Genomic DNA, 144,179 nt, shown 5'->3' with positions numbered 1-144,179 from the left:
TTCCATGGCCTCGCCAAACTCCTCCCATACCCGAGTTTTTGCCTCGGCGACAGCCGCAGCCGCAGCCCGCTTGGCCAGCCGATACCTGTCAGCTGCCTCCGGAGTCCCACAGGCCAAAAAGGCCCGGTAGGACTCCTTCTTCAGCTTGACGGCATCCCTTACCGCCGGTGTCCACCAACGGGTTCGGGGATTGCCGCCGCGACAGGCAGCGACCACCTTACGGCCACAGCAACGATCGGCCGCCTCAGCAATGGAGGCACGGAACATGGTCCACTCGGACTCAATGTCCCCCACCTCCCTCGGGACATGGTTGAAGCTTGACCGGAGGTGGGAGTTGAAACTCCTTCTGACAGGGGACTCCGCCAGACGTTCCCAGCACACCCTCACGATCCGTTTGGGTCTGCCAGGTCTGACTGGCATCCTCCCCCACCATCGGAGACAACTCACCACCAGGTGGTGATCGGTTGACAGCTCCGCCCCTCTCTTCACCCGAGTGTCCAGGACATGTGGCCGCAAGTCCGACGATACAACAACAAAGTCGATCATCGAACTGCGGCCTAGGGTGTCCTGGTGCCAAGTGCACATATGGACACCCTTATGCCTGAACATGGTGTTCGTTATGGACAATCTGTGACGAGCACAGAAGTCCAATAACAAAACACCGCTCGAGTTCAGGTCAGGGGTCCGTTCCTCCCAATCACGCCTCTCCAGGTCTCACTGTCATTGCCAACGTGAGCGTTGAAGTCCCCCAGCAGAACTATGGAATCCCCAGAAGGGGCGCTCTCCAGCACCCCCTCCAAGGGTTCCAGAAAGGGCGGATACTCCGAACTGCTGTTCGGCCCGTAGGCGCAAACAACAGTAAGGTACCGTCCCCCCACCCGAAGGCGAAGGGAGGCCACCCTCTCGTCCACCGGGGTAAACCCCAACACACAGTCACCGAGCCGAGGCGCAATGAGTATTGACACCCCTGCTCGGCGCCTCTCACCATTGGCAACTCCAGAGTGGAAGAGAGTCCAACCCCTCTCGAGAGGGCTGGTTCCAGAGCCCCTGCTGTATGTCGAGGTGAGGCCGAATATATCAAGTCGGAACTTCTCAACCTCGCACACCAGCTCAGGCTCCTTCCCCACCAGAGAGGTGACGTTCCACGTCCCTAGAGCCAGCTTGTGTAGCCGGGGGTCGGTACGCCAGGCTCCCCGCCCGTGGCCGCCGCCCAACACACATAGCACCGGACCCCTATGGCCCCTCCTGCGGGTGGTGAGCCTGCTGGAGGGGGGTCCCACGTCTCTTTTTCGGGCTGTGCTCGGCCGGGCCCCATGGGAAAAAGCCTGGCCACCAGACGCTCGCCTTCGAGCCCCACCCCCGGGCCTGGCTCCAGGGGGGGACCCCGGTGACCCGCGTCCGGGCAAGGGACTCGTGGTTCCAAAGTTGTTGCTCATCATTGGGGTCTTCTGGGCTGTTGTTTGTCTGGTCCCTCACCCAGGACCTGTTTGTCTTGGGAGACCCTACCAGGGGCATAAAGCCCCCAACAACATAGCTCCTGGGATCATTGGGGCACGCAAACCCCTCCACCACGATAAGGTCGCAGCCCAGGGAGGGCTGTGTTGTTAGTTATACAAGTTTATTTTTATGTATCCTGAAATTCCACAATTTGTATGCGTGTTTACACTTTTTATTTATTATCTGTATGAGGTAAACATGTTTCATGTAATTTTAATTTCATGTTCAGTGGGATTTTAGATATGTAATCATAGTAGATATTTAACAATTGGATTTATTTATATATTAAAAAAAATTAACTCTAAGTTATGAAGTTAGTTGGTCCCTTGGAAGGGACGCATCCATGAATGGAGTTTTTCTGTAGAAGACAAAGTCACTGGAATGCAACTGCTACTTTTTCTTTGTTTTACATGATTTGGGGTTCTTTGTACTATTTTCTTGGACTCTTTGTTCTTTCATGATGGTTTTTTTTTTCAAATTCTTTTGTCTTTACTTTGATAGGGTTTTGTGTTGAGTATTGCCTTCAAAAGTTAACTTTTACAGTGCAACAGTACAAATGTATTCTTTGTAGCCATGAGCTTTGACTCTTAGTATTTTTACTTCTCTACACTTTTTCAACAAAACTATGAAAAGGTACTGTCCTGTCTCTGCGTTCCTGAGCCACTTCATATAGCACATCCTGCTGCAGCGTTAGTGTGTAAGTTTTACTTTTTTTCTGCTAAATGCGTGAATTTGGAAATCACAACTGGCTTCCAGGTTCAAAGTAATCCCAAACTGATCACTGCTCTACCAACTGCTTCCAGTGACAGTCACAATTAATTACTTAGTTTACCTGCATGCGGTCATTCACTGTTTGTTACGTAATTGTTGTTTTATTGTTTGTCTGTAGCAGCAGTTAATAAATGCCTAATGTGTATAATTGTCATTACCGTGTATTTCTTTATTTGGGAACTTGGGGTCAATGACCTCTGATTATAAGACTGATCAATACAAGTAGATCTGATAATTTATCAATATTCAATCGATTATATCCAGCGTAGCCCTGATAAACAAGTTTAATTTTAATCATATAATGTAGTTCATCTCATACAAGTGCTACATAAGTGTAGTTATGCTACACCCAAATAAAGCACACCATCTTTACTATATCTACACATGATTAGAGACTTCTTTTTACTTACTTAGAAATAGACTGTCCATGTGTTGTCCAATTTTTTAAAAAATTAGTTTGTGTGTTATCTATTTGCATGTGTTTTCTTCCGTTGCAGTGTGCTGGTATATCGATGCCACTGCAGTACCTTCCCATAACAAGAACTCATAGAGTGCAACACTCTGCCAAGGCTGCTCAGTTGTTATATGATTTCCAAAGGATAAGTCCCAATAAATCCACAGCGGTGGATTTGTAGTGGTATTGCAATCATGTGATTGTCGGCAGAAACCTGATGTAGTGTTCACTAGTTGTCATAGTTACAATGAAGCCGTGCCACTCTCTCGCAATGATACTGAAATCTTTAACAAATCCGTGGATCCAGACTATAAGCTGCATCACTGCCAAAATCTAATCATGTGATCCTTGTGTCATTTCTGGCCTTGCCTGAAAATTTCTTCCAAATCCATTAGTCCATTTTTGAGTAATGTTGCGCAAAGAAGGGCAAACATACGCTGATCATCACATCACTCAGCCATATTTCTTGGGAGTGTAATTGAAAAAAATGCCTTTCGAGAACTGTCAAAAGGATATGTTACCTACAGTATCATTGTGTAGTAGTATCATTGTGAAAATATAATGCATATATGGGTTGTGTAGGGGACACAGCTTGATCTTCTTTGGAATGCCAAGCAAGAGGTCAAACCAGGTAACAAACCCTTTTTGTTTAGGTTCTGGACATAAACTCAGCACAAAACTGCCATCTTGTACATTGCACAGAACAGGGAAACCTGTGAATTACAGCAGGAGACCTGTTGTAATCAACATCACCATTGGCAGCCTCTGGAGCAAATGGCGCTACATTCATTTCCTTACAGCAGTGGTTCTCTCTCTCTCTCTATATATATATATATATATATATATATATATATATATATATATATATATATATATATATATATATATTAGTGGTGGGATGCGCTTAAAAAATTAATCTAATTAATTATAGGCTTTGTAATTAATCGCAGTTAATTGCAGTTTTGTCAAAAAGCAATATTTCACACAAGTGAAGTTTTTCAATTAAAATAAAATTGTGGTTGACAGTTGAATCAATGAATAGACATATACGTGTTTATAATTTAAAATTTATTTTAAAAGAAGAAAAAGGGACATATAGAAAAAAGTGATACTTAAAGCCTGATTTTAGTTGGTTTTTTTCCACTGTATGGCACATAAGTAGCACACACAAAGTTATTAAAAGAGATATTAATGCTTAATTGTGGGTGAGCAGTCTGCAAGAGAGAGCCGGGTCGAGCCACAGGCGCGACCCGGGCCTGGCCTGGGGTGAGTGGGAGGAGAGAAGGTGCACGGGCACTGTGAGCCTCGTCCCAAAGAAGCTGCACACAAGGCTCAGTGCTCATGCTGCACCTCCTCATGCGCCACCCAGCAGGCCTGGCCTGGCCGAGGATGATTATGTTTAGCCAGCTTTAGAATGCAGCCTTTAGAATGTTGAGCGGGTTCCGTCCCATTGCTGAAATAAAAACACCTGCCTAAAGACAGTGGCTGCTTCATACAGGTGCACTTTTCCCGTGCAAAAGCTGCGCTGTTGTATGAATACATAAATAAATAAACCAATAAAGAAATCAATAAATTAATAAATTACTGACATGAAAACTATTTCTAACTATTTGTTAGAAATAGTATATATTTGTGACCATAGGGACATGTTCAATCAAGGTGCATCCTCTAATTAGCATCACAGGTGTCTACAAACTTATAATCAGTCAGTCAGCCTGTTTATAGGGTTACAAGTAGTCGCTGTGCTGTTTGGTGACATGGTGTGTACCACACTAAACATGGACCAGAGGAAGCCAAGGAGAGAGTTGTCTCAGGAGATTTGAAAGAAAATTATAGACAAGCATGTTAAAGGTAAAGACAATAAGACCATCTCCAAGCAGCTTGATGTTCCTGTGACTACAGTTGCACATATTATTCAGAAATTTAAGATCCATGGGACTGTAGCCAACCTCCCTGGACGTGGCCGCAGGAGGAAAATTGATGACAAATGGAAGAGATGGATAATACAAACGGGAACAAAAGAGCCCAGAACAACCTCTAAAGACATTAAAGGTGAACTCCAAGGTCAAGGTACATCAGTGTCAGATCGCACCATCCGTAGTTGTTTGATCCAAAGTGGACTTCATGGGAGATGACCAAGGAGGACAGCATTGTTGAAAACAAATCATAAAAAAGCCTGACTGGAATTTGCAAAAATGCATGTTGACAAGTCACAAAGCTTCTGGGAGAATGTCCTATGGACAGACGAGACAAAACTGGAACTTTTTGGCAAGACACATCAGCTGTATGTTCACAGACGCAAAAATGAAGCATATCAAGAAAGAACACTGTCCCTACATGGAGGAGGCTCTGTTATGTTCTGGGGCTGCTTTGCTGCATCTGGCACAGGGTGTCTTGAATCTGTGCAGGGTACAATGAAATCTCATGACTATCAAGGTATTGTAGAGAGAAATGTGCTGCCCAGTGCCAGAAAGCTTGGTCTCAGTTGCAGTTCATGGGTCTTGCAACAGGATAATGAGCCAAAACACAGCTAAAAATAGCCAAGAATGGCTAAGAGGAAAACATTGGACTATTCTGAAGTGGCCTTCTATGAGCCCTGATCTAAATCCTATTGAACATCTGTGGAAGGAGCTGAAACATGCTGTCTGGAGAAGGCACCCTTCAAACCTGAGACCACTGGAGCAGTCTGCTCATGAGGAGTGGACCAAAATACCTGCTGAGAGGTGCAGAAGTCTCACTGACAGTTACAGAAATCGTTTGATTGCAGTGATTGCCTCAAAACGTTGTGCAACAAAATATTAAGTTAAGGGTACCATCATTTTTGTCCAGGCCTGTTTCATGAGTTTGTTTTTTAAAAATAATTCTGTTAAACCACGGTTGAAAAGCAATGTCTGATTTACGTTGGTTCATTTTCATAGAATTTTTATTTATTAATACTTTTGTCAGATTCAAATTATTTCTGTGACCATTGTGGGTTTTTCTTTCATTAACCGAGGGGTACCAACTATTTTGTGCACGTGTGTGTGTATATATATATATATGTATATATATATATATATATATATATATATATATATATATATATATATATATATATATATATATATATACACTATATTGCCAAAAGTATTCGCTCACCCATCCAAATAATCAGAATCAGGTGTTCCAATCACTTCCATGGCCACAGGTGTATAAAATCAAGCACCTAGGCATGCAGACTGCTTTTACAAACATTTGTGAAAGAATGGGTCGCTCTCAGGAGCTCAGTGAATTCCAGTGTGGAACTGTGATAGGATGCCACCTGTGCAACAAATCCAGTTGTGACATTTCCTTGCTCATAAATATTCCACAGTCAACTGTCAGCTGTATTATAAGAAAGTGAAAGTGTGTGGGAATGACAGCAACTCAGCCACCAAGTGATAGGCCACATAAACTGACGGAGTGGGGTCAGCGGATGCTGAGGTACATAGTGCAGAGAGGTCGCCGACTTTCTGCAGAGTCAATCGCTACAGACCTGCAAACTTCATGTGGCCTTCAGATTAACTAAAGAACAGTGTGCAGAGAGCTTCATGGAATGGGTTTCCATGGCCGAGCAGCTGCATCCAAGCCATACATCACCAAGTGCAATGCAAAGCGTTGGATGCTGTGGTGTAAAGCACACCACCACTGGACTCTAGAGCAGTGGAGACACGTTCTCTGAAGTGACGAATCGTGCTTCTCCATCTGGCAATCTGATGGATGAGTCTGGGTTTGGCGGTTGCCGGGAGAACGATACTTGTTGGACTGCATTGTGCCAAGTGTAAAGTTTGGTGGAGGGGGGATTATGGTGTGAGGTTGTTTTTCGGGAGCTGGACTTGGCCCCTTAGTTCCAGTGAAAGGAACTCTGAAGGCTTCAGCATACCAAGACATTTTGGACAATTCCATGCTCCCAACTTTGTGGGAACAGTTTGGAGTTGGCCCCTTCCTCTTCCAGCATGACTGTGCACCAGTGCACAAAGCAAGGTCCATAAAGACATGGATGACAGAGTCTGGTGTGGATGAACTTGACTGGCCTACACAGAGTCCTGACCTCAACCCAATAGAACACCTTTGGGATGAATTAAAGCGGAGACTGAGAGCCAGGTCTTCTCGTCCAACATCAGTGTGTGACCTCACAAATGCGCTTCTGGAAAAATGGTCAAAAATTCCCATAAACACACTCCTAAACCTTGTGGACAGCCTTCCCAGAAGAGTTGAAGCTGTTATAGCTGCAAAGAGTGGACCAATGTCATATTGAACCCAATGGATTAGGAATGGGATGTCACTTAGGTTCATATGCAAGTCAAGGCAGGTGAGCAAATATTTTTGGCAATATAGTGTATGAATCAATTTCAATGTTAGCTTGTATTTTGTACGTATCATCTATCTTATCATACATGTATCCAACTGTGTTATATGTTCCTTGTTCCCCACCCCCCTCTTCTCCCATCCCTCCCCCTCTCCACCTCTCTACCTCTACCCTTCTACCTCTCTACCCCTCTACCTCTACTTCTCCCCCTCTTCTGTTCCTCTCAACCTGCTGGTCAGCAGGCAGATGGGTACCCCCACATGAAGAGCCGCATTCTGCTCAAAGTTTTTTCCCCTGTTAAAAGCATATTTTTCTTGCCACTGTCGCCTCAGGGCTTGCTCTGGGGCTTCAGGCATATGGGTTCTCTAAAGCGTCTTGAGACAATTTGACCTGTAATTGATGCTACATAAATAAAATTGAATTGAAAATTGAATTGAATAGTAAGGGCGATGCAGAGTACACTGATAGAAATGGGCAGCTGGAAGCAGTGGGCTGGAGGAAGGTCAGCAGCAACATCCCACAGTGGACATGATGGAGACTAGGCCAGTTGGTGGGACAGCAACCACAGATCTGAAGCATCCAGCTCTGGGACCAGGGACACTCAGAGATAGGACACAGGGAGAAACTGAGTGAGTGTAATGCAATCACGGTATATATAGTAAATACAAAGGTAATGAGAGAAGGGCTCAGTGCATCAAGAGAGGTCCCCCAGCAGGCTAGGCCTATAGCAGCATAACTAGGGACAGAACTAAGGGACGTCCAAGAGGAAGTCAGTTGTGCAAATGACAACTCCATCCGACCCCCTCAGGATCCCCCAGTCTGCCCTAACTATAAGATTTGTCAAAAAGGAAGGTTTTAAACCTGGTCTTAAACATAGAGAGGGTGTCCACCTCCCAAACCCAAACTGGGAGCTGGTTCCACAAGAGAGGCACCTGATAACTGAAGGCTCTGCCTCCCATTCTACTTTTAGAAATTCTAGGAACAACAAGTAATGCTGCAATTTGACAGCGAAGAGTTCTGCTAGGATAATATGGTACTATCAGGTCTTTAAGTTATGATGGATATCGGTTGTTAAGAGCTTTATATGTCAGAAAAAGGATTTTGAATTCTATTCTAGATTTTACAGGAAGCCAATGAAGAGAAACCTCTATAGGAGAAATATGATCTCTCTTGCTAACTCCTGTCAGTACTCTGGCTGCAGCATTTTGGATCAGCTGTAGATGTTTGAGAGAGCTATTGGAACATCCTGATAATAAGAAATTGCAATAGTCAAGCCTAGAAGTAACAAATGCATGGACTAGTTTTTCTGCATCACTCTGAGACAGGATGTTCCTGATTTTTACAATATTTCTCAGGTGAAAAAAGGAAGTCCTACAGATTTGTTTTATGTGTGAGTTAAAGGAAATGTCCTGGTCAAAGCTAACTCCGAGATTCCTCACAGTAGTACTGGAGGCCAATGTAATGCCGACCAGAGTAACTATATGCTTTGAAAGCGAGTTTCTAAGATGTTTGGTCTATGGTGCCTCTGAAGAAGGTGGTCAGGATGGGAGGGGATAGCTGTGCTGATGGAAGTGCAGATGTTGCTGAGCCCATTTGACCAGTGATGATATGTGCAATGACCAGTCCAGACTGTTCGCAATGTGCACCCACAGAAATTTGGTGCTGCTGACCACCTCCACAGCTTTATTGTCAATGATGAGAGGTGAATGACTGGGCTGTGTCCTCCTGAAGGTGATTATCAACTCCTTGGTCTTCTTGACATTCAGGATCAGATTGTTCACACTGCACCAGTCCACTAGCCGCTTCACCTCCTCTCTGTAGGACAGATCGTTGTTGTCCCGAATTTGACCCGCTACTGTTGTGTCATCCGCATACTTAATGATGTGGTTTGAGGTGGATGCAGAGCAGCAGTCATGCATCAGCAGCGTGAACAGTAGTGGTCTCAGAACACATCCCTGTGGGGATCCGATGGAGATGGAAATGGAGCTGGAGATGGTGTTTCTCACTCTCACTGACTGTGGTCTGTTGGTCAGGCAGTCCAGCAGCCAGTTGCATATGAGGGTGCTGATACTGTATGGAATCAGTTTGCTTCCCAGCTGCTGGGGATGATTGTATTAAATGCTGAACTGAAGTCAGCCAGCAGCGTTCGCACATAAGTGTTTTTGTCCTCCAGATGTGCCAGGCCCAGATGGAGAGCAGAGGAGATGGCATCCTCTGTGGAACGGTTCAGTCGGTAAGCAAACTGATGTGGGTCAAGTCCAGGGGGCAATGTGGAGATGACGTGGTCCTTTACCAGCCTGTCAAAGCACTTCATCATTATGGGTGTAAGTGCCACAGGGCGGTAGTCATTGAGGCAGGTGATGTTGGATTTTTTTGGCACTGGTGTAATGGTGGCAGATTTAAAACATGATGGAACAACAGCCTGCTCCAGCAAAGTGTTAAAGATGTCCATAAGCACCTGTTGCCAGCAGGTCAGTACACTCCCTACCCTGGAATGTTGTCAGGGCCTTGCTGCATTGCGCACATTCACTTTTCCCGGGGTCTTACGGACTGCACCCATGCTGAGGTTCAGTGTTGTGTCATCAGGGAGGGGGCTGGATTTTGTTGCAGGGTTGTTGGTGTTATTTCCAAAACGAGAGAAGAAATTATTTAGTTCATTGAGGAGGTGCGGATTTTCGTGACACAGTGGAGGAGCAGCTTTGTAATCTGTTATCGCCTGGATCCCTTGCCACATGCTCCTGGTGTTGCTGGGATCATGGAAGAAGCTCTGGAGCTTTGCTGTTCTGATAGCCCGGTTGAGGTTGGCTCTGGCTGGTCTGAGTGCAACCTCATCACCAGACTTGAAAGCAGCCTTCTGTGCTTTCAGCTTCTCCCGTACCTCCCACGTCATCCATGGCTTCTCATTGGGCCTGATGGGTTGTGTTTCATGACGCAGAAGTCCTCTGTGCACTTTTGGATGTAGGCAGACACAGAGGCAGCATACTCCTCCACATTGGTGTGTTCATTGTCCATTGCAGCAGCTTTGAACATGTCCTAGTCTGTGCACTCAAAACAGTCCTGTAGGGCTTCCGTTGCTCCTTCAGGCCCAGACCCTCACCTGCCTCACAGTGGGTTTTCCTCTGATCAGCAGGGGCCTAGAGTAAAGGGTTAGGGTTTGCAGTCTTCTTCAGGACATCATCCAACTTGTGATCCAATCTGACAGTCCTATCAGAAATCTGTCAGATCAGCCATGGTCCGTTCGTAGTAGTGTACTGACTACTGAAAGTTTGTGTGCAGTGGGATGTTCTGTTGTCCAGAAGAGGTACTGGTCCATGTGTACAAGTTTCCTGTTATTTTAATGCTGCCATCTTCTCTGTGACGTATGTTCATGTCCAGGAATGAAATGGTCCAGTTTATTTCTTCTTCGTGTGTGAATTGTATGTTTCCCGTGTCGTCCATGTTGTTCAGATGATCAGAGAGTTCTTGTGTTTGTCCAGATTTTATTATTTCGAGAATGTCGTCGACGTATTGTTTCGAAAGTGTGGGTCTGTCAATCTGACAGATTTTGACAGATCTGTCAGATTGGCCACATGATAAAAAGGACACGTCATCACACGTCGGATGATGCTCTGAAGAAGATTGCAGATGCAGTCGAAACATGTCAGCAAGGTAAAACCATACTTTCCTTATTGAGTTGTCGGTTTAAAAGTAACGCCATTTTATAGTAAGAAATGACAAAATGAACATAATCCAACTAGAATCTGGAGTAAGACTCATGTTTTTACATTGAAACATACATGGACTCAATAACTGTTTTTCTGATCTCTGTTTTGTGTATTTGTACATACCAAAGTCGCAATAAGGAATTCCTTATGAGGTTATCACCTATGCAAAAATCACATCCGTCGGTGATATAGGGACAAAGTTAAGGTTTTACCAAAATATTCACATTTCTTTCTTGGATACACAGTGCCATCTAGCGACATTGGATGGCCCGGCGATGTTAGGACGGAATTAATATTAACAACTGTATCACCACTGATTAAAAGTGTAAAATGTGAAGTTGTAATATTTACAATTGTACACTTCCTTAAAGGTGTCATATAGTCCCACAATAACATATCTTCTTAATATCTAAGAATATTTTATATCTAGTTTCTATTTCTGTTTTTTTGTAGCCTACATTATCTATTAGATCATGTATATCGTTTTTTCATTCCATGCTGATGGGTCATGGTGAGAGATGGATTGACCATGTTTGCACATACAATATAATATGTTTAAATTCAATTTAAGAAATGCAGTTTTCCCTCCTTCCAATAACAAAGGGAGAAGAGTTAGATTACACCAAAATTTGCGGCAAGCTTCTCTCCATGCCTTAGCACAACCCCAAACCAACTTTGGGGATAAAAAACAAAACACTGCTCTTGTCTCTTCTTTTTTCCCCCATTTCTTCGTTTTGATATTATCGCTCTTTTGCTTTTCGTCTCACTTTTTGTCTCTCTTTTAGGACTTTCGCGACATCTTTAGATATTGCTCACTTTCATTGTAAGTCTAAGCTTAAACACTTAATCCTTTAAAGACAAGCCAATAAAAAACAATAGAAATCAATTTTTCTTTTTTTAAACTAAATCCTACTCAGCTCTCAGCTTTCAGAACTCTTGGTATTATGTGGCTAACAGCAACTGAAAACACAAGAGCCACCGTCATACCAGTTATTTTTCCATCAACCCCGAGGACCACGCACACTGTGCACTGAACATCGGCTGTGCACCGATACCCATCACCTGCATGCCAACATTGGAAGTCTGCTGGCAGACCTCCAACACGGTACTGTGAGAGCTCCAACTGCAGAACTCATTGCCTAACAACCACACGATGCTTCAGGACAGACAGCCTGGATCCGTTGTGAGGAAGTTTCGGCCAATGCAGCAGTGTTGCCAACTTGGCAACTTTCACATTAAATCTGGTGACTTTCCAAATCCTCCTGGTGACTTTTTTTTTGTCAAAAGCGACTAGCAACAAATCTAGCGACATTTTCTGGTGTTTTATAGACTCTGACATGACATTGTATCGTCCTGCAGGTACTGTCCTCAATGAGCAGCAGGTGCTGATGTGAGCTCCTTCCCGTCCCAAAGTACTCACAGGCAGTCAGTCTAGTAACCCCACAGCAGTCCCACTGTCTGATTAGAGGAGACCCACATCGCTTCGCATTCGGACGGCAGATGAATCGCGCATGCGCAAAGTCGCTGCAGATCTCGTCCTGGCTTACAGAGTGGGATATAAATGAAAATGTTTCTTTGCTGTCATACTAAAAAACATCACTGCATTTGACTCACACAGCCTCTACTTCAAAAGCATATTTTGGGTGTTTTATACTAACTCTGTCTCTCCCACAATGTTATTCCTCTCTCCTACAATGGTGATTACAATCCATGCAAACAGAAAATTATGCAAATTAGACGATGACATCATTTAGCAACTTCTAGCAACTTTTAGGACAGCCAATAGTGACTTTTCTTACTGAGGAGTTGGCAACACTGCTAACCAGTGTGTTCCAGCCAAAAGAGGCTCTGATTCAATCAGCGCTGCACAAAGTAGGAAAAGCCAACCTCTTCTATCTGTTCCTGATTGGGTTGATGTTTTAATAACTTAACAATAGTCAAATTTATTCACTCATAAGCATATCGATCACAACTCAAATCATAGATTCATTGTCTTTGATCGTTCGCTAACTATCATCCTTTCACCATAGTCCTCTTCATTTAGTCGTTTAATCTGATTCCACACATTCACCGCACACACTATATTTTTTCGCTGTCTATAGCTCAGCTGTATTGGCTTAGTAGAGTCAACATATAAATTTAGTTCATTTAGACCAATTCATTGTCTTGTGTTTTTCTTTGTGTGGGAACTGAGGTCAATTTAATCAGAACTTTCGACTTTCAGATATCAGACTGATCAACTTCATTTTAATCAAAGTCCCTTTGAGACTTAGTTTAAATTGATACTTTCCTCAGGTAAGCTGAGGATGGTGCCCTTAAATTAACTAGTGCAACTTAACTACATTAGTAGTTAGGCTACAGTTGGCCTGACCCTCTCATTCTCCTACATGAGAGGATTTTCTCTGGCTCTCTCACCTTGTCCACATCAGAATTTCAAAACACCAAAGGTGCCTAGGACAAGTTTCACACAATTAGTTAACTTGAACAGGGCAGAAAGCACACATCAGCCCTCTATGGTCCCTTCCCCAGCTACAGAAAGATCTTTTGTCTGAGCTTGCCTCATAGAAATCCTCAAAGGAGCACGTAAGCACACAAAGACTGGACTCTCTGAGACTGTCAAGCATGAAACTGGATATTATCATTTTCACACTATGTGTACACACTAGCTTTTTGGCCATATTGGCACTGGAGCAGAGAGGTTGACAATTCAGCTAGGGAAAACTGAGAGTCAACGACACATCCATACGATTCCCATTCATTGAGTTTCTACATACCCTACCATCTGCCAATGCATTACTCCACATCACTGCTTCACCTGCTCCATCTGTTCGTATCCATCTATTCTTTCACGAGGCTAGGTATTTTTCAGACCAAAGCTTCTAGCGTTTTATTTCCAGTTCATTTGTTAATATTGTGCTTGGACTGGAGAATGAATAGAACAACACAATTTCAGTTGTCCAAACATGTCATTTCTTGCATTTTACTAGATGTGAAGTATATACACATCACTGACAGAATTTACATTTTGTACATTTGTGCATATACAAACTTTCCCTCAATCTGGTGTTGTGAGTACAAATCCTCATTTACATTTTTGTAGATTTTAGTTTGTGCATTTCTCTCATCATGTAAATACTAACTTATGAGTGCAGTGTTATTTTTGGTGGGCATTCAGATGCAATTGTAACATTTAAAACAAAATTGTACAAGACCATATTTACATTAATTAATTTTAGTTATATGTCATATCCCCTTTTGTCACATCCAGGTTTTTGTCTGCCTCTTAAAGGCAAGGTAGTTGAATAACATATTTCTTTTTTATTTTTTTATTTATTTTTTTTTACGAATAGACGAATGCCTAACCCTAACCCTAAAAAAAAAAAAAAAAAAAAAACATATTTCATACTCATAGTTTATTCACAGTGCTTCACAAAGTGCCTTGAAATGTTTTAAAAGAAAGAAAACCCTGTCTACTACAACTGGATTGGTGGTTGGGTCCTGAAAAAATTGAGATTTAATATATCTTGGTTCTACAACAGTCAAGATGAGCCTTATCATGATCCTACCATGGTGTCACAGTCAAAGCCACTTCTGCTGTCAAAGCAAAAAAGGAAAACGACAAAAAGTCTAACTTGTTTGAAGAATATAAGAAAACAATCCTAAGTTTTAGCTGGTATAAATAGTGTTCTCAAAAATAAATGTGCAGGAGAAATAAACTGTAGTGGTACAAATGATAATGATCATCTGTAGTACATTAAATATTACATTTAATGGAAAAACATCCAAACTCCAGGAAAGTCAGTGTGGTGGATCAATGTGTTGTGCAAGTGCATGTATTTAGCATGACTATGTTTAAAACCAGTGAATCTGTTCTGCAGTCATCTCATTTAATTACATTGTGTTTCATAATTTTGCCTTGTAAAAGCATATTGAAGCCAACAGAACATTCAGCCCCATACACATGGAATACCATGTATTTTTCTTTAATATCCCCTCTAACATCCCTTATCTGTTTTTGACTTACCTGAAACAGTTGCTTCTCATGTTGCAATTCAGTTTCCTCACTTGGGCTTACCATTCATTACCACTAACCATGTTGCCTTTTGGTGCACTGGTGAGTGCTGTCACCTCATAGCTGGATTGCAATCTTGTCCTTGGGTCTCTCTGTGCCTGCGTGGGTTTGTACCCATGAAAATCAGGTGCACCAGCTTCCTCCCGCAGTCCAAAGATATGCTGATGTTAATGTGTTGTGTGTAGGTTATGTGTCTCTCTGTGTGGTCCTGTGATGGACTGGTGACCTGTCCAGGGTGAAGTCAGCTGGAATAGACTCCAGCCCCCTGACCCTACAGAGGATAAAGCAGTGTATAGATAATGGATGGATGTTACCCTGTTCCATAGAGCTCGACTGCCCCCTGCAGGCAAATCAGACTGCATTGTAGTGTTGTGAAACTGGGTACAAAATCCACAACTTCCCTAGCATCCTACTGTGATCATTATTTATTTCCATCACTGTTTATCTAACTACCTCTGGGTTTAAACCATGTATAATCAAAAATTTTAATCCAAAATGCTTCACTACCATGTCTGGAAAGAGATGTGTTTTAACAAAAACAAGGTGGACATAATATTTAATGTATCACTCATTCTGGAGTGTTGGGACAAAACAGGTTTGAAACATCATTTTTTAAAAATCCACACTATATTATTTAGAGTTATTTATTTCTCTAAATAAAAGTCTTAGCTATTAAACCATGTAAAGGAACATGTTCTAAATAAAAACAATGTTTTGAAAAATAAACATGTTTCCCTTTCGAACTTGATTTGTGTCAAATCCGTCAGACACACTAAGAAGTATACAATTTTAATTCTTCCAGTCCAACAAGAATCTAAAATTCTGAATTATGTTGTAATAGGGTTTAGTTACCCTTATATGTAATTTAAAAAATCATGAAAACTTAAGTTGTGATTTCACACTATTCTGAAAAGTCACATTTCTAAATATCTTAATTTTCAAACTCAATTTTTAATTTCAATAAGATAAAAAAAACAATTCCTTAAATAATTAAGACATAAGAGGATGTAGATCAGATGGTTATTACATGAACAACATAAACTGAAGAAAGAATGAACATTTTCTTTCAAAAATTAACAAAACCTACATCTGACGGTGTTGATAAAGAACTGACGGTGTTGACAGAAATTGGATATAGACTGATATTTATGAACAAGTTCCAATATAATTCCATGAAAATAAGAAATGTTGCATTTTCCTGAAATTAGAATTTGCGTTTTATATATACATAGAAGTGAGTCCATCTCCAGAGGCTGTCATCCAATGTAATATTCAGTTTCCCAATCAGATGCTGTGAAAATCTACACAATAGCTTCTGTTTTTAAAATTAAATATATAAATGCTGGGAAAGTGACACAATAATAAGCAGACCAAAGCCTGAACATGCTGTACAAGTTAGAAGTGTAGGTTATACATTATGGTTAAATAATGTAATTCATGCTATATACAATTATGGAAAAAATATTAGACCACTTGTTTTCTTCAATTTCTTGTTCATTTTAATGCCTGGTACAACTAAAAGTACATTTTTTTGGACAAATATAATGATAACAATAAAAATAGCTCATAAGAGTTTAATTTCAGAGCTGATATCCAGACATTTTCCATGTTTTTTTAGATAATAACCAAAATCACTTCAGTTCTTCCATCAGTAGCTATGGCATTGTACTGCCAAAAACAGCTTTTAGGATTCCATGTTTTCTTTTCTGTCTGTTTTAGTCACATGATACACACAGGAGTTAGTATTTGATTGCATAACCATTGTTTCTGATGACTGCAGCCATGTGTCTTGGCATGCTCTCCAACAGTTTAAACAGTCTGGCACAGAGAAATACAGCTGGGTATGATCTTTATGGTTGCATGGATTGTATGAGTTTGAGTTGTGATGTCAAAAGATAGTAAAAAAGGATTGTACAGCTTGTTAAAAAGACTAAAGATGTTGAGTATACAAGGGTTTACACGTTAAAGTTTTTCTGATGAGCTACCTCGTTATTCTTCAAACTATTTGTCTTTAACCCTTATGCAACCATAAGGACATGTTTGTCCTATTTGTCCTGTGCTATTCCATATTTCATAAACTTTGGTGTATTTTGGTAGGACATTTTGAAAATGGAATCTAAGCCTTTAACCTTTAAGGACATAAATGTCCCCACTGACACCCATTAAAACTGTTATTTTTGATCCTCCTGCCAATGCAGCATAACATCATGCATTTTATGGTATCGGTATGTCATTCTGGAGTCTTGGCTCCAAACTAAAATTTTTACTCTTTTCCAGCAGATTTTGTTTTCACTCCAAGATGGCACTGCTCTGCTGGCGACATGGAGGAGGGTTTCTGTTGCACAGTGTGTGTTTTGTGTGTCTCTTAGTGACATTTGTGTTTTTCTTCCTGTCTACCACTTGTCAACGGTGGACTAAACGTGCAATGCATCAACTCGTGCTTTGAACTGTGTGGGGGGTCTGAATGGGAGTCGAGCAAGGCTGCTAGCATTGACATGGCTAGTGCTATAAAGCTGGACAGCCCACTGCTTCACCAATGGGGCTACTAGCTCCAGGGGGCTAGCCAGTGGTGTAGTCTACGTGATACAGAGGTATACATTGTATACCCACCAGAAAAGGTCTAGAATTTCTGTATAACCACTTAAGAATGTGCAAAGATACATATCAGTATGTTTTTTGACATAACGTTCACTTTCCTGGTCATAAATTCGCCTTGTCTGTGTTACAAAGTAGGCTCTTTTGTTGACCATAGGGGCTTCTGTCAGGTGTGACGTGAATCCGATGTAAACTACTAAGGAAGCAGTGAAATTGTATGGCGGGAAAAAAGGTGTATGGCTTAGGGACTCTACACACTGTGCAATTTTAACAATCTTATAAGTTCACAGCTTGCTACGCCGTATGACATGAATCTAATAATCTTTGGGCACGACGTGAAGTTTGCTCTGTGCAGATTGCATGATGGAAACGCAAGCTGAATCGCAGCATACAACGTACATGAGTTGAATTGAATGCATAAGAATAAGAAGTCATAAGCATGAGCCATCCATCCATGAAAAATAAACAACTGAAGCATAAACGGAGCACCTACAATCACAGGCAAACTGGCAAGACATAAACAGAGACCTCCCCCTTGTGACATTTATGTGTTTGGAGAGCAATACCCAAAAAGAGGAGGCTTCTTTTGCCACAACTCTACTAGGCTGTCTTCTTTGTTTAAATCCAACATGCTTGTTTTGATGCGTTTTACCATTGTCGCCACAAATCATTTATTTGGGCTTAGCGCCAGTGTCGCATTGCTCACTACGTTATTTCATACTGCAATTCTATTGGTTAGTTAGTTGACATAGGTCGCAGCAGCAGTCACACTGTGAGATGATCACCCCAAATTTCTGACAGTCAGAATTTTAGCGCAGCTTGTCTTTGGTCACAAGACCATGACAACGGCCATCCTTGAACCTGTCTCACAGTGCGACGTAGGACCACCGATTTAGAGCCAAAACCAAAGTAATCTCCACGATTCTCTTACGATTGTTACCTTTCGTCTGGGATGGCCAAAAATCGCACAGTGTGTAGTGGCCTTTAGAAGGAGAAGAGCACGAGTCAACAACCTCAAATGGTTCAACGCTAGTCAGTGGAGAAAAAACAATGAAAAGAAAGCAAAACCAAATGACACTATTTCAGAAGCCTGCTGCTTGTCCTGTGAATACTGCCGCCTCAGGGGACATTACACCTGGAGCTAACGTTAACGCTTCAGAAAGGGAGCCTAATGAAGAGGCCACATCAGCTCTACCTGATGGCAGGGAAGAGGAACCTACTGACGCTATCGCCATACCTGGTAGGTGGAACTCATGTATGTTATAATAAAAGTAACCGCTATTGTAACAGCAGGTGATTGGCACATTGAATTATATCTAAAACGAGCTAACTGCTGGTTTGGTTGAAATTAAGAAGCTGCTGCTGCTGCTGCTGCTGCTGCTGCTCCTACTGTATGTACTGTGCAGTGTGTCTGTGTGTGTCAGTGTGTATGAGCATTTGCCATTGCATAATCAGCTGAACAAGGATGCCTGCCACAGGGAGTAGCTTACTGCAATTTCTGCTTGCCATAAAAGAAGGGCTTGGTTTATCTCTCAATGCCAGACCTTTGTACTATCAACATTTAGTCTACCCAGGTCAGCTTCAGTTTCTGCTCTGTTGCTCTGCTCTTACTAATTTGTTGTTTTTTACCTCCATGCCACTCCCCATTTCAAATCCTGCCTCGTGCTCACAGCATTCCTCACCCACTTTGGATCCTGATTCATTGTCACTCTCTCTCCGTCCACACGGCAACCTGAAGACACAGTACTCATTCACCTCCAGTGCCCGGATTCCCCTTATCACTCTCTCATGCCTTACTGTCAGCTAAGTAGTTAGTATTTTAGATAACATGCCTTACATCACTGTTGTTTATAGCTGCACACGTGGACAAAATTGTTGGTACCCCTTGGTTAATGAAAGAAAAACCCACAATGGTCACAGAAATAATTTGAATCTGACAAAAGTAATAATAAATAAAAATTCTAGGAAAATTAACCAAATGAAAATCAGACATTGCTTTTGAACCGTGGTTTAACAGAATTATTTTAAAAAACAAACTCATGAAACAGGCCTGAACAAAAATGATGGTACCCTTAACAATATTTTGTTGCACAACCTTTTGAGGCAATCACTGCAATCAAATGATTTCTGTAACTGTCAATGAGACTTCTGCACCTCTCAGCAGGTATTTTGGCCTACTCCTCATGAGCAGACTGCTCCAGTGGTCTCAGGTTTGAAGGGTGCCTTCTCCAGATGGCATGTTTGAGCTCCTTCCACAGATGTTTGATAGGACTTAGATCAGGGCTCATAGAAGGCCACTTTAGAATAGTCCAATGTTTTCCTCTTAGCCATTCTTGGGTGTTTTTACCTGTGTGTTTTGGGTCATTATCCTATTGCAAGACCCATGACCTGCGACTGAGACCAAGCTTTCTGGCACTGGGCAGCACATTTCTCGCTAGAATACCTTGATAGTCATGAGATTTCTGTCACAGGCTGGCCTCAGCCCCGCCCCTCTTTCAGTCACCATTCCCCTGCCAGTGTGTTGCCGGTCTGTGGGGCTCTATGCAGCTGCTGATCAGTGGATTGGTCGCAGCTGTGGGAGCCCCACACCTGTAGCGCATTTCCATTGGCTGCTATAAAGACCAGCTTCACACAGCAGGGGACGGTGGATTGTACTGCTCAGTGCGTGGACAAGGTTCGAGACCCTCAGCCCCGAGAAGCCCAACAGCCCCCGGAGCAACCTGCACCTTTCCCCTGTCGTCCTTTGTGTAGGACTGGACCCCTGCCGCCCTAGCTGAAGTCCCTCCTGCCAGGACTGCACCAACCGGCAGACGTGGGTCTTACGGACTGCCACTCTCCGGAGCCTGACCTTGTCCCCCTCTATCTCGCGAGTGAGTGTTTGGCGATTGCAAATAAGATTATTCTGTAATAAATTGAGTTAAATCTGCTTCCCTCTGCTCTGCATGGTCTCTCTGGGGTTCTCAAAAATTACTTACTACTTGACAGAACGATCCACCCACATGAACCCCAAGACCACCCAGAGAGGGGCAGAACCTGTGCCAGCCCCCCCACAACTCCACCACGCTGTAGCCAGCCAGGGGGTGCTTCTTGGTCACCATGAAAATTTGCTGAAACAGCTAAATGAAGCGAACCACGACCTGCTGGTACACATGGGCAGATTTTCTGACAGAGTGGCAGAGCTGTTGGCGTTGTTTACCTGACAGTCTCCGCAGCCGGGTATGAGTAACACCTCTCTGGTAGATTGTGATTTTGGTTCCGCGGGGGCTGGCCAGGGCCCCCCAGTTCGTACCCGTTCCTGAACGTTATGCTGGTGACATGGGGGCCTGTAACGCATTCCTGATGCAGGTCTCGCTAGTATTTGAATTACAGCCCCTCACTTACCAATCAGACTGCTCCAGAATCGCCTACCTCCTCAGCCTGTTGACAGGGTCGGCCTGCGATTGGGGGGCGGCAGTCTGGGAGTCCCAGTCGACGGCGTGTTTCTCCTTTGCCATCTTTGTCCAGGAGATGCGCAAGGTCTTTGACCATCCCGTCCGAGGCAGTGATGCAAGTCGCCGTCTCCTATCGCTTCGCCAGGGTTCCCGGAGCTTGGCGGAGTTCACCGTGGAGTTTCGTACGCTGGCGGAAGAGAGCGGCTGGGATGAGGAAGCCCTACAGGGAGTTTTCCTGAGAGGACTAATTGAGACTGTAAAGGACGAGTTGGTTTCCTGGGAGGAGGCCCCCACCCTCGACCAGCTCATCGCACTAGCCTCCAAGTGGACAACTGCCTCCGGGAACGCCGCCGGGAGAGAGGAGGTTGACTCCCATAATTCCCTGCACGCCCCGATCAGAACCACCCGATGTCCTGCCCGTTACCCACGCCCCAGCCGGCTGCAGCCCCTACAGAGAAGGAGCCGATTCAGCTTGGAGGATTTGGGCTGTCAGCGGGGGAGAGGAGCCGGCGGTTCCATGCCCATGCATGCCTCCGATGTGGAGTAGGGGGCCACTATGTGGCCACCTGCCCAGTCGGGACGGGAGAAGGACAGGCTCACCAGTAACCCGGAATGCGCTGGCTAGCTGGATCTCCGCCCCGTTCATGTACAGACAATTGGACCTGCCGAGTCCTCGCTGGTTCAGGAGCGGACCGGTCTTTTCTGCCAGTCTCGGGAATTTTTTTTTTTTTTGGGGGGGGGGGGGGGGGGGGGGGACTAGTGAGCCTGGCCTGCCTGTCGGCCAGGGAGACTGAGTTTTGTGATCTTTGTTGGACTAGTGAGGGTGCGTGAAGTCACCTTTAATGTCTTTAGAGGTTGTTTTGGGCTCTTTTGTTACCATTCGTATTATCCGTCTCTTCCATTTGTCATCAATTTTCCTCCTGTAGCCACGTCCAGGGAGGAAGTTCCCAGTCACCCATCTCTTCCAGCACTTTGTGCTCCTTTTTGTTTGAGAGAGTCCTTGGCTTAGACAGTGACCTCAATCGTCGGCCCCAGTCTTCCGTTTCCCTACAAGACCCTGTTCAGGTCAGGGAGCATAATGATTTGTTAAATTCCCTTGCCCACTTTTATGAGTTGTGAAAGGGGGCGACGGACCTTCCTCAAAAAAAGCTGTATTCATCACTGGCACAAAGTGAAGTTACCCAAAAGCACTGGCTCATTCACTCTCTGCCTGACTTTGTTTTTGAGTTTGTAGACCCCCCTCTGACACGTCTGACACCTCCCCAGTCTTTAACGCATCCAGTTAGCCATCCTCCTGCTAGTCCGTCAGTAAGCCACCCTCCTGCTAGTCCGTCAGTAAGCCACCCTCCTGCTAGTCCACCAGTTGGTTCCTCGCTTGCTCCAACCCTAGTTAGCTTACCACTTGTTAGCGCTTCTCCCTCACTACCCAGCAACCTCCCAGAATCTGCCCCACAGCCGTCAATTGAGCCACCTGAGAGGAAGCCTCGCCACACGAGGCGTGGCTCTAGAGGACGCCAGACCTTGCCGCTCCCCGGCGCCCCGACCTTGCCGCTCCCCGGCGCCCAAACCTCGCCACTCCCCAGCGTCGCTGAGGACCCACCACCGGGCGTCGCTGAGGTCCCACCACTGAGCTTCCTCCTGGCCTGTTCCGAGGGGCTCGACAACGCTGCCTCACCCGTCTCTGAGGGGCTCAATGATGCCACCTCATCCGTCCTGGAGGGGCTCCATGCCTCCGCCTCAGTTTCCAAGCGGGTCGACGCTGTCGATGCCGCCTCCGCCTCAGTTCCCGAGCGGGACAACGCTGTCGACTCTGTCGACGCTGTCAACGCTGCCTCCGTCTCAGTTCCGTTGGAACCAACCAGGATCTGCTGATGATCCTCCCAGTAGAGGAATTAAACTGGGATCAGCTGACCAATCCCCTGGCCTAGAGACTGTTGAGCCTGTGTCAGGTGACCAATCCCCTGGCCTTGAGACTGTTGAGCTTGTGTCAGCTGACCAATCCCCTGACCTTGAGACTGTTCTGCCTGGGTCAGCTGACCAATTCCCCGGCCAAGAGACTGTCCAGCTGGAGTCTAAGAGCAAATCCCCCAGCAGGGCCGTGCAGAGACCTTTCAAGGGGCAGGTGCTCAAAGTTAAAAGGGGGCACATGGAGCATGAATTTGAAACACCATACAGAAACATACCTTACAATGTAACTGGCTGAATTATAGCAGCCCATATTCATGAAGAATGTAACATGGAATCATGACATACCATATCATTGTTCACACCTCATATCTTTGTTAGGGGGCAGTCTATGTTTGACTGATGGGGTACCCTACAGTTTCTGTTCAGGGGGTTGGTGAGCAGGCTGCAGCTGATATCACTGGAGGTGGGCTGTATTGATCTGAGTATAAACAGTCAGTGCTGCAACAGTTCAGCCTCAGTATTACTGATCAAAAGGTCAGTGGTTCAAACCCCAATGTGGTCATAAGTGCTGTAATGTATTTGTGACAAATTATTATGTTGAATTTAGATCACCATTAGACACTGGACTGTTTAACTGTGGCTACTCTTCCTGGAGTCCTTGTTTTTAAATTTCATACCCTTTCAAGACATATACTGTATAGCCACGGATTTGCTCCATGGCACTGATTCATAATCTGCCCTTTATTATTCGTAGTGCTAATAATAAAGTAAAAAAAATAATTAAATAATATAGAAATCATGGATTTAAATGTATTTGTGCTTTTATTAAGTTTGACTATCCACTTTGCACAAGACAACAAAGTTATAAAAGTTATATATTTTTTAAATTTTATTATTTTTGCATATTATATTTAATTTGTTTTTACAAATGTTACAAACAAGTACTAATATATTTAAATGAGAAGTTGAGAAAATCACAATTCAAATTCTTCTAATTATTACTGTTATTGTATTTATACTGCAATATTCCAAAATTATGCGAAAATGCATGTACATAGTTTTAGTGCAATAACAACCTATGGCTCATTGCCTCTAGAAACAGGAAACACACTGCAACTCACTGACAGTAAAATAATACATCTCTCTGATACAATTTGCCCATGACAAAAGAAACATACAGAAACAGAAAGAAGGCTGACATTTTATCCTCTCAGCATGCTGTGTGGTTAATCAGCAGCTATAACTGATGAGAGGTGTGTGCAGAGTCAGACACAAATACAAGATGCTCACTTCACTTCGTCAGTCATCTAGAATCAACCGTGCACAAACGAATACCACTGCAGAACCTCCTCACCATCAGGACCATCAGTTGTTGAAGTCCTCCCTTGGGTCTCTGGTTTCTAGACCAGCGGCGCTAGCACTGAGCTACAGGGCATGTCTGGGCACGTCAGGGCAGTGAGGAACATCTACGTGGATCATGTGACCGACAGAGGGTAGATCTTAATTATTATTTTTATTTTGGTTTTATTTATTATTTTGGGCCTCAAAGACATGTAGATACACACACACACACACACTTACAAATAAAAAAAAAAAACAAATAAATTTTAAAAAACTACTTTGACAAAAGGGGCTGCACAGTGGTGTAGTGGTTAGCACTTTCGCCTTGCAGTGAGAAGATCTCTGGTTCGCGTCCCGGCTTTCCCGGGATCTTTCTGCATGGAGTTTGCATGTTCTCCCTGTGCATGCGTGGGTTTTCTCCGGGTACTCCGGCTAGGTGTGAATGTGAGAGTGATTGTTTGTCTCTGTATGTAGCCCTGCGACAGACTGGCGACCTGTCTAGGGTGTCCCCTGCCTTCACCCGAGTCAGCTGGGATAGACTCCAGCCCCCCCCGCGACCCTAGTGAGGATTAAGCGGTGTATAGATAATGGATGGATGGATGGAACTTTGACAAAAGGGCACTTTGGGCATCAAGGGGCAAAGGGGCAGGTGCTTCAGCCCCCCCCCCCCCCATGTGCCTGTCCCCCAGCATAAAAACTTTCCTGCCTTACCCAGCTGATGTGCCTCCGTCCGCAGTGGCCACCCCTGCGCCAGAGCCTCCGTCCGCAGTGGCCACCCCTGCTCCAGAGCCTCCATCCGCAGAGGCCACCCCTGCTCCAGAGCCCCGTCCGCAGTGGCCACCCCTGCTCCAGAGGGGTCCCGCCTTCGTCGGTCCCCAGCCCGGCTTCCAGAGGGGTCCAGCCTTCACCTGATATGGTTCCCAGGCCGGCCTCCAGCCCGGCTGCCCGAGTGTCCTGTGGGATTTCTATGATATTTCTAAATGGAGTTCTTATACTCTTTTTATATCAACTGCTTGTTTTTGTAGAATCATATGTTTTTATATTAACTCCTTGCTTTTATAGAATCATATTCCCAATGTTTTGCACTGTTTATGACGATATTTTACACTGTCTATGAAGATGGAAAAATACTGAATGACGGAGGTATGCAAGAGTGGAAAAGAACTAGGTGAAAAGTTATGATGGAGATTCTGTTTCAAGGTTGTACTGGAGACTCTGTTTCACAGATAAGAACAACTGCTGAGGTTTCATCCTCCCCCACAAAGAGAGGGGAACCATCTTCATGGTTGTGAGGTTCGGAGCATTCAGATCGGGACAACAAGATGGCTGCTCATACGCAAAGGAGGGGGTCAGATGCACAAAAGACAAGCAACCAGAAGAAAGACACACCCTGAATGCTTATGCACCTGTGAAACTAGATATAAGGCTGGATCAGGGGAAGAATAGTGTGTCAGACTTCGTGAACTCACAATAACTCTGTTGTTATCAGGGATAGAAGTTTGGACCCAGAGTTCTGTACTATATTCAATCTGCTGTTAAATAAACATGTTTAGTGAGACCTAAATACCTTCTCTTATTGCTTCATTCAACGAATGCGCAGGAGCTATCTCACACAGTCTGTTTTCCTGGTAGAATGAGATTTTGCTCCAATAATTTGGTGACCCTGACGTGATGAAGACGGAGAAGTGAAGGTCCAAGAACAAAGAAAGAAAAACAACAGACGCCCATGACTGATTGACACCCAAGCGACCGCACATAAAAGGTAAGCAGACGCCTGTTTAAACAAAGTTCTGATATTGAAACTAGTGTTTCCTAATATACAGATTGAATATAGTGGTTAGGGACTTTGAAAGACCTTGGGGGAAGGGCCCCAGGCCCGGGTGGTTAGAGTCCGCCGGCCTGACTAGGGATCCCTCATAGGACTAGGAGCCTGCGGGGTAAGGCTTGTGTTGGGTTAAAAATGCCTGGAGGTTTAGGATCCCTCCTAAAAAGGGAATGAAACACAAGTGCTGGGTTGGAGCCCCTCAACTTCGATGGGGGTTGTAAATTCTGGGTTTGAGGCCCTGGGGAGTAGCGTCCCCAAAATTTTTGCAGGAGGTTGGTGAAAGCCCTTGACAAAGACGTTTGTCAAAAAGAACTGGGTTAGAGGCCCTGGGGAGTAGTGCACCCCTAAATTTAGATCAGGTAGGAGTCCCTCTACACGTTAGAGTGTAGTAAAGACCCGGGGTTAGAGTCCCTGAGTCTGATCAACTCAAAAGACCATGAATAATAAAGACAAAAAAACTGAAATAATAAAAGACAAAAAACAATATAAAAAACGTGAATGTTTTGCATGTTTGTATTTTCTGTGCTTTGTGTGGAAGGTAGTTATTGGTAGTGTCTCAGGTCAGAAAGAAGGAAATTAGAGCTATACCGTGGATCTCTACGGAAACCTAGCAGTGAGTACGTAAGCAGAGTGAAACAGAGCGGCTCGTGGTGTTTACACCGATTTCTGGACACTGACCTTGACTGGACCAGTGGCTCGGGTGAACTCCATACACACTGGTTGGCTACCAAGCGGGTAGGAGGTAAGTATGGAGGGAGAATTTGATAGGGAGTGTCAGGAGAAGGGAGGATGCCCAGATAAACTATCAAAGAGCAATGGGAGAAGGCACTAGGCCAGCTGCTTAGTGGGATTGAATCAAAAACTCAAAAAGAACAGAGAAAAACATATGAAACCCAGTACCAAGCTCTGAAAGATGAGGGAATTATAAAAGAGGATGAGAAAAAAAGCCTCACCAAAATATTGAGTGACCTGGAACATAAACTAATTAAAGAACTGCTAGACCTGAAAGAAAACTCCCCCAAAGGCCTGATAATGATCAGAACACACAAAAACAGGTAGGAGAGCTGGAAGATAAAAGGAGAGGAATACACAACATGGCAGTTTCATGTAGCGCAATATTGGGAATTAAGTGGCTGAACTCACAGAATCCAAAAACAGCAGTCCCAGTTACAACTAACACTCAGGCCTCAGAAATAGAAAAACCACTACGGCCCACAGCACCATATACCCATCCTTAAAAGACGTTAAACCTCTGCCATACTACCAGATGCCTCTATACCAGGTAGCGGGGGGATTAGTAGACATAAAAGAGGTAGGAGAAGACCAGGCAGAACAGTAAAAATCAGATCTCAAAGAACAAGCGGCAGAAGAACAACGTAGGGAGGACAACTATAGGAAAGAGATGGAGGAAAGCATTCGGGCCCTCCACAAGAAAACAGCTGAGCTAGAGCTAATGACTCACCTCGTAGAACAAGAGAGAGAAGAGAGAGAGAGAGAGAGAGACATGGAGGATGCATTAAGAGAAGCCAGTAAGATATATGACAGGGCGCAGAAGGAGAGAAGTGAGTGCTCTGATGCACAGTGTAGCACAGGAACCACAGGAAGTAGAGGCAGGAAGCAGCCGCGGGACACACACACACACACAACATACGCATATACATACAAACACAACACACACCTCATACACAATCTTGTCACATTTAGCTTACATTTATGAGTACTGTGATTTATGAATTTTTACTAGATGTGTTGCTGTATACTGATCATTGCATCATTGTGCTCATTTGAGTTGCACTGATCTGAGAGATAGGAGGGTCTCAAACATTGTTCCCACTATGTGAATGGAACGAATAAATGATGAATTAGACCAGATCAATTAGAGGAATGCATCTGCTTACACACACACACACACACACACACCCACACCCACACACGCACGCACGCACGCAAGCACGCACGCACATTCATCACTTCTTCGCAGAGTAATAGATGAATTTCAGGTGAGAAAGGAGAGGGAGATTAAAAGATGGGGTGAAAACCCTTAATCTTAATTTACCTCATCTGTGGAAGGGAGGCAGAGCAACATACCAACCGTTTTCTTTCACAGACATGAGCAGTATTGTGGAGAAAATGCCTCCTCCATGTGAGGGAGGAGGAAGCTGGATGGGTGAATTTTAGAGGCTCACTCAGGGCCACACATTGACTCTTGGAGATTCTCTCTCCGTGGTAGGTTAGTGGAGCCATCTGACTGCTGAGCCGAAAGATGTTGACGAGGACGCTTTCGTTGTGGACCCTGGCGATGATGACCCGCGGCCACTCGTTAGCGTGCGGTTTGGGTTTCAGGCTGCGGTGGGCTCGATCGATCTTGACGGGCTTAGAGAAGTTGTCTTGGCCAAGCAGCTCAGGAATCAAACATGAAACAAACTCGCTGGGGCAGACACCCTCTACCCCCTCTTTAACACCCACGATGCAAATGTTGAGCCTGCAGGAGCTACCCTCCAGTTCATTCACCTTAGCTCTGAGTAGACTGTTAGCATCCCGCAGAACCTTGCACGTAGCTTCCAAAGTGGTAATGCGGGTGTCGACGGAGGAAAGGGCCCCATCCACATCATTCAGACATTGCTCGGCCTCACAGTGTCCCTTTTGAAGAGCAGAGAGACACGACTCAATGGAGTCAAGGCGTCCCTCCATTGACTTCTTTAAGTCCTCCACGAGTGAAGTAACTTTAGCCACCTCAGTGCCCTGCTCTGCAATGGCAGCAAGTATAACATCGTTGTTAGCGGCTTCCGTGTTTGCTGGAGAAGGCGCCTTAGAACCCTTGTCTTTCCGTGGCATAGTGTAAAACTATAACCGACGACTCACTGAGTCACTTACACGTCAAAGAAACAAAGAAACATGAACCAGTGCAGTAGGTAAACGGCAAAATGGAGCTAACAGGACGGAGCTCCGGCAAGACACGTCTACTCCATTACTGCGCACAAGCGCCCCCTCCCCCCCCGGCGAAATGATGTTTGCCACCAGTTTTGTACAGCGGAATGACTTTGGATAGTTTCATTTTATTTGAAAATGAACCAATTTGAAATGATAAATTACATGTGTATGCTAATAGTTTTGAAATTCCTTCAATGACCTCTTTTGCCATTGTCATATCAGTGTCATTATAATCAGTTGACTTTATTTTGACATTTTTTAATAATGTTCAGAATTTCTTTCTCTTCCACCATTTGGAGAAACATTGAGTTGGGATTTCGTTCTATCAGTATATCCATACTTTTTCCAATTGATTCCCGTGACCTCATTCTCCTAGTCTCTTTTTGATTGTCTGTCTTTTTGTTTTGTAATTGTAATCATAGATAATAAAAACTGTAGATGATCACTGATGTCATTAATTAGAATACCACTTACTGTTTTATCTTCGATCTCGTTAGTGTATAGATTGTCGATCAAAGTGGCACAACTGAGTGTAACTCTGGCCGGTCTGGTGATTTTCGGAAGTAAACTCGAACTGTACATGGTATTTATAAATTCAACTGTTGCTTTATACTTCTGTGGATTTAATATGTCAATGTTGAAATTCCCACATATGAAAACTGTGGAGGACTAAAAGTGCCAAAATTAAATAAATAAATACATCATTAAATAATTAATATGTCATTAATTAATTAAAATTGGAATATGTCATTAATTAATTAAAATTGGGATTAAATACATAAATGTGTTATTAAATATGTAATTAATTAATTAAAATACCATTTAAGTAAAAAACATACATTATTATTTCACTAATTAATTAATTATTTCATGGTCCTTGTGTTGCAGTGGATCATGAATTTATTTTATCTGTCAGCCTCGCCAGTCAAAGTCGGTGGGCGGATCCTAACACCTGATTGGTTACCCTGCACATCAAGTCAAGGCAAATCGATTCCAGGTAATGGATTGATGCAGAGCTTGTGAACACATTCTGATACACTGGGTGGCGCTATTCATCTCTACGTTGGTCTGGATACTCTATTAAACAAAACTTTATTGGCAACCGCCAATTGGACTTGGTCCTCTACCCCAAATGTTGATACAACGCGGTGCAAGACAAAATTTCCTTTAGCACCTACTCGGCACGGTACGGCTCGCCACTACTGTACTGGACTCCGCTTGTCTCTGTTTAGTTGTTTTTCCATTACATTGAGTACCACCTCATTGTGGGTGGAGTCATCATAGCACGGCAGCCCGAAAGTCCCTTACTGTCATTTCTGTGCGACACAAATGCAACACAACAATGGACATGGAGGCGATCGTATACCTGCTGCTTGGTCTCTGGCTTTCTGTCAGATTCAAAGTAATAGAAGAGTCGGAGAAAGCTGAGAGCGGTGAGTCGAAACACTCAGGAGACACACAGGAGAGTTTGGGAGGCGATACAGCAGTATCAAGCCAAAGACAAGAGGATGCAAACTAGACGACATATGAGGGTAAGCAAATGCTAGTTCGCTAGCTATCGTGTATCAGTCCTGTGAACGACCCTGTAATGGCTGCAGTTTATCGCTATTAGGTATTAAAATATGTATGCTGTGTATGTGTTTCAGATGGCTCTTATGAGACTTCATGGGATTTACCTGAAGCAGCAGCACAATGAGCCTGCAGTGGCACAAAGTGTAGAGGAGGAGGGCAGAGATGTACAGGATGCACTGATGCAGTACGTGCCATGCAAAAGTTAAAAGTTATTCTTCTTGTTATACTTCTGTTTTTCGGTCCCCGGACCACTATTTTTTTGACGGGTGAGGTTGACAGTTAAAATAAATTCATGATCCACTGCAACAAAAGGACAATGAAATAATTAATTAGTGAAATAATAATATATGTTTTTTACCTAAAATGAATTGGTATTTTAATGAATTAATAACATATTTAATAACACATTTATGTATTTAATTCCAATTTTGATTATTTAATTACATTTAATTAATTATTTAATGATGTATTTATTTAATAACACATTTATGTATTTACTTCCAGTTTTAATTAATTAATGACATATTTGATTCCAATTTTAATTAATTAATGACATATTTAATAAATTATTTAATGATGTATATATTTATTTAATTTTGGCACTTTTAGTCCTCCATAGTAAACTTTGTTGCTTATTTTTGAAAACATACTCTCCATCCATTCACTGAAATTGTCAATATTCGTGGCTGGTGTCCTATATAGGCAGCTAATTATAATGTTATTTTCTTTACATATTTCAGTGGTTAGACATTCTAGTAAGTTATCAGCCGCAACTGACATTCTTTCAAGTATTCTGTGTTCCAGATTTTTATTCACATATATGGCAATTCCTCCCCTACTTTTGTTTTTCCGATTTAAGTTCCTTAATTCATAACTCTCCAGCTCAAAGTCTATTCCTTTTGCAGTATTGTTGTAGGTTTCTGTTATTGCAATTATATTAAAGTGCTGTGAAAATGTCTGTAAATATTCCTACAAGTTATTGAAGCTGGAGTAGAGGCTGCTGCTATTAAAATGGCTAATTGATAGTTTGTCCTTTGCTTTAATGTTCAGGTGGTATTGTTCTTCACTGTAGTAAACGCAGTTGTTGTTAATGCTATAGAAAAAATTATCATCTGGGTCTACAATCTGTTCCAAATCCTTTGTATTATATTCCGTGAATTCAAAAGTTCTCAGTTCCTGATGATTGTGCTCATTTATGCTCTCCGTTAAGTGCTTTATATCGCTTACAGACGTTGAATGAGTTTTATTGGTGTGTGTCATGGTCGTATGTATGGTTATCACATAATTGTCCAGTTCATAGTGTTCACTGATATGACTCTAGCTTTTCCATCTTCTTAATCTTAATCTAAAGCCACGCAAGATTTAATAGTCGTGGTTCCTTAAAATACAGCTAATAACGAAACTGCATGCTCTTACTTTGAAATGCGTTCTGAAAATAGAAGTGACAAACGATTTTCATTTGGACGGGTGGAAAGTTTGTCCCAGAACCCTGCACAAATCAAATGAATGTATTCATAGTTTTTTGGGGGGAATTTGTTTGTGTATTTGCAGGTCCATTTTATATTTTCAAATTCATTTTTGAGAGTTGACTTCTTTTTCATCTTTGCTATCTATAAAGGCATTGGATACAATTTGTTCTAAAAGAAACTGCACAGAAAAACTTTTTTTCTTTTACGTACATATATTTGCAGCTAATGATATGTTAAATATTAGGAATTATGACATGATTGTTGACTGGTGGTCTGGGACGCTATAAGGAGGTTTGAGCGGCTCAGCTTTATTTTGAACGTTGGGACCGGAGGTTTGTGCAGTTGGAGAGGAATCCTTCCAGGAACTTGACGTAGTGTCGCTCTTGTCATTTGTACTCTCGGGACGGTGGCTGTTAGCTAGCGGTTTAAACAAGCCCACATCGAGGATATCAAACGTTTGTGTGCAGTCTGAGGTAGTATAACGTTGCTCTTTCTGTGTGTGTGTCTGCCTCCCACTCCCCGTCTGTCTATCTGTCTCTGCATCGTCTGAAACTCTCTGTAATGAACGCACATAGCTACGTTAGCTAACTTAACGCTAGCATTAAGATGAACTTCAAACAGCAGTCAGACAACTGCTGTTCAGGCTATCTCAGAGCTGGTGGGTGCTGTACTGTCATTGGATTTCATACTCGTACATTGAAACAGTTACACAGTATAACGTTAGTTGCCGGCAGAAAGGTTACTTTAGTCACTGGTCTTCCTAACATTCTTACCAGCTCTGCGATGAATATAAGCTGTCAAAATGCCATTCGTCCATACCTAACTTTATCCCCCTTTCCCGCATTATACATAATTATGTTTTCTTTGCATTTCTATTACGGCACAAACTGAAGCCCCATTCGGACTGAGTATATGGCCAAAACATCAGAGTCATTCAGCCTGCCGTTTCGACAGGGATGTCCGCCAATAATTAGCCAGCGGCCGTTTACATTCTGTCCCTTCTCTGCTCGTGTCATTTTGGTGTGTGCAAGCATGGATGAAGGCTGGCATTCAGGTAAAACCAGGCTCACAAGTCACGTGCTTTAAATAATATATTTGATATAAATGTTTCATAGCGGATGCTTTGTTGCCAAAGAATGCTTAATATGTAAAATATGTTTAGGAGTGCTGTAAGTTGCACTGGGTCCAAAATTAAATAGTCCTTCACTATGCACATTCAAAAGTGAAGTCGTTCCACTGTACAAACATTACAGTCATGTCAGTAGATTAACTGTGTTCATCTAAATGTGAGCTTATTAGAGGTACCGTATTTTAGTAATCCTGTGCATATGTGTAACTTGGTGTGTACTTGTTGGTAAGACTACTGCCACAGTAGCTAAATTACATTATGGTTATTCCGTCTCAAAAGATCAGGTGCTTTCTGCTTGATTGTCTCTGATTTGCTTGAATTTTTAAAAAAAAAATCATTAAGTATGGACATTTAAATTGGTTTCTGTGAAATTTTAGATTGAAGTATCAGGTACTTTCCAAGACATCTTTTAAAAAATAAATTGCCTCTTGACTCACTTTCAGCATGCTGATTTGCACATTGAAATTTGAGGGTACGTTTTAAAGGCAACATGCCAGGAATTACTTAAAGAATATAATTTCTCAACATGCCATTGATTCAGAATTTGAAATATTGAACAAGTGCTTTTCTTTTTGCAGCTGTCAAGAAAAGTCCTACCCCAGCAAACATTACCAATAAAATAATGTTGCAAAAGTCAACTAGTAATATTTCTGAACCATGTGTAGTTGCACATCACACTAATATGAAGAAAAACATATAGATATTAATCTTAATACAAAATACTTGATCAGAAAAATGAAAAAGTTATTTTCATTGAACTTTTATAACTGATTGAGCAGGTGTGACAGGGTTACACTTTGAATACAGACATATAATGTAGTATTTAGTCACTTCAGACATTCAGCTTAGCACATTGACCTACGTATTGGAAGGGATGCTTTAAGGTAAATTCTTCAGGAATTCATGACATTGGTCTTGAAGGCCAAGGTTATTACTAATGGAACACAAATCAAGAGAATCCATTTGAATCCTATGAAACAGTTTCCACAATTATCATGAGATTGAATTTACCACTTCAGTCTTGCTCACATAAGCAGATCAGATGATGATTAAATATGTCAAGGCATGTAAATTCTCTACTCGAAAAAAATTCACTATTTAAATAGATCCATGTATGTAATTGTGTTTGTATTATGCTGATGTTCTCCAAACTGGTCAACCTGTTGTTGTGCAACAGGTTGAGCGGATGACCCATAAACAGGGGCTCTAGTCCCCTATGCAGTGGTCATGGTTCGAGTTCGACCCATGGCCATTTACTGCATGTCTTTCCCCCACTCTTCTCCACACGTTTTCTGTCTCTTGCTCCACTGTGCACTGTAATAAAAAAGGCCAAAAGAATTTTTTTTTTCATAGTTGTACTTGGGGAAACCTTTAAAAATTCCAGAACTCTGTTCTCCTTGGATTAGGCCAAGTGGCAATATTTTTGTTTTTGTTGTACAACTTGTCATACTTGCTCAATCACTTATTAAAAAATTATTTTTTTTTTTCATTTTTGTGACCAAGCACTTTATATTAAAAGTGCGCGTGTGCGTGCATGTGTCTGTCTGCGTGTGTGGGTGGGGGTAGGGGGGATCGTGACATCCAAGTACACGATTCAGAAAAATGCACTCACTGACTTCTGAATCCTCAACTTTTCAATATCTATTATTTATGTGCCCAAAGATGGGACATGACGGCTTCAATTTTTTTCACAGTTGAACTTAACTCACCCATCTTCAGAGACTATTTGATGGACTTGTCCAATATTCCGGAAATCAATGACACGATGAGAAATAACAGTGAAACCTTTAGGCTTTTGGGTTACTCTGTGTCCACTCAGTGAAGGTGGTTGCTTGACCACCTCGGAATCTGTTGAAACTTTGGAGGAATGGTCTTTGGCATCTGAAACTGACATCTGCCATTTTTAAAGCTGAAATTACAGCATTTCCATAATTCTTCACCCAATAAAAATTTTCAATAAATCATTTGCTTGTTGGAAATTGAACAAGCTGCCACTTTCAGATGCCCCTTCCATATTTTTTTTAAGTGTTTTCCCTAGAGTTTAATTTAGTATCTGATTTGTAATGACACTCTAGCCCTTGCTGTCAGACGTGTCACAGTGCCACCAAGCCTATCGCATTGCTTTTCTGTGGCTCGTTGCAAAGGCATTTCACCTTGTTTTCAACTTGAAATCGGTCTCATGGTGAAGGAGGTTGCAGGATTTTTTGTAATTGTTGGATTGGGCAGTGCACCATTGCTGAAGTAATGCAGCATATTACCCCACTGCAACTATTCAATTGATGTCAAAAATCATCAAGACCATCACAATCTTCTCTGTTTCCAAGGAAGATGTAGCAAAGAATACAGAAATGTTTAAAGTGCTATCCAAGCATGCACAGACGATCCTAGGCCCAAGAGACAACCACTGTTTCATCCGAGATGGATGATGGCCGAAGATCAGCAGTGTCTGGGCAAACTGAAGTATTGTTGTCCTCAAGCGCAGTGGAAGCCTCAGCTCCAAAGGTCCATCCATGTAGCCTGCATTTACGATGGAAAGTGGTGGCTAGGGTTGACATCTGAAACTGATCAGGAACATGAAGACATACAAATGGAGTTCATGCATCCCATATCCATCATTCAAGTGGCATGATTCTCATCAGGACATTTGCTGGGTTCCAGTTATTATTGTCCTGTGCTGCCATCCAGAACAACTCCCACAAGTTGGCAGTACACACTGGATCCTGCAACGACTCAAGCCTTTTATGAGTCATGAAAAATTCCTGTGTAGCAACAAATGAACTGGCCTCTTTTTTAAAAAAAATCTCTTCTGGCCTTACTGCGTACATGAGTTAATAAGTACCTTGGTGTGATTTTCAAATCTTTCTCAATGAAGGCCTGAAGTTGCTTTGTTAGTCAATCAGTGAGTTGAATTCCTTGCTTAAATTTATAATAAAAAAAAAAAATTAGCACAAAGGCATTATGGAAGGGCATTGAAACTTGACACACAAGTAAATGATATTTTGATCTCTTACTATTCTAAATTTCATCAACCTACCCATGATTCAAATGTCCATCTGGCCGTTGGGAATTACTTTTTTACCTGTGTCAACTTTGATTGGTCATAACTCTGAGTTTTACTGGCATGTGAAAGCTTTCTAAGCATTGGTAATGTCATTCAGACAGTATTCTCCCAATAACATTGATCAAATAGATTGTATGTATTCCAGATATATTTAAAAAAAATTGAAAATCCATCCAATTATTTGACATTTTTGAACAAATCCTGAATTTGAGAGGTCTTAAGCAAAACAGTGAGTCTTGATTGCCAGAATTTGCACACTCTAAGACATATACTTCAAGAGGTATGGATATCTGAAAGTTGCATCTCGTTCAATTTCCGACTCGCAAGTGATTTATTGAACATTTCCACTGGCTGAAAAATTATGATAATGTTGGAATTTCAGCTATAAAATTGGCAGATGTCAGTTTTAGATGCCAAAGATCATTCCTACAAAATTTCAACAGATTCTGAGATGCCCCCCCTAATCTTGCTGAGTTGACATGTAATGGCACTTTTATCTTTAATAGTTTCTGACATATTGTAGTTCCAACATAACCTTACATTTAATGCACAAAAAACACGCTGAAGTTACATAGATTAAATTACTAGAAAAAAATTAAAAACACTTTATCTCAGAAAGTGATAAATCAGACATAGCTGAGGAGAGATTCTTTGAAAATATGATGATTTGAGATGGAATGACTCATCAGTCCTCATCTTGCCAACTAAACATGTTGCTCTCTGTGCCACAATGTTATAATATTGATGTGCACATTTATAGCGAGAGTGCGGCGAATGCTTTGGACCTTTTCAGTATGAAATTGTCACATACTGTGTTTTCTTAACTCCTCTCAGCAAGAAAAGGATATGTAATTGGTCGTATTTCAAATCCTTGCTTAATTTTATTATGGTCTCTAAATGATAAAAATAAGGCAAATACAATGAAAGAAGGAAAGTGGTTGTCCTAGTAAATGTGCTGAATTGTGAAAGTCCTGGCAGCTCAAGACAGAGCGTTAGTAAGCTGTAGATTTCACTTTTGTACACAAGAGTTTGCTGTACTTTGCAGGGTGGGGGGATGGGGGATAGGGGAAAGGAGGACGATGGAAAGTGAGCGAAATTATTCAGAAAGTAAATCTGGCTAACGCTAATGTACTTAATTTGAAAAAGGAAAGATGGACTCGAATTATACAGGAGGAGAATATAATATGGTTATATATAAGAAAACGGTTTTGATAAAGCAAGGGTTGTGCAATGCGGAATCTGTTTTGCCAACCTACAGTGGACAGTTGTGGCTTAGGTAGTAGGTGGGTTGTCCACTGATAGCAAAATGTTTCACAAATTTTGCAAAACTTAGAATTTTCAATGTGATAGATTGCTACTTGGAGGTTGTTATTGTTTCACATCACAAAGAAAACAGTAATGCGTAGATCGAGACAGGGAAGGAAAAAGAAACCAGATATTAGCGGCCAATGAGAGGCCTATACCTAAATCCCAGTGGACTGAACTCTGGAAGTTGACAGGCCTGAAGATGGAATGGGACATTATTCTGTTTCTGCTTGACAGGTGGGTAAATATTAGTTTTGCTATAGTTCACCAAACCAAGATATGCTTTTTTGTGAAGCTAGCTGTAGTAATGTGAGAACTGTCCGGAGCTGATGTGCTTGCTGTAATCACATGCATCTAAAAAGGCATCTGTTGTGACTCAACATTTTATTTGGTTGCACTGGTATGCCTGACATTTAGGAGGTGTGTGTGTGTGTGTGTGTGTGTGTGTGTGTGTGTGTGTGTGTGTGTGTGTGTGTGTGTGTGTGTGTGTGTGTGTGTGTGTGTGTGTGTGTGTGTGTGTGTGTGTGTGTGTGTGTGTGTGTGTGTGTGTGTGTGTGTGTGTGTGTGTGTGTGGTTTTGGTATGCAGGTCAGCGTGTGAGTTGGGCAAAAAGCCATGCTTAACAGATAACATTTTGAGTCAAAATGTGAAAGCAGATGGTTTGACTTGGTTATAAATAATTTGCATTGTGTGCAGTAAGCTGGGCTGTGCTTATGCTAGCCCACCTCTGTCACTCTCTCTCAAACATGAAGAGCCGGAGAGTGCAGGGCCTCTGTTGAATTTCAAGGCTCGTTTCCCCATGTGCATGCTGTGTTACATCACAGATCAGTGATAGTCTCGTGCAGGTTGCTGTGATTTATTGCTCTGCTTCTCTCTGCTGGGCACTGTGAGCTCCTGCTTGCTGCTCCAAAAACCTATGCTAAAATGCTCAGCACTTTGACTCACAGGTGTTTCCGTTGGTTGCTGGCCAATAAGATTGAGTGACTGCTGATTTTAACTTAATGATATGTGTACAGATGAGTACTACATATATTATTAGGGTTGGGTGACATGGCCTAAAAAAAATCTCAGATTTTTTCACAGCGCTGTCATGTGACAATGTTGTGGTCCGCTAGTGACCGCCCGCCGTCCGTGGGATTTTCAGATGCGGTGCGTTGCCGTGCGGGAAAATCGCATCTAGTGGATACGTGCCTTTAGATCTGCACCGCTCACCGCCATGTTGTTTGTGTATAAAACATGGGGGGGTACGCACTCTGAACTACGGGAGCCCAGCAGGCAGGCGTTGGTGGCGGATGTTGATGAGAAAATCGATTTTCATTAAAACAAGTCGACATTAAGTACAAAGTCGAATTAATCGATGAAATCGATTTATCGCCCAGCCCTAGAGGCCAGTAAACAATTCCAGTCGGTGGTTTCAAAACAGCCCTGTGTCTGTCAATACTGCTTGGGGTCCATTGTTTAATGGTCTTAACTATTTTATCTGACGTAGGTAAGCTGGGGCAAACGAAATGCTATTATGGTCTGCAAAGCCGAGGGGAGGGAGGGAAACCGCTCTGTATGCATTGGGAATAGAACCATAGCATTTGTCTGTTTTGCCAAATCGTGTGGTACAGTCAATACACTTTTCAAATCCTTTAAGGGATTTGTCGATTGAACAGTGGTTAAAATCACCCACAAGAAATTTGGGAGCATCTGGAGAAATTGATTCTAACCTTTTCAGACTGTTCTTGACATGTTCAGTGGCAGCAGCAGCAGCTTTTTGCTTTGGGGTGTAAACCAGAATTATGAAAAGTTGTGGAAATTCCTGTGGGAGGTGGAACGGGCGGAGGGAAATGGCCAGCAGTTCAATGTCGGAGTTGCACAACTTTTCCCTGACCACAACAGATGTGCAATAATGTGCGCTGGTAAAGATACAGACCCCCCACCCCCCCTCCATGATGCTTTTTAATGAGTGTAGAATCTCTGTCAAGTCTTAAGGGTGAGCCAAAACCATCTATGTGCAGGGCGTCATTACTGTCGTTTTTATTTAACCATGTCTCGATAAATGCTAGAATTGATGCAGTCCGATATTCATACATGTGATTGACGTTGGCTTACAATTCATCAGTCTTGTTGGGTAGTGAGCGTACGTTGGCTAAAATGACTGAAGGAAGAGTCTGATGTTTCACCTTTCCACGCTTCAGTCTGGCTCTAACTCCTGCCTTTTTCTTCCCCCTCCGTGTTACCTTCTTTTTTTGGTGTGACGTGTCTGAATGTCCAGGTACATGTTTACGCTGTATCACCTCTGATAGCTCCTCAGTGAAGACAACTTGGTCGGACTGCAACAGCACCTGCAGAAGCAAATCTCTGGAATATGTAATCCGCGGTGTGTCCCGAAGGCTATATCCACTTGGTTGGCAGAAAAAATAGTCCATAAAGTGCAGCAGTGGCACTGTGATCCACAGGATCCTAGCGTAATCCATTGTCCAGTGTGGCGAAGCTAGTGCTAACTAGCACTAGCCTCGCTAGCTTCGGCGCTACAGCAAACTCCCACAGCATACAATAGACTCCACACAGTCGTTAACACGGGCACGAGTAATCCAAGGTGTAAGGGCCTGCATGCCACTGGCACTACGCTTAAAAAGTCTTTAAAAACAACAGCAGTGACCTGGAAGATTGGCTTTCTACTGAAACTCCTAGGAGCATTAATTAATTAATTGATTAATTATTCACAACATTTTAAAGTAGGAAATAAAACTATAGATAATATGGAAGAGGTAGTTAATACATTTAATAAATTCTTTATGGATGTTGGACCTAACCTTGCTGCGAAATTTACCAACGTGGAGAACTATAATTGTAATTTAATAGAAATAAATCCTATGACCATGTTTCTTAAGCCTGTTGATGAAAAGGAAATATTAGATATTGTTAAGGAGTGTAAAAATAAAACATCTAAAGACCATGATGACATAGATGTGAAAACCTTAAAAAGTTTAATCGAAGGCATCTCTAAACCTTTAACACATATTTGTAATTTGTCCTTACAAACTGGCCAATTTCCTGATAATATAAAAGTAGCAAAAGTGATTCCTTTGTACAAGGCGGGAGACAAACACCATTTTACTAACTATAGACCTGTCTCACTTTTATCTCATTTTTCGAAAATTTTAGAGAAGGTTTTCAATTCTAGATTAGATAGCTTCATTGAACAAAATAAATTACTCTCTTATAATCAATATAGTTTTAGGAACAACCACTCAACATCACATGCTCTTTTTGATATAATTGAGGAAATAACTAATGCAATACATAACAAGAAACATGCAATAGGATTATATATTGACCTGAGTAAAGCATTCCACACAATAAATCATGACATACTAATTAATAAATTAGAACAGTATGGGATTAGAGGTGTAGTGGGTGAACAGTTATCTAAAAAACAGAAAACAATGTGTGGAAATGGGCAATTATCAGTCCAGATGTTTGGACATTGTGTGTGGTCTTTGTCAAGGTTCTGTGCTAGACCCAAATCTGTTCAATATCTATATTAATGACATTTGTAAAACTTCTCAAATACTCAGATTTATCTTATTTGCAGATGATACAAATATATTTGCATCAGGGGACAATTTAGAGCATTTGTTACAATCTGTCACTTCAGAATTAATGAATATCAACAAGTGGTTCCGGCAAAATAAGTTATCATTAAATCTAAATAAAAGCAAAATTATAATATTTGGTAATTGTGAAGCTAATGTTCAAGAAACTGTCCAGATAGAGGGTGTAGATATAGAGAGGGTTCATGAAATTAAATTCCTTGGAGTCATTATTGATGATAGAATTACTTGGAAACCTCATATTAAATATATCTCTACAAAAATATCTCGAAGCATTTCAGTGATTGCAAAAGCAAAACACATTTTAAATAGCAAAACCTTACATATCTTGTTTTGTTCTCTGATCTTACCTTATTTAAATTATTGCACTATGGTATGGGGCAGTACATACAGAAGCACGTTAAAACCAATATTCATACTCTAAAAAAGAGCTGTCCGATTAATACATAAGGTTAATTTTCTTGAACACACAAATTTATTATATTTAAAATCAAAAATTATGAAATTTTATGACATTGTGGAATTTCAAGCTGCATACTTTTAATTCAGAGCAAGGAAAAAATTGTTACCATGCCAATTACAGAGTAAATTTCAAGAACGTGTTGGTGGTTATAAATTACGAGAAGAATTAAATTTTAGGGTATCAAAACATAGAACAACAATGAAAAGTTTTAGTCCTACAATAAATGGGATACGGCTGTGGAATAAACTTGAGATGGAACTGAAACAATGTTCAAACATCAACCAGTTTAAATATAAATACAAGCAAAAAATTTCTGGAAGGTATAGTGAAGATGAGCATAATGACCACTAGGGGGCACAGTAGTATCAATTTGCAAACGATTAATTGATGTATAGTGTTGAAGTTAACTGTCTTTTGCCTAAGCGATATTATTGGTGGTGAATTTGTTTTTCATTGAATATTTTTCATGGAACTGATTGGAATGAGTGAATGAATTTAGGGGTGGGATTAAATAAGTTTTAACTTCTTCCCACTCCCTTTCGAACATGTTGAAGTTTTGTTTTCCTCTCATTCTCCTTATATGAGAAGCATGATGTACTGTTTTAGTTGTTTTTGTGAATCATTCATTGAATGTTTTTAAATTACATGTTCAAAATAAATAAGTAAATAAAGAATAAATCTAAGCCACACATTCACTTCTTAGAATATACAGTTTAATAACAGTCAGATCTGCTTGTGCCCTAATAATTTCGTAGTGACATCAATCAGCCTGACATTCACACAATATGCAATTTTTTGCAGCTTTCCCTCCCTGCTTTCGGTGCTGCAGCGGTGTTGTTTTTATTTTATATTGTATGTTTAAAATCCTTGTATTTTTCTAGTATTATAATATGCTCATTAGATCTGTTCATATTTGTAATTGGTCACCCATTATCATCGCTGCGTTTTTCATATCATACAATACGATGCCATAAGCCTGTCTTAGTTCCACAGTGGAGAAATTTGTATTGTTACAGCAGCAAAGGGGATCGTGTAAACATCTAAGAAATAGCAGTAGAAAATTAAGATAAACTAAATAGCACTGTTCAGATTGTTTAAATTTCTGGATGTGGAAATAACAATGCTGCACATATTAAAAGCATTGCACAGATTCTTTTATGAGTAGAAATACTAATGGAGAAGTATTAATGTTGCAAAGATTTTGTCTATATTGAACAAATTTGTCCAAAAGTATTCATAAGTGGTATCCGACCAGTCCAGTTTATTGTTTAGGTGATATTCAGGTACTTATTAAGATGTCACTATCTCAATGTCCATTGCCTGGGTGTTCACTGGTGTTGGGTGAATAAGTTTGGCCCTGCGGGAGTCCCCACCAGTTCTTTGATTTGCTGTTTGTTCATAGGAAATCCAAAGGAATGTTTGAATTGTTGGGTTCTCAGTTCAAAATGTGTAATGTCTTCTTCCGACTATGTCAAGTGGCATATAAATAAAATAAAATTGAATTGGTTTCCCCAGGGGGCTGTGCAGTGGCGTGGTGGTTAGCACCTTCGCCTTGCAGCTAGAAGATCCCCGGTTCATGTCCCGGCTTTCCCGGGATCTTTCTGCATGGAGTTGCTTTACTTGTCCTTTGTGTGACCACAGAGGTCACAGCTTCTGACTGTAGAAAGATTCATTCCAACATGTAATGTGAGTTTGCACTTTTAAATATAATTTGCCCAGCTTTCAAAGCTAACGTTGTTAACATTTTATAAATAGACAAAAAAAACTGGCACACTGCCAAACATTTTAGGTGGAACCCATTCCAGGAATGTTGATCCCTCTGTGTCGACATTAATAGATATCTGTCATTGTTTTGATCACGTGGTGTACAGAACAGAAGTAGTCTTATCCTGAGCCCAATCTCATACTGAACTGTTTGTGATGAACTGGATGGAAACCTCATACCTATAAAAAATGTTTTTGATCTCTTTTTAGCTTGTTGTTGTTCTAGCTTGATTTCAGCTATTGCATTGGGAAGGTAATATGCATTGAGCAAGGACATACAAGAGTCTGACTTTTAACTTCTATGTTATGAAAATTATTTTCTTCACTTGAAGCACGTGTCACTTTCTGTAGATGCTGGGGGCTGGTCCATGGCTGTGAGTCGACTGGATGTATTTTACAGAAGACTGCTCCTCACCAAACTCTTCATTGGGGGATGGGGAAAGCCTGAAGACCTCAAGAGGTATGGAAGAAGGAGAGCAGAATGGAATAGAAAACAGCAAAAAATGTCAGGCTTGTCTGTAAAATCAAGATAGAGGATCCCTCAGAGGTCCTTGGGCGTCTGATAGATCCATTACATCTTGGCCTCCCAGGGCCAATATTAATCAGACTTTTATTGGTAAAATTACTTAAAGAATACATGTTTACTTTGCTCCTGCTCAGTAATATAAAAATGAATATATGGACATGAGTACATACTGTCATGTTTTTGATTAACTTTACGCTATACTGTGTCATTGGTGTTAAGGAGTATAATGCAATTCAGAGCAAGGTATCATCCACAGCAGGGTAGTTTTGGCTTACTACTTGCAGGTACTGCTCTCTTACTGTCTTGACATCGCTGCACACACTTTTTGGATTTATGGGCCATACAAACAACAATAGTAATTTTTTTGCTATCGCTTTTCATACATCATGTCTGCAATTTTTGCTGAAGTGCTAAATCTGCTATTTTTAAGGTAAGAAAGAGTAAGGTAAAACTTAATTTATCCTGAAGAAAATTATTTTTCCAGATGTTCTGAGAAAACAAAATGATATGTAAGAAATGCAGTGCTCAATAGAAAAAAATTAAGATATACAGTTGTGCGCATAAGTTTACATGCCCTGGCAGAATTTGTAAAATATGTTCCATTCTTTCATGAAAACATGAATGATCAGCGCAAATACAATTTCGTGATAATAAATAACTTTGTCTGACCACTAACCCTAAATGAAAGAAAAGTTTTCCATGATCAAACATATTTCGTCAAAACAAATATTTCACAAATTTTGTCAGGGTATGTAAACTTACGAGCACAACTGTAAGTACAATACATTACTGACAATACAAAGCAATGCTGGCAATGATTTTGAAAAAATTTTATTACACATGATAATTAAAAACATGTAATCAAAATATTGCAAATGAAAATGGTATGTTCCACACAATAGGACTCTGGATTTCCACGACCAGGATGGGTGGAGTTTACATTTTGCAGTCCTTGTACTCCAGATGTTCTATTTGCAGATTTGTCATGAGGCCTACCTGTGTGTCAGAAGTATGACTAGATTGTGAAGACCTTGTTTGTTCCTGTTTTGGGTCGTTATCTTGCTGAAGGATGAACCCCTGACCAACTAGGCGCATACCAGAGGGTGCTGCATGCAGAATGCTGTGGTCGCCGTTTTGGTTCAGGGTGCCTCTCACTCTGGGCTAGTCAAGTCAAGTCCAGCAAAACAGCCCCAGACCATCACACTTCCTCCTCCATGTTTGACAGTTGATGTCACACACTGAGGAACCATCCTTTCTCCTACTCGACGGCGTACAAAAGTCCTGTGTGATGAAACGAAAATTTCAAATTTTGATTCATCAGTCCATAATGCCTTCTTCCAGTTTTCAGTAGTCCAGTGATGGTGTTTCATGGTCCAGGCAAGCCTCTTTTTCTTATTCTGACATCTTAGCAATGGCTGTCTTGCCTGAAACTTGACCTGTCAAACCTTCAACTTGAAGTCTTCTCTTCACAGTTGAAACTGAGACTTGCTCACTAGCTCATTAATGAGCTGTGCTTGAAGCTGTCACGTGAGCCGCTTATCACGCAAACTGCTGACTCTCAGAAACTTGCCTTCTGATTATGTTGCGGCTTTGGGTCTTCCAAGCCTCTTCCTGTCAGAGTTTCCCCTAGTTTCTGAGTGCCTTTTGATGGTGAAGAAAACTGTACTCAATCACACCTTGACTTTCTTCGCAATTTCTCTGTAGGAAAGACCCACATTTTTAATTGTTATGATGGTTTGTCTCTCTTCTATTGTTAAATTCCTTTTCCTCACCATTTTTGTAGCAACACATTACTTTCTACAGTACAATACTGTTCAAATAATGCTCTCGAAGGTATGGTCCCACAGTGTGTTCCAGCACACCTTACACACAGTGTGTTGTAAGGAAAGAAAAATTGGGGTTTAGTAATAATGATACAGAAAGTTCTAAAACTTTTGACTGGTAGTATGTGTACAGGTATGGCATGGAGGATAATGCATCCACATTTCTGATGTTGCAGTCAAAATTGTTATGGAGAAAAAAGAAAAGTGTTAACATGATGTTTTTACACATGGCAGCTGTAAGAGAACAGTGTTACATTGTGTTGATTGATCTAACCAAACTAACTAAAGAAAGAAGATTAAAAAATTCTGTCAAAGACTATTAGATCCGAATGTAATTGTGTGGACAGAATTGAACCAAACATACTCTATAAGAACTATGATGAACTACAAAGCAACACAGATGCCTATGGTGAGTGCTGACATCTCTCTGGCCGACGAATTGAACAACTTTTTTGCACGCTTCAAGGCTCCCAGTTGAGAGGCGTGCATCGTGCCCGGCAGAGAGGAGGACATGCGCACTGTGATGGAGCATGACGTGAAGCTGATGTTTCAACACATGAATAGTAACAAAGCTGCAGGACCTGACGGTATATCAGGCAGTGTCCTTAAAACCTGTGCCAACCAGCTTTCACCGGTGTTCACGGAAATATTCAACTTCTCGCTCTCCCAGTGCATCATCCCCAGGTGCTTTAAGCAGTCTGTCATCGTTCCTGTCCCCAAGAAAGGCAAGCCCGGCCGTCTGATTGACTACCAGCCCAGTGCCCTTTCCTCTGTGGTGATGAAATGAAACTTCATCACCTCCTCCCTACCTGCCTTCCTGGACCCCCTACAATTTACATACTGACCAAATAGATCTGCAGATGATGCCATCAGTCACCTGTGACATACAGCCCTGGCCCACCTGAACACTAGGAATAGGAATTATGTGTGAATGCTCTTTGCGGACTTCAGTTCACCATTCAACACCATAGTCCCCTCCAGACTGGTCACTAAGCTGGAGAGTCTCACCCCTTCCCTGTGCAGGTGGGTCTGCAGCTTTTTGACCAGCAGACCACAGGTGGTTTGAGTGGGAAAACGCCTGTCCCCTTCAACCATCGTGAACATCGGTGCCCCCCAGGGGTGTGTGCTGAGCCCTCTGCTGTACTCACTGTACACTCATGACTGTTTGTCCACATCAGTCTCTAACACCATCATTAAGTTTGCTGATGACACAGCAGTGGTGGGTCTCATCTCCAACAACAGTGAAGAGGACTATTTGACGGAGATCACCCACCTGGAGGACTGGTGCAGAGACAACAGGCTCCTCCTGAACATCAGCAAGACCAAGGAGCTGATTGTGGATTACAGCAAGAAGCAGCAGAGGACATACCACCCACTGAGGATCAGCGGGACAGAGGTGGAGAGCTTCAAGTACCTGAGTGTTACCATCACGCAGGACCTGATGTGGTCCTGTCACATCAACATCTTGGTGAAGAAAGCTCAACAGCATCTCTACCACCTTTCATGCCTGAGGGACTTTAAGCTCCCTCTCAAGGTGCTCAGGAACTTTTACACTTACACCATTAAGAGTGTGTTGGCTGGGAGTATGACCACCTGGATGGGCAGCAGCACCTAGCAGGACTTCTTGGCCGTGAGGAGGGTGGTCCACTCGGCTGACCACACCATCAGAACCACCCTCCCCAACCTGCAGGACATTTACAACAAATGATGCAGGTTAAAGATAGGGAAGATTGCAAGTGAGCCCACCTGCCCCAGCCCAGTCACAGACTGTTCTCTCTGCTGCTGTCAAGGCGGCATTACCGCTGCCTGAAGGCAAACGCAGAGAGGATGAGGAGGAGCTTCTTCCCATAGGCTGTCCGCCTGCTGAACCTTAAACAACAGGCTAAACAAACAATCAAACCTGCAAATTCTGTTCAATATCCTGTTCACCCTTCGCCTTTTAGATATATATTGTTATATATTTATATATATTGTGCTATTTGACCCCTTTGATTTATTTATTTATTCTTTGGACTTTTTTAGCCTTTATTGTAGACAGGAAATGTGGGGACAAGAGTCAGGGAAGGACATGCAGCAAAGGGCCATGAGCCGGAATCAAGCCATGATTCCTGCGTCGGGGACAATAGCCCCTATTTTATAGCTCAACCAGTTGAGCTATCTGGGCGATTGTCTGTCTGTCTGTCTGTCTGTCTGTCTGTCTGTCTGTGAAATAGTTGGGTCTGTTCTGATATAAAACTGATTCTTCCTTCTTGTGTTTTACAGAATCTTTGAGTTTCGTAAGATCATTGGAGACAGAGAGAAGTGCAAATCTCTGGTACCTATGGACTATCCAGTTTACATAAACAAGGTGCTCCCTCTTCTTTGGTCATTAGTACTGTAGATATTTTTTTAGAATCTAATGTTTCTTTGTTTTGTTTTTTTTTTGCCTTTGTGTCCAGACAGAGGATCTCACTGACTGTAAGGTCCATGATGGGTTCTTTATGTCTCCTCTGGAACACTTAGTTCCTGGAATCCTGCCACCAGAAGCTGTTAAAGCCAGGTAGTTAACATGGTCATATATACTACAACTGTAATGGGAGGATCGTTCTCTTTCTAGTGAAGTACAAGCTTATGAAAATCGCAATTACAAAAACCTGAACAACAAGTTGCAACAATAAATAGAATGCAGTTAACAACAAAGCATTTTAGTCAAATATTAATGCAGTGAGTAGAAACATTGAAAGAGGTGCTGCAAAAATGCTTTGATAAATACAGTGAGCTATTGTAAACAGTTTTTTAAGAAATTACAAGTGTAATTGCTGAAGGCTGTCGGAACTTTCATGTAGTTGCTAGAGATTGTACAGTTCTGCACATGTAAGGGATATTTACAACAAATGATGCAGTTTAAAGGTAGGGAAGATTGCAAGTAAGCCTACCTGCCCCAGCCCAGTCACAGACTGTTCTCTCTGCTGCTGTCAGGGTAGCATTACCGCTGCCTGAAGGCAAATGCAGAGAGGATGAGGAGGAGCTTCTTCCCATAGGCTGTCCGCCTGCTGAACCTTAAACAATAGACTAAACAGTAAATCAATCCTGCAAATTCTGTTCAACATCCTGTTCACTTTTCACCTTTTATATATATATATGTGAGAGAGAGAGAGAGAGAGATCTCTGTCTGTCTGTCTGTCTGTCTGTCTGTCTCTCTCTCTCTCTCTCTCTCTGTCTGTCTGAAATAGTTGGATCAGCTATGGTCACCAGGTTTCAGGTATCGAACTTGAAACCTGGTGACCATAGCTGTGGCCACTCAGACACAAGTCCGTACCATTGCCGTTAGAAAGATAACCAGGGGAGCTGGTTCATGACATCTATCCTGCTGTCATTCCTTATTGAGACACACTGAAGCTGCAATTACAACTGCAGCCATGGAATGACATCGCTGTCACTGTTATTGTGTCTGTAACCATGGCTTCACTTTGCTGTTATGATTCTGGCTGTTGCATATTCATTTTTAATGGATTTAAAACTGAATGTATTTAGTGGTTGTGTGTATTTTGTGCTGTATTGAAGCTGCTGAACTGCTGTGGTGTGTTAAGGCATCTGTCATAGAAGCAGTGCAGGTTCAAATAGTGGTGCAGCTCGACATATCCATAGCAGCATATACTGAACCACTGCAGTCGCTAAAGCAGTAAGAAGTAGCAATTATACCCATCACAGTGAGGCAGAGCAGCTTCAGCTGTGTTCATAGCCAGTTACTACTAGTCACTACTACTATTACTAGATTGTTACTTTTATCTTTAGCTTTCTCACAGAAGCATAATTTACAAGTCGTACCACTCATAATGTGAGTCCTTAAAGTGTGTGTTGTTTCAGGTTCCAGTTTATAGTTCCCAAGAAGTGGCAGAGGAACAGACCAGTATGCATCCACTTAGCTGGGACTGGAGACCATGTAAGTTTCTTGAGCCTTTAGCGTCAACAGTACTTGAATATGAATGGACACCCCATTTAAACCAGATCATGCTGAATGAGATACAGTCATGAGTATTACAGTTGATATTCAGATTTTGATCTTGTTCCTTGTGTTGAAAGTCTTCTCTATCAGTATGTATTTTTATATGAATAATGATGTCAATATAAATACACACATACTATCGTGATTTGGTGGCTCTAGCAGTTGAACCCATGAATGATCACTGTGATGGTGACTTGGTTTTTATGTATTTATGACTTGTGTAGTTTTTCTGGCGTCGCCGGACCCTGATGGCCAGGCCCATGATCAAAGAGGCAGGAATGGCTTCACTGCTTCTGGAGAACCCTTATTATATCCTTCAGTATTCCATTAACATGTGCTTCTATTTTTTATGTTTTTTGTTTGTTTGTTTGTTGTTGTTTTTGTTAATTGACAACTCAACAAATGGAAAGGTGCTTCAGGAAATCATGTTGTCTGGATAGTTCAGGTCAGCACGACCTGAACACACATCACCACAGATCTGCAGGCAGAGAAGGATGGTGTTTTTTTTGTTGTTTTTTTATTTAATTTAACTTGTATACTTATGGCAAAAATAATACATAACACCAAATATATTTTGATGACCCCTTTTAGGTCAGTATGATTACTTGAATCTATTTACATATCTTATTTAAGGACAAACCAGAATCACTTTTTGTGATATGTGTTAGGTACTTTGTACTTCAACACTCAAGGGATGTCATTACAAGTATGTTACATTATAAGAGCTGGAGATTCAGTTCGGCTTTCAGCATCAAATCCACAATGGCTACTGTCAACTGCTGGCAGACGATTTCCTTAAATATGGTGCACCATTAATTGCAACTGAAGAATACTATGCTTGAAGTGCTATCACGTCATGTTATTGTAGTAATTTCTGAAGTGTTAGTGAAGGAGACCTTTCGCCACTGCTAAGTCATGATTAATAGCCATATATTGGCAACTTTACAACAGTTCTTGTGGCTATCTTCTGCTGAACCTTTTAAAGTAGTACAACCTATCCGATCTATTGACCCTTTTCTCTACTTCTTGCTGAAAGGCTTTGATATTAGCTTTTAATTGAAGAAAATCCACACTAGCTGTGGAATATGTAATGGTGGCAGGGATAGTGAACACTACTGCAGAACCAGGTCACTTGCTATTTTATTCTGCCTGTGCATGATGTCTATCTATAGTTTAAATTTAAGAGACAGTTTTGACCAAAATTTCAAACCTGCTACCTGTTTGCACGTCTCCTATCACATGTGAATGATGTGTTCTGGTCACTAAAATACCACACAAGAATGCATAGTATAATTTTAAGGTCACAAAAATGTACCAAACTCTCAGAGCTCTAGTCATTGTGTAAAAATGAAAATAGGACCCTAAATCCTTCATCTCCCAAGATGTTAAATTTCCCTTAACTCTTTCTGCATGGTGAATGCCTGTCTTTCACTATATGTCTAGTTTTAGCACAATTTTCTATAATATATTTGTAGTCTTAATGTTATACACAAAGAAAAATATTTTAAAAAGTCAAACAATATGCCAGCCAATAGTCCTGTTTTTGGATGCACTGTCGGTTTTTTACAGACCTTACAACAGAACTACTGGACAATTTTGTACTGCTAATTTGACAAGCTTATTAGTACACCTTTGAAACTCATGTAAAATCAAAGGGGCACATATTCAATAATTTTTAGGCCAACAACTTGAATATCTAGTTGGCTTACAGGTAAACTCTGCTAATTTGTTGGAAATATGATAATTTGACAGTAAGTGTAGCTTGATAAAATAAGCATGTTGCTTGCAGCAGGCACACACATGGGGCTGCCTACAAGAAATAGAAATCTGTTCTGGCCAATATCTGAATTCCATATTCTGGTCATGTATCTGTGGCTTCTTCTTCTTGTCTTTGTCAGATGCATATTGCCTGTGAATATTTTATTGTTCCTTGACGGATGCTTTACATGGCTATCGTAAGCCCAAAGACCAATTGTAAGTTAACACTTCTGCAAGTGCTAGTGACCTGATTGACTGACTGTTCATTTGAGAATTGATTCAGATAGAAGTAAATAAAAGGGACTTTTCCATTGTAAAACAGAAGCTTTACACACACCATCATGGTAACTCAGCACTGAAAGTGATGGATTTAACTGTTAAAATGAACTAGTTGATGAAAGCACCATGGAGTCTTAGAAACTGTAAATGCCACCTTTTGCTATTTTCAGGACTACATAATATGTTGAGAAAACAGTTTAAAAGACATTTGATCATTGAATTAATCAATAATTACAACCCTTTTTGTGTGGATGCATATAACAAAAGTATACTTTTTTGATAGGTCATGTTTATTGGATACACTAGATTCACAACATTAAAGCCAATTTGATTCAGTTCAGTTTTAATTATGTAGCACCAATTCACATACAACATGTCATCTCGTAACACTTTACATAGTAAGGCTCAGGGAGGGCGGCCATCTGGCTCAACTAGTTGGGGTGAAAATGGGGATGACGGAGGTGGGGTGGAGATGGCAAGAAAGCACATGGAGCGCATAAGAGAACAATGAACATTTTAGAGGTTGGTGAGACCAGCGACTGCAGATCAGAGAGATCCTAACCGTAAGCTTATTCTACAACAGAGAAGTCTGATACCTGAAGGCTCTGCCTCCCATTCTACTTCTGGAAACTATGTTTATGTTAATTTGTTCACCACTGTGACTGTGGACAAAAGCCTGTACTTAGCAGTTTTGGACGTTTTTTTGTGACGGACATGTCAGTGGTTACCAGAAACATTGAAGTTTAACACACTGCCTTTTTAGTGGTTGTAAAAAGTGGAAAAAAATGAGTCCAAGAATGGACAGAATCAAATGCAAAAATAAAGACATAAATGAAACTGTAAAGCTTACACTGCAGTCGCACCTCTAGATTCACAGTAGTTGCAATGGATCCCAATATAAATCTAGAATTAGAGCAAGAAAAAAAAAAAGTCACAATGCCTGCATTACTGACTTTTCCGCTGCTGGTCCACTCAGTGTGTTCTATACTGGAAATAGCTGAAGTGAAATTACTTCCATAGCCCAATGTAACACATTTGCCTCAAGAGGCTTTAAAATACACACAGGATAATACACTATCACTAAAGCCTCAACTGTATATATAAAAAAAAAAAAAAAGGCTCCCTGCTAAAAACGGCAAGTCTTGGATTGGGTGAAAAAAATGTGGTAGAAATCCTTAGGAAGGCTAACAAAAGGAGGGTCCCCTTTCCATTCCAGATATAAAAATGTTGGGCTGCAGAGTACATAAAAATAGCAAAATAACAATTTAGAGATTTAATGAGGTGTTATTTTGAATTTCTTGAACATGCTGAAAATTAGAGCTCAGCAGAGTATTATGCTGCAGGAGTCATCAGAGATTTTTAGTGGACTGTTTCTTCAAAGCTGGGATTAATCCGTTGTGAAATAAACATTGATGTTTCTTGAGTATTGTAGGCGCTCCAGTCTAAAGAATGTTTCAGACCTATTTGTGATGGGAGGGGCTTTGATTCTGGAGTCAACAGTTCTTCTCCGTTGGCTGGAGAGAGACGGATACTGGCCACTTGGAATGACTGGCATCTCCATGGGAGGATATGTGAGTCACCAGAATGGCAAACGTTCTGTCATTTTGTATATTGAAACAGTTTTCACTTAAAATTTATTTTTATCAGATTAATACGGCATAGTCAAACAGTTATGCACTACATGACTAATTGATGTGCTTGCCATCCCAGAGGCACATATTTCCTACCAGCTTGCTTGAAATTTGAAAATGTTTTATAATTTTGCAATCTCTTGTCTGCATTTGTGTCCAGATGGCGTCCCTGGCAGTGACTAACTGGCCAAAGCCCATCCCTTTGATTCCATGTTTGTCCTGGTCAACTGCCTCGAGTGTATTCACCACGGTAACACTGTTCCAGCTGACGTAGGTTTTGGTGTCATGTCCAAACTTTGTTGTAGAGGTATAAATATTTTTCTTCCTTACTAGTTGATGAAAGATGTGACAGTATGTAGTCAAGCTCCAACTTGATGAGATACATTTGTTACGTAGCGGGTCAGAGGCTCAAATGTGAGATGACAAAACACAGCGAACCGATACTTTAAACACAATAAATTATTTACGATAGAATTTTTTACAAAATGTACACAAGAAAATGTCTACAGGTTACAGGGACGTGACATCAGAATCAGAATCAGAATGAGTTTTATTGCCATTGTTCATGAGGTTCACAAACGAGGAATTTGACTCGGTGCAATGCTGCTACATTAAACATTTAACAAATAGTAGAGATAAAAATAAAGATAAAGTAAATACTACAATAAAAGCTAACATTACTATAATAAAAACTAACATCTAAGTACACTGTACAACAAAAAAGTGACTAAGTGAATAAAGTGACCAGTAGCAGCAGGTGGTGGGGGCCACCACGTAGTGCAAATATTGTAGTGCAAAAATAGTGGTAATTGTTGATGAGTCGGTGCTGAGCTGCTGAACATAGGCACATGTGTGTGTGAGGTAGAGTCATCTAGTGTTCATCAGTCTGATGGCAGAGGGGAAGAAGCTGTTCATGTAGCGGGAGGTTCTGGTCCGGATGGACCTTAGTCTCCTGCCTGAGGGGAGGGGGGTGAACAGTCTGTGTCCAGGGTGAGAGGGGTCGGCAATGATCCGACCTGCACGCCTCCGGGTCCTCGAGACGTACAGATCCTTCATAGATGGAAGTCTGCAGCCGATCACCTTCTCAGCAGTGCGCACAATGCGCTGCAGTCTGAATCTGTCCCTGACGGTGGCTCCAGCGTACCACACAGTGATGGAGGAGGTGAGGATGGACTCGATGATGGCCGTGTAGAACTGCACCAACATCTTGGCGGGCAGCTTGAGTTTCCTCAGCTGCCGCAGGAAGAACATCCTCTGCTGGGCCTTCTTGAGGAGGGAACTGATGGTCAGCTCCCACTTGAGGTCCCGGGTGATGGTGGTGCCCAGGAAGCGGAAGGAGTCCACGGTGGAGATGGGAGAGTCGGTGAGGGGTGGTGGTGGGGCTGTGACTTTCCTAAAGTCCACGATCATCTCCACTGTCTTCTGGGCGTTCAGGTCCAGGTTGTTGTGGCTGCACCAGGACACCAGCCAGGCCACCTCCCTCCTGTAGAAGGACTCATCACCGTCTGAGATGAGCCCGATGAGGGTGGTGTCGTCTGCGAACTTCAGCAGCTTCACAGACTGGTGGCTGGAGGTGCAGCAGTTGGTGTACAGGGAGAAGAGCAGGGGGGAAAGTACACAGCCCTGGGGGGAACCGATGCTGATGCTCACAGAGTCCGAGACAGTCTTCCCCAGCCGCACGTGCTGCCTACGGTCCGTCAGGAAGTCGATGATCCACCTGCAGAGGGAGTCGGGCACGTTGAGCTGGGACAGCTTGTCCTGGAGCAGAGCAGGGCGGATGGTGTTGAAAGCAGAGCTGAAGTCCACAAACAGGATCCTGGCATAGGTTCCTGGGGAGTCCAGATGCTGCAGGATGGAGTGGAGGGCCAGGTTGACTGCGTCGTCCACAGACCTGTTGGCTCTGTAGGCGAACTGCAGTGGGTCCAGGAGAGGGGTGGTGATGGTCTTGAGGTGGGACAGGACCAGGCGCTCAAAGGACTTCATGACTACAGAGGTGAGCGCCACAGGTCTGTAGTCGTTGAGTCCTGTGATCCGTGGCTTCTTGGGGACGGGGACAATGGTGGAAGATTTGAAGCAGTCCGGCATGTGGCATGACTCCAGAGAGGTGTTAAAAATGTCCGTGAAAACAGGAGCCAGCTCCTCCGCGCAGTGTCTCAGAGTGGAGGGAGAAACACCATCAGGACCTGGGGCCTTGCGCGGGTTCAATCTGCTGAATTGTCTTTGCACATCCTGCTTACAGAGGGAAAAGGCATGGGGGGATGGGGGGGTCTGCCTTTGATGAAGTGACAGTGGCAGCAGTGGAGGTGCTGGGGGGAGGGGAGGTGCTGGGCACAGCTGACGAGGTGTCAAAGCGGGCGTAGTGCTGGGACAGTCTCTGACAAAGGGCTTTGTCGTCCTGTCCTTTAGGAGCCTGAGGCCGGTAGTTGGTGATCTGCCTCAGTCCTCTCCACACAGAAGCAGAGTCATTAGCAGTGAACTGCTGCTGGAGTCTCTCTGAATACACAGTCTTAGCTCTCCTCAGCTCCCTGCTAAAACGGTATTTAGCCTCCTTGTAGCAGTCTCTGTCTCCGCTCCTGAACGCTGCTTCTTTCTCCTTCCTAATCTGTCTGAGTCTGGGTGTGAACCACGGCTTGTCATTGGCATAACTCACCCTGGTGCGCGTTGGCAGAATGCGCTCCTCACAAAAGTGGATGTACATAACTAGAAGGCAGAAAGGGACAGACAGTACTCAAGAGAGACGACTACTGGTGAGAGGCTAAAAGCAAAACCAAACTTCAGAGTGACTGAGTTTGACTTACTGAGAGTTATTCAATTGTCCGACATCGTGTCTTGGTCTGAGCCAGGCTTTTATGGTGCAAGGGTGAAAGCTCATAGGTAAACCACTCCCCGCTGCAGTTGTGTACACTAGGTAATCAGCCAAACTCAACCTGATTCATTGAATTATCGCATAGTAAGAAACATAAATACAAACAAGATAAGATCGTTTTTTTGAAAAATTAAAAATATACAACACTCAGCCACATTTTAACGGTTCTCCTATTGTGCCCTTTCACCAGATGAATGAAAGTCTCACGTCCCCCACAATGTTTCTTTTTATTTTTCGCCTCAGAACTTCCAATTGAGCTGTTTCAGAGTCTGTAGCTTTTAATACAATTGAGCTGCTGCTATTTAGACCCTCTTCAGGAAGAGAACTCTCTGCATTTATGACTGACAGCAGAAAAGGGACAGAAAACATTTAAATGAGAACAGCCTTATCAACAATTCCTCTATATTAAAATGTGGTATTTGTGAGCACAGAAAGCAGGAGAGAAGATAGGATAGGATAGGATATACTTTATTGTCCCCATAGGGAAATTTGTCTTGGACTTGTGCTGAAGTGCCTTAAAAAAATAATACATATTCCATACATCACATCGAATACAAACACTATCAAACATACAACACCATTGTGATTCTCAGACGTCCCTATTTAAAAGCATTACCGATTTTTGGCAGGGAGGAGTTTTTAAATCTCTTCAAACCCCTATGTACCCTGTATCTCCTCCCAGAGGGTAGCAGATCATATTCTGGATAGAGCACATGTGAGGGGTCAGCCAGTATCTTCCGAGCCTGTCTCAGAACAGATTGCTCATGCAGTGCATTGAGGGGCTGATGATTCTTCACCCCCATGATTTTCATCACACTGTTGATTTGTCTTTGTAATTTTGATTTTGACTGCAAAGTGAGGTTTCCATACCAGGCACTCATGCCATACCTAAGCAGACTCTCAATCACTGCCTGGTAGAACATGAGCAGATGGAAACACCAGCTTAGTTTAGTAACCCACCCAGTCCTTGTTTTTTTTGTTTTAAATTGGTCTTATGGTTTCCACGATCTCTAAATGTTCCTGAGCTATTTTGCAAAATTCATTTTTTCCATTGTTTTTGAGCATGATCATATGTCACCAGTGTGTCTAGAGAGCAACAAAATGTGTGAAAAGACCATCTCCTCATTTCTTTTTTCCATTGATTGGAAAGTGTGTCACTGAACAAGCTCTTTAGAGGCCTGAACTACAGAGCAGTATTTGAAGTTATAAAAGTAACTTCATATTTTACTCTGGGTTTCCAGTACTGTGATGACAGTTCACTTATTACTGGGGTATATCACCATGATAACTTATGCTGAACACCTAACTGGTTCCAAAGCAGGTTATGTTTCAGTTCTACGTGCACTAAAACACGTCAAACTTGAAATATACATTCTTAGGAAATGTGAAAATGACATTCAGTTGATTAAAGGTAGTTTAAAAATACGATCTTTATTGCCATAACTTGACTCATATTGCATATTGTCGTCCACTCAACTATGTGGCTGGCAGTTTGGTCAGTTCTGGTCTTACCTGCTTCTCGTGTCATTAGCTGTACCCTGACCTCAATTTTGGTAGTTCAGTTGATTAATGTACAGCTGCAGCAGCTAAATTAGAGTGCTTTATGAATGAAGAATGAATTGAATCATCATTCAGATATACTCTGGATACTGCAGCTGACTGCACTCAATATCTCTTCCTTAGCCCCCATACCTCTACTTCCCCCATCTGTCTCTTCCACTTGTGTCTGTCCTCCAACCAGCTCATATTGTGTGAGAAAATGCCTTACATAAATGCTATGGATCGTGTGTTTGTGTATGTTTATTTGTAGGGTGTGCTGAGTAAAGCAGTGAACTGGACAGAGCTGGAGAAGCAGTATGCAGTTAATTCAGTGTATGAAGAAGAGATCATTAAGCTGTTGGAGTACTGTGGGGTATGTTGTCCTTTTCCTTCTTTTCTAGATCACTAGCTTATATTCTGACATAGTGGTTGAAAATCTAAGTTAAATATTTCCCTCTGTGCTTGATGTTTTTACACAAGCCAATGTTGTACAGCTATTAATAGTACCAGTTTGATGAGGATATTACAAATGCTAGTGATTTACCATAAATGTGGAAACTATTGGTAGTGACTTAACAAGGTAAATTGTTCATTCAAAAACAAAATTATCAATTTTGGTTTGAATCATTAAGAATTTGATCATTAAGATATTTTTAGATTGTTGTAGTTTTACAAATGTTCATATCAGCTTGGTTTTCTCCGTTTCAGGATGTCTGACAAGACATCCTTTGGGATGTTTTGTTGAATCATCAGATTTCATATTTCTCCTGGCGAATTAGACTCCACACATGGATGAACACACAAGCTTCAATTGTAGTTAACTGATTTAGTATACTGTGTCAATATTTTGGTCTTTGTGTCCGTATCTGTCAGGCTGATTCCTTTAAGATGGTGCCCGGCCTTCTGAAAAATGTGAACTCTTTAGACCATCTGCTAAGCCTGTCTGGAGATCATGAAGTATCAGTTAGTCAATATTCCAAAACACAAATGGAAGCAGAGGTTCGTGGAGGCCTTGAAGGATGCAGGGCTGGAGAGAGAGAACAAGAATCATCATCATTGAACAGCAGTGGAACAAGCTTGGACACTGTAACAAGGTAATAGCAGGGTATTTGTTCTTATATAAAATTAAAAACTAACAACTTTGGTTTACTATGTTAAAACTACAGGCCTCAGAGAAGAAATTCATTGCAACAAAAGTTAGAACTGAGGTCCATGTACACTACTGGTCAAAAAGTTTAGAACACCCCAATTTTTCCAGTTTTTATTGAAATTCAATTAGTTCAAGTCCAATGAATAGCTTGAAATGATACAAAGGTAAGTGGTGAACTACCAGAGCTTTAAAAAAAAAAAAAAAAAAGGTAAGGTTACCCAAAACTAAAAAAATATTGTACATTTCAGAATTATACAAAAAGGCCTTTTTCAAGGAAAAGGAAATGGGTTAACAACTTAAAGCTGTTCTGCAGCAATGGAGGTTGATCAAGCCTTGAAAGTTGGTGCTACCAATTCCTACAGGTGTCCAAACTTTTCTTGATTACTTACAACCCCCACTGTATGCATAAAAATAGTTTTGGAACACACTGTGGTACCATACATTCGAGAGCTTTATTTGAACAGTATTGTACTACAGAAAGTAGTGTGTTGTTATAAAAATGGTGAGGAAAAGGCAATGAACAATAGAAGAGAGGTACACCATCATAACACTTTAAAATGTGGGTCTTTCCTACAGAGAAATTGCGAAGAAAGTCAAAGTGTCAATGAGTACAGTTTTCTTCACCATCAAAATGCACTCAGAAACTGGGAGAAACTCTGACAGGAAGAAGTCTGGAAGACCCAAAGCCACGACAGAATCAAAAGTCAAGTTTCTGACGGTCAACAGCTTGCATTATAGGTGGCTCATGTGACAACAGCGTCAAACACAGCTTGATAGTGGTTATAGTAAGCAAGTCTCAGTTTCAACTGTGAAGAGAAGACTTCAAGTTGTAGGTTTGACAGGTCAAGTTGCAGCAAGAAAGCCATTGCTAAAATGTCAGAAAAAGAAAAAGAGGCTTGCCCGGGCCATGAAATACCGCCAATGGACTACTGAAGAAGATATTATGGATTGATGAATCAAAAATTGAAATCTTTGGTTTGTCACGCAGGATTTTTGTACGCTGTCGAGTAGGCGAAAGGATGGTTCCTCAGTGTGTGACATCAACTGTCAAACATGGAGGAGGAAGTGTGATGGTCTGGGGCTGTTTCGCTGGATCCAGGGTCAGTGACTTGTACAGAGTGAGAGGTAACCTGAACCAAAACGAGTAGCACAGCATTCTGCAGTGCCATGCAGTACCCTCTGGTGTGTGCTTAGTTAGTCAGGGGTTCATCCTACAGCAAGATAATGACCCAAAACATAAGGCCAGAACTACCTTCCAAAAAAATAACTAGATGGTAAGCTCGAAAACATGGAGTGGGCAGCTCAGTCTCCAGACTTAAACCCCGTAGAGCCGATTTGGCATGAACTGGACAGAAGAGTGAAAGCTAAGCAACCTACAAGTGCCACACACTTATGGGAACTTCTGCAACAGAGTTCATTTATTTATTTATTCTATGGTTTCATTTCAGAGTACAATGCAACATTACCATGCATAATTTCCAATAAAACAAAATAATAATTGGGGTGTTCTAAAACTTTTGACTGGGAGTGTATATCACTTTTTCAATACTTTGTGTGTTCACCTTTATTTTTGATGACATACCCAATCCTAGTCAGTATGGTGGACGCCAGTGTTTCACAAATTTCTGAGGATCTTTCAGCTACTTCACAGATACTATTTTTTTCAACTGCTCTTTGCTGGAGGAATTTTGTTGCTCTTCCTCACTCTTTAAACTGCCTTCAAATTCAGAAGACATACTTGGCCAAGTCAGAGCTTTACCTCTGGCTGGATTAGCAAAACAGACAAGCATTTGGTCACCTGAACACACATTCTGTGTGGTCAATTTAGGTGCATTGTGCATTGGGGCTAAAGCTCTAATACTTTAGAGCTGCAGGGATGATCTTAAAATCGGTATATACTCTACAGAGCCTCAATAGGGACCCCTCCTTATTAATCAAGTCAAACCTGCTACACGGTTGCAAAATTTAAAAGGTATAGAACAAGTCATAATAGAACCAGTTACAGCTGCAATGGTTTTCCTCTTAATGTACTACTATTTATACAGTATAATTGTGAAAACAAACCACACTTGGCAATAGAGTAGTCAGAGACAAGTCTGACAAATAAGAAAAACTAGAACAAAAAAGTCATATTTTTAAACCATACAAAATTGGGTTAGCAACCAGACAGGGAATGAATTCAAGCAGAAAAACAGCTCAAATAGAAAAAACAGCAATACTCAAACAGACCACAGCTCAATTCAGCATTTGGAAGTGTATTAACAAAAACAAACCGGCAATCAATGTGAATGTAACAGTCCACCCCAGTTTCATGACAGTTCAGTGCATTCCAGTATACCGTCATTTCCGGACTGTTGAGCGCACCTGAATATAAGCCGCATGCACTAAATTGAAAAAGAAAAAATGTTCTGTACATATATAAGCCGTACCTGACTATAAGCCACAGGTGTCCACGTTGTAACATGAGATATTTATACAGATTTTTTTTTAACTTTTAATTAAATAAATGCTTTTTTTCCGAACAGTGCCTGTAACACGGCTGTAAAACGCATTGAGTCAGTTCTTCACGCTGCCGACTCCGTCTCACCATCGATTCATTGATGCCAAGCTTACATGCAGAAGCTCTATTTCCTTCTTTACCAGGCAGATCGATTGCCTTTAACTTAAAGCTTTATCATATGCATTTCTTTGTGTGTTTTCCATGATGAGGGTGTGTGCATGAAGCGCAAAATGAATGATTTGAAGAATTTAGTGTGAGTACATTTGATTTAATATGAACAGTTTCATTGGTCCACTTTGACCTGTTCAGTAATTTCATTGATGTGACGAGGCTAAATGTATTGACGACATGAAGCTTGCCCGTAAAAATCTATACATTAACCGCATCTTTGTGTAAGCTGTAGGGTTCAGAGCGTGAGAAAAAAGTAGTGGCTTATAGTCAGGAAAGCACGGTATTTCAGCACAACCTAGTGTTGTCTGAACAAAGTCTGTTTCGGGTGCTTAAAGAACAAAACTAAAACAGGAAATCAAATACTGAATCCCTCAAATAGTGTCTGTCAGCACAGTGCAAAAACTTGATACTGTTAGTATTTACAGTAATTACATCAGATACTTATGGTACAATGGACCTGTCAGTCAGTTAATCCGTTTGTACAAGGTCAGGATTGCAGCATCAATCTTAACGCCACTGACGCTGACAACTCCTGGGGAACTCCAAACTCCAAGGATATATTCCATCCTTCTCCACTCCAGCTGCTGACATTGACAGCCAAAGAAGATCATTTTTGAAGATTTTGACTGAGGAACAATTCCATCCACAGAGAGTAGTAATCCACAAAAACTAGTAGGTAGACATTTTGTTGAGAGCTGTTGGGGAATGGACCCTTCAAATCTATCCCAAGCATTTCCCAGGGACATCGTACTACAGTTTGTTTTATTTTTTCCAGCCAATTTTCTGCTGTCAAGTTTACCATTGACAATTCTGAACTTCTTGTCTTACTTCCGAACTCGGCTTCGGCCAATATACTAGATATTGCAGTCTTCTGTAAGTGTTATGCCTCTCAAAATGACCAAAAAGGAGGTCTTGATGGAAATGCTCCAGTAGTTGCACCCTGAAACTGGCATGTATGTAAAGTTGGTAGATGGTTTTGTATGATAGTGTGGCAGCACAGTAGAGGAGATCCTCCATTATGATGAAGAGTTTATGATAACCTTCCAGCTTTCTACCCACTTTTCATATAGGCTCTGATATTCAGTGACTTTCTATCTGCCCTCCACGTGACCTTGATGAAGATGGGAAGCTCTTTTGGTGGTCCTGGGGAGGCAGATAGGAGGATAGCACACACAGGTGAAATGGTCTGACCTTCTGTTGGGGCTCGGGAGAGAGCATTTGGCACTGTGCTGCACTTTCCCTCTCTATATTCCACAGTGAAAGTGAACTCTTGAAGCCGGAGTGCCCACTTGATGAGTCGAGGCTGGATTTGGTGGTTTTCTAGACACACAAAAGAGAGGCATGATCTGTAACCATGGTGAAAAGCCAGCCTTCCAGATATGTTCTCCACCTTCCTACTGCCCACGTCAGAGCTGAACATTCCTACTATGTGGCAGCATAACTCCTTTCAGCTAGGACCTCCTCATTTCCATGGTCTAACTTCTGGACCAGTGCTGCTCCAAAACCCTTCTCACTTGCATCAGTGTACACCACAAAAGATAAATTGAAGTTTGGATGGCTGAGAATACGTGGTTTTAAAGCCGTTTGGCATGCTGGTGACCAGGAAAAACTTGCTGCTTTTTTTCTTCGTGACATAAGTGAATCAGCATTCTGAGAAAAGCTGGAGACAATTCAATAATACCTGCCATGCCCAGAACTTCTGTAAGGCCTACAGTTTGGTGGGTACTGCAAAGTTGTACACAGCTTCCGTCTTGTCTTGATCAACACTCCAGTGGCAGAAACAGCATGACCAAGAGAAGTCCTGAACAACTTGCTATTTTCATGTTGGCAGACAGGCGTGCGGTGGAGTTTGTTGTAGACTGCTTGGACATCATTAGAAATGTTACTCCCATGACGAGGAGAAAATGGCAATGTTGTCTAGGTACATGAAACAGATGACACCTTTCAGTTCCCCAAGTGCCCTCTCCATTAACATTTGGAACATAGCAGGGGCATTCTTTTGTCCAAATAACATGACTTAAAACAGACCCAGAGGGCAGATAAAACTAATTTCTCGCACCTCTGGATCCATTTCCACTTGCCAATACCTGCTATTTAAGTTGTTTGAGGAGAAGACAGCAGCACCTGCAAGATTATCCAGGGTCTCTTGGTGAATGGGTTAGGCATCCGTAACTGTAGAGCTGAAGAGGGTGGTAAGTATATATTTATATATTTGGACACTGAGGTAAGTTTGTGTTCTTTGCCTCCTCTGATTCACACACCGTGTCTCTGAGACTTGTCCTAATATACAGTACCAGTCAAAAGTTTGGACACACTTTCTCATTTAATGGTTTTTTCTTTATTTTCATGAGTATTTACATTGTAGATTCTCAATGAAGGCATCAAAACTATGAATGAACACATATGAAATTATGTAGTAAACGAAAAAGTGTGAAATATGTTAAAACATGTTTTATATTCTTCGCAATAGCCACCTTTTGCTTTGATTGCTGCTTTGCACACTCTTGGAATTCTCCTGATGAGCTTCATGAGGTATTCACCTGAAATGGTTTTCCAACAGTCTTGAAGGAGTTCCCAGAGATGTTGACCCCTTTGACTCTGAGGTCCATCTCATCCCAAATCATCTGGACTGGGTTTAGGTCAAGTGACTGTGGAGGCGAGGTCATCTGATGCAGCACTCCATCTCTCTCCTTCTTGGTCAAATAGGCCTTACATAGCCTGGAGGTATGTTTGAGGTCATTGTCCCATTGAAAAATAAATGATGGTCCAACTAAAAACAAACCGAATGGGATGGCATGCCGCTGCAGGATGCTGTGGTGGCCATGCTGGTTTCAGTTTTGAATAAATCCCCAACAGCGTCACCAGCAAAGCACCCCCACACTATCATACCTCCTCCTCCATGCTTCACGGTGGAAACCATGCACGTAGAGACCATCCATTCACATTTTCCGCGTCGCACAAAGACAGGGCGTGTGCAACCAAAGATCTCAAATTTCTCTGCAACTCGGCAAACCAAAGAACAGATTTCCACTGGTCTAATGGCTAATGTCCTTGCGTTTCTTGGCCCAAACAAATCTCTCCTGCTTGTTGCAGAATCAACTGCAAAGAAACCACTACTTTTCCTAAGTAGTGGTTTCGTAACAGCTATTTTACCACAACGGCCTGATTGGTGCAGTCTCCTCTGAACAGTTGATCTAGAGATGTGTCTGCTACTCAAACGCTTGTGTGGCATTTACCTGGGCTGTAATCTGAGGTGCTGTTAGATGCAGTTTCTGAGGCTGGTAACTCAAATGAACTTATTCTTAGCAGCAGAGGTGACTCTTGGTCTACCTTTCCTGGGGCGGTCCTCATGAGCCAATTTTATTGTAGCGCTTGATGATTTTTGCGACTGCACTTGGAAATACTTGCAGAGTTTTGCAATTTTCCAGACTGTCTGAACTTCATTTTTTAAAATAATGATGGACTGTCGTTTCTCTTTACTCAGCTGATTGGTTCTTGTCATAGTATGGATTCTAATAGTTGTCAAATAGGGCTGTCAGCTGTGTACCAACCTGACTTCTGCACAATACAACTCATGGTCTTAACCCCATTAAGATGCCAAGAAATTCCACAAATTAATCTTGACAAGGCACACTGTAAAGTGAAAACCATTTCAGGTGACTACCTCATGAAGCTCACTGAAAGAAGGCCAAGGGTTTTGCAAAGCTGTCATCAAAGCAAAGGGTGGCTACTTTGAGGAATCTAAATATAAAACACATTTAGAATTATTTCACAATTGTTTGTTTACTACATAATTCCATATATCTTCCTTCATAGTTTTGATATATTCAGTATGTATCTACAATGTAGAAAGTAGTAAAAATAAAGAAAAAAAACATTGAATGAGAAAGTGTGTCCAAACTTTTGACTGGTAATGTATTTTCCTGGAGGTTGGTTTCAAAAGTGCACAGGCTAGTTGGAAAGTTGAAATTGGATTTTTGAGTTATTGTTTGACAGATTAATCTCTCAATAATCTCTTAGAGATTATTATTGTAAGTGGTAACTGAGAAAAAGGTGAATGAATGTGGACAGTGATGTAGTTCTGACAGTGGTGATTCCAACTGTTTCTACTGAATGTAGTTTGCTGATCTTCCTATATCCTATTCCATCTTTCTGAAGTTGCACAATCAAATTTTTCAGTTCCTCTGGCAATTCTGTGGAGCTACAAAGCAGACACAGCCCATCTCCAGAACTTAGAAATTATGCTGTTCACAGCTCATTCTAAAACTATGTTCATGCAGTTAGGCTGATTTGAAATCACGGGGGTTCTCAGTTTAGTTTCAGTGATGACAGGTTTTCTCACTTTTGTGTCGGTGACCACAGTTATATTTACTTTTGTGGCGTTGAGTTTCTACTTTGAGCCTGCATTTTCAATATTATCTTTCTAAAGCTTTAGTTTTTTAAAGTTTGTAAGACAAAATGCTTGTTTGTCAAGCTAGTAATACCACTTGTTGGGCGGTTATGCAATTTGAAATAACTCATTCTTGTTTAAGTGGTTTTGCACAGAGGTGTTTTCACTTCTGTTGTATATGTTTGTTTTAGGGCTGGGCGATAAATCGATTTTATCGATTAATTCGACTTTGTACTTAATGTCGATTTGTTTTAATGAAAATCGATTTTCTCATCAACATCCGCCACCAACGCCTGCCTGTTGGGCTCCCGTAGTTCAGAGTGCGCGCCCCCCTCCCCCCGCGCTTGATACACAAACAATATCGCGGCGAGCGGTGCATATCTAAAGGCGCATGTCCACTAGATGCGATTTTCCCGCACGGTAACGCACCGCATCTGACAATGGCATGGACGGCGGGCGGTCACTAATGGACCACAACATGGTCACATGACAGCGCTGAGCAACAGCGGGCCGCTACTTGGTCATGTGACCGAGCTTTCAGCTGGACAGTCCGGCAGACAAGTCGGATAAACACAGCAGCTCACTTTTATTTCAAAAGACGCGTCAGCGAAAAATGTATTTCTGAAAGCATTTGAGGCGATAAATAATCTGTGCAGCAGCTGAATCTGTCCTCGTTTTAGGTCACCAACGCCTAGTTTAGAAGTTTGAGGAGAGTTTCACGATGCATGGAATCTCCGCACGCCTCACTGAATTTGCATAAAGTAGAAGTCAGTCTACTTTATGTAAATAAGCTGCAGCCCTCTCCAGGTAAACACAGCGGATCGCAGCGGGAAACGCACCGCGACCGGACCAGCAGGCCACATGCGGAGCATTTCCAGCTGCGATCCGGTGTGTTTACCCGGAGAGGGCTGCAGCTCATTTGCATTGAGTAGACTGGACTCCGGGATGCGGAAATTAGGTAGGGGGTTTAAAAAAAAAAAATAAAATCGGATAAATCACGAATCGGGATTTTTTGTGAAAAATCGGAGATGTATTTTTTTAGGCCATATCGCCCAGCCCTAGTTTGTTTATTTAGTTTTTACAGTTATGACAAATTATTGTGTTGCTCAAATGATTGTTGTTTTGCTACATGATAAACCACTGTGTTCCCATAGTTCTTTTTGTTGTTTAACTGCATTGTTTTTTATTTTAAAAATATTTTTTCTCTCTGTGTTTAGAAACTGTGGTGCACATAACTCACACTGGAAAAAGACTGATTCAGCCAAACTTAATCGGCCATCATTACATAAAGAGTCAATAAGCTTCATGAAGGGAGTGATGGATGAATGTACACACATGGCCAACTTCTCGGGTAGGTTTTAATGTGCAGTCGAGCAAGGCAAACTTGCCTACAACTCAAGATTTGTTTCATAACAAAAACAAAAGCGATAAGATAGAAATAGGCAAATACTCAAATTACTGCTACAGGTTACAGCAGAGAGGAAAGAAAACAGACTGCATAGCCTCATTTTTCTACCTGGTGAGTGGAGTAGAGAGGAAGTGAGGTGATAAAGTAGACACACCTATGAGCATAGCTGTGGCTGACAAAGGAAGCATGAAGGAGAACAGAGTGAGGTGTGGGAGTTTAAAAAATGGGAGATCTTTGCAAGACTAATACAGTTTGCGGTTTTTGGCCAATGATGAACTGCTGACTATGAGCTGATCCCAAAGTTAGATCCCATGCTATATAACCTATTATGAAAATAAAATTGACAGCTCCGGTTCTTTTCCATCTTGTGTGGTTTTGTATCGAGGAAGTTGAACTGCCCAGGCTATCCCTCTAATTAGTTGAAATGAAAATATCTTTTAAAGTGAAAGGTGAAAAATATCCTTTATCTTTCTGTCTTGTGCCCAACTCACTTTGATTAATCTGAATATTGGGATACCTCTACACTGCAAGATGCTGGCCCAATAAGCAGACTTTCAAACTGCTCTAAGCAATTTACTTTGACAATGTTTTAATCACACAGCGACAAGACAGTAACACTGTATTGTACTAAATCCATAACTATACTTATTTTGCTGCCATAACAGAACCATCAGGACCATGCTGAACAGTATACTGTGATGACCCTCCCACTCTTTAGTTGGGACTGCCCTTTTTTCTCTCCTCCTCCTTGGGTCCTGGCATCCTCCCTGACAAAACTCCTTTGTTTGCTGCACCCTCCAAAGGCAAATCAGAATCAGAACCCAAATCAGCTTTAATGGCCAAGTACGTACACAACATACAAGGAATTTGGTTTCAGCTGTTGGTGTCACCCTAGGAATATGGAAGAGAATAATAAAAAATAAACTATAGAAAGAGGAACAGGGAGGGAAAAAAATAGTAGTAGTAAAATTAAATAATAAACAAAAACAAACAAATTCCGAGGGAGCGCAGTACCGAGGCTGCCATCTGCTGCGCCATCTTTCTTTTGTCTGAACGTTATGTTCATGTTATGTCTATAACGTCTTTTCTGTCAATGAGAGGAACAAGGTACAACACAAATAGTATGGAATATGGCGCCCTTGTGTGGCCTGACTGAAGACACCTCTATTTGTGCCTTTATGGCAGTTAAGGCACATGATCTGCAATGGCATGTGTGAGGCCCTGCCTGCTCAAACAAGCACCTATTATCACAGTAATCTCTCATTTTCAATAGCCACTCTTCAACAAGCCCAGCTTCTCTGCTAGGCAACCTGGTGTTATACCTTGTTCTTCTCCTTCAGGACACAGTAGTTTTTGACATGATATTTTGGTCCCTTTCCCCGATACAATAAGCTGAGCCTGACCTCTGGCTCAGCAAATCACACGTTTTGAGTGTGGTCAATGTAGGTGCGTAGTGCATGCACAGGACACATGGAATGCAACCTCTTCTGCTCCTCAGATGCAGAGTAGGGGGGCTAAATCTCAAGAGCTCAAATGCCATAGAGCTGTAGGCTGCAGGGATGACCTTTGGTAAATACGCTACATTTGGGCATAGTGTAACCTTGGCTCCATCCAAAGAGAACTAAATACAGGAGGGATGCACAGACAAAGCATGAAGATTGCCTATACGCTTAGCAGAGCATTAAGTGACAAGCAGGGCCATTTTTATATGAACGAAATTTGATATCCACAGACTAAGTAATTTCAAATAGAGGACCACATAGAGCTTCAAGCACCAGTGACAAGTTCCATGAGAGGTTGCTGGATTTAACTGTGGGCCTCAGTCAATATCCAGGTGCCTCTTATTGTCCCACATTTCACAGTTTTTCTGCTGCATAGTGGAACAGAGTGAAGAAAGATGTATTGTCATGGCTGGCTGGCTGGTGCAGCAGCAGCAACATTTTGATCCAATCACAAATCTTTGTGCTCATCCTCTGATAAACTATGCCTGTGTCATACATGCAACCGCGGTGTTTCCCAGCACTTTTTCCAGGAATGTGACCTGTCTGTCCAGGGTTGTACGCCAACACTGGTAACAGAACTTGCACTCGTCGATCTGCATCAGTGCTCTCCTGGCATGAACATTTTCCAGACAGACATGACATGCTTTTTTGTGCTCTTGTCATGCAAAGAGAAGCCGCACCAGAGGACAGGGGCGAACAACACCGTTTTCCTTCATTTTAGGCCATCTTAGGGTGTTATTACTGAGACGTGAACTCACGACTTTATAGGAAAACTCAAAATCAGTAGCCAAACTATGATAATAATGAGGTAGCAGTGGCTAATGTTAACAGACGCAGTAAGGCTAAGTTCAAGCTGATCGTAGCCTTCAGAAAGCAGAGCTAACTGGCAGTAGCTTGGCAGCCCTTCTCAGATGAGAGGACTATTTTACCAATTAATATGGTTATTGTGTCATGGTAACTTTGCGGTCTTTGCTTCTGTTTTAGTGTTTTTGTTAAATGAGAAGTCAGACAAAACACTGTGTCAATTAGGACAACTAGCAATGACCTTCCTGCAGTTTTGTTTTTATGTAAGTTATTTTTCGTGTTTGTTTTCTAGTCTGACTGAAAATAAGTACTAAATTAGTCACCGTCAGTGACTGTTTTGCTCACTGGGTCAGTTTGCCAGCTGACCTAATCACTGGCACATTCCTGTGCACATGCCAGTCTGTTTACATGTGTGCTATGGTGAATAGCCTTCTGTTTTGCATATGTCTATAGTGGAGGGGTAGTGGCACACCAGATATAATGGTTTGTGTCTGCAAGAATTACAAGTATAAAATAATAAGACATGCATAATACACTTTTCATTGACTGCTGCTGTACACTAAAGATTAAGGCATCACAACCTCACTACTGGTGCTCTCGCGGCATGTCTGGAGAGGTGACTGCTGGGATGATTCCATTGCTTCGTCTGATCCAGCACCAGCCGGTGAAAGCCGGAGAAATATTTTCATTTTGATTTTTTTTGTAAGTAGAAATACTACAGGAGAGGAGGTAGGGAGGTTATTAGGTTATTTAAGGGATTCATTTAAATGTCCAGAGTTTGGCTTTAATAATAATGATGTTTCTATTTAATGTCTTGAACTAAAGGTATATTTATTCCAGTCAAAGCCCTTCTGCAGTTATTTACAACCCAGCCATATGTGACTACGGCATTTATGATAATACAGAAAAACTACTAAAAGTCATTTCTCAAACAAGACATAACAGAAGTAATAATTTTTGGTGATTTAATCTTGTTAAAGAAGGAAATTTTCAAACAAAGCAAAAACATTGTGAAGACAGAATATGATTACAGCAGCCAGGAAACACACAATAAAACATACCCTTGCTGTAGTCTGAATCATGTCTTTTGAACCATGAATATTGTGTTATCATAAATAAAAAACAGTAAGAATTTTTTGCTTTAGTAAGACAGAAATCCCATAATGAGCTACACTTAAGCCTATATATAAACCACCTTTGTAAGTCATGTGAAGGAGCTTCAAATATGGCATAGTTATACATGGCATGTGCAGCAGCACAAGGCAGGCAGATCCAGTAGCAGCAAAGCTTTCTGTTACATCAGATCTGATTGTTTCCTATCACTCAGGATGCAGGCAACCCAGTGCCGAGTTGCGCGCAGCAGCGGCTTGACTGCTGTCGCCAGCGGCCTCATGGCCCTTCCTGCCTCACGTGAAGAGGACGTGTCCAGGCTGGTGTGGTGGCTCTTGGTGGGCTGCGCGGGCTGGATTGGATGTCCTGGTGGTGCTGTGGTGTGGGCTGGTGGCATGTGGTGGCTCTGTCCTGGTAGGTTGTCGGGGCACATTGCGGGGTGTGTGGACCTTGGGTGTGCAGTGCTCTCCTGGGGCCTGGTGCGGGGGGTATGCGGGGTGCCTCCCTGTCGGCGTCGCCGGGCCCCACCACACCGTCCATTTTTGCCCTCTGGACTTGCATCAGGGCCCGGCTCCGATTTCCTCTGGCTGGCTCCCGGTGGCGGCCTGCTTAGTGCTGGGCTGGTTGCCATCCCTTCGGTGGGCCGCTCAGCCCCTGTGTCTGGCCTCCTGGCTGCGTGGGGCCATCGGCCCCCTTGGGGGGTGGGGGTGGACGGGCGGGGTGGAGGGGTTCTGGTGGGGGCTGTGGTGGGCGGGGTTGGGGCTTGTGAGGCAGGTGGGTTCTCGTGCTCCGGGCCGCCTGGGTCGGTCTTTGCGCGCTGGGGGTGTCGGTAGCTGCTCCCTCTTGTTCTCCGGGTGGTTCACGGTGGCCCCGGTCACTCTCTGGGGGTGCCACCCTGTGGCTCCTGCGGCCCGAGGGGGAGGGGTGCCCTGTTGGCTTGGCCCTGCTTTGCCGTGATAGCTGTTCTGGGCTTCGGATTCTTTCACACTTGCATGTTTGATCAGGTCTCGCCAGCTCCTGTCGAGTCCCATTGTCAGCGAATGATGGGACCCGCCAGAATGTGCTGAGACTCTCTCCAGAGTCTCTATACTAAACGCATTCTCTTTTCACTAGTATCCTCTTCTGGCCTATTCTATTCTACACTGTCAAGACATCCACAATTATGGTGTTCAGTACCATTTGTTTATTTATTTATTTATTGAATCTCTTTTTTTGTTGTTGTTGTTTTTTCTGTTTTATTGATGGGCAGTTAGTCGGGAATAACACAGCACCTGACACTCTTTAATTGTAATAGCACCGCCTGTTAGTTCCTATCCCTGTTCGTCCTGTTCGTCCTGTTTCGTCCTGTCCAGTCTTTGTTTCCCCTGCACATCACTGAGGTGTAGCACTGCCGTCCCTGGCTCATAATGGGAAATTCTAATAAAGAATGTCTGCTTAGCTTTCAGGGAGGGCTGGGGATGGTCACACACATGCACTAAATATTAAAATATTTGGCTGCGAGACTAAAATATGCATCAATCTCATATAATGTTGACACCCCTTTTGTGGAGTTAAACAATGAGTATAAATGCAGACAAAAAAAGGAGAAAAAGAGGATGTGCGCCAGACTCCCTGCTTTCATTGTGTCCGAATATCTGTTTGAACTTGAAAGTTTTTGCTCTGCTACAACATTGTAAGTCTCTGAGAGAGGGGACTTATCAGGAATTAAAAATTATACATGTTTCGTGATAAACTGCTTATGACTACATTATCTGTGCGCTGTCCTCAACCATATCAAACAACATTCTCACATGACAAGTTCTGCTGTAATGCATCCAGTGCATAACTGGATGACATCCATGTAGACTGATGACAAATGCCTACAGTCAAAAACAAAAGTTCCATACGCTTGTAAAGACCATATGTATCATGGCAGTGTAGAGCTTTCAATGGCTCCTTTAACTCTGGATTTTCTATGATGGAATCATCAAAACCTATGCGTCTTTGTCTCTCTCTTAATCATGCAATTTAGTTATTTTATACATTTATTTTTATTAATTTTAGAAGTGCTAACATTTGATTAAACATCCTTTGACCAGCTGCACAGTGGCGTAGTGGTTAGCACTTTCGCCTTGCAGCAAGAAGGTCCCTGGTTCGCGTCCCGGCTTTCCCGGGATCTTTCTGCATGGAGTTTGCATGTTCTCCCTGTGCATGCGTGGGTTCTCTCCGGGTACTCTGGCTTCCTCCCACAGTCCAAAAATATGCTGAGGTTAATTGATTATTCTAAATTGCCCGTAGGTGTGAATGTGAGAGTGCTTGTTTGTCTTTGTATGTAGCCCTGCGACAGACTGGCGACCTGTCTAGGGTGTCCCCTGCCTTCGCCCGAGTCAGCTGGGATAGGCTCCAGCCCCCCCCGCGACCCTAGTGAGGATTAAGCGGTGTATAGATAATGGATGGATGGATCCTTTGACCATTTTTACCTCAACAAGCCACTATTGATAGCCGTCTACAAGTTTCTAGTGAACTTCTGGTCAGACTTGTTTTGTCTTTACAGTCCAAATGTTCTTGATGTTTAAGTCAGGACTTTAGGGAGACCAGTCTAAACTTGTAATTCTGGGCTAATTTAGCCACTTCTTTGCCACTTTTGATGCGTATTGCCGATCATTGCCTGCATGACCCAACCTACTAACGGATGACTTTACGTTTTCCTAAAGAGTGTGGAAGTATTCCTTCCTTTTCATTCTCCATTTAATTTGTGCAAAGCACCAGTTCCACTGGCAACCAAAACAGCCCAAGGGTATCATTCTTGACGGTAGGTGTTCCTGGGGTTGGGCCTCACCTTCTCTCCTCCAAACATATTTCTGGTCATTGTGTACAAATAGCTAAATTTTTGTTACATCTGACCACAGAGCTTTCCTCCAGAAGATCTTTTCTTTGTCCATGTAATCAGCAGCAAACATCAGTCAAGCTTTAAGGTACCACTTCTGAAGAAAGGGCTTGCATGGCAGTCTCTCAGCTCATGACAATGTTAAAACACATTTAACTATGGACACTGACACTTGTGTTCCAGCAGCTTTGTTGTGGCCAAACAGGGAACCATTACCCACACTAACCACTTCCTCAAACAGATCGGTGGACATTTGATTGAGAGCATGTTTTCCGTCATCTCGCGGCAGCAGACGGCAATGTGTCCTCGCATATTCCACACTGTGTGTTTCTACTCTGCTGCTTCGTGGACTGCATAGCATGTTTGAGGCAGTGTTCCCCTCCCTACTGGTTGGCCTCAGAGTTCTCTCCACTCAGGGTTTTCATGTCCTCAGCTGCCCTGTTCAGGTGGTGTCATTAAATGACATCTACTTGGCTACATCTCTGTCCACTTTCATCATTCCACAGTCGGACCTCAGAGACACAATATTGAGGAGGTGTCTGGTTCAGTGCTCAGGTTGCTGTAAAAGAGATAGAGAAAGGGAAAAAGCCGCATCTTCAACTACTGTGGTAGGCATGCAACCTCAGGACCCAAGTTGCATGGCCTTAGGCCCATGTTTAGTGTTTTTTTCTCTTGCTGGTCACGGTGGGTAAATATTGGGGTCCAGCTGGTGGTACGTTCATCCCTACCAACCTTCACCTTTGGTATAAACCAATGGTGAAGCCCGTTAGAGGTGAATCATGTATGAAATACTAAAAAGTTTTATGAGTATGTGTGTAGCCCTCTAACCTCGGGCCCAATTGGCCCCCGTGTCAGCGTACATTGCTGATTTCCAAAGGGAGACAAGCATATGTGTGGGGACCGCAGTGGGTGGTCGATAGTTCCTGATTGAGCAGTGAGTGCACAAAGATCGGTCTCAAGGTGCCAAGGCCTCAATGGGATTAACTAATTGCGTAGCCTCTTCAAGGGCAACACAATTAGTTAGGGTTTATTTTACTTTTCAGTCATTGCATTGTTCTATATAATAGTTATTTGTTCAAAACAGTGCTCTTGCTGAGTGCTGCTCAAGAACATTAGTTTATATACAGAACGTATGACAAAATAAAGCAACCTTAATTACTGTACCTAATTTAAATAGTTTAAAAAACAATCAAAAAGTACTGGATTAACAAGCAGCATTGGTCCGAGTAGTAGTACCGTACAGGCTTTATAGCTATTTTTGCTCAACCCTTAATAGCCAATAATCCTGAGGTGGATGGACGTAGCAAATAATTTCTGGAAAGTTTGGGCACAATTCTCTCCTCATGCCAAAAATTTGTTACGGGATCTGAGCAGACACAAAAAAGCTACCAAAACCCATGAAAGTAACTTCAGAATTAAACAAAAAGAGAGGCATGAAATGCACAGATGGTGGGAGACACAGATGGTAGAAGATGAGACATGAGGAAAAGGAACCACTTAGAATGACAAGGAAAGAACAAAAGAAAAAACAAAGAAGCACAGTGATGACCATGAAAGTGTGTGTACATTTGTGACAGTCTCAGACAGTTTCATTTAAATTTAACTGGAGAAAGTTGTGGGACAATCAATACGCTTTTTTTGACAGCCAAGACAACTGATGAAAGTTGCCGTTTTGTTTTTAAAGGGTTTTTATATGCAAGTCCTTTGCAAATTAGTGCCCCTGGATATTTTCTATGTCCCGGCAGCAATACGTTTTTGCAAATGAACATATCCTTCTCTCCCTCTGCCCAAGTTCCTGTAGACACTAGTCTCATCATTGTGGTCCAAGCTAAAGAGGATGCCTATATTCCTCGAACAGGCGTCCTCAGTCTGCAAGAGATCTGGCCGGAATGTGAAGTCAGATATCTGAATGGAGGGCACATCAGTGCATACCTGTTTAAACAGAATGTCTTCAGGTAACGCCCATACTGTGCTGAACACACTTTTATACATGATCTCTTTGTCATGCTTCCTATGTTACCATTTTAGAATAATTTGCATATCTGTTTTATTTCCAGACAGGCCATATATGATGCATTTAACAGATTCTGCCTGAAGTATCCCAACCTGCATTAGCCATGGGATGCTGAAGCTCTTTGCTTCCTGTGTGAGCACCAGGACCCAGTGGCTGTACTTAAGAAAAAAGCAATGTCTCGAAGCTTAAGTATATAGTATAGCAGTGTACAGATGTCTTTTTCTGTGAAAAGACACATCTGAGACTTACAGATTGTCCATAATTAGGTGTCAATTGAGCACAATCACTTTGTCATTATTTGTAATTTCTACTGTTTCCTGCTTCTACAAGGGAAGTGTGTGCCCTGGTGCACCAAGAAAAATTTAGGTGACTGAAACTATAGCAGTATCTAAAATGCTGTATCATGTTCCTTGCCGGTCTGTAGGTGTGAAAGGAATACTCAGGACTGATTTCACTTTGATAAACTGGTGGTAACTGACAATATCAGTGTTTTTTTCTCCTCTTTTTATTTGCTCCTCATGACCAGACTTGGCATGTTTCTCGATATTTTGCGACTCTCCCTTACTATGAAAACCTGCATTTATTGTATACACACACACACACACATACACCTGTATTATTCTGAATGATACAGTATATGATGAAAAACGAGTAAAGACAGCCTGCTCTAACCACAGTGGCCCATGGCTCGGGTGGTAGAGCAGATTGCCCACTAATTGCAAGGTTGGCAGTTCAGTCCCCTCCACATGTCAATCAAAGTGTCCTTGGGCAAGACACTCAAACACAAATTGCTCCCAATGGCAAGCAAGCACTTTGCATGGCAGCTTTGTTGGCACTGGTGTGTGAATGTGTTTGTGAATAGGAAACATTGTGAGACCATTTTTCCTAAAAATAACTAGTTTTATTCTTCTGTTTCTTTTCAACATTGAGTCGTGGTCAGTGTTATTTGCCTTTTTTGACAGGAATTTACTGGAAAAGACTTGGTTGTCAAAATGTCAAGTCAGTATTTAGTCGCTGCAGTTATAACCCTTTTCAAGTTCAGCCACAAATTCTCAATTGGATTGACCACTGAACAATTGTTCGGCTACTCCAGAAAAGTCACCTTGTTGTCTTTAAACCATTTCTGTGTAGGTTTGACTGTATGCATCAAGTAATTGTCTGCTAGAAAAGAGATCTTCTCCTAAATCAATCCTAAGTCTTCCAAATCACAGTTGTCTTGCAGACTGCATTCAGGATGTCATTCAGGATTTCTTTATAGTTTGCTGCATTCTTCTCCCCATAGCTTTACCAGCCTACCCAAACCTGCTGCCAAGAAAGATTCCCATATCTTGATGCTTCACAGTTGGGAAGGTGTGTTTGTGATGACGTGCAGTGTTTGTTGTCTGCCAAACATAGTGCCTAGTCTGATGACCAAAAAGCTCAGTTTTGATCTCAGCACACCAAATAATCTTCTTTCAGTTGATGCTTGCCTTCCAGTAAAGATGAATTTGTTTTTAATTAGCTTTTTTCAACAGTGGCTTTCTCTTTGCCCCTCTCCCATAAAGCTTTAACTGAGAAGAACCCAGGCAACAGTTGTTGTATGAACAGTCTCTCTCATCCAAGCCCCAGAATCTTGTTACTCCTCAAGGGGAGAACCGAGAGGTGTCTTGGTGTCCTTCCTCTCTAGCCACTAGGATAGCGTGCTATTGGCTGACTTACGCGTGTGCCATTTTCCTTCCATTTCGTCATGATGGATCCAGCTGTACTCCAAGGGATATTCAGTGAGTTGGACATTTTCTTGTAACGTTACCCTGAAATATGCGTTGAAATACCTCTTACATTGTTGGGAAATTTTTCATGATGCATGCAGGTGAACCCCATTTAATTCATTTTGTGACCTCTGGAACTAATGGGATGCACCTGTGTTAATTCTCCTTTCATTCTGAAATTAAGGAGCCTTGTAAATTCTTGTCAAAAAAGTCTAAACTGACCATGATTCAGTGTTGAAAAGCAATACTAGAAGAAAACTTCCAAAAGGAGTGAATATTTTTTATAGGCATTATAAGTGCCAACTATTTACAAAGTTTGGCAAAATACTTATGGAGAAATATATCAACTTCTTTGAAAAGTATAGTTTAATCACTCTTTCCTGCTGAGTTTGGAAAACTACTCTTGACAGCATGAAATCAGATAGTGGTTGCAAAATGGCTGTGTGGCTGCACTGTAAACAGATACACCAGTTGATCCTATTTTGTATTTCTGGCAAAGTGTTAAACCACTATGGCAGCCAAAGGTATCATCCAGTTAACCAGGGTTGAGTTCTTAAGAGGTACAACTTTGACAGTGTAGGCAATACATAGTTTTTTCTTTGAGACAGCAAAATGACAAGTAATTGTAACATCTGACATATTGTTACCTTCTGAACTTCTTAGAAGATTTAGCTTTCCAGACTTCTCTAGCTGTATGCAAACCTTTTTAATTTTTTTATTTATTATTAATTTGAGCTGGCACAGGCTCCAGCCCTGAAAATTGCTGCCTTCTACTGGAAATGAGCTAGATTGGGGAGTTTAGATTAAAAGAAAGCTAAAGGAGCCTGAATTTTGGTATTTCATTATCATGAATCCATTTTTATGAAACATAGTTCCACTATTAAAAGAAGCATTGATTAGTGTGTGCAGAGGACGACTGATCACAGTACTATTTTGTTAAACTGCATCACGATTCATAAAATCTCTAGCAGATCTTTTAGCCACAGCAGTAAAAAGAACAATGTATGTAATATGTGATGAGATGACCTTCTTTTCCTACTGTCCTCCTTCATCTCAAAAGTTTTGTTTTAAGCTTTAACATTTATTGTGTAAATTTCATGATTTCTCTTATTTTAAAAAAAAAGTCTAACCTACTGAGTGACATGGGAGCTTTGATTGATTGGTTTTAGGATTCACCTTGTCGATTTCACACTGCTTTGACATGTTTCAGATAAAGTGATTTTCAGAATGAAAACTGTGAAACCAGAAACAAAGAAGTTATTAGATTTTTAAAAATAAATTAATATTTATTACATTTTGAGATTTTACTTTATTTTTTAAGAAGAATTTACCATTATGTTTTTAAATTCAAGTTTCATTATTGCTCTTAAGTGTAGCAAGATACAATTTGAACTTCTACAGTATATCATCTCACAATTGCTGTGAAAGTGGCAAAAATTGATGCAGGCTAGATGTGCACATTATGGTTTACACAACTCAATCAAGTATATTTCTAAATAAATGGAAGCCACTGGCAATTAGCTGTGGTGTAATCAAAGTGCAATTGTTTTGTAGAATATTGGATAAAGCACCACACAGCCACTAGTATTAATTATTCTAGCATTTAGTACACTGTTTATCAACAAACACTATTTAATATTTACCCTTTTCGCAGCAGACAGTTTGGCATGTCATAGCAAAACAAACACAATTAGTACTATGCTTAGCTCCAGCAAGTGTATCAGTAATCCATTTGAGTGTGGTTTGCACTTAATGATTCAGAAATTTTCCTTCAGCATATAAGTAATCTGGTGTATCTGTACATCCATAGGCAAACGGCAGAATAATAAGTTCAGCATTGCATTTAATGTTGCCAGTGTCACAAAATATTAATAGACTAAAAATAAGAATAGTAGTATCTACTTCTTTCAAGTGTTTAAAATATGCTTCACTGCTTTCACAATCTGTTATCTATTTGTTAACTGTGCCATGTTGTGCTGTGTTCCATTTCTATATTGTTGCTGACATTTCAGCAAGCAGGTTGATTTATTCATATCTATACATAGGCAGCATTTAAAGGATGTGTCTAGTGACATTTTTTCTGCTCAATAGAAAAATCTGTTCATTGGACTTTAAATGTATGTTTTAATGAGGTACACAGATTTCTGTGATTTTGAGTTGATTTTAAAAGCCAACTACACTAATGAAATGGTGCTACAGATATAATACACACTGCTGTACAAATTGCACATCTGTGTAATGCAGTTTCTTGAGAATTAAAATCAAATTATGGTTGCATTCTATAAAACAAGATTCAGAGCAAGCAACTATACTATGGTGTGTGTGTACAGAGATGCACGGTGCAAGAATGTTTGAGAAAATCATTTTACAATCAGCAGTTGGTATAGGAGGACTGACAGCAACAAATAGCTCCTTCAGTTTTTCAAGGATGTATTTGCCATCTGAATCTCTCTTCTCTGTTGGCCCAAATGACTGTGCATGTGCTGTCTTTGTCAAAGTACTGGCACAGCGATTAAACTGCAGTCTCCTTATTCATCACACTTGTGTCTTTGGACCAGTACTGTGCCTTCAACACCTCAGTAAATTTCTTGTATCAAGTTTTATATGTCCCTGTTGAGCCAAACCTAGGAAAAACTGCCCCCAGTTAAAGTCTCTCTGGTCACTGATTTAACCCTTAAAAACTCTATATCTATCAAATTTAAATTTTTTTTAATTCTCCCTATGAAAATAATCCCTTCCTTACTTAAAATTGCTTAGATGTAACTCTACACCAGTCCAAAATGAATCATACCTAAATAAAGTAATTTGGATTGAGTGATTTTTAATTATTACATTTTTTTTGCATGAATAGGTTTCTTTTGGCTGGAAATTACATAAAAGTGACAACGAATAATAAGACGTGTCAGAGATGTTAATGATGAATATTAACTATTTCAGTGTTGTTTTTTGTTAAATCTTTCTAAAAATGCAATGTCCAAAATTATTCACCACAACTGCAGTGAAATGGTTCTTATGTTTGCTAACAAGCTTTTTGTATGTGGGATTGTGGGGTTTTGGACCAGTCCTCTTTTGCAACAATCTTCAAGTCTTTGAGGTTGGAAGGCTTCCTTGCCTGTTTGTTGTGTTTTTTGTTATTGTTGTTGTTGGTTGTTTAGTTTTTTGGTACCATCATGCAAGCTGTGTCATTACTTTTTTTAAAATCCAAAACAGGGCATCCAAGCAAATGCTTTTAAGACTTTATTGTCTGAGATGCAGCGTTACTTTTTTCAATCCTTTGTCCAATTTGCATCCCTGTGTCAACATCTTTAATAGGTGTTTATCTTTTTATCTTTTCTCTTGTTTTCTCCCTGTGATTAGGACAAATCTAGAGAGAATGGGCTTTCTGGGGAAGGTGACTCCCTTGCAGGCCAACAAAACCCCATTAAAAGACTGACTATTTCAAAAAACAAAAAAAAAAAAAGTATGTACACGTGATTGCAAACTGAAATTGTATTTGTTTTAAACATGCATGTTAATGAATAAACTTTTGCTGAAAATTGTTTTGTTGTGGTCAGCTGCCATGATTGATTTCCTCTCCCTCAAACTGCAAATTTCCTGACTCTGGACACTTGCACCCACTGCTCCAACTTGGTCCTACTCTGTCTTCGTGGATGACGTGTTGGAAGAGAGGCTTCCACCATACTGTCCTCCATCCCTGAGGATACACCAGGACCAAGTTCAGCTGAAAGGAGAAGATGGCCTCAACCTGGTCATCATCAATTCAAAGGCACACTCTATAGAAGCATGCCCTGGAATGATGAATCTTAAGGTGCTGGACCCCTACATTGCACTGGCCTTTTGTAGGGAGTGATGAGGGGTTGTGGGTGTCATGCATAAGGTATGAGGAGAAAAAAGGCAATGGTTACTGAGCTACAGAGACTAGGATGAGTGGAGGTCAGAGTTACATATCTGCTTTAGTGTGGGGACACACTTGTGGGGAGTTAATGAGCGCTTAGTTTTCTTCTAGCAACCCCTTCAATTACTACAAGACTGTGAGAGAATCGGACGATAGTGGAGCAGTAGAGCCAGAGGGCGGCAGTAAAGCGCCTTAATGCCTGGAAAACCTCGAAGAAGACGGATGTGACTTCAGCTCTCGTGTGTGTACAGCAGCTGATCGGAGCTGGATCAGATCAGATCCCATCAGACCGTCGTTTCCGTTTTGGTACCGTGAATGAGCAGAGCGCCGCCACTCACCACTCAGCAGGAACCTGCTGCGCCTGCGTTGGAGAGGCCTTGTGCTTGAGAGACCACCGACGCCTGCGGACAATGCTAAGCTAAACAGTAATCGGGCTTCGTGAATGTGAGCTGTTGGTGAAAGAAGAGAACAGTGAGGAAATATCCTTCCAGCTACGCGCGGCCAAACGATGGAGGTCTGACGGTCATGTAGATAATTGTCTAACGCTGCTGTGAACGTGTACAGAGTCGATGCTGGAATCCTGCGGAGCCTGTCTGCTGTTTACAGAGACATTTTGTTAGCGCTCACGTCCAGCTGGAAGATGTGGTTGAAACTGTTCTTCCTTCTCTTGTATTTCATAGTGTTATTTATGTTAGCGAGGATTTTTGAGGCAGTGGTTTGGTATGAGACTGGTATGTTTGCTACCCAGCTTGTTGATCCAGTGACTCTAAGTTACACGAAGTTGAAGACGATCCTGGAGTGTCGAGGGCTGGGATACTCCGGACTGGCTGAGAAGAAGGACGTCAGAGAGCTAGTAGAGAAATCAGGTAAAAGATCGGACCTGGGGTGTTTGTGGGACAGCCTTAATGATACTGTCACATCATGTGAGTTCAGGCTCTGCTTTTAAATGAGATGATGCATTAAGTGCATAATAACTAAATTATTCGTAGGCTCAGGTGCATCTGCATTCACAAAGAGGCTGCCATCGTTTTGTCTGTATTTAATCATATCCAGGGCGAGACAACAGCAACATTGAACTGTAAGAAATGACACTGTACTACAAGGAGGACCCTTCCATTTCTCATTTCAGCTAAAAAAAAAAACTTACACAAAGGTCCTTAAGGACAGACACTAGTATTGTTTAATTTGCATTTAATAAGTAGTAAGTGGAACATTTCATTTTTTGAATATCATGTTGTGGGATGTCAGTGATTACCAACAACACAAAGATGCATTATTATTTTTTGTGCAGTGTCAGATTCAAAGAAAACTCATGCTTGAGACCGGAAACACAAAAACGTTTTCAGAGAGATATCTGAGTCTTGCTCATTGTCAGTGGGCTGCATGATTAGCTGCAGTGCTTTCATCTTCCCAGTAGGCTATGAAATGACCAGCCTCCCCAAACTACACATGTTCATAGTTATGTCTGTGACACCACCTGTGGAAAGTCACTGACTGTCTGAAACCAAATACACACTGACTACTTTTGGTTTTCACAGTAGTGGCATCTTTAAGGTGCTGCAAGATGCCCCAATGGTTTTATTATTTGAAGGATTTCATGTGTGGGTGTGTATAAAACTCTGTACAGGTGTGTGTGCGTATTGTAAGAAGAAATTGTTGAGGGCCTTTTCAAATGCTCTATCAAAGTCAAGCTTACATTTCATCTCTACATAGCATATCAAATAAAAAAACAACTGCGACAAACTCTCAGTTCATATAGACATAGTCATGAAAAAAAGGTTTCCATACACTTGTGAAGACCATGTGTCGTGACAGTCTTAGGTTTTCAGTGGCTCCTAGAACTTTTCAATTTATTTACTCCGCCAAGGAGGTGGAGTTATGTGACGATCGGCATTGGTCTGTCTGTTTGCAACATTACTCGAAAACAGAATAACAGATTTGAACGAAATTTTCAGGGAAGGTCAGAAATGACGCAAGGACCAAGTGATTAGATTTTGGCAGTGCTGTGGCTTATTGTCTGTATCCACGAATTGGTTAAAGAGTTCTGTACCATTGCGAGATAGCGGCACGGTGTCACTGTAACCATGACTACAAGTGAACACTACGTCAGCTGCCTGCTGAGGATCACATGATTGCGATCCTACTAAAAATCGACAGTTACGGACTTGTCGGGACTTATCTGTCCAAAATGATACAAGTAACAATTGATTGTGGGGGTATTTCCGAGTCCCATCAATTCCCACCACCTGCTACATATTTAGGTCACACGATTCAGTAATTTATACATAACATACACATGCATAGCACATGTCTGTGCTCAGCACAAGGTCATTTTGTCTGTGGGTACATCTATATTACATGGCCACCCACATTCTATAGTGCCATGATTTCTGCCACGACTGTCGGAAATGATACAAAGACTGAGCAGTCTTGGCAGAGTACTGCGCTCTCTGAGTGCTTTTCTTGAATTTTACAAACAATAGTTTGCACAGTTGATTTTGGGATCTTTAAAATGGCATTCCTGATTTGTTCAATGATTTTCCTCTTCAGATCTGTGCTTATCTCATTAGACTTTTCCAATGAAGTGTTTGTGGGAGTGTCTAATGAGTTTATCAAATGGATTTAAATTGGCTCATCAGTCACCAACTGTAGTCAATTGACTTAATCACAAGAATGAAGGGGTCATACCACTGTCACAAAAACTAACAAGAAAAGCACTCAGAGAGCGCAGTACTCTGCCAAGACTGCTCAGGCGTATAATTTCCAACTGATAGGTCCCGATGAGACTACAGTGGTGGATTTGTAGTAGGATGGCAATCGTGATTGTCAGCAGCTTGTTGTCATAGTTACAGTGACGCCGTGCCACTATCTCGCAATGATATGGACATCTTGAACAAATCCGTGGTTTCAGACTATAAGTTGCATCACTGCCAAAATCTAATCAGGTGGTCCTGTCATGGCGTCAGGCTCTGCGATCGCTACATTGTTTTAATTATTTTTGTGATAAAGTATGCATTTTCTAGGAAACAATACAAAAAATAATAATTGAAACATATTGAAAGAATATTTAATAGAAATAAAATGCGTAATGTACAGCGCTGTCCTTTGATGGGCTCAGTGACTGTAACATCAGTCTCCTCTGTCTCTTGTGTGTAGCATCTCACCATATCCATTTCACATAGTTGTGTGATCGCTATGCATAGTGTTGCTCTGCGGTGATGTTCAGTGTGTGGGGAGGGTTTATAAAACCTGAAAACATATATCAACAAGAAAAGCACTCAGAGTGAAGTACTCTGTCAATACTGTTCATTCCGTGACCTTGCACTGAACACAGGCATATGTTATGCATGTGTACGTTATGTACGGATACCGAATCACCTGACCTAAATATACAGCAGGAATTGACGGTACTTGGAAACACCCCCACAATTTAATCATTTGTTCCTTGTAACATTTCTGATAAGTCAGCAACGGTAGATTTGTACTTGGATTGCAATCATGTGATTGTCAGCAGGCAACTGACACAGCGTTCACTTGTTATCATAGTTACAGTGACGCTGTGCCGGCCGCTATATCTTACAATGGGAAATCCTTTACAAATCTATGGATCCAGACAATAAGCTGCTTCACTGCCAAAATCTAATCACTTAGTCCTTGTGTCATTTCTGACTTTCCCTGAAAATTTCATCCAAAGCCATGTCATATTTCCAGAAGACCTACAATAAATCTATGGAAGAACCAAAATGCATGATTGTTTTTTGTGACAAGGATGCATGTATTTCAGCCATTCTATCATGGAAGATTTGGAGTTGTAGGAGTACATTAGAAAATGAAGACTACCATGATACATGGTCTTTACAAGTGTATGTAAACGTATGCAAAACACTTTCTATTATGTTATCACAGTTACACTACACTTCCTCAACAATCCTCTGTACAGATTTTTTTTTTTTTTATATATATATATACTTTTACTGGTCCAACACAGATATACTGCTTGCATAGAAATACAATGTAAACAGAGCTGCAGTGTCACATCTTAGGTTAAAAAATAGCTACACGTTTTACAATATGGACATCACTGTCTGTGTGCTGTTTCTCCAGGTTATATACAGTGGCAGAAAAAAGTTTTCCGTCCTTAAAATTTTTACTCAAATATCAGGAAATATTTGTGGAACAGTCTTCTTTCTGTTTCAAAAGGTGTGACTGTATTAGACACAAACAAATACAAATATTTTTTTGTTTGTTTCCAAGAAAAACTAACAAAAATAAATTCTTGACAATTTAAATATGTCAGTTCTCAACATTGTCGATATCAAAGTCAATAAATAATAGAATGTGTATAAAACATAAAAAAATAAATCAACCATCACATCATCAAATTAGTATTTAGTAGTCCTGCCATTAGCACACAGTAGAGGGCTAATCCTGACTGGCATATTCCCCACCAGCCTTTCACACTGCTGAGGGGTAATCTTGTCCCATTCTTTTTGAATTACTACTTTTATTCTTCTAAATTCTTTGGTTTATGCTTTGAAATGGACCTTTTGATAATCCACCACAGATTTTCAGTGGGACTCATGTCTGGGAATTGAACTGGCCATGCTAAGACCTGGATACTGTGCTCCTGTAGCCAAGTTCTACTGGCCCCTCTTGTTGAAACATCCAGTTTTGACCTCAACGGAGCAGTGCACATGAAGAAGGCAGCATCTCGGTTTGGTGAATGGCACAATACTTGACAGAGTCCAATGTGCCATCACAGACACCTAGATGACCAACACCAGCAGCAGTCATGCATCCCCAAACCACGATACTGCCTCCACCATGCTTGATAGTAGGTACTGTACATGTCGGAGATAATGCTTCCCTTCTGCATACTCTCACATTAGCAGGAGGAAGATAAAGCTGAAAGCTGGACTCATCTGAACACAGAATCTTCGGTTCTTGTGTGCTTAGGCCCAATGACGGAGGGATAACCTTTGTCTCTCATTGATCAGGGGCTTCTTGACAGCCTTGTAGGACCTTAAACCATGATCTAGAAGTCGGCCATGTACAGTGTGGGTTGAACACTGGACACAAGTTTGGTTTAACCACTGCTCCTGAAACTCCTGTAATGTCATTCGGCGGTTTTCCCTGCACATGTGGATCAGAATGCGGTCATTTCTTGCTGAAGAAACCCTTGGACGCCCAGATCTTGGTTTGTCTGCCAAGCTGTTGGTTCGTCTGTATTTCTGGAGAGTGTATCCAACTGCTAAAGGACTGCATCGGCACTTCCTGGCTATCTGGCAGCAGCTGTACCCTTCCTGGCAGAGAATCTGTATTTTCAGACGTGTTTCCCACGTTGGGTTCCTTGTTATAGCTATTTTTGTCTCTGAAGAACTTTCAGATGTGCTGGCTTTATATAGACACAAAGCACAGCAACAAAACTGTGTGTTTTAATAAATAACACGACCTTCATTAGTTGATCACTGGTACCAAAATGACCCAGTACTCAAAAGTTCTCATGTATGATTATGGAACCAGTTTTTAATGGCTTTTTTAGGATTTGTTTAGTATTTTGGCTGTGACTGTACTAGAAGAAATTGCACTTGAAGACGTAGGATTGATTTTTAACGCAATATTTCACACATGCATGGGGTGTCCGAAAACTTTTTTCCACCACTGCATCTGTATCATGCTCCTGAAACTTTTCACGTGGTTCTACATTCCAGTTGGGCAAGAAAGTGTCCTTTCCTGTCAGTTCACAGACATTGCGTAAAATGCAGCATACAGCAACAACATGAGGCATCAATTCTGTCTGCATGTCATTGCGCTCTAGCATGCAGTCTGTGCCTTTAGACAGCAAAGGCATTTTCAACCACCGTTCGTACTAAGCTGAGACAGTGTTTAATGTCACTTTGCTCTGAAGTGAGATGGTGATGACTTTTGTATCCTCTCATTAGCCACATCATTAATGGGTAGGTCGGGTCGCTGATGAGATGAACAGGAATATTAATGCCATCACATGGATTTGCCTGGATACCTGGATTTGTGCAGATGCATTTTGATAGACATTACAATCTGACAGTCAACCACGTACATTTTCTGCATACGAAAAATAAAGGCCAAATGAAAGACTTGCGTTGTTCCTATATCCAGGCAACTCGGAGTGCTTTACAGAAAAAAACAAAAGCATTTGGAGGACATGAGATGTTACTTACATTAAATGAAAAACAAAAAGACAGATAACCCAGAATAAGTAAATCTATAGTGCAGTTGATATGAGAAATAGGAGCAATATACCAATTAATGGGAGTATGCAGTCCGCATTTTATTTGATTAAACTGACCGTTAACTAAATGCTGCTCTTCCAGGTGAATTTAGACTGAGAACAGAAAAAATGTTCTAGATTATCCTAGAAGTCTAACATCTGATACTAGATGTAAATTTATTGCACACCTGAGTTCACAGAAGTTAGGGGTCTGTCGATACTCATGGATTAGTTTGCGTATTTCGCAGCACTTACAATAAAAAAATGACTTGAAAGAATAAGCATACCTAACGGGGAAATCAGTCCCCATTTTGCTGTTCAGCCTTTACATCCAGTGGGAAATTGACCAAAACTCTGGTGTTGTGCTTGCCCAAGCCACCTAATATACACTCAGTGGCCACTTTATTAGGTACACCTTGCTAGTAAAAGGTTGGACCCCCTTTTGCATTCAGAACTGCCTTAATTATTCGTGGCATACTTTCAACAAGGTGTTGATCCATATTGACATGATAACATCACACAGTTGCTGCAGATTTGTCGGCTGCATATCCATGATGCCAATCTACCATTCCACCACATCCCAAAGGTGCTCTATTGGATTGAGATCTGATGACTGTAGAGGTCATTGGAGTACAGTAAACTCATTGTCATGTTCAAGAAACCAGTTTGAGATGATTTGAGCTTTGTGACATGGTACATTATCCTGCTGGAAGTAGCCATCAGAAAATGGATACACTGTGGTCATAAAGGGATGGACATGGTTTGCAACAATACTTACGTAGACTGTGACATTTAAACAATATTCAGTTGGTACTAAGGGGCCCAAAGTGTGTCATGAAAATATCCCCCACACCATTGCAACGCCACCACCACCAGCCTGAACCATTCTTACAAAGTAGGATGGATCCATGCTTTCATGTTGTTTACATCAAATTCTGGCCATCTGAATGTCGCAGCTGAAATCGAAACTCATCAGACCAGGCAACGTTTTTTCAATCTTCTATTGTCCAATTTTGGTGAGCCTGTTCTTAGCTGATAGGAGTGATACCTGATGTGGTCTTCTGCTGCTGTAGCCCATCTTCTTCGAGGTTGGATGTATTGCGCATTCAGAGATGGTATTCTGCTTTCCTTGGTTGTGACGAGTGCTTGAGTTACTGTTACCTTTATATCATCTCCAACCAATTTGCCCATTCTCCCCTGACCTCTCACATCAACAAGGCATTTTTTGTCCGCACAACTGCTGTTCACAAAGTATTTTCTGTTTTTCAGACCATTCTCTGTAAACTCTAGAGAAGATTGTTCATGAAAATCCCAGTAGATCAGCAGTTTCTGAAATATTCAGACCAGCCCGTCTGACACCAACAACCATGCCACGTTAAAATCATTTAACTCCGCTTTCTTCCCTGTGCTGATGCTGTTTGACATTCTAAATTCTAAATTTGAAATCCTAAGCATTGAGTTGTGGCCATGTGATTGGTTGATTAGCTATTTGTGTTATCAAGCAATTGAACAGTTGTACCTAATATAGTGGCCAGTGAGTGTATGTGTCAGTAAAGCTGTGAAAGGAACAATAATAGCACAATTGTTTATCGCCATATAGTTGAACGAAACAAACATAACGTTTGTAAAATGTCAGTGTGAACAACTTACCACAATTTGTGATCCACAACAGCTATAGTAAATTGTAAATATTTGAAGAGCATGTTTGTTTTTTTTAACGTTGCTGTTATTTATTGTACAAACACACTGTAATAATGTAGCAGAAGTAGCTTCCTATGTAGAAATATAATTATATGTAGCAAAAATGTGTAGCCTAATGCGGCCGCACCGCATACTTGTAGAAACTACACTTTATGATTCAAATTGCACTCATTTATCAAGAGCACCACTTGGGTGTTTTTGATCTAAGCCTAAGAGACGTATATCAAGAATATTTCAGGTTCAGTAATCATTAACAAATCAAATCTACTTGTATTGATCAGTGTCATAATTAAAAGTCGTCGGCTCTGATTTCATTGACCTCCAGTTCCCCAAATAAAATCACATGGTAGAACTAATGATAATTATACACAAGCATTTATTAACTAATACTATGAACAAACAATGAACAACAATGGCTCAACAACAACAGACAGTGAAGTAATGGATGAATAAATACAGATAACCAAGCTAATTAACTGTGATTGTCACTGGAAGCAGTTGGTAGAAAGGTGATGAATTTAGAATCACTATGGAACTGGAAAACCAGATATAATTTGTAAATTCACCCATTTAACAGAAGAAAAATGATACTTACGTAGCCTTTGAAGGAGGTAGCGGGAGGCCGCTTCAGGATGTGTAGATGTGATGATCTGCTGGATGAGTTGATTCAGGAATACAAGAGACAAGGAGGCACTTTGGCATGCTGCATTGCAAAAGTGTGCCAAAGTAAAAACACTAAGAGTCGAAGTTCATAGTTTTGAAGAAAATATTTGCACTGTTGTATAATTCAAGTTAACTTAAGAAGTCAAACTTTACATAAACAAAAGAAAACAAAGCCCTATTTTAAAGTTAAGCCATACATTTCTTTAATCTGTCATAAAAGAACCCAGTTTTAAGCCTTTGTTTAAAGTCATCATTTTAAGTCATAGCCCATTTCAAAAACCTTGTTTTTCTCTCTCAGTTAGCCCTCTTTTGCATTCCAGTCACTTTCTTTTATATAAAAAGTGTAGGAGGAAAATTCAAATCAGCATCTGACCAGTGGTGGATGTGTTCATCCGAAAGCTGCGGTGTTGTTTCACTGTCCAAAAGAGGTTAGAGGCCAAATATCTTTGGAACTTGCTTGTAGTTAATTTCTTATCCATTCTTCACATCCAGTTGTTCAATATCTATGATGATCACAGATCTTAAAAAAAACACTGAATAGGCGATTAGAATGGCACCAAACGTAATATGTTTATCTCATATGATTCCTGTGATAATAATAAAAGGTGTAAACATAAGCATAAACTTACAAATTTTAGACATTAGGGTACATGAATGTAAATTTGTAACATAGCTAAAAATATAAGCATATACATTTAATAATAAGAAAAATAGGACCTAGGAAATACACTACCATTCAAAAGTTTGGACACTTTCTCATTTAATGGTTTTTCTTTATTTCCGTGACTATTTAAATTGTAGATTCTCACTGGCATCAAAACTATGAGCACATATGGAATTATGTAGTGAACAAAAACGTGTGAAATAAGTCAAAAAATGTTTTATACTTTAGATTCTTCAAAATAGCCACCTTTTGCTTGGATTACTGCTTTGTGCACTCTTGGCATTCTCTGGATGAGCTTCATGAGGTACTCCCCCGAAATGGTTTTCCAACAGTCTGGAAGGAGTTCTCAGAGATGTTGAGGACTTGTTGGCCCTTTTGCCTTCACTCTGCGCTCCATCTCATCCCAAACCATCTCAATTTGGTCAGGTGACTGTGGAGGCCAGATCATCTGGCACAGCACTCCATCACTCTCCTTCATGGTCAGATATCCCTTACACAGCTTGGAGGTGTGTTTGAGGTCATTGTCCTGTTGAAAAATAAATGATGGTCCAACTACATGCAAACTGGATGGGATAACGTCACTGCAGTATGCAGGTTCAGTGTGCCTTCAGTTTTGAATAAATCCCCAACAGTGTCACCAGCAAAGTACCATCACACCTCCTCCTCCATGCTTCACGGTGGGAACCATGCCTGTAGAGACCATCAGTTCACCTTTTCTGCGTCGCACAAAGACACAACGGGTGGAACCAAAGATCTCAAACTTGGACTCATCAGACCAAAGCACAGATTTCCACTGGTCTAATGTCTATTCCTTGTGGTTTTTTGCCCAAACAAATCTGTCCTGCTGGTTGCTTCTCCTTAGTAGTGATTTCTTAGCAGCTATTTGACCATAAAGGCCTGATTGGTCAGTCTCCTCTGAACAGTTGATGTAGCGATGTGTCTGCTACTAGAACTCTGTGTGGCATTTATCTGGACTCTAATCTGAAGTGCTGTCAACTTGTGATTTCTGAGTCTGGTGACTCTGATGAACTGGACTTTTGGTCTTCCTTTCCTGGGGTGGTCTTCATGTGAGCCAATTTCATCATAGCGTTTGATGATTTTTGTGACTGCACTTGGGGTTACTTGCAAAGTTTTTGCAATTTTCCAGAATGACTGAACTTAATTTCTTAAAGTAATGAAGGACTGTCATTTCTCTAGCTGATTGGTTCTTGCCATAATATGGATTCTAACAGTTGCCAAATAGGGCTGTAAACTGTGTCCCAACCTGACTTCTGCACAACACAACTGATGGTCCCAACCCCATTAAGACGGCAAGAAATGCCACAAATTAATCTTGACAAGGCACACCTGTAAAGTGAAAACCATTTCAGGTGACTACCTCATGAAACTCATCCAGAGAATGCCAAGAGTGTGCAAAGCAGTAATCAAAGCAAAGGGTGGCTATTTTGTAGAATCTAAAATATAAAACATATTTTGACTTATTTCACACTTTCTTGTTTGCTACATAATTACATATGTGTTCATTCATACTTTTAATGCCTCCAATGAGAATCTACAATGTAAATAGTCCTGGAAATAAAGAAAAATCATTAAATGAGAAGGTGTGTCCAAACTTTTGAAGGCCAAAGGTCAGATTCTCTGTGTGTTGCTCTGGAATGTTCTGTTCCTCAGTCTGCTACAATCCCCACTGTGCAAAGTCCAGCACCAAACAATATAATACATAATACAATAACTTTATTAATCCCCGAAGGGAAATTAAAGAACAAGCAGCTACCGTAATTTCCGAACTATTGAGCATACCTGAATATAAGACGCACTAACTAAATTGAATGCATTTGCTCCATAGGCTAAATATTTTTAAAAACACACAATCTGGTGTCTAGAAAGTAGTAAGAATGATTTTGAAGCCAAGACTATAAAATGACATAACATAGAATACATGAGTTGTTTCTGTAATGGTAGGGGAATCAAAAGTAGAAATTTTATTTGGTTTCACTGGGGACATGTTTGGCTTTTAGATAGAAGTTGAACAATTGTTATTTTTTTGTGCACTGTAAATGCTCTGTACTTAAATAGCACCTTTCTACCTTAGTGATAGTCAGAGTGCTTTGCACTGTTTCTCATTCACCCAGAGCTGCCATAAATCTATTAAAGAACCAGAATGCATTATTGTTTATTGCAACAAAGATGCATGTATTTAAATAATTCCATCTTTAAAACAAGAAAAGCACTCAGAGCGCAGAACTCCACCAAGGCTGCTCAGTTGTTGTATGATGATGTAGCGTTCATTTATCACAATTACAGTGACGCTATCTCGCAATGATACAGAAATCATTAACAAATCTGTGAATCCAGACTATAAGCCACATCACTGCCAAAATCTAATCAGGTGGTCCTTGTGTCATTCCTGACCTTCCCTGAAAATTTCATTAAATCCGTCATTCTGTTTTTGAATAACACTGCGCACAGACAGACAAATGCACACTGATCGTCGCATAACTCCGCTGCGTTCCTTGGCAGAGTAATTAGGCGCTATTTGAGTCATTGGAAGCTCAAGACTGCCAGTGATACACATGGTTTTGACAAGTATAAGTAAACTTTTGTTCATGACCAAATGTCTATATAATTAGAGAGCAAGTGTTTGTCACAGCATTGTTTTCCAAACAAACTATTATGTAGAGATGAAATGTAAGCTTGATTTTGATAGCCAATTTCAAAATCCCTCGCCAATATCTCCAGTACACACACATATACACACCTGTTTTGAAGTCCATACACCCTTCAGTAATTATCTATATACACCGCTTTATCTGCTGTGGTGTTGCAGTAGGGCTGGAGCCTATGCGTGAAGGCAGGGAACACCCTGGACAGGTCATCAGTCTATCACAGGGCTACACTGTCACAGTTAAGTTAAGCATAGAATGGTAATTGGCAAAAAATTAATTGTGATGGCTTTTGGTATCTTTTTGGTATCTTCAGATGTTAAACAAAGTTTTTTTTCCTGTGCTTACCAAGGTAAGCACAGAAAAAAAAATCTCTCCTAATCAGTTGAATGTGTAAAAAAAAAAGCTACATATGCATCATCCTGCATGGCTCAAACCTCAAACAGAAAGAAAATTGAGTTTTACAAACAAATGTAATGGAAAAGGAAAAGAAAATCAAGGAAAGTGAAGAGCAACTACATGCAGTCATACTCCAAAGGTAAGCTAACACTGTGTGAACTGGAACTGGGTAATGCACTAAGAACATCTGATTTACATCTCTGCTTGCTGTGTTTTGTGGACTTAATGAGCTCTGCCACTTCTGATACTATTCAAACCTAAATAAATAAACAGATATGTAAAATGTCAGGTTGAACAGATTGTAAACACAGAAGCCAGACAAAGTATGGGAACCACTGCGATATGAATGTCACTGCTCCTTGGCCCTTTTCAAATTGTGGCACTTTTTTTCCTCCTTTAGGAGACTTGACACAAGGGGAGCTGTACTCCGCTATCAAGAAAAAGAAGGAGCAGACAGATGCAGGAGATTCCAGTACCACACACTTTAGTGGAGAGATGCACTTTTATGAATTAGTGGAAGATACTAAAGATGGGATCTGGCTGGTTCAGGTAAAAGCACTCGACAACATGTTAAAACCTGTAGTCAGGGGAGCAGGATTACATGGACATGATATTTCAACAATGGGAAAATCACCTTGTTTCTGTTCAAGCAATATTTTTCATGCATTCATTCTATTATTTAAAAATGGTCTTTCTGGAAGTGCAACAAGTGACTGAATTCTGACACCCTGGTGAAATACACCGATTAAGAAAACTCTCATGCTAACACCTCCATGCTGAATGTGGTATCTCTCTTTTCTAGTATAATGATGGTAGGCAACTTGCTGATAGGCACTCAGGTCCTCACGATTTGGGTGTTTGGCAGACCAGATCTCCAATGGCTCTGTAGTGGAAGCTGTTTCTCAGTCTATTTGTGATTTGATGGATCTGAAGAGACTACCCGAGGGTCGTGGGTTAAACAGATGGTGTCCAGGATGGGATTGGTCGTTAAGAATGTTTGCTGCTCTACTGAGGCACTTGAGAGATAAATAAGTCAGCCAAAGATTATCCACTGTTTGGTGTTGATGATCCTCTGAAGGGTTATCCTGTCTGCTGCTGAGCAGCTGATGAACCACACAGTGATACAGTTGGCCAGCATGCTCTCAAAGGAGCAGCTGTAACAGGACACTAGCAGCTTGTTGCAGGCTGTTTTTTTTCCAAATGTCTATGATGAGTTCTTTTGTTTTTGTGGAGTTAAAGACCAGATTTTTCTTTGAACACCGCACCATCACTTTTTGGACTTCATTTCTCTAGGCAACTTGTCTCCTCCTTAGATAAGTACAACCACAGTCGTGTCATAAGCAAACATAATGATGGTGTTAAAATTGTGGATGGGAGCACAGTCATGCAGTGAGTAGAGGATGGGGCTCAGCACACAGCCCTATGGGGAGCCAACACTGACTGTATTATTAGTGCAACTCAGTGTACAAAATATTCCAATAGAAATTCTCAATTTTTAGCTGTTGCTGACATCACTTTCATGGGTTACAAAGATACAAATTTGACTAATTTCCAAGGTTAAGCTCAGCTTGTATTCATGAGATCAGTTATTACTGTCTTTAATATATCTGAAAAAAAATAAAATTTTAAAGACAGTGATCCTGCACAGTAATTTATTGAAACCTTATGTTGTCCATATTCAGGCTCGCCACCAGGATTCATGAAATTCGGGCCTATAGTTCTTGTATAATCTTGCTGACAGAAAGACAAACAAACATTGTTTCTTTGTTACCTCCACCAAGGAGGCTGAACTATGCTCAGGGTTGATAGTGAATTCAGTCCCTGCCCCGTACACTTCCCTGAGAACAGCCTTTATTTCTCATCTTTGTTCTAACTTTAGTACAAAAGGTCTACCGATGAAGAAGGGACTGTTTCAGCTGAGTAAATGTAAAATACCAAAGTTTCCCTCCTGTATTCAGCATGAGCGAACAGTCTCTCTAACTTATCTGGTATGGGTATAATGCTGTCAAACAATTACATTTTTTAAATCAGATTAATCACATGGTTGCTGTGGATTAATTTTGATTAATCCCGATTTAATGTCCTAATTTTTTAATCTATATTAATCGCGCTTCATTTTGCATTCGCAAACAGACTCAAGAAAGAAGAGAATATACTTAACGCTTAAGGTGTTTATTGAACACCCATAAACGTTCATGTTAGAATCCCCGACTAATGCATGCTTCATGTTACTGTGGTACTTTAAGCTGGAAGTGCTTCAGTGAAAAGAAAACTCCGTCCTGCAGAGTGTGCATATTACTGTTAGTCAGTCAACTCTTCCGTCTTGGGGGTTTTTTTGTATTCAAATTTCTCATCAAGAGGGCCAGCGTACTGTTTAGTAGGGCCCAACCGATGGGGATTTTTTGAGATGGATGCCTTTCAGTATTTTGCAGACAAAAATTCTGATTAATCGGCTGATAAATTTTAAAAAATATATAATGAATAAAGTAACTTCTTTTTTCAGTTTTCAAGCCTACTGGGACAAAATGCATTGCCAAAGATGTTTCAAGGATTTTGAGTAATTCTGTGCTGCAGATGCGTTATTTGCGTTAAAATTTTTAATCTGATTAAAAATGTAATCACATTAATCAATTTTGACAGCACTTATATATATATATATATATATATATATATATATATATATATATATATATATATATATATATATATATATATATATATATATATACATATACACACACACACACACACACACACACACATGCACACACACACGTATCACAGATTTTTAAACTGCATTTGGTATCGTGGCAGGGCTCCAGACTAACTTTTTTTTCTTAGGAGCACAGTGGCCCCTAACTTAAAATTTTAGGAGCGCAAGCAGAAAATTTAGGGGTGCACACTGAAATCAACTTGAAAAGTAAATATTCACATTTCCTCTCATTTTCATTGTATTACTGATAAAGACTTGAACGATAAATGCTGAAACTATAGTGTTTTCAATTCATATTTTATTGTGCAGCAGTTGACAACAAACTGCTCAGGCCGCGTGTCCACTAGATGCGATTTTCCCGCACGGCAAAGCCCGCATCTGAAAAAGTTTGTACAGTGTGCACACCGCATGTGGCATGCTGGGCCGGTTGCGGTGTGTTTCCAACTGCGATCCGGTGTGTTTACCTGGAGAGGGCTGCAGCTCATTTGCATAAAGTAGACTGGACTTCTACTTTATGCAAATTTGATGCAGTGTGCGGAGATTCCGCGCATCGTGAAACTGTCCTCAAACTTCTAAACTAGCCGTCGGTGACTTAAAATGAGGACAGATTCAGCTGCTGCACAGGTTTTTTCTTGCCTCAAAAGCTTTCAGAAATACTTTTCGCTGAAGAATTTTCGAAATAAAAGGGAAAGTTTGTGGCCGAGCCGCTGTGTTTATCCAACTCATCTGCTGGACTGTCAAGCTGAAAGCTTGGTCACATCACCACATAGAGTCCCGCTGTTGCTCAAGCACTGTCATGTGACAATGTTCTGGTCCGCTAGTGACTGCCCACCATCCGTGCAATTTTCAGATGCAGTGCATTGGCCCGCCTTCTTCTTCTTTGGTGTTCATCTCCTTTCTTCTTCTTTTGGAGTTAATGTCAGTTGACAAACCAGCTCATTTACGCATTACTGTCAACCACTGGGCTGAAGTGTGGAGCAGAACTTTGTCAGCAACAAAAAATATTCAATAATAATTTTTTAAAAATCAGCAAATTTACTGGTCGCACATGCGCGAGTAGATGAAAAATTTACTCGCACTGTCTCAAATTTTAGTCACAAATTACAACCATTTAGTCACAGTCTGGAGCCCTGCATGGATTTTTTTGCTATATCGTGGAATTTTGTGTGACACATATTTTTATTTTATTATTATTTATATTTATTATTGTGGTGAGCTGCATTGAAGAACGATAATATTAAAATAAATAATGAAATAGTTTTTAAAAATAATATTAAAAATGTGGCAGGAAGTCATCAAACACACTACGCTTCACACTCACGGTCCTGACAACAAAACACTTAACCAAACTAACTCGGCTGACTAAATCACAAAAACACAATAAAACACAAACACTAATAACATTGTAACGCTAACATAAACCACAATAGTGACATTTAAACCCCTTACTCCCCACTGCATTGCAGCACAACAGTTCAGTCATAGCGACAGGCTCTGCGATCGCTACATTATTAGGGTCCGAGCACCAAAGGTGCGAAGACCCTATTGACTTCCGGTTTGGTGAGCATGTGAGCACAGTGTAGTCTCTATCTCCCATAACTATCTTCATTTACTCTTAATAACCTTACTTTTTTGCCAACCCTACATGCAAAACTGAGCAATAAACATCAATATTATCTCAACGCAAGATGTCGAAATCTTCAAAACGGCAAAGGAAAGCCGAAGCCTCCGCCTCATGCAGTAGCTCTCTAACTCTCAGAGCTTGTTGCTGAGGAACATGCTAAATATAGGGCGGTCATGGCTAAACTGTACAATCTCGCTCTTAGGCTGGCTCTGCTCTTCCCAGCCTGCTTGCAGGTTTGCGGCTAACTACCAACACACCCTGAGACCCGATTAGCTGCATTACTAGCTCGCTTGGAGCCTGAACACTAGCCATGCTAACATGGTCTTTCATCAAGCTACACTGACACGGCCAGAGTAAGACTCTTTGATGATTCGAAAATGCTTCAAATACACAATCCCTTTTGGCTATGTCGGGACAGAAAGGACACTATGGTGACACTCCAGACCTGGGATGTTTTTTTATGTAACCCTTCACACTTTACTGTTGGCCTGGAGGCTAACCGGCTAGTTATACCTTCATCATGTACACTTGACCCTTTGGTGAACGGCATGGAATGGTAGATACCCATTTTCTATTGAGTATAGGTCGCTTTTAGCCCATGTTGTGCATCAGGGAGCTAAAGCATCGTGAAGAGAGATGATATATTGTGGTAATCTGAGTCTGTTGTTTACTCGGACATTTTATGTTTGTTTATTGTCTTTGTCTTATCTGTCCACCTATTTCATTTATATTCTAGAAGTCTATATCATCAGTGCACATAATTTGACACTTAATCTGAGGTGTTGATGATTCACATTGTGTAAGTGGCTGCAATGTCTACAAATTGTATTGCCTCTTAGAAATAAGGCCTTATATTTCATTCACACTTGGTGCTAAATAAGCCTGTCATTCCGCAGTCTGGAGCCATTTAAGCATATGCTCTGATCAAAGAAAGGAATCTGATCAAATAAGGGGTCTATTCAGAACTTATGCATTTATATTTTTGTTATTTTATTTACAGTATTTTTAGCTCAATGCAGAATAGCTCAGGCTGTCTTAAGACCTCCATTTGATACTTACAGACTGTTTATTTTTTGTACAGTGGTAGGCCAATATTTCATATTATGTTCAGAAGATTATATGTTTACGTGTCTGATTCTTCCTGTTTATGAATTATGGGATCTGAGATGAATCCTGAAAAAATAAGGATTCAGAAAGGAAAGTATACATCTTTTGTTTTGGTTTACAAGGTTTTATTAAGGGACATGGGTAACGTGGTTTGGAAGGGATGGGAGGATCGTTTTCTCTATGGAGAAGTACTTCTGGGAGGGAGACTTGAAGCTCCCAGCTTCATGGGTGTGTAGGATGAGGGACCTCTTTGTTGGCTTGATCATTTTGTGATGCTTATTTTCTTTATGTTAATTCTGTTGTTACTGTACTATGTTGCTCATATACTTGCTACTTTTCACTCATCTTTTACTTTTCATCTCCTGGATTAAGCTACTTTACGCACCCTACGCATCAGTGTGTACAAACACACAGCGTTCAAGACCATTTCTTCTTTCTCATGGCACTAGGCTAGGCTGTCCGCTCCCTGCGCTGTTGTTCACACTCGTCATTAAGCTGCTATCAGTTACTTTAAAGTTGGTTGGAAGGTTCAAAGGGATCAAAAGCGGGGGGGGGGATCGAACATCGCATCTCGCTTTATGCTGACATCTTATCCTCTACGTGTGTATGACCCCCTGACAAGTATTTTGCCCATTCTTTCGCTCCTGAACATTTTTGACATTATTTCTGGATATAAATTGAATATTTAAAAAAGTGAATGCCTTCGGATTAATCAACTAGCTGCATAAATGTCACCATCATCCATACCATTTAAAGTATCTAACGGAGAAATAAGGTACCTAGGTGTCATGATCATGCATACCATCCGTACACTCCATGAAAAAAATTTCACTGCCTTAACTGCTGCAATGAAATCAAATCTACAGAGGTGGAATTGTTTGCCACTATCTCTGGCGGGAAGGATACAGACTGTAAAAATGAGTGTGCTACCCAGATATTTGTGTTTATTTCAATGTCTCCCCATATTTCTCCCTCAGTCCTTGTTTAAATCTTTTAATAACATTGTCTCTTCGTTTATTTGGGATGGTAAGCATGTGAGAATGGGTAAAATTCTACTTCAAAGGGGCAGGTCAGTTGGCGGGCTTGGTATACGTAATTTTATCAGCTACTATTGGGCAGCCAATTTTCACAAAATCACACTGGTTTCTCTCACCCTAGTGCAGCTGGTGCCAATTAGAGGATGACTCCTGCGCTTCTTCTCTCTCATCTCTGGTGTGTGGCACCTTTCCCTTCTCTCCCTCTAGCTTCACGTCTAACACTGTGGTAATAAACACACTTAAAATATGGTCACAAATTGGACAACGCTTTGGGTGGCTTCCCCTCCCTAAAGCAACACCCATCTGTAACAACCACCTTTTTTAAACCAGCTAGGATTGCCCCATGATTTACATTGTTGTAGAAGAATGCCTTTCGCTGTCTGGGTGACTTATCTTAACAATGTTTTTGCCAGTTTCGTCCATTTACGTTCTGCTTTCAATTTAAATAGCTCAGACTTTTTTCGATACTTTCAGCTCCATGATTTTGCTAGGACCCACTCGTCAACATTCCCTCAAGTTCCAATCCCCAGTGGCATTGATCTGGTACTCGAGGCAAGAGTCTTGCCCAAAGATCAGGTTTCCTTTATGACTTCCTGTTCACAACTAGTGAGTCCGTGATAAATAAGATCAAGGCTGATTGGGAAATCGAACTACAAACCAACCTTTCTGAAGATTTTTGGATAAAAGCTCTTGGGGCAGTAAATTCTTCTTCTAGGTGCGCTAGGTTGTCTCTCTTTCAGTTTAAAGTGCTCCATAGACTTCATTATAGCAAACATAAACTCTCCAGAATATTTCCAGATACAACTGATGAAACTTGTGGTAGAGGCTCCTTGCAACATTATTCATATGTTTTGGTGTTGTTCTAAATTAGTTTATTTCTGGCAATCCTTCTAGTCTTAAACATCAATCCATCCCCCCCAAATCTTCAGTAGGCCACCTGACAATCTTGCCACCTCGACCACTCAGGACAATGTTTTTCAGTGTTTCCTCTAGGATTTTTTCCCAGCAGCAGTGCTGCTCTGCTCCTGCTCTGCTCCCCCCCCACCCCCCCCACCCCACACCCCCCACCCCCCGGCCACACACACACACACACACACACACATAGACAAAAAGGGTAGATACTGAGAGCAACACAGTTATCTGTAGTTTACCTTAGTACTCGCAAGTACCCGACACAGTGCAAGACTGCTGTGAAGGTGAAGAAAAGCGGCGGTGGAGTATTTGCAATGATTTAAAAAAAAAAAATAAAAAATTTAAAGGAGCGGCGCTGGGATTTTAGCAGTGGCAGGCCGCCGCTGCAGAATGAATGTAGCGGAAACCCTGTTGTTGCCTTTGCCTTTGTTTGATTGCCCGCAGGAGAATCCTTGTCTTATGTAAATCTTCACAACACCCCTCCTTCAAAGAATAACTGCACGATGTCCTTAAGTTGGAGAAAATTACATTCACTCTTACCGTGCTCTTAGAGGGTGGTTTTATACTCACTGGAGACCTCCACTTCAATAGTTTGAGAAACTTTCATCTGATGAGGTATTATAGTAGTACATCATCTGCCGATACCGATCCTTTCTTCTCATGAGTGTCCGACCGCCTGCACCCCTCCTCCCAAAGTCGGGGCAAACCTGCGCGTGCTTAATTAACAGACTTTAGGTTCTGACTATACTCCTTCCAAAGCGTAGGTTCTTCATGAGGTGGTGGCTTGGATGCAAGCAGCTGTTGTGTTTTCCTTTTATAGAATAAGTCGAGTGGTGTGTGTGACTTATTCTGTTTCTTTTACAGGTTACACTGTTTTTCCTCTGTACACGTGCACTACACATAACATTCATTCCTGCTAATGTTTTTATTTTTTTATCTTTATTTATGTTTATGTCTTGTCATGTTGTACTAAAGTGGTCCATTACTCAAAATGTCTTATATATTTTTATGGAACAAATCAATTTTAAATTTTCAGTGGCTTTTTTAGGATTTGTTTTGTATTTTGGCTGTGACTGTACTAAAAGAAATTGCACTTGAAGATGTAAGAGTGATTATTAATGCAATATTTCACAAATGCATGGGGTGTCTGAAAACTTTATTCCACAACTGTATGTTGTCGGGGGACTCAGCAGAGTCTCCGGAGGCTAAAGGCGGTTTTGCAGAAATTCATTGTACAGGAAGAGGAAGGTGGTGTGGATGAGGACTGTTTGGTTGGGTTGCTTTCAGATAGCTCAACATAAACATTAACTGTGTTGGCTTTTGTTATAGGTAAAGTCAAAGTTGCTTTATGCAAGATTTTCACCATCATTATAGCATTAATCTAACAGGAAACTGCTAGCAATGGCATCCTTGGCAGATAAGGATGTTATATCTGTGTGTTGTTATCCAAGCTTCTCCAGTCTGTGTTTTGGTCTCGTGTTTGAAACTATGGTCCCTCCCTACACTTTATAGACTGACAGTGACCTTCCTCACAGCACTGTGAAGGTTTAAGTATAAATTGAGTGTTCAGCCGGTGCCTAAAATCCAAAGGAATTTTTTTTAAAAATCCTTCACTTAAATTATGTGCACTTGTTTTCTTTAAGCTTAGTGTCAGAGTTTCTGCTGCTGTTTGGAGGTTCTCCTCTACTTCTCTTTCTCCATTCTCTTGGAGTCTGCTCAACTCCACTGTATGTGTGTGTGGGTCTGTTTGGTTGTTTTCACAAACACACTGCAGTAGAAGCGAAGTGAGGATAGCGTAACTCAAGTTGACAACAACTTGCTAAGACATTTATTGTATTTTTCAATGCTAGTGTAAGCTAATGGTTGTGGCCCTATTATTTTCTGTTTGTTCTCAAGTACATAACCTTTTTTGGCTGTATATAAAATGTGAAAGTGTGGCAGGTGTGCCCTCTTGCTTTGGTCTGAGGTGCTGATGTTCTTCCGACATCTAGTGTTTTATAGTGTTGCATACATAGCCTTGAATAATCTTATTCACCATCATCTGTTTTAACAGTTTTACACATTCATTCTTTCAGCCAACTTCATGAGGTAGTCACCTGGAGCTAGCTTTTCCTATAGCCTTGAAAGAATCCTCATATATGACGAACACTCGCTGATTGCTTTTCTTTCACTTTTCTCATCCCAAAGTATCTAATTTTACTGTAACTCAAATGGCCCTTTCAAATCTGGAGGCCTGTTTTTGCTCATTGTCATGTTGAAAACCAAACAATGATCCCACTAAACTTATACCAGAAAGGGATGGTGTGTAACCGAAGAATGTTGTAGCAGCCATGCCGAACTGGTGTTACCTTGATTTCTGAATGTCTCCAACAACACCATGAGCTCCTTCTGTGTCCTTCATTGTGGGATTCACATACGCAGATCCCATCTGTACACCGTTTATTTTGTCTCACAAAGCCCCAGCAGCTGTAACCAGAAATCTAAAAGTTGACCAACGCACATTTTCCACTGATATAATGACCATATCTTGAGTTTCTCTACTCACATTCTTTTTGGTTTCCCTCAGCAGTGTTTTTTACAGCAGTCTTCTCACAACAGCTGATATTAAGATGTGTGTGCTGCCTGAACTCTAGAAAGCATTGGTGTGCGCTGTAGTTTTGGCTGTTCTTAATTGTTTACTTCTGAGGATGCTAATTTTAATGAACTGCTCCTATGCAGCAGAGGGAGCTCTTGATCTGTCTTCTCTAGGTTGGTCCATGAGAAGACACTGTCAATGGGGTTCAATGGTTTCATTGGTTTTTGTGACTGCATGAGAAGAAAATTTTAAAGTTGTTTGTATCTTGAAGGTCCCATATTGGGCTCTTTTCTAGCAAATTCGTGAAAGTGTCACATGTTCCCAGAATATGTGTGTTTGTTTTTCTCAATTATTCAACCCAAAATACTAAAAAGATTAATTTCACCATGACTGTACAACACCTGGTTTCAGGTCTGTTCTCAACAGGCTGTTTCGGTGTCAGTAGCTTAAATGCAAGCCAAGCTGCTGCTGACCACGCCCACCTCAGAAATTAGATTTGTGCTGCATCTGTGATTGACAGCCACAGCAAAATAGCTCGCACAGATATGAATGACTGTGTGAGACCAGGACTTTCTCTCTACATTATCATTCTATATGGAAATATCAAAGAATTCACATAGCCATTGTTTTTAACTGATGGTGAGCTTGTTGGGAAAAGTTGTGGTTATAATGTTAGTATCTTAGTAGTGAAGAGCAACAACTTGGAAATGGCTATGAAGTTAAGCGCTGATTGACATGTAGTCCTAATGAGATGCATTTCTGTCACTTTTTCGTACGCGTTCTGTTGTCTGACGATAGAGACAGAAAAATGTGTAAATGTGCAAAACTTTTTGGGGAATTTGGCCCTATTAAAATAGAGATTTTGTGAAAAGGCCAGAAACAAACAGAAGTAAACACTAGGCTGCTCTCAGATCTAGGGATGGGTACCCAGTCCCAGTACTAAACGAGTCCTGGGGCAAAATTTTTAAAGCTTACAGGATCGACAAGCTCTGACATTAACAGTCCTGCTAACGGTACTTTTGAAAATAAGAACGTTGTGTTGCACATTCTATCTCATTACCATAAGGTATGTGTCTACATACATCTTTGCTTTCCAAATCCAAAACAGAGTTCTAGAACACCTTGTGTGTGAGGAGTGGAGTAGCTCTGTCAATCAGTTGCAGCTCCATGCAGCACACAAACAGATAACAATGTAGGAGAAAATGTGATTAGACCACAAAAGCAACAAGTTGTTTGTATGCAAGAACAAAAACATCATCAGTCTTTTTAAACATTCAGCAAAGTGTCATCCCATACAGAGAGCGTCCCTGGTCCCGGAGCTGGATGCTTCAGATCTGCGGTTGGTGATCTACCAACTGGCTTAGTCTCCATCATGTCCACTGTGGGATGCTGCTGCTGACCTTCCTCCAGTCCGCTGCTTCCAGCTGTCCATTTCCGCCAACCTACTCTGCATCGCCCTCACTATACTTGATATTCTTATCTACATAGTGTTTGAATTTTACTACCAGCTATATATGTAGTATATTTAATGCCAGAGCCATACACCATAACAGTAAACTTATGAATCAATTTCAATGTTAGCTTGTACTTTGTATGTATCATCTAGCTTATCATGCATGTATCAAACTGTGTGTAATATGTTCCTTGTTCCCCACCCCCTCTCTTCTCCCATCCCTCCCCCTCTGCCCCTCTGCCCCTCTACCTCTCTACCTCTCCACCCCTCTACCTCTCTACCCCTCTACCTCTCTAAAGCTTGTTTTATGCTTGCTGCGTCCGCGAGGTCCGTGCAGCTCCGTGTGGAAAAATTACGTCATTTTCGCACCCACGCCCCCTCGAGCGGCCATTCCGTGTGGAAAATTTCCGCTCTGCGCACCTCCAAATTTTTTCTAACTACGCGGACGGAGCCACGCGGAAAAACATGGCGGAGGGCCAGGACCTACTTGTAGCTGAAGTCTAGAAATACGTGTACCTATACGATTCATCACACAGAGGTCACCACGACAACCGGGTTATGAACAATTCATGGTGTGAAATTAAAACTAACTGCTGAAATGCTTTTATTCAGTAAAATGCCATGTTGTAATGGTGTAAACAATGGCAAACTTCTTCTTCTCTAGTTTAGTACCAGAGTCGACCAGGTAGACGTGTGTTTGCGATACACTGCCCCCTGTAATTTGGGAGCAGACGCCGCACGGAGTATAAATGCACACACGTTCTCTTGCACGGATTTCCGTGCGGCTGATTTCCGCGTGGCTTGTTCGTGCGGAAAGTATAACCCAGCCTTACCTCTTCTGTCCCTCTCAACCTGCCGGCCAGCAGGCAGATGGGTCCCCCACATAAAGAGCCGGGTTCTGCTCAAGGTTTCTTCCCTGTTAAAAGGGAGTTTTTCTTGCCACTGTCGCCTTAGGGCTTGCTCTCGGGGTTCAGGCATTTGGGTGCTATAAAGCGTCTTGAGACAATTTGACTCGTAATTGGTGCTATATAAATGAAATTGAATTGAATTGAGAGAAGTGTTTGACTGCTGATGTTGGTGTTAGTGGCAGAAGAAGTACTTGAACTGTTTCTATCACACAGTACCAATACTGTCAAAGAAAAAGTACTGCATTATTTTATACTCAACTGAAGAGCGAAAGAGGTGTTATCAACACAGAGTGCTGACATTTATTAAATATCTGTTCAAGGTGAAGCTTTTAATTCTGATATAATGCTGGAGAGTCTAAGGAAACACAGTGCAAAATATTTTATTTTGTGAGTAAAATTTGACAGACTGATGATCCCATCACCACAGGATTAATGCCTATGATGTGATTTGTTAATATTACAGTTATTACAGAGAACCCAAGAACATTCATTTTTTTCACAGTACATATGAGAAAATAAAGCAATCTTAAATCTCCTCTTAAAAACAATAAGTAATTATAATGGTACCAATAAAAGTACTGTTAAAGTACTGGATTCATAAGACGTATTGGTTACAATACCATTAACATCTTACCGATACCCATCCCTACTTGGTTCACACTGAAACACAATAGATGACATGAAAACACAATAACCCACCCAGGTCTTGTTTATTGGTTACGAATTAGTCTTCAAGTTTCCGTCATCTCTAAATGTCCCTCAGCTTAACAGTTTTCACAGAGCTCCGACCTGTGGGCATTCAATCAAAGCAATGGAAGTGTTAACCACACTAGCCAAACAGTGTGCTACCACTAAGAATTTTCGATTGTTGTTGTGACATTACCACCATTAATAAAAGTGCTTCACTGGGTTTTCAGATCCTCAGATGTTTTATGTCCCTTGACAGATTTTGTATCACTCCAGTGACCCTGTCGTGTCCCTGTATTTGCCTGCAGGTCATTGCCCAGGACCGGGAAGCCCTGCTCAGTCAGTCCAATTGGGGGAAGATGGTGCAAAAAGTGTCTCAGTTTGGGATCAGAACTGGAACCTTCAACTGTTCTAATGATTACAGGTTGGAAGATTTTGCTTCATCAAAACAGATTACTAAAATGAATCAGCATTTACTAACATACATGCAATGTCTGTTTTATGTGGACTTACTTCAGTCTCTGAGTTAAGTGAATTGGCATTGACAAAAATACCTTCCTCCAACTTATTTTTATGCTACATTTTTTAGTGAGAACACTTGTACTATATATATTTGGTATTTGCCCATTACATTTTGAGGTGGTTTTTCATGTAAAAGCAACACAGAAGCATATATTTTGCCAGTCTCTTCTTTTAAAGCTCATCATAATCCCTGCATACTCGGGAGTCCCAGAAAATAAGTCCATGATCTCCAGCCATTACACATTCCATTGAACATAAAGCTGGTACTGAACCTTTGACACAGAAGTGGCATCCTGAAAAATCAAATTTTTGTCTCTTTTTCAGGGCGCATCCCTATTAGCCAGGGAGTTTTTGGTTGACAGTTCAGTGCCCTGGATGATAGTTCTTCTGTGCATTTCTTAGTGTATCACAATGTTACTTTTATATTTGGTTACATTCTACTAATGAAAACAGCTATTTCAACAAAACGCATTTTAATGATTACATTAAAGTACAACTGTAAAGGCACTGCATGTTGGTAAACCTCTGAGTGTATGTAAATGCAACTTAGTTAATGTGCAATTCAAGACAGCGTGAAAACACAAAGCTAATGCATTGTTTTATATAATACAAAACTCAAGAGTGTGCTTTAAATCTGTTTATTGCTGGTCTTTTACATTTTAGGTACGCTTAGGTATATTTTATGTTTACTAGGTAAAAGTAGAGAATGCTCTAGTAAATGCAGTGCATCACACTGTCGTTAAACTCAAAAATAGCTTAGTATACTTTGTCTCTTCATCTTTTTCTTTGTTAAAAGAGTTTATTAATAGTAATATGTGTAAAAATAGCTCGATATGAATAGAAAATATGTCATAGTGTAAAATTGGTGGTGGTTTTCATGATTTTCATTAGGTATTAGGATTCCTATGTTGGTATAGTATTCACAGCTGTAGTAGTACGGTACTTGTGGTTGTATTAGAAGAACCAGTAATAGCTGCATCTCAACTAGTTAATGATTCAAAAGAGGCTGAGAACTTAATCACACAAGGTTAGCTGACAGTTGCACCATTGAGCAAGCAAGCGCAGCATAGCACATTGATGCGAAGATGGCAATAATGAACCCAACGAACCCACTTTTGAAGAATAACCACTGAGATGAACAAAGATGCTCCATTTGTCTGTCACTTCCTGGTGGAAGCTAGGCTGCTACTCTTCTTCTTTTGTCTACTGTTGTACAGATAGAAATACTTGTTTTATCGGTCTTCTAGAAACAGAGTTCCATCAGCTCATGTGAGGGAATCACGCCACCTGGAGTAACTAGTAACTGCACCTCACAGTTGTAGATTTTTTTTCTAGAGGTCAATTCTGATTCAAATTGGACCAAAATCCACAAACACATAAGAGGAAAGTCAACAAACTGACCTGAAATGGCATCTGCAAATGTGCAAAACCTGTGTAATGTGCAAAAATGGATCCACTGATGCATAAATATCACTTTAAGTATTTTTGCACTGAAGCTGTTTACATTTACAAGACTGTATCATTTTTACATGTTTAAATTATGTGTTTATGCTTTAAACAGTATATTTGTGAATTAAGTTGTTATTGTGGGCATTATTTTACATAACGCGAAAATATTATGTTTGTGAATAACAAAATCTTTGTTGACCATGGTACACATTTGTGGATTGTCTTCGGTGGGTTACACCTATTAAAATGAATAACGTTTTTCAGCCCTTATGTTTGTTTTTAACATCAGTCCACAATGTTTTCTCTATAAAGTACAGATGCCATGACATCAATGCCACTGAAATTCCATAGCTGACACGAAAAAAATTGTTCCCTAAAAGATGGTAACATTGGCAGCCTAACGTTATGAGCTACCTGACGCAAAAGCTGATAGTAACGTTACAATACATGCTGATAATATGAAATTAACTATAACTCACCATGAATTCTGTGAACAGATCAGGATGACATTTTGATACATCTGAGGTGTTTCCTCCTGTTTGACATGGTGTGTGACACTGTTTGCACACTGGATTTTGATTGTCTACAACTTGCAACAACGTGGACTTGTTCCAGCAGCTGCACTTTCTGCCGCCATTCCACATTTTGTTGTTATTATTCCAGTATCTTCAGTACTTATGGCATCAGTGGTACCATGTAGGGATTGACCAATATGTTTTTTTTTTTCAGGGGAAATCATAATTTTTATTAATCAAGGAGTTTGATGATCAGCATTTCAAACTGATATGCATTTGCAGTGAAAATGAAAATCTAGGTATCAAAACAAATACAAGCACAATACTTTGTTGGGGTGCCTTTGTTTATTGTTTTTTTACATATGTTTAAGTAAAAGAGAACTTAACAACATGTATCTTACAGTGTTTATTGGCTCTTACTGGTGACGTGTACTCAGTCAGGCCATAAGGTACTGACTACAGATCAAAAGAGGTGGCTAGTAGTGCGATTTTAAATGTATTTATTTAATCTTTAATCAGTTTAAATAATAACAATGCCAAACTTTAGAAAAGTTATAAATATTGGATGTGATAATTGATTCCTAGCATCTTTGGAACCATAGAAAAGCAATTACCATCATGTATTTAGAATGTTGGCATGAACTTGGTACCGACATTTTCATTATTGTTGTATTCCTACAAGAGAAACCGCTGTTGTTTTTTCTAAATATAAGATTCAACACTAAAAGATTTTACATGAGCCCAGATATAAGTACCACAAATGTTCTCGTTCAAAGGAGGTGGAAAAAATACTGCAAACACCTTTCACTGTAATGTAATGTGTAATGTGAATATTTACACTCAGGATTTATGGATGGTATTCCTGCAGAATTTGTTCAGTTATAAAATGTGTACATTTGAATGGTAAAGGCATCAAACTGCACAGTAATACTGTTGTTATGTAATACAAACAAAGTGCTTCTCTGTTCTTTCCACCAGGTCATGTATCAAACGTGGTTGGCAGCACTCCACTCTCATCATGTCTGTTCCTCAGACTTCAGCGTCTAAGGGCAAAGTCATGCTAAAAGAATACAATGGCCGTCGCATTGAAACTGAATACATTTTCCGCTGGATGACCTCACATGTGGCTCATCGAATCAAAACTTTGCGTCAGTCTGAGCAGCTAATGGAGGAGTGGCACTCTGATCCTACTTACCCAGTAAAGATGTTTCTGTTCGCCCGTCTGTCCCAGCCGCCCACCTTCTTCTCCTCACTGTCCGTCAAGTTCACTGGCAGGATTGAGTTTATCTTTGTGGATGTACGACACTGGGACAACCTCAGCACCCTATCTGAAATCGGTGTGACACAGAGTCCTGCCTATATTCTCAAGATGCCTGAGGGCATTTATCGCTACGGTGACAGGTGATGATTAAACATGCAAATGATGATTTTTCTGTTCTCCTTCCATTTTAATTATTTTTTTCCCTCTCCGTTTCTCCCCTCCTTTTTCTCAACCTCTTCTCACCTTCTGTTTTCCTCTGTCCACTCTGCTTATAGTACTGGGGAGATCCTGTCCTTAGCTGCCATGGATACTTTCCTGCGTTCAGTACAGCCAGAGGTCAATGATCTGTTTGTCCTCAGTCTGGTGCTCGTCAACTTGTTGGCCTGGATGGACCTCTTCATTACACAGGTCACTTGCTTCATTACCATTATGTACATAAAAAGGACTTGATCAGCAAATTGAACATGGTACATTTTTATGAATCAGAATACCCAAAATTCAGTTCTACGTTGAGCAGCTTCAACATTAAAATGTAATTTGTAACAGTAACATGCAACAGTATAGTGTACTGTATAAACAGCAATAAACTAAAAAAAAGGAACCATTCCACATAACAAAGTACACTGCCTGTCCAAAAAAAATAAGTCATCACCTGGATTTAACTAAGCAAATAAGTACAAGCCTTCCATTGGATAATAAGTACAGTCATGAATACGTTTCAGCAGGCAACAACTTAACCCTAGTTGATGCAGTTAGGAGCTTCTCATTTCTTAAAGAACATGTTGGAAGACATATCCTGTGATTATAGAAAGGATGTTAATCCATTTAAGAAGGTGAAATTATTGGCCCACATCATGCAAAGAAAACTAAGGAGATGTCTAAAACTACTAAAATCGTATTAAGAATCATCCAACACATTATTAAAACCTCGAAGGACAGTGGTGAACCATCATCTTTGAGGAAGAAATGTGGTCGGTCATGTGGTCTGACGAGTCCAGATTTAGCCTGTTCCAAAGTGATGGGCGTATGACAGTAAGAAGAGAGGCAGATGAAGTGATGCACTCACCTTGCCTAGTGCTTACCGTACAAGCCTGTGGGGGCAGTGTTAAGATCTGGGGTTGGTCAGGGTCAGGTTCAGCAACATTATGTGCTCAATGAGGTCAGCTGACTACCTAAGTACAGTGGTCCCTCACTATATTGCGGTTCACTTCTCATGGTCTCACTATATCACGGATTTTTGGATTAGGTTTAGTTCCACGGATGTTTCGTTATGTCGCGGAATTTTTCAGTACAGATATTTTTTCTGTAATTCTTATTGTGGCAAGTTGCATTAAAAGGTAACGCTAGCCAATATCTGCCTACTCTTTAAGAACATTATAATTGCCTAGGGCTTTTAGTTTGACACAGACTACAGTATAAATGTGGCAGGAAGTCATCAAACACACTACACTTCACACTCACGGTCCTGACAACATAACACTTAATCAAACTAACTAGGCTGACTAAACCACAAAAACACAATAAAACATACACTATATTGCCAAAAGTATTCGCTCACTTGCCTTGACTCGCATATGAACGTAGGTGACATCCCATTCCTAATCCATAGGGTTCAATATGACGTCGTTCCACCCTTTGCAGCTAGAACAGCTTCAGCTCTTCTGGGAAGGCTGTCCACAAGGTTTAGGAGTGTGTTTATGGGAATTTTTGACCATTCTTCCAGAAGCGCATTTGTGAGGTCACACACTGATGTTGGACCAGAAGGCCTGGCTCTCATTCTCCACTCTAATTCATCCCAAAGGTGGTCTATCGGGTTGAGGTCAGGACTCTGTGCAGGCCAGTCAAGTTCATCCACACGGGACTCTGTCATCCATGTCTTTATGGACCTTGCTTTGTGCACTGGTGCACAGTCATGTTGGAAGAGGAAGGGGCCAGCTCCAAACTGTTCCCACAAAGTTGGGAGCATGGAATTGTCAAAATGTCTTGGTATGCTGAAGCATTCAGAGTTCCTTTCACTGGAACTAAGGGGCCAAGTCCAGCTCCTGTAAAACAAGCCCACACCATAATCCCCCTCCACCAAACTTTACACTTGGCACAGTGCAGTCCGACAAGTATCGTTCTCCTGGAAACCGCCAAACCCAGACTCATCCATCAGATTGCCAGATGGAGAAGCGCGATTCGTCACTCCAGAGAACGCGTCTCCACTGCTCTAGAGTCCAGTGGCGGCGGCTTTACACCACTGCATCCGACGCTTTGCATTGCACTTGGTGATGTGTGGCTTGGATGCAGCTGCTCGGCCATGGAAACCCATTCCATGAAGCTCTCTGCTGAAGCACTGTTCTTGAGCTAATCTGAAGGTCACATGAAGTTTGAAGGTCTGTAGCGATTGACTCTGCAGAAAGTTGGTGACCTCTTGGCACTATGCGCCTCAGCATCCGCTGACCCCACTCCATCAGTTTACGTGGCCTACCACATGGTGGCTGAGTTGCTGTCGTTTCCACACACTTCCACTTTCTTATAATACAGCTGACAGTTGACTGTGGAGCGAGGAAATGTTACGACTGGATTTGTTGTACAGGTGGCATCTTATCACAGTTCCACGCTGGAATTCACTGAGCTCCTGAGAGCGACCCATTCTTTCACAAATGTTTGTAAAAGCAGTCTGCATGCCTAGGTGCTTGATTTTATACACCTGTGGCCATGGAAGTGATTGGAACACCTGATTCTGATTATTTGGATGGGTGAGCGAATACTTTTGGCAATATAGTGTAAATACTAATAACACTGGAACACTAACATAAACCACATTAATGACATTTAAACCCCCAATGCCCCGAACTCCTATGTTGCATTGCAGCACAACAGTTCAGTCATAGCAACCAGCGTACAGCGCTGGGCTCTGATTGACTCAGCGACCGTAGTCAGTCTCCTCCATCTCCCCTGAGTATAATGCATATGGTATAGCGGCATTCAGTATCTGGCCTGTCTGTCTCACACACACGTCTGATCCCTGCATAGTGTTGCTCTGCGGTGATGTGAGGTGTGTGGGGAGGATTTATAAAGCCTTAAAATACATATCAACAAGAAAAACACTCAGAGAGCCCAATACTCTGCCAAGACTGTTCATTCTCTGACCTGGCGCTGAACACAGACGTGTGTTATGCATGTGTGCGTGAATCGTCTGACCTGAATATGTAGCGGGACATATGTGATGGGACTCAAACACCCCCACAATTTAATCAATACATCAATTGTTCCTTGTATCAATTCCGATCAGTCGGCAATGGCAGATTTGTAGTAGGATCACATGATCGTCAGCGGGGAGCTGAGGCAGCGTTCACTTGTTGTCATGGTTACAGTGACGCCGTGCCAGCCACTATATCTTGCAGTAGGAAATCTTTAACAAATCTGTGGATCCAGACTATAAGCCGTATCACTGCCAAAATCTAACCACTTGGTCCTTGTGTCATTTCTGACCTTCCCTGAAAATTTCATCCAAATCCGTTGGTCTGTTTTGAGTAGTATTGCATAGGACAGACAGATTCACAGAGAAACGTACACTGATCGTCACATAACTCCACCGCGTTCCTTGGCGGAGTTATAATAAAATAAATATTCTAGTATCAAATTTGTGTATGATTGTGTTAATTTGCATTTACTTTATTTTGTTTATTATTTTTGTGTTTATTTATGTTGTGCCAGTAAGAGCGGTCCGTGTTTGTTGTGCTGAGCAGTGAATAAAACCTGCAGGAAACTGTCCTGTCCTGCTGGGGATGTTTAGCATGAAAGACAGCAAAAGACATGAGCATAAAAATGCAAAATAATTGTAACCGGTGTAACCTACAGCCCTGGAGACAGGTGAGTGGACCAATATTTAAGGGTTACAATATGGTCTCTATATCGCGAATTTTCGTCTATCGCGGGAGGGTCTGGAACATAACCCCCGCGATATACGAGGGACCACTGTATACTAAAACATACCAGGTCTTTCCATCGATAGAGTTTTTCTTCCCTGATGGCACGAGCATATTCCAAGATGACGATGCCAGGATTCATTAGGCTCACATTGTGAATGGGTTGTTCAGGGAGCATGAGACATCATTTTCAAACATGGATTGGCCTCCACAGAGTCCAGCCCTAAGCCCCATAGAGAATCTTTGGGATGTGCTGAAAAAAACTTTGCACAGTGGTCCGACTCTCCCATCAACAATGCAAGATCTTGGCAGAAAATCAATGCACCTCTGGACAGAAAAAATGCTGTGACATTGCAGAAGCTTATCGAAATGATGCCATGGCGAATGTGTGCCATACTCAGAGCTACAGGTGATCCAACAAAATATTAGTGTGTGACTTTTTTTGGACATACAATGTATTTTAATACTTCAAGTAAATTTTGATGATATTATTTTTGTGCTTTTATTAATATTAGTTATATATTGAATACAGGGCTTTTTTTGTAACACAATCTTGATACTTTCAGGATTAAACACCTTATGCACAATGCTGAAGAGAGAAAAGACAGAAACATAGTTAATCCTGTAGTTACTGCTCAGTTTATTTTTAACATGTATTTACTGTCATGGACAGGGGGCAACAGTGAAACGATTTGTAGTCCTCATTCGCACCCTTGGAACCTACAACTCTGTACTGCTGGTGTCCTGGCTCCCTGTTCTGGTAGGAAATTACCTATACCACATGATTTTCATAACAGACCACACTTACAAATTCTTCTTATGTTGACATTATTTTTCAAAGATTAAATTTACACAGTTTTTAATGATTAACCATCCCTGAAGCTAAACTGGAACTTTTCCTCCTAGAGTTTTAATCACACTAGTGCCACTGTGGACATGTTCTCAGATATTATAAGGGAGATAGTCACCTCTTAAAGAATCCTGAATAGTTTCTATTTTTGTTCTAAATCTATTGAAGAATTCATTAACACCAAGGATTGCTGCTGAATGGCACATGCTCTGCACCTCTCCCCAAAAGCAAATTGTTTGTTTTGTATCAGCCGAACTGGGAAACGTTGAGCTAAACATGTTGCAATAATGCCAGCACAGTGTCGTAACTGTGCTCATGCATAGTAGAAGTCTAACCTGTGGGGGAAAAACACTTCCATATTTTGGGGTAAAGTGAACAAACTTTTAAGAGTGCTTTTTATTAGATTTTATTTGGGATTCTATACATACAGTTTCAATGTTCAAGTAACCATTTAAATTGCGGTTCTGTCTCTCTACCTGTTTATTTAAAAAGGGCCTGGTCTTGTTATTCTGAAATAACTGCCCAGGGACATTATCATGATGGCTGCCAAGTGGCGAGACTTGCCTAAAAGGACTTTAGTAGTTTCCCATTTTGTGTTATTCATGCATACATGTGCTCATGTGTAGAGGCAAAAATAATTCTTGGCAATGAGTGCAAACTATAGAGGTTTGAATGTTTAAAAAAATAAAATGATACAACTTAGCTTTGTTTAGGTTTTATGTTTTTATGCCTTAAAATTTTGTAAGTAATACTGAACGGAACTTTTGTTTGTTTCTAAGAATCCTCTACAAGTCACCTTTAGAGTATTATTAGTCAAGGAGTTATTGTAAAAATCTGTCAATACAGCGACCACTTAATGACATTGTTTCTGGCCTACTCTATATATTGCTCTGTTTACACTGAGGTGGTTGCCTTCAATAATCTGTTTTTTCAGTCCTTGTACTGTGCAGTGCCATAGAGGTAAATCAATGTCTGAAAGCATAATAAAGCATAGTATTTGCAAACAATATGACCTGACAAAATATTTGTAACATTCAGCATCTTGCTCTCTGGCATATATGAACATGCTGAAAAGAGTGAATATGAAAGAGATTTCATGGCTGGGACACAGATGGCAGGAGCTTCAATCACAGACAACTCAACTAGCTGTTGTTTTAATAAAAATACTGTTTAAGTGACAGCTGCTCTATATGTACAGGAAAGACATCAGGAAACATGACCAGAAGCAGTTTTTATGATGCTTGTGCATCAGTTGAAATGTACAAAAAATGGAAGAGTAGCTCTTCCTCATGTGATTGAGAATATCAATGCAGGACGTGATTAGCCATCAGCGAGAACAGTCTGTCATAAGGTCTGTATCTTACTATGTGAAGTGCAATGAGATGACATGCCGTGAAGTGGTGCTATGCAAATAAAATAAAATTGAACTGAATTGACTTGTCAAGGATTACTTACAGAGTAGTATAGTATTATAGTGCATATAGTGTTATATATATCATTACAAAAATTAATGCACATTTGAGAGTTCAGTGTTGTAAAAAAGGCACTGTTCTATAGAGATGGGGAAACATGATGTTATCAGATTAGTCATTCCTCACCATATTCTCATCAAATGATTTGGGAGTCTGGTGACTGTGTTTTGCTGTAACGGCCATTTGACTGGCCTTGTTTTGCTCCAATTATTCTCTTAAGAGGGAAGGTTCAGTGCAAATCATTACAAAACTGCTTTGAGTGATAACCTTTGTTCTATGATAAAAATGTTTTTATCCTGATGGAAGAGGTCTCTTCCAGAATGACAGTGCCCTCATTGATCGAGCACAAGGGGTCACTGAATAGTTTGATGAGTATGACGATTATGTGAATCATATGCTATGGCCTTCACTGTTCTGAGGGAATTGGGATTCTTGCCTAGTATAGGACAAAAGAAAGAGACCAGGGAGCTTGAAATTATGCGAACCCTTTATTTCTGCACAAATGACCAGACACATCATCTCAATATTCACAAAAATCCTAAAAATGGATAAAGAGAACGACCCATGCAAATGCTTGCATGCTTAGATTCTGATAGATCACTGTCCTTTACATACAACAGAGTGCCCACTAACACCTGATTGTCATCCCATTGATCGAAAACTCCTCGCTCTAATTTCAACATCAAAACGGCTAATTGTAAAGGCTTGCATACTTTTGCCACACATAGATGTGTAATGTTGGATCTTTTTTCTCAATAAATAAATGATCCAGTATATTTTTCCATCTTTTGTTTAATTGGGTTTTCTTTAGGATTACTGTGAAAATCCAATGATTTATTAGGTCATATTTATACAGAAATATATAAATCATTCTAACGGTTTCCCCAACTTTCAGGCACCACTGTATATAGCTCTAAACTAGCAGAATAAGTACCAAACTACCTAACCTAAATGACCATTAATGATTTGACTCAGTATAGAGCTAAATTAACAATATGTAATCACTAATCACTGATTGATCACTCCTTCTAGGCTCTCCTTCAGCTGCCCTATCTGGATACTCTGTATGGTTACAGTCTGAAGCTGCTACGTTATGCTGATACCACCACATTGGCCAGCCTTGTGAGAGCTGACTGGACCTTCTACTCATCCCACCCAGCTCTCTTCCTGTCCACTTACCTGGCCCATGGTCTGTTGGTTGACTACTTTGAGAAGAAACGCCGCTGTGGTGACAGGAGCCAAGAGGACAGCACTACCAACCTGGAGTGGCTGGCCAGTCTGTGGGACTGGTACGCGTCCTATCTGCTCCACCCAATTGCTTCATTACAGCAGTTCCCATCTGATCATTCAGACTGGGAGGATGATCCCAACGTCTTATTTGAGCGTTTTGCATTCCCTGATCTGTGGCTTCGCCCATTAGTAAACATAGATTACATTAAAGCACTGCCAACGTGGAGGCTCAGAGCTGTTAGACTTTACAGTGGAAACAAATTAGATGAAAAGCTGGATGAGGAGAGTGATTGCTCACATTCAGATACAGAGTGCAGGGCAAATAGGGACTCCCCTCCTTCATGTCCCATCAGACCTTTACACAGGAGCATAAGGCACAAGAGATCATTGTGCAATCAGGACAGCAACACACAGCTATCTGTGTGTAGGAACATGAACCCCAGCAGCTGCCAGCATGTGTGCACTGCTGTTGCATCATCCCTCTGTTGCAGTCATAGGAACGAAAGCTCACCATTAGCTGACAAGACACTGAAGGATGGCTGCCTCACACCAAAGTGTGTCTCTAACTGTCAGCAGTGTGATTGGGCTGGGTGGCCTTGTGACATGCTTCAGTGTTCAGAGTGTGTGGTGTGTCTGGAGAACTTTGTGAGTGAGGAGCTGCTGACGGGTCTGCCATGTGGCCATGCCTTTCACCAGCAGTGCATTGTGGTGTGGTTGGCAGCAGGTAGACACTGCTGCCCAGTGTGTCGATGGCCCAGTTACAAGAAGAAACAGCAGAGAGCTGCACAAAGCAGTTTCACTGAAAGTACACTGCAGGAATGATCACCAGGACGGTATCCTTCTGATCTCTGTGTCTTCTCTTAAACTCACTGGGCATTTAGACAATATCTTACCATCACAATTTACTTGGAATGAAGTTAGGACTGAGGAGGAATTGAAAAGAAAAAAATTAAGTGTCAAGTAATGTAATAGGGGCTGCTGTTATTTTGTCATTAGTCAGCTTGTTCCATTCCTGTTGAAGGCAATGTGCTGACCATCAAGAAAGATGGAACTATCAAAAGCCAACTGCAATGCTTCCTGCATAGAGAGGATAATGACTCACACATTATCCACATGTATAGTCATGGTAAACTATGTAGTGCAATAAAAACATAATTATAGTTTTGCCTTATTCATCTAGCAGACTACTGCTGCTTTTAGGACTGTGAGGAAAGTAGAGGCTGTTCACCCCAAAAACTACTACAAGAAGTGACTAATCAAGTTAAATGAATCAGAACCTAATTGTATAAAAATACACATGTACAATGTCTACTCCATCCTGTATGCTTACCAAATACAAAAAGAACATTCCTTTATGTGTTGTAATTAGCATTTTGTTAAGAATGGTAGGGATCTGAAAAGCCTTGTTTCTTGATCTCTGTTATTGGTCATCATAGGAATTTTCTATTAGTCTGCACAGAAATAATATTCTAATGTAAAATTATGACTGCAAGCTCTTGTACTATGATTCTTATTGTGATTCTGAAAGTATTGACATGACCACACTAACAACCAATTTTCACAAAAAACGTCCATTTGACATGATGTTCATTTTTATTACACTACCAGTCAAAGGTTTGGACACACCTTCTCATTCAATGTTTTATCTTTATTTTTTCTATTTTCTACATTGTAGATTCTTAATGAAGACATCAAAACTATGAAGCAAGATATCCGGAATTATGTAGCAAACAAACAATTGTGAAATAACTCTGAATATGTTTTAGATTTTAGATTTGCTTTGCAAACCCTTGGGCTTCTCTCAGTGAGCTTCATGAGGTAGTCACCTGCAATGGTTTTCAATTCACAGGTGTGCCTTGTCAAGGTTAATTTGTGAAATTTCTTGCCTTCTTAGGCCTTGTCCACATGTAGCAGGGTTTTTGTAAAGCCGAATATCCTGCCCCCTCCATCTAGAAAAAAAACTTACGTACACACCACCTCGTTTTTAGAAAAAAACTTCATCCACACCTAACCGCATAAGTGCGTTTTTAAGCACATTCATAAGCATGCCGGAACTTTAGGTGGCAGTAGTTCCCCAAATCCTATCCAATCAGAGTAAGAATAACCGTCCTTAAAGTCGTCCTTCGCCTGTGTTGTTGAATGTGGAGCAGTATCTGGGCTTGTAAAAACAAGCAAGTAAAAAGCGCCTGTACAAGAAACAGCGCCCAAAACCTTGTGAGAGCATCCATACTGTTACCGAATGTAAACACAGGTCGCATATGTGACGTAAGAACATATTTTGTCGCAGGCGGTGACATTTCAAAATGCAAAACCCCGGTTACTGACATCCACATGCAGACGCATAAAACGGAGAATTCGCAAATCTTCACTTTGGTCGGAGTTTTTAAAAAGAATCGTTTTTGATGACGTAAATCTGCGTTTTTGTGTGGATGATAGGCCGAATCGTAGAAAAATATCTTCGTTTTGTGAGATGCCCGGCTACGTGTGGACAAGGCCTTAATGGGATTGGGACCATCAGTTGTGTTGTGTAGAAGTCAGGTTGGTACACAGTTGACAGCCCTATTTGACAACTGTTAGAAGAACCAATTGGCTAAGAAAACGGAAACGACAGTCCATCGTGTCTTTAAGAAATTAAGTTCAGTCAGTCCAGAAAAATTGCAAAAACTTTGAATGTATCCCCAAGTGCAGTCACAAAAAAACATCAAGTACTATGAAAAAACCTAATATAGGGCTGGGACTTTAACGCATTAATTTAAATTAATTAATTACAGCAAAAATAACGCCTTAAAAATAATAACGCAATTAATTGCATCCTCCTCGGTTCCCTTATTTCTGGCACACGGGTAACTCTGATGAGTTGCCAGTGTGCCTGTAACCCCTCCCCTCTCTCATCTCTCAATTCTGTCTAATCAGATAAGTGACAACTGCTGGGATCCTGTGGCCGCATCCTCATGTGTGCACTCCATGGAACACACCCCCCTGAAGTCAAGCTCAAGAGAGAGAGAGGTTAACAGGTTTCCCCCCCAAACGCAGAACAATAAATAAACTTGTATCAGTCTGTCCAACTGTCAATATACATATATACTTTCCTTAGTGAGGGGGATGCTTTCCAGCACCCTCACAATTCTCCTCCGGCAGGCTCGCCAACCACGTTGCGAGACAAAAAGTCAGCCACTGTGTTCTGCTTCCCTGCCCGATAGTGGATGGAGAACCGGTATGGTCAAGGGACAGGAACCAGCTATTGACCCGGCTGTTGGTATCTTTCATCTTCTCCCACCATTGCAAGGTCTTATGGTCGGTCTCCAGCTTGAACTCTCTCCCAAGCAAGTAGTACTTGAAGGTGTCGATTGCCCACTTCATGGCCAGACACTCCAACTCCACCACTGAGTACCTGGTCTCTCTGGGAAACAGCTTCCTGCTGATGTAAGCCATTGGTTTCCTCTCTTCTCCCTCTCTTTGTAAGAGGACTCCACGTATTCCTCTGTGGGACGCATCTGTCTGGATTGTGAATGGCAGATCAAACTTTGGGCTCCGCAGCACCGGCTCCTGACATAGAGCCTCCTTCAGGTCCTGGAAAGCTTTTTCCTGCTCCTCACCCCACACCACCTAAGTTTTTGCTGTGCTGGTGAGATCCGTTAAGCTGCCGCTCTCGCAGAGAAGCCTAGAATGAAACGCCGGTACCTGCCCACCAGACCAAGAAACGACTTCACCTGTTTCCGGGTCGTCAGTCTCTCCCTCAGTCGGATTGCCTCCACTTTATCCTGCACTGGCTTAATGACACTACCTGTGAGGATGTAGCCGAGCTACTGTGTCGCTGCTGCAAAGGTGTCCATACCTGAAAAAGAACGTTATATCTCAGAGGACCTGCTCCTTGGTATAATTCCCAGCTGCGGACTTTAAAGCAGGTATCCCAAAAGCTGGAAAGGAAGTGGTATTCCACTAATTTAGAGGAAGTTTATGTAGCTTGGAAAAACAGTCTAGTAATTTATAAAAAAAAAAAAAAAAAAGCTCTTCGTAATGCCAGGACAACATATTATTCATATTTAATAGAGGAAAACAAGAACAACTCCAGGTTTCTCTTCAACACTGTAGCCAGGCTGACAAAGAGCCAGAGCTCTGTTGAACCTTGTATTCCTTTAGCTTTGAGCAGTAACAACTTCATGAGCTTCTTTACAAATAAAATTATCACGATTAGAGAAAAAATTAATCTGGCCCTTCCTACAAATGTCACAGATGTATCATCGAGTACAGATGCTTTAGAATTGGCTGTAAGACCAGATGGATATTTAGAATTTTTCACTCCCATACATCTCTCTGAACCAATTTCAATAGTTTCTACATCCAAACCATCGACATGTCTTTTAGATCCCAACTAGACTGTTCAAGGAGGCTTTACCTTTAATTAATTCCACAATGTTAGATCTGATTAATCTCTCTCTAGTAACAGGCTATGTACCACAGGCTTTTAAGGTGGCTGTAATCAAACCTTTACTTAAAAAGCCCACTCTAGATCCAGATGTTTTAGCCAACTATAGACCAAATTCTAACCTCCCATTTCTCTCTAAAATTCTGGAAAGAACAGTTGCAAATCAATTATGTGAACATTTGCAAAGGAATAGCTTGTTTGAAGAGTTTCAGTCAGGCTTCAGAGTGCATCATAGCACAGAAACAGCTCTGGTGAAAGTTACTAATGACCTTCTCATAGCGTCAGATAATGGACTGGTCTCCATACGTATTTTGTTGGACCTTAGTGCGGCATTCGATACAATCGACCACAAACTTTTATTACAGCGACTAGAACATTGTATTGGCATTAATAGGACAGCGTTGGACTGGTTTAAATCCTACTTATCAGACAGGTTCCAGTTTGTGCATGTCAACAATGACTCTTCTGAGCATACTAGGGTTAATCATGGAGTTCCTCAGGGTTCTGTCTTAGGACCGATACTGTTCACATTATACATGCTTCCCTTAGGCAATATTATTAGGAAGCACTGTATTAATTTCCATTGTTATGCTGACGACACTCAATTGTGTTTATCTATGAAGCCAGATGAAACTAATCAGCTAGCCAGACTGCAAGATTGTCTTAAGGACATAAAGACCTGGATGACCTATAATTTCTTACTACTAAATTCAGACAAGACTGAAGTCATTGTATTTGGCCCCAAACATCTTAGAAAATTGCTTTCAAAGCATATAGTTACTCTGGATGGCATTACATTGGCCTCCAGTACTACTGTGAGGAACCTTGGCGTTATCTTTGACCAGGACATGTCCTTTAACTCACACATAACACAAATCTGTAGGACTTCCTTTTTCCACCTGAGAAATATTGTGAAAATCAGGAACATCCTGTCTCAGAGTGATGCAGAAAATCTAGTCCATGCATTTGTTACTTCTAGGCTTGACTACTGTAATTCCTTATTATCAGGTTGTCCCAAAAGCTCTCTGAAACATCTACAGCTGATCCAAAATGCTGCAGCCAGAGTACTGACTGGAGTTAGCAAGAGAGATCATATGACTCCTATACTGGTTTCTCTTCATTGGCTTCCTGTTAAATCTAGGATAGAATTCAAAATCCTTCTTCTGACATATAAAGCTCTTAACAACCAATCTCCATCATATCTTAAAGACCTGATAGTACCATATTATCCTAGCAGAACTCTTCACTCTCAGACTGCAGGCTTACTTGTAATGTAAGTAATGTATTGTAATGTATTCTTTCCTAGAATCTCTAAAAGTAGAATGGGAGGCAGAGCCTTCAGTTATCAGGCACCTCTCCTGTGGAACCAGCTCCCAGTTTGGGTTCAGGAGGTGGACACCCTCTCTATTTTTAAGGCCAGGCTTAGAACCTTCCTTTTTGACAAAGCTTATAGTTAGGGCTGACTGGGGGACCCTGACGGGGTGAGCTGGTGTTTTCATTTGCACAACTGACTTCCCCTCTTGAAGTCCCTTTAGTCTGCCCCTAGTTATGCTGCTATAGGCCTAGGTTGCTGGGGGACCTCTCTGGATGCACTGAGCCCTTCTCTAACTACCTTTGTATTTACTATATATACCATTATTGCATTACACTAACTCTGTTTCTCCCTGTGTCCTTTCTCCGAGTGTCCCTGGTCCCAGAGCTGGATGCTTCAGATGTGTGGTTGTTCTCCCACCAACTGTAACCCTCTACCCCTCTATCTCTATCCCTCTACCTCTATCTCTTCTGTCCCTCTCAACCCGCCCGGCCAGTGGTCCCACTGTTGCTGGACATACTCAAGAAATTTCTGTCCATTGACCAGGAACTCCTTGCAATGTTGCTCTTCCCAAGCATCAATTTGGGCCTTCAGATTCTTCTCCAGCTTAGGCAAACTTTTTTGCAGGCCACATTAGAGCCGGGTTCTGCTCGAGGTTTTTTTCCCTGTTAAAAGGGTGTTTTCCTTGCCACTGTCGCCTTTTGGCTTGCTCTGGGGGTCAGGCATATGGGTTCTGTAAAGCGTCTCGAGACAATTTGGCTGTAATTGGCGCTATATAAATAAAATTGAATTGAATTGAATTGAACTGAATCAGCCTCTGGAAGGTCGCAGGAGCTCTGTGGAGACCAAATGGCATCTTGGTAAACTGTCCTTGGGGTGTTCTAAAAGCAGTTAAAGGCTTGGCAGCATCAGACAATGGCACCTGCCAGTAACCTTTGCAAAGGTCAAGTGTAGTAATGAACCTTGCTTGGCCTACCCGTTCAGTGAGATCATCCAGTCTTGGCAGAGGATAAGTATCAAACTGTGACTGTGCATTTACCTTTCTAAAGTCGATGCAAAATCTGATGCTCCCATCCTTCTTAATTACCAAGACAATGGGATTGCTCTATTCACTGGTGGAAGGCTCAATGACACCCAGCTCTAGCATAACAGCCACTTCTTCCTCCAACACTGGCATCAGCTTCTGTGTAATGTGATACATCCGCTGCCTGATGGGGGTGCTGCCCTTTAGCTGGATGTCATGTTCCACCAAGTTTGTTGCCCCTGGTTTCTCTTGGAACAAATCTGGTGGCACTATAGCTTGCAAGTCTTTCTGCTGGGTTAGAGAGAGATGAGAGAGGTCAAGGGATTCAGAGTTGTGACTATCAGGAAAAAACTCACCCACAATGTCCTCATCCTCCTCCACTGTCCAAACAAACATCTGTTGCTGCGGTGGAATTTCCCTGGTTTTCCACTCCTTCAACAGATTGATATGAAATGTCTGCTTTGGATTTCTCCTCTCTGGCATCTCAATCTCATAAGTTGTTAAACTCAGCTTCTTCAAAACAGTATATGGACCCTGCCATTTGGCCAGCAACTTATTCTCAACTGTAGGAAGAAGGAGGAGCACCTGCTGACCTGGGCTGAAGGACCTCTCCCTGGCCGCCTTGTCATACCAGGTTTGCTGTCCACTCTGAGCCTTCTCCATATTCCTCCTCACCAGCTTTGTAGCCTGCTCCATCTTCTCTCTCATCTGTAGGACAAATGCAAGAATGTGTCAGTTGACGCTTGGGGCACCTCCCTACAGGCAAACAGAAGATAGGGGAGCCACTTCTCCCAGTCTTTGGCATTAGTGGCGGTGCACTTCTTCTGCATGCTTTTTAGAGTTCTGTTGTACCTCTCCACTAAACCATCAGTCTGGGGGTGGTAAGGAGTGGTCCAAATACCCCTAATGCCTAATAGCCTGTATACCTGCCTGAGTGTACCTGACAGAAAATTCGTGCCCTGATCTGTCAAAATTTCAGATGGAATACCAACTCTGGAGAAAAGCTGCAATAAGGCATATGCAATTTGCTTAGCAGTGATGTCTCTAAGGGGAAATGCCTCAGGATATCTCATACTGTAATCACAAATTACAAGTATATAGCGATGTCCTGACTGTGTTCACTCTAATGGGCCCACAATGTCCATAGCTATCCGACTAAATGGAACATCAATGACTGGAAGTGGTTGCAATGGGAATTAGGGAACCCTCTTATCCCCTGTTAACTGACAGACTGAGCAAGACTGGCAATACTCCTGTACCTGTGTGCTCAACCCTGGCCAGTAAAATCTGCTTGTTATCCTGTCCAAGGTCTTCTTAGCTCCTAGATGACCCGCCCAAGGAATACTATGGCCTAGCTTTAGCACCTCTTCCCGAAGCCCTTGTGGGACCACCAGCCTTTCACTGTCATCTGAATCTGATTTGTAATACAGCGCCTGGTCTCTCAGGAAAAAACCCTCTGCTGCCACCTGACCCTGCTGCACAGCATTTGCTTGTTGAAAAAAAAACTGCAGTGACTCATCCTGTCTTTGCAGTTGTAAAAAATCACGACCTTTAACAGCTTCACCACCCTCTGGCTCCACCAGCCCTGAGTCCATTCTAACTGTTCCTGCCATCTTCTCTTGCCTTTTCTGCCTCCTACTCTACCTTACTTTTACAGCCCTATCTGTGAGCTCCTCACCAAAGAAAGGCAACTCAAGCAGAACATTCAAATCCTCAGCTAAATCCTGCATCTCTGGCTGAACCTGGGCTGTGGGCTGGGTAACCAACTCCCCTGTGCCCTGAGCATTTTTATCTGGCCCTGCCTGGTTCTCACTCGCTCCCCTTTCTCCCAATCCCTGGGTTTGCGTCTATGACCTAGTGACAATGTTAACTGGTCTACATGACTGTACCAATTCCTGAAGGATGGGAATATCCTGCCCCAAGATAACCTGATGAGCCAAGCTGTCTATGACCCCCACTGACACAAGGTAAGTTTGTCCTGCTACCTCAAGATACACCACCGTCAAAGGATAAGCTCTATGGTAACCATGTACACAAGAAATATCAAGAACTGGCTTCCCTAGGGGACCCTCCTTTGGGACCAGCAATGGATGGATTAATGTCTGTGTACTACCAGTATCAAGTAAAGCTTGGGCTGGCTTACCATTTATTTTAACTGTAGTAACCTGCTGCTTTCCCACCCAGCAACTGTCACTCTGACTAGGGCGAGGAACAGTGCAAAAATAAGCAACTTTAGCTGTCCTGGCAGGACATTCTAGCTTAATATGACCCTCCTGACCACAATAGAAGCAAACAGGCTTAGCTGATAACTTTGGTTTGACAGGAACTACAGATCTTACATGTGGCCTATCTGGTTCTGGCTCCCTTAGACCACCTCCACCCCCTGACCCAGATGGCTTACCCCGAGCTGCGCTGGACTTCTGTGGATTCTCAAAAGGTAGCTCTTTGGACCCTCTTCGGGCTGCTAGGAACGTCTCCACCAGTTGAGCTGCTTCTCGAGCTGTCTCTGGCTTCCTTTCCTTCACCCATACTCTCAGTTCTGGAGAGAGGGAGCGATAGAATTGCTCCAGAATGAGGATCTCTCCAATCTGGTTTTTGGTCCTCTTCTCTGGCTGGATCCACTTGGTGTATCAGTCTTTCAGTCGATTGTAAAACTCTCTCGGGTTCTCATGAGGACGGATCTCAGGCTCTCTAAATCTCTGGCGGTAAACTTCTTCATCAATTTCATATTTTGTAAGAATGGCTTCTCTCACCTTCCTGTAATTTGCTGTATCAGCTGCTGCCATGGCAACATATGCTGCATGTGCCTTTCCTGTTAGGTATGGAATCAGCCTGAAGGCCCAGTCAACCCCTGGCCACTGATATGCTGTCGCCAAGCGCTCAAAGGTGGTCATGCCATTGTCATCCCCCTCCTCCAGTCGGGGAATTGTTGCTTGCCCCCAGACCCTACCCATTAACTCACTGCTGGCACTGGACTGGGACACCTGCGCTTCCTTCTGCTGCAGTGGCTGTGGTGTGCTCTGCTGGGGTCGACTCTCTGTGCTCTGCTGCTGCTCCAGTTCATCAGCAAAGACAGTTCATCTCTTATGTTATTCACTTGAATCTGCATTTGGCGCCACCTTTTGTCTTGTTTAACTGCTTCTCTTTCCCGCCTTTCACTTAGGTCACGTTGAAAGTCTATGAGGGACATCAAAGCAGATGGTGCCAAGTAAGCGTCACAGCAGTGATTCTACACAGGAGGGAGATTCTCCAGTGGAGACGATTAAAAAGGTGCAGTTGTTGTGGTCGACCATCGATGGAATGCTGTCAACTACCAAAGAGGAGAAGAATGCAGTAGAAAGTGTTTTGAAGGGGGATGCAGATCAATACATTTTGGACAGGACGGATCGAGTCCTCAGAATTCCTCGTCGTTTGATGGAGAGAATTACAACAGTTACTAGCATGTTGCTGCAACATGCTAGTAACTGAATCCATGTCAGCAGGCCCTGGGGGCCCCTCCCCAGGGTGTACGACCAAGGGCACCCCTCCTGCAGCACCCTCTTCCCGGCTGTCTTCAACAACTTCTGTCCATGGAACTTTAACTTGAACTTTAGGCCCCATGCTGTTGGCTCTCAATGCTTTACTTCTTCAATTTGGCCGTGTCTCATCCCACTTCTGACACCAAATGTAGGGTTTTGGTGGTGATAAACCTCTACAATTCGGATGAATCGAACGGCATTAAAGGCAAAGAATGATAGCACCATAAAAAGCAGCCCAACAGCAAGAGGTTTTGCTCCAGAGCTCCATTTTTTTTACTGGTTTCCATTTACAAAATACAGCTCACCAACCAAACAGTCAGACAAAGGAGTCACCCAGGTGCAGTCAATGATGGCAGTTGCAGAGCAGAGCTTCAGCCTGACCCCCTCCTTCTCACTCCCTACACTGATTGCCCACCTGGTTCTTATATTCTCCTTTCACACCAGTGACCTGCCCACATTTCTATTAAAAAACAAAATATTAAACATCCTTTATACTTAAAATACATAAATGCAATTAACAGTATGATGCAAATTAAAGAAAATGCATAATAAACCAAGAAATACTAAACAAAGTTCAAACTTATTCAAAAATCCCCCGCTGTAACCCCTCCCCTCTCTCATCTCTCAATTCTGTCTAATCAGTTAAGTGACAACTACTGGGATCCTGTGGCCGCATCCTCATGTGTGCACTCCATGGAACAAGCCCCCCTGAAGTCAAGCTCAAGAGAGAGAGAGGTTAACAGGTTTCCCCCCCAAACACAAAACAATAAATAAACTTGTATCAGTCTGTCCAACTGTCAATATACATAAATACTTTCCTTAGTGAGGGGGATGCTTTCCAGCACCCTCACAGCCATACAGTGGAAAAAACAACTAAATTCAGGCTTTAAGTCATAAATTTTAAATAAATTTTAAATTATAAACACGTATATGTCTATTCATTGATTCAACTGTCAACTGCAATTTAATTTGAATTGAAAAACTTCACTTATTGTGTCAAATATTGCTATTTGACAAAACTGCAATTAGTTGCGATTAATTAATTACAAAGCCTGTAATTAATTAGATTAATTTTTGCATCGCATCCCACCACTAATATATATATATATGTGTGTGTGTGTGTGTGTGTGTGTGTGTGTGTGTGTGTGTGTGTGTGTGTGTGTGTAAAATATGCAAAGTTATTGGGGGGGCGCAGAAGCTTATTGTCCTCCAAAGGGGGGCCTGGCAGAAAAAATTTGAGAACCACTGCTTTAGTGTAACACTTACCTCATTAACATTTTATTTAATCTTCCACACCTAATTTTGCAATCACTGCTGTGTAATATTATTAATAATCTACCTTATTTGTCAGACGGCTAATCAGAGAAATATTGGACCGCAAACTCAAACCTGTCTCCAAAGACTATTCCTTAAGGTGTCATGGCTCCTCCATAGAGTTTTGGCAACAGCCTGGACTCAAATACAGTGCAGCACACTTCTTGCCCTCAATCGTGCTATATGAAGAATTTCAGGGGAAACTCCTCTTATTCAACCTTCTCACAAAAGCCACAACAGCCATGCTATGAAAGATAAATTCAAAGTGGAAATGTCTGGGAACATTTCCTGTTCTCGTGGAACAATTATGCACCTTATCAGAAATGAGATTAGCAATATGCCATGAAAGTGACATTATGTCATTCAGACAAAGGTATCTTTTCTGCTTTTCTGTTAATGTTCCTCTCAGCCTCATTCGGATATACACCACCCCCGCATATAGAGAGAGCTGCAGTACATGTGCAATATTTGTCATTCAAGCAAGAATAGTATTTAACATACTCAGAGGAAATACTGTGATGTAAATTGAGAAAAAGTATTCCTTTATTTCACACAATTCTTAGAGGGCCTGCACAGTGGCATGGTGGTTAGCACTATCACCTTGCAGCTAGATCCCCGGTTCGTGTCCTGACCTGGCCTGGGATCTCTCTGCATGGACTTTCCATGTTCTCCCTGTCTATGTGTGAGTTTTCTCCAGGTTCTCGAGCTTCCTCCCACAGTCCAAAGACATGTTGAAGTTAGCTGGTGATTCTAAAATGAGCGTAGGTGTGAATGTGAGTGTGCTTGTTTGTCTCTATGTAGCCCTGTGATAGACCGGTGGCCTGTCTAGGGTGTCCCCTGCCTTCACCCTAAGTCAGCTGGGATAGACTCCACCCCCCGCGACCCTAATGAGGATTAAGGGGTGTATAGATAATGGATGGATGGGATGGGTTCTCAGTTTCACCAAAACAAAATCACAGGAGAAAAATTGTGCTTGCATTGTTTTTCAACATAGTTTCCATAAGTGGCATTCCAAATTGAGAGCACACAGAGAGGCTGGGGGCAGATCGTATTACTGTTACAGTAATAGTCACTTTAAATCAACCAAGGCTTGAACTCAGTATGGGGAGGGAGAGGGGAAGGCAGGTTCCCGGGGACTGGCAGTTGGGGTGGCACACGCTGGTGCTGATGGCAATCCGCGGAGAGCGACAGCGGCAGCCAAGAATGAAGCTGGGTCCTCTTCGGGCAGCAGGGGCCAGATGCCCAGCAAGCGGCTGGGTCAACCAGAGCAGTCCTGGAGTCCACGTCCTCTGTCCAAAGGACGGCAGGGGTTCACGTCCTCTATCTGGAGGATTCTTTGAGGGGGGTCCAGGTCCTCTATCTGGAGGATTCTTGGGGGAAAAGGCAGGCGATTCAGTATTGCGCCGTGGTCGGCAGAGACCGGAGATCTGACAAAGAGTATAGAGCCAGTTCTTGTAGTTGAGATGAGGATGACATGAGCTGCAGGTGTGCAGGTCCAGCAGCTGCTCTCCATCGGAATGCAGCAAGAGGGGAGATGCACAAACAGGCAAAGAAGCAGACGGCAGGAAGAGGGAGCCTGTCTGTACGTGTGTGTGTGTGTGTGTGTGTGTGTGTGTGTGTGTGTGTGTGTGTGTGCGTGTGTGTGTGTGTGTGTGTGTGTGTGTGTGTACACACACACAAAGCTCTTTATGACTTCTCCTGATGAACTGATCATTTCACCTCTAGTCTCTTCTTTCTCTCTCCATACAACTATATGCAAACATTGCAGTCACTAGCTCTGTCTTTCCTCTTTCATAGTTTGTGTTTTGTCCTGGGCAGAGGTCGCTGAAGTAATTGAGAAACTCCTCAGTGACAGTACGCCAACTGCACACAAAATTTGCCCTGAGATGTTGAAGGCTCTAGACACTGTTGGGATGTCATAGCTGGCACATCTCTTCAGTGTCGTGAGGAGAAATTGGACAGCACCTGTAGAGTAGCAAACCAGGGTGGTTGTTTGGATTTTCAAAAAGGGGGACCAGAGGGTGTGCTGAAATTATCACTGCTCCAAGTTCTTGTGTTGCAGGTACATGGGTCAGACATTTGACAGAGAAAATAAAAACTCACAGTAGAAAGGTTCTGAACAAACAGAGAGGTCGAAGGTCACGAAGCTCAGAAGAACACACTGATTACATTTCCACCGAGCAGGAGAGTGTGCGGCAATTTAATGGTGTGAGAAACCCTCTGAGTGGGAAAGTTTATTCAAGTGTTGGAAGGGAGGCTCCAACCGATTGTCGAACCTCAGATCCAAGGAGAGCATTGCATATTTCATCCTGGCCATGGAAGAGTGAACCAGTTCTTTACCCTCACAGAACAGGTGGGAGTCATCCCATGTGTGTTTTGTGGACTACTACTGTGTCCCATGGGAGACCCTGTGGGGACTCCAGGGTATGGGGCCCTAGCTACAAGCCATCTGGTCCTTGTATAACCAAAGTGATAGCTGTACACAAAGTCAAACTCTGGTTTTCAATGAGTGTTTGACTCCACCAGGGCTGCCCCTTGTCTCCAATCCTGTATATGGTATTTATAGACAGGAACTCAGCACGCAGTCAAGGTGGGTCAGTCAAGGGTGTCCAGTTTGAGAACCTCACCGTCATATCACTACTATTTGCAGATGACGTATCTGTTGGCTTCTTCCAATGGCAATTTTCATGTTGATCACAAGTGAAGGGAAAATGGAGCATGAAACAGACATGCAGCTCGGCACAGCGTCAGTAGTAATGGAAGCGTTGTACTGGGCCATTGTGGTGAAGAAGGACCATTTCAAGTCTCAGATATGGTCATGAGCTCTGTAGTGACTGAAAGATGGAGACCCCAAGGAATACAGACAACACACACACACACACACACACACACACACACACACACACACACATATATATGTGTGTATATAGTGTTTCCTCTAGGATTTTTTTCAGCAGCAGCGGCAGGCTCTCTGGGGACATTTGACTGCAGATTTTACTTTTACAACTTATTTATTGAATGACCAGTTGAAAATAGTTTTTAAACGGTTGAATGTACAAATTAAAAAATAAAATCAATTAAACTATTTGAACAAACTCATCTGAAAATGCAGTCAGCAGCTACATCATGGCGTGTAGATAATAGCTTAATGCTATCAATTAGTTTACTCGCGTTAGCGACACTGGGTTGGCACTGGCCCAATTAACTGAAGCTACCGATATGTTACATAACATTAGCTGGCCATCAATATTTTTGCAAATGTCTGTTTAACTTGTAAAATCTATTATGAGTTGAGCTAATAATTTTTCTCCCCTGAGTCGCTGCCCTATTTTCAGAGATGACACTCCTCTGACTGTCTGACCTGGTGCCTGATTGCTTGATGTGACGTCGCTTTCAAGGCCGCGCTCTCGCGAGTAATTAACGTAATATTAACCCAATGGGTGGAGACATGCGGCGGTGTATTTGCGACAATTTTTTAAAAAAGAAGAAATTTGAAGGAGCGGCGGCTAGGATTTAGGAATGACGGCCCGCCGCTCCTAAATGAAAGTAGAGGAAACACTATATATATATATATATATATATAGAGAGAGAGAGAGAGAGAGAGAGAGCGAGAGAGAGAATTTGTCAAAATGAATTGATTCTAGACCACTATATTATGAGCACTAAAAACACAAAATCAGTCAGCCAGGTAACTTTAACAAAAATGATGTTGAGCATTTTATGTGATTTGAAATAGATAGATTGAATTGATTGCCATTATTGCCATTGCTCATTGGGAATCCAAAGGTAACTCTGGTTGTTGGGTTCTCTGTTCTTTGTTTTAAATTCATAAGGTCTGTACCTTACTACATCAAGCGCTGTGAGAAGACATATGTTGTGAATTGGCACTATTTAAATACACATATGGACAAAATTGTTGGTACCCCTTGGTTAATGAAAGAAAAACCCACAATGGTCAGAGAAGTAATTTGAATCTGACAAAAGTCATAATAAATTAAAATTCTATGAAAATTAGCCAATGAAAATCAGACATTGCTTTTGAACCGTGTTTTAACAGAATTATTTTAAAAAATAAACTCATGAAACAGGCCTGGAAAAAATGATGGTACCCTTAACTTAATATTTTGTTGCAATCAAACGAATCTTGTAACTGTCAATGAGACTTCTGCACCTCTCAGCAGGTATTTTGGTCCACTCCTCATGAGCAGACTGCTCCACTTGTCTCAAGTTTGAAGGGTGTCTTCTCCATACGGCATGTTTCAGCTCCTTCCACAGATGTTCAATAGGATTTAGATCAGGGCTCATAGAAGGCCACTTAAGAATAGTCCAATGTTTTCCTCTTAGCCATTCTTGGGTATTTTTAGCTGTGTGTTTTGGATCATTATCCTGTTACAAGACCCATGACCTGCGACTGAGACCAAGCTTTCTGACACTGGGCAGCACATTTTTCTCTAGAACACCTTGATAGTCATGAGATTTCATTGTACCCTGCACAGATTCAAGACACCCTGTGCCAGATGCAGCAAAGCAGCCCCAGAACATAACAGAGCCTCCTCCATGTAGGGACACTGTTCTTTTCTTGATATGCTTCATTTTTGCATCTGTGAACATAGAGCTGATGTGCCTTGCCAAAAAGTTCCAGTTTTGTCTCGTCTGTCCATAGGACATTCTCCCAGAATCTTTGTGGCTTGTCAACATGCAGTTTGGCAAATTCCAGTCTGGCTTTTTTATGATTTGTTTTCAACAATGGTGTCCTCCTTGGTCGTCTCCCATGAAGTCCACTTTGGCTCAAACAATGACGGATGATGCGATCTGACACTGATGTACCTTGATATTGGAGTTCACCTTTAATGTCTTTAGAGGTTGTTCTGGGCTCTTTTCTTACCATTCGTGTTTTCCGTCTCTTCCATTTGTCACCAATTTTCCTCCTGCGGCCACGTCCAGGGAGGTTGGTTACAGTCCCATGGATCTTAAATTTCTGAATAATATGTGCAGCTGTAGTCACAGGAACATCAAGCTGCTTGGAGATGGTTTTATAGCCTTTACCTTTAACATGCTTGTCTATAATTTTCTTTCTAATCTCCTGAGACAACTCTTTCCTTGGCTTCCTCTGGTCCATGTTTAGTGTGGTACACACCATGTCACCAAACAGCACAGTGACTACTTGTAACCCTATAAATAGGCTGACTGACTGATTACAAGTTTGTAGACACCTGTGATGCTAATTAAAGGACACACCTTGATTGAACATGTCCATATGGTCACATTATTTTCAGTTTTTTCTAGGGGTACCATCATTTTGTCTAGGCCTGTTTCAGGTGTTTGTTTTTTAAAATAATTCTGTTGAACCATGGTTCAAAAGCAATGTCTGATTTTCATTAGTTAATTTTCATAGATTTTTTATTTATTATTACTTTTGTCAGATTCAAATTATTTTTGTGACCATTGTGGGTTTTTCTTTCATTAACCGAGGGGTACCAACAATTTTGTCCACGTGTGTAAAATTGAATTGAATTTCACAGCTGTACAACAGTATTTCATAGCAACTCATCTCAGTGGTACAAAAAGAATAAATGTGCAAGATAAAAGATGAATGGGAAAGATAAAAACCTAAATTGATAAATAGAACCAACAACCCTCAAAAAAAATTTTAAAAATGGTAGCAGCATAAATTCAGAGATAGCACAGTTGGTCTATTGCAGAGTTCCATCAGAATAATATTATTTCACTTAGCCATGATATTATATCATTTCTAAATATTTCTAAACTATGGTCAGTTCTTTTACAGCACATGGGTAAAAACTGTTCAATGCCGTTAGTTTTCAGCTTGTATGTTTCTGCCATGTTTTTTAATTGACATCCTCTGGCCTTGTTAGCTTTGCCCACCTCCAGTTATCGCAGTGAGGTTTCAGCCTATTGTCTTACAGTGGTTCACCACCTGCCCTATACTCCAGTGATCATGTGCTTAACCTCCTCTTCTGTATTTTCTGCTGTGTAATAAAAAATTTTGTACCTGATAATGTACCTGTTTTGTGTCTGCTTCAAAAATATTCGAGCAGCTGTGACAAAGAGTTGAACCCTCCAAAAAGACATGATAATCAGATAACACTGATCAATGTCAGACAAACACTGTTATCCAACCACTAATCAGAGACAATCAAATGTTTACATTACAACAAACATACATTACTATCTGGCATCATATTCACTTCCGTTATTCTGTTTAGTAAATAGTTGTAATTGTTTTGAGAGAATGCCTGCAAAACGGTTGCAGGTCACTTTATTAACTCGCTGAGTTTCATAAGTGTTATTGTAATTTCTTTTATGTCTTCAGTGGGTATTGTGAACTATAGATAATGTAAAAATAACAAAAAAAACTGAAGGAAACACTGTGCAGCTCTTTTTTATTTCATTTATTTTTTTAATTTATCATTGTCCCTTATTAATCCCACGAGGGGAAATTCTGATTTTCGCATCTCTCCCCAGTTGGGGGAGAGCGACGGGTCAGCCGCGGTACAGCGCCCCTGGAGCAGGAAGGGTTAAGGGCCTTGCTCAAGGGCCCAACAGTGGCCGCATCGGGGCTTGAACCTCTGACCTTCTGATCAGTAGACCAGAGACTTAACCGTACCAGTATTGGTCTTTCAAATGTATTTGACACTTTCTTCTTTAAAAGACCTCACAGAATTGGCTTAAATGCAAATACTTTTAAATGATTTCAGAGTGACCTTGGCCCGTGGACAGACAGCAGCTTTTTGAAAATCTGTGAAAGTTAGTGAGAGTTGCAAAAGGTGTCCCACAAAGCCCATTACTGGATTGTGCTTATTATTCCACCAAGGATCAGCAGAGTTATGTGACAATCGGCATATGTTTGTCTTTGAATCTGTGTCCATGTGAAACATTACTCAAAAATGGACTAACGGATTTGGATGAAATTTTCAGGGAAGGTCAGAAATGACACAAGGACCAAGTGATTAGATTTTAGCAGTGATGTGGCTAATAGTCTGGATCCGCAGATTTGTTCAAGATTTTCCATTGCAAGATATAGATGCAGGTGTTGTAGTATTTTCCTACTCCCTGGCAAAATCTGACTCCCCCTTCGCATGAACGTGCGCGATTTACGTTTCAATCTGTGGCCACTTAACAGGTTTTCTGTTGTTTTCCACTAGTTTTTGGGTTGTGTGATTAAGTAGTGAACTGTAAACATGTTTGCCTGATAAATATGATTAGGTGACAGGTTTCTCCTCCCCTTCTCATCTGTATGTCTGCACCACCAGTGTCTAAATGCCATCAGGGGAGATCCTACGCTACTCTCAGCTTCACTCGTATGAGGACGTCAGGACAGAGTGTAATCGCCAAAGATTTTTCATATTCCATCAGTGTTGTACACGTCAATAAAATAATTGTTCACTGAGAAAACTTTCTGTCTCCTTATTTAAAATCGGACTCCCCTAAGAATGCAAGACATGGTACCAAAATATGTCTGGTACTTATGTATAAAGTTTTTAGTATAAGTATGGTACTTAAGTATAAAGTCATTTATTATTGTTGTTATTTTATTGGACCAATTAACAATAGAATAGAATTGAAATACTTCATTTATTCCACACCTGGGAAATTATTTGCTACAAACGCAAAAACACCAAATCACAACAAGTTAAAAAAAACATAGTAAATTACAGTCTGTAAAAACAGAATAATAGAATAAGGGGCTAAAGTGATCACAGTGTGGCAGAATAAGAGCAGAATGACTATTTCAAAACTGTGACTTTAACAGAAATATGCAGGTTGAGTTAACTGTGCAGGTTGCATGATATGAGATAACAAAATGTGGAGTCTGATTTTGTTGGGTCGGTTAACAAAATGCGACTCCCCCATTATATTAGGAATGCAAGAAGTGACAACCTCCAAATTTTCTCAGCTGGAACATCTGCACCTCTGCTGCTATCACAACCAATCTGAAATATAAAATATGTTACTGTATTTACATTATTATAGGTATTGGACTATGATTATACTTCAAATATCATTAACTCAAGACCACTACTAATATGATTACTAGCTTATTTTAGATAATTTGACAGCCGTACCCAATATGGCTTGCCAGGCTCATCACAATCCTCCCCACAAAAGTGACAGCGCTGAATCAGGTTATCTATTTAAAACATTAAAAAAAACTCAGAAGGTGCATTTAGGAAAATGTTTTTAGGGAGAAAACATATGTAGAAAAGTCTAATTTACATCAAAAATAAAGAAATTTATCATGATTGTTATACTTACAAAATTAAATCTAAAGGAATTGTGTATACCTTAGTTATTTTGTAGCAATCATTTTAATCTTTTTTGGGAAATTTTCTTTAATTGTATGGTCTATTTTTAGAAGGTCCATGTTATTTTATTTGTCCTCAGCAAGGTTTTACAATAGTGATCTGGCCAAAAAAACATTTAAAAACTCTAAAATTGTGAATACATATATATCAAATTAAATAGAAGGGTTATAAATATGTAAAACAATGCATGAACTGAACATCAAACAATATTTTCCATAAAAAGCTGTTGATCAAAGTTGTCTCCTCAGTTTGTCAACTCCGTCAGATTTTTTCATAAACGTCGTTAAATCAGGCAATAGCAGCTCCATCAGATTCCTTGTCTTACGGAGTTGACGGCGCTGATGGAGCTGACAGATCCACCCATAACCTCTTATTGTGCTAATATAATATTATTTGTGAACTTAGTAAAGAATTAAAATGTTATTTAAGGGTTTTATTTGGACATGGATGTACATACAATCATGGAAAAAAAATATTAGACCACTCTTGTTATCTTCAATTTCTTCTTCATTCTAATGCCTGGTACCACTAAAGCTATATTACCTGAAGAATACAATGAACATGACAAAAAATGCAGCTGATTCCATAATAATTTATGTCCTATCTGACCTGCTTCAGCTTCATTGTATTCCCAGGGTATATAAGAGGACATTTCATGTCATAAGCAGCACTGCACATGCAAAGGCCTAGAATGGTTTCCTGCTGACATTCAAGCTGTAGTGCAACTCAGAAGTTGTCAGCTCTCACATAATGCCTAAAACTAAAGAATTATGTGAAGCCACAAAGGCAGCTATCTTGGCACTGCTGGAAATTGGCATGAGTGAGAGACAGGTAGCGAATAAACTGAAGATCTCCAAGACAGTTGTTCATTACACCAAGAAAAAACAAGCCCAACATGGTTCTACCAAACTGCTAGCTGGTCAGGAAACGTCTTTCTACCCACCAGATGGCCATCACTCATCCGTTCCTGTCAGGAATCGTCCTCAGACCTCCAGGGACCTTAAAAATGAGTGGGCACTGTGGAGAAATGTGACTTGTTGGGCAAGGAAAGTTGGAACCGACTTCTTGAAGCTGGTCTGAAGTCACACAGGACAGGAAGAAGCCCTTCATCAAGGAAAGGCAGAGGGAAGCCCAGTTACTATTTGCTGGGATCACAAGGATCGGACTGTTGATGATTGGGCTAAGGTTCTCTTCAGGGATGAATCCAATTTTCAGTTGATGCCCACTCCAGCCAATTTACTGGTTAGGGCGAAACCTGGAGACGCTACAAACCAGACTGTCTGCCCCTACAGTAAAACATGGGGGTGGATCAGTGACCATCGGGGTTGTTTCAGGATGGGTGGAACAGGGCAAATGCAATTGTGTAAAGGGTGAATGAACCAGGTCATGTACAGGGCTACTCTTGAAAACAGTCTTCTTCCATCAGCTGGAAAACTCTTTCCTGCCTCCAATGACTGGATTTTATACTGGTTTCTCTTCATTGGCTTCCTGTTAAATCTAGAATAGAATTCAAAATCCTTCTTCTGACATATAGAGCTCTTACCAACCAATCTCCATCATATCTTAAAGACCTGATAGTACCATATTATCCTAGCAGAACTCTTCGCTCTCAGACTGCAGGCTTACTTGTTGTTCCTAGAATCTCTAAAAGTAGAATGGGAGGCAGAGCCTTCAGTTATCAGGTGCCTCTCCTGTGGAACCAGCTCCCAGTTTGGGTTCGGGAGGCGGACACCCTCTTTATTTTTTAAGACCAGGCTAAAAACCTTCCTTTTTGACAAAGCTTATAGTTAGGGCTGACTGGGGGACCCTGAGGGGGTGAGCTGGTGTTTTGGTTTGCACAACTGACTTCCCCTCTCGATGTCCTTTAGTTTGCCCCTAGTCATGCTGCTATAGGCCTAGGCTGTTGGGGGACCTCTCTTGATGCACTGAGCCCTTCTCTAACTACCTGTGTATTTACTATATATACCATAATTGCATTACACTCACTCTGTTTCTCCCTGTGTCCTTTCTCCAAGTGTCCCTGGTCCCAGAGCTGGATGCTTCAGATCTGTGTTTGTTGTCCCACCAACTGGCCTAGTCTCCATCTGTGGGATGCTGCTGCTGACCTTCCTCCAGCCCACTGCTTTCAGCTGCCCATTTCCACCAATCTACTCTGCATTGTCCTTACTATATTTGATTTGCTCATCTACATATTTTTGAATTTACCACCAGCTATATATGTAGTATATTTAATGCCAGAGCCGTACACCATAGCAGTAAACTATAATTAGTTTCCATGTCAGTTGTACTTTGCATGTATCATCTGTCTTGTCATGCATGTATCAAAACCTGTGCTTTATGGTCCTTCAGGCTTTGGTCTGCTTATTATTGTGTCACTTTCCCAGCATTTATATATTTAATTTTTAAAAAAGAAGCTATTGTGTAGATTTTCACAGCATCTGGTTGCAAAACTGAATATTACATCGGATGGCAGCCTCTGGAGATGGACCCACTTCTATGTATATATAAAACGCAAATTCTAATTTCAGGAAAATGCAGCATCTCTTATTTTCATTGAATTATACTGGAACTTGTTTATAAATATTAGGCTCTATTCAATTTCTGTCAACACTGTCAGTTCTTTGTCAACATTGTCAGTTCTTCGTCAACACCGTCAGATGAAAATTTTGTTAATTTTGAAAGAAAATGTTCATTCTTTCTTCGGTTTATGTTGTTCATGTAATAAAGGACCAACTGATCTACATCCTCTTTTGTCTTAATTATTTAAGGAATTGTTTTTTGTAGTATTAAAACTAAAAACTGAGTTTGAAAATTAAGATATTTAGAAATCTGACTTTTCAGAATAGTGTGAAATCACAACTTAAGTTTACATGATGTTTTTTTATTACATATAATAGTAACTAAACCCTATTACAACATAATTCAGAAATTCAGATTCTTGTTGACCTGGAAGAATTAAAATTGTACACTTCTTAGTGTGTCTGACGGATTTGACACAAATCAAGTTCGAAAGGGAAACATGTTTATTTTTCAAAAAATAGTTATTTAGAACCTGTTCCTTTACATGATTTAATAGCTAAGACTTTTCTTTACAGAAATATGCAACTCTAAATAATATAGTGTGGATTTTTAAAAAATGATTTTTCAAACCTGTTTTGTCCCAACTCTCAAGAATGAGCCTATTTCAGTTTACTTGTTTTCAATAAATTACTTTTTCAAAGTGCTTTTTGTCTCACTCCCCCTTCTTGTTTTTGCATATTGTAGCTCTACTTAAAACCTCATTAAGAGCCAAATGTGCAAAAGTCAGTCGGATCCTCCGGCTCAGCACAGGTATAATTTTTTTGGGTCTACCACTTGACTTTTTTTTAATGCTCAGGATCTTTCAAAAAATTTAGAATGACTGTCTTACTGCGTCCAACCTCAGCAGCAATGGCACGCTGCGAGAGGCCTTGCTTATGCAGCTCGACGATCCGACCACGTTCAAGAAGAGAAAGCTTCTTAGCTTTAGCCATCAGGAGGCCATGACCGTGTGAATGCCTGACAGAAGATGAGAATTTTGAGCAGATTTGGGCTTTTATAGCCTATGGTCTTAAACTTTTGATCAGCTGATAAACAGCCTATTTCAGTTTACTTGTTGTTTTCAATAAATTACTTTTTCAAAGTGCTTTATGTCTCACTCCCCCTTCATGCTTTTGCATATTGTAGCTTTACTTAAAACCTCATTAAGATCCAAATGTGCAAAAGGTAAATTCTAGCTATTTTTCAACTGGTCTTAAGATTTTGATCAGGTCTGTATATATATATATATATATATATACACACACACACATATATATATACATATATATATACATACATACACACACACATATATATATATATATATATATATATATATATATATATATATATATATATATATATATATATATATATATATATATATATATATATATACACATCAATTTGAGGAATAATTCGTGCCTAATGACAGACTGTGTTACAGACTACATCAACTTCTGTGTAGAGAACACCATACCGACCAGGAAAGTACGGTGTTTCTCTAACAGCAAACCCTGGGTGACCCCAGAACTGAAGGCCCTGCTGAAGGAGAAGAGGAGGGTTTTTGGATCTGGGGACAGAGAGGAGCTGAGGAGGGTGCAGAAGGAGATAAAGAAGATGAAGGAGGACAAGGCCAGCTACAGGACCAAGATGGAATCTCACCTGCAGGACAATAACACAAGGGAGGTCTGGAGAGACCTGAGATCCATCTCTGGTTACAGCAGAGGCCATGAGAGGGGAGCTGCAACAGGAGGCCAGGAGTGGGCCAATGAGCTGAATCTGTTTTTCAACAGATCTGACTCTGCTCCCACTCCTCCCCCCTCTCATCAAAGCACCAACCAGCCAGCTCCTTCTTCACACCTCAGCTCTCTACCACCAACACCACCAACAACACTCCTCCTCCGATCCCCGTCTTCCACCACCTCCGGACTCCACATACAGCCCCATCACCCCTCCTTGTCTCACCCCCCACCACCACCATCACCCCTCCTACTGCCACCCTCCTCTACCACCCCCGGCCTCTCCATAACAGCTGATCAGGTGAGAAGTGAGCTGAAAAAGATCAAGACCAGAAAGGCCGCAGGTCCTGATGGAATCAGCTCCAGACTCCTTAGAGACTGTGCAGACCAGCTCTGTCAGGTGCTGCTGCACATCTTTAACCTGAGCCTGAGTCTGGAGAGGGTTCCTGTGTTATGGAAGACTTCCTGCCTGGTTTCTGTCTCAAAGACCAGGAACCCCAGGGAGCCCAACCACTTCAGACCTGTGGCCCTCACTTCTCACCTGATGAAGACCATGGAGAGGATCGTCCTCAGGAACCTCCGTCCCCAGGTGAGCCCACATCTGGATCCACTGCAGTTCGCCTACAAACCAAACGTTGGAGTGGATGATGCAGTCGTCTACCTGCTGCACAGATCGCTGACGCACCTGGAGAACCCTGGCAGCACTGTGAGGGTCATGTTCTTTGACTTTTGACTCCAGTGCTTTCAACACAATCCAGCCTTCTCTGCTCAGGGTGAAGCTTGAAGGAGCGGGAGTAGACTGTCACCTGGCTGCTTGGACCATCGACTACCTCACCAACAGACCACAGTACGTGAGGCTTCAGGACTGTGTGTCTGATGTGGTAGTCAGCAGCATGGGGGCCCCACAGGGGACAGTGCTCTCCCCCTTTCTCTTCACCCTGTACACATCAGATTTCCACTACAACTCTGGGAGCTGTCACCTCCAGAAGTTCTCCGATGATACAGCCATTGTCGAGTGTGTATCTGAGGGGGACGATCAGGAGTACAGGACGGTCATCTCTGACTTTGTTGACTGGTGTGGGCTAAACCATCTGCAGCTCAACACCGGTAAGATGAAGGAGATGATCATCGACTTCTGCAGGAGGAGGACACCTCAGACTGTACCGGTGAACATCCAGGGTCTGGACATCAAGATGGTGGACTCATACAAATACCTGGGTGTTCACCTTAACAATAAACTGGACTGGACACACAATACAGAGATCCTGTACAAGAAGGGCCAAAGTCGTCTCCACCTGCTGAGGAGACTGAGCTCCTTTGGAGTGTGCAGGACTCTGCTCCGGACATTTTATGATGCTGTGGTAGCGTCTGCTATCTTCTATGCAGTGGTCTGCTGTGGAGCGGGGAGCACTGAAAGGGACAGAAAGAGACTAAACAGACTGGTCAGGAGGGCCGATTCTGTCCTGGACTGTTCCCTGGACTCCATAGAGGAGGTAGGTGAGAGGAGGATGTTGGCAAAGCTCACATCCATCGTGGACAATCCCTCTCACCCACTGCGTGACACTGTGGGGTCTTTAAGCAGCTCCTTCAGCAGCAGACTGAGACACCCACCCTGCAAGAAGGAGCGCTATCACAGGTCCTTCATCCCATCTGCTGTAAGACTTTATAACATCAGCATCACTGGCTGATGTTAACATAAACTGGACTCATATCACCCCAAACCATAAAATTTGCACAGCAATTCTTGCACTGCTGCATCTTTGCACTTTTTAAACTTATTTTTTCAAGCCACTTTATATTGTGTTGTTTACAGTGTGTCAATACTGTACTATTTCATTCTCATTTCTCATCCCTGTACATATTGTAAATATTACTACTACTATTTTATTATTATTTTATTACTATGTTTATTGCTACATAAGCTGCTGTAACAATGTGAATTTCCCCTGGCGAGGGGAGAAATAAAGGACTATCTTATCTTAATAAGACCAATTATGGTCCCGACAACGCCACCTGGGAATTGCACCCAGGAAATCTAAGCTCAGGTGTATTTCCACTGTCATTAAACCAATTAAGGCTACACAGGTACAATTAACACAGGGGGTGAGACGTACTCTAATTTAACAATATTAACAAATTGTATGAAAAAAAGAAATAATGTCCCACACCAGTTAACACATATACTAAACAAAAGAATGGGCAA

At 41.4% G+C, this 144,179-nt stretch overlaps 2 protein-coding genes across 12 annotated transcripts; both read left to right on the top strand.

The window, feature by feature from the left end:
- The first annotated feature begins 30,229 nt into the window (after window positions 1-30,229).
- On the top strand, window positions 30,230-80,829 carry abhd18 (abhydrolase domain containing 18). 6 transcript variants are annotated; one of them, XM_055016333.1, is made up of 15 exons: window positions 30,230-30,388; window positions 30,503-30,612; window positions 43,572-43,680; window positions 47,832-47,916; window positions 48,008-48,108; window positions 49,416-49,491; window positions 49,779-49,865; window positions 51,503-51,528; window positions 53,024-53,162; window positions 53,383-53,472; window positions 57,899-58,000; window positions 58,501-58,721; window positions 67,056-67,189; window positions 75,321-75,483; window positions 75,586-80,829. In XM_055016333.1, exons 3-15 carry the CDS (start codon window positions 43,589-43,591, stop codon window positions 75,641-75,643), a joined length of 1,374 nt encoding a protein of 457 aa, XP_054872308.1. In that variant the 5' UTR covers window positions 30,230-30,388; window positions 30,503-30,612; window positions 43,572-43,588; the 3' UTR covers window positions 75,644-80,829. The 6 variants fall into 6 exon arrangements, with proteins under 6 accessions (XP_054872308.1, XP_054872309.1, XP_054872307.1 ...); XM_055016334.1 differs by lacking the exons at window positions 30,230-30,388; window positions 30,503-30,612 and adding an exon at window positions 32,234-32,370 and having other exon boundaries at window positions 75,387-75,483; XM_055016332.1 differs by lacking the exons at window positions 30,230-30,388; window positions 30,503-30,612 and adding an exon at window positions 32,234-32,370.
- A 570-nt stretch (window positions 80,830-81,399) lies between these two features.
- rnf103 (ring finger protein 103) lies at window positions 81,400-140,418 on the top strand. Of its 6 annotated transcripts, none has more exons than XM_055016330.1 (7): window positions 81,407-82,051; window positions 93,926-94,074; window positions 106,850-106,965; window positions 110,006-110,428; window positions 110,564-110,696; window positions 114,876-114,962; window positions 139,691-140,418. In XM_055016330.1, exons 1-7 carry the CDS (start codon window positions 81,826-81,828, stop codon window positions 139,943-139,945), a joined length of 1,389 nt encoding a protein of 462 aa, XP_054872305.1. In that variant the 5' UTR covers window positions 81,407-81,825; the 3' UTR covers window positions 139,946-140,418. The 6 variants fall into 6 exon arrangements, with proteins under 6 accessions (XP_054872306.1, XP_054872305.1, XP_023122379.1 ...); XM_023266609.3 differs by lacking the exon at window positions 139,691-140,418 and adding an exon at window positions 117,557-119,109 and having other exon boundaries at window positions 81,411-82,051; XM_023266611.3 differs by lacking the exons at window positions 114,876-114,962; window positions 139,691-140,418 and adding an exon at window positions 117,557-119,109 and having other exon boundaries at window positions 81,409-82,051.
- The last annotated feature ends 3,761 nt before the right edge of the window (window positions 140,419-144,179 follow it).

This window comes from Amphiprion ocellaris, chromosome 13 (genome assembly GCF_022539595.1).
Source record: "Amphiprion ocellaris isolate individual 3 ecotype Okinawa chromosome 13, ASM2253959v1, whole genome shotgun sequence".
Taxonomy (NCBI): Eukaryota; Metazoa; Chordata; class Actinopteri; family Pomacentridae; genus Amphiprion; species Amphiprion ocellaris.
The sequence above is the reverse complement of the archived record's forward strand: the minus strand, read 5'-3'. Positions and strand labels throughout refer to the sequence as shown.

Excerpts from the sequence above, each read along its gene's own strand:
- abhd18 (XM_055016333.1), top strand. The coding sequence starts at position 43,589 with ATGGCTGTGAGTCGACTGGATGTATTTTACAGAAGACTGCTCCTCACC. Across the intron at positions 49,866-51,502 it reads TTCTGGAGAACCCTTATTAT|GGCTATCGTAAGCCCAAAGA; the intron begins ATCCTTCAGTAT and ends GATGCTTTACAT. Across the intron at positions 58,722-67,055 it reads AGCTTGGACACTGTAACAAG|AAACTGTGGTGCACATAACT; the intron begins GTAATAGCAGGG and ends CTCTGTGTTTAG.
- rnf103 (XM_023266609.3), top strand. The coding sequence starts at position 81,826 with ATGTGGTTGAAACTGTTCTTCCTTCTCTTGTATTTCATAGTGTTATTT. Across the intron at positions 110,697-114,875 it reads TGGACCTCTTCATTACACAG|GGGGCAACAGTGAAACGATT; the intron begins GTCACTTGCTTC and ends TGTCATGGACAG. Across the intron at positions 114,963-117,556 it reads TGTCCTGGCTCCCTGTTCTG|GCTCTCCTTCAGCTGCCCTA; the intron begins GTAGGAAATTAC and ends CACTCCTTCTAG.